We start from the raw sequence: 144179 nt of genomic DNA on the forward strand, positions 1-144179 counted from the left end.
ATTTTGCATACTGAGTCAAATGCTAATGAAGAAATTGCAGGAACTTCAGGAGCAGAAATTAAGACTAAGAAGTGACCTGGTAGGGAGGGAGCCCTGTTTGCAGATGAAGAACAAAAGACTGGTCTAATATATCTCGGGCTGCAGTGCGACACTTGGGCATCCTTCGTCCAGGAATGCAAGCTGCCAGCAAGCTGAGCAGTACCTTATTTAACAAGAGGGCATCTTGTTAGTTGACTTTAGGTTCTTGAATGTGTGTTATGATTTTGTTTTATAGAGAACCATTTGTTTCCATTTATCCTACTTGTTTCTTCTCAAATCTCTAGTCTTCGTTAAAACAAACTTATTCTTGTTTCCACTACAAACATATCCAAGTGCTTTGTGTTAAGCGAAGCTATGATCCTGAGGTGAAACTGATAAGCTGGTAGGTACTGTTCCTTTGGGAACAGCAGACCCGTGAATTCTGAGTGTGTACAGTGGACCAGGGGCCAGACACACCAGAGGGACACTCAGAGGACTTGGTGTATATCTATGGCTTACTTACAAAGGGACAGTGGAGCCTGCTAAGAGGAGAGCGCCTCCATTCTTGCATGGAAGGTGTCAGCCATTAAAAAGCAGACAGCAACAATCCTGGACAGAAACTGAAGAATAGTGTCTATTGCAACCCCTAGTCTGAAACTGATGCAGCATTCTACTTCAGCTTGGTGCAGAGAAAGGTGAATTTCAGCCTAAAAATATCTTCATTGACATTATTCACTTCTAGACATGTTATTGAATGTATGCTATTTTTTTAAAACCGGATTCTTACACTGGGAACACTATGGAAGACAGAAAATTAAGTGATCTGTAGCAGCTATGGTCATTTCTGCAGTGAAGCTACTTTCCCTTCCATTGCCATCAGACTGAGCACAAGAGAAAAGTCAGCAGAGGAAATGATTCAGCCAGCATATGGTTATCTGTCCTAGAGAACCTTCTCAAAGGCTTTGAAATCAGTGGCTTGTACATGAGACATGTTACTTAAGTGCTGAATAGCCCCATTCATTTGACTTATTTACTATGGATATTTTTGGCTTAATTTCATTTTGAAACTTGATATGCAAGTTGTCTGACTCATGCTACTTAGTAAGTCGTGCAAATACTCACTCAAATTTCAATGTAAAATTTCAGCAGATAACATCATTTCTTTATCTTAATGCCACACATACAAGAGAGTCCTTAGCAGTGAGTACCCAATAAAGAAATAATTCTGTTCTCTGTAGTAATACATTCGCTAAGGGAGCATGTACACAGCTAGCAGATACATAGTCTTGACCAGATCAACAACAATGGGCTAAATCTTGGCCCTGTGATTTGTGTCTGCTGGAGCCTGGATGGAGCTGTGTGGCTGAGTTGGGCTCCATGACCATAGAGTGCTGTCTGTATTTTGTGAAGTATGTAGATACCCCCATCTCAGGGTTACAGCATAGTGGCTCTGCACTTCTCACCCTCTGCTCCCAAGTGCCTGACTGCACCTGCTGAAGTATGTCGAGGAGGACAGGGCCTACCTGGCTCTGCAGACTAAGGCAGCTCTCTGCAACTGACCGTCTGACAGTCCACCCTGCAGGACCATAAAGTGGCTGCCTTAAAGTGTGGAATACTGGGAGAAGCACAAAGCCCATTCAGCTAAAGAACACATCACACCAGCAGCTGGGTTACAGAGGGGCAGGCAGGCATGCAAAGATACATGCCACAACAGGTAACAAGAAGGGAAAGAGGAGACCAATTGGGAAACTTGAGGACATGGCTCCTGCCCTTCCCTTACCCCTGAAACAAACAGCAGAGACCCCTGCTGTCAAAAGAGAAGGGCAAGATATTCAGAAGGCTACCAGGTGGGTGCTGAGAAAACTCATCTGCATGTGCTGGCTGCTCAAGGGGTTCCATATTCTCCTTTCTGCACAGTTGCTGCAGTGCCCTGAGTACTCTGTGCACTAGACCCTAGTGGTTCAGGATTCACTGCGTCATTGCTGAGCTTGGTTCTGCTGGTGCAAAGGGTTACTGCATCTCTTGCTCTTGTTAAACCAGGGACCAGGTTTTGGCCCCTCAGTAATACTCACACCTTATACCAAGCTGTCCATTTTCAAAGCACTTTATAAAATTAATTAGTCAGTCTATAGATATTGAAATGACCGTGTGGAAAATTTGCTTTCTGTTCAATATAGTTGAACAGCTTTGATATGAGATTTTGCATGATACAGAGTCCCTCGAACAGATAATTGGTAATATTCTTCTTCCTGTGGAAAGGTAAACTTTGCAGATAAAAAGGTCAACATTAAAACAATCAGTTTCCTATATGAAGCAGCAAAAAAGTGTGACCTAAAGAACACAAACAAAAATATCCATTTTTAAATTTTCAGTTATAAATGAAGGGACATGTAAATGGAAAGAGAGAGAATTCACCCTACCTAGCATTTTCCCATTATTTTGTTATGTTCCTTTTATTCATTGGAGAAACAGTTCTGTGCTAACAAGGAAACGAGAAAAACCAGTCTCAAGCTTGTATAAAGACAGCAACAAGCCCCGGGCACTTAACATATTCTCAGATATTAACTTCTACAATAACTTTTTTTTTAAATCAACATTGTATGTTTTTCAAAGCCTCGTAGATGTCACACTTCCATCATATCTGGTTTTGACTATCCGGTTTGGAACTTCCCCAAAATGATGTTGTGCTTGTGAAAGATGTCAGATGTAAACCAGTGAGCCTGAAGTCCTCCATTTATCTACACCGTGGGAAATGGCAGCGTAAGCTTCCCCTGTCTAGAACACATCCCTCCAGGAGTCAGAGAGTAGTTTGGTCTCCATTCAGCCTTTGACTTATTTACTGAGACTGGCAACACCACTGCCTGGTACTGCCCAGGTATTGCCTCTTGTGATACAAATAGGCGTCTAGCAAGAGGTGAATTAAGGCTACCAATGAGTGGCTGCCTACTTAATAAAATGGTGTAATATTTACTTACCCACCACACAGGATTAACGTTTTTACAGCACTTTGACAGTATAAGACACCAGTCACCCTCACTTCCCCATTTTTCTCTACTTCCCTCATTCATATATACTGCTTACTTTGTATTTGTATAGAACCAAGACATGATGTTGATCCACTGTTGTTAAAGCTGAGTGTTTGGTACTGTAATACCGCTGTTGTTTTCATCCATCCAAATAGAATGACTCAGTATTTCAAATTGACATTTGAAGGCATTTGTTGTTGTTGGGGTTTTTTTCAGTTTTATCAAATCTTTCCTTTCTTAATGTGCATTTCAGCTTGCTGTATAGGCCAATAAAAAGAATACTAAAAAAGAAATGCCCAAATCTTAAGGGGACCCTGAGCTTGGGAAATGTCTACACATGAATCTGGTAGAACGGTTGCCACTATAAAGAGCTTGTCATTGATATTACAGTAAAGCAGCAGTCTGGGAGAGACATGAATTTCAGTCTCTTTCTTCTCCCTTATCAGAAGTAGTCAAGAGCATGATTACAAAAGGTCTTATCCAAACCCGTGTCAAACCCTGCTGCTCCCCCACTTCCACAGCTATACAAAATTTCTCACCTGATGCTTTGTAATGACTCTCCCTTTCAAGCACTGGTTTATTAACATAGAACAGTTCGAACGATTTCCCAGCCTGCTTCTCCAGATTCAATAGTTCATTAGGTGCTTCCTAGGTTCTGCAGCCCATTGCACTCCTCTAAAGGGTTTTGTTCTTGAGTCTGGCTACAGATTGCTCCAGCCATGGAGCTTATATGTACGACTCCTTCCTTCTTTTGCCTCTGGATCCCCTGGAGCCTCACTTCAGGTCACTCACACTCCTCAGGCCACCTGTCTAGATCCTAATGTGCCCGTAGGGCAACTCACACACCCTCACATGCTCCTTTGAGTCTCTTCCAGAACTCAGCAGGCCTGGTTTTGTCATATCAGATGACCATTTGACTCGCTCTCTTTCCCTGGGGAGGTGGGCTAAACCAGGCACAGGTGACAGTGAGAAAACATGGAAATTCAGCTAAACACAAACCTACTTTGGTACAAAAACACATGTATTTCCCCACACCACCCACCCAGAGCCATAAATTATAAAAGAAACAATATAGCTCAATTTCCATGACACACATGATGGGTTAAGAAATAAAATCCGGTAGGTGGAAGGAGGATCAAAACTTATATTCAAAAGTTTTTGCAACTTCTGTTGGGTGAACTAAGACGTTATGACCACCATCCACAAGGGAATACATGGGCATTAGCAACCTGAGCGAGTAGAGAAACTGCAGATTTTGCAGCACTTACTTCCAGGGTATAAAGGAAGGCAGGCTGTCCCCTTTATAGGGAAACAGGCTTCTCAGTTTCAATGAGACTACTTGTGCAAGTAAGGCAAGCAGGATTTGTCTGCTAGAGTCAAATCCCCATTGCATTCACCTGGAATACATTTCAGCTGCTAGCCCCGCAGGGTTGTTAGCAGAAGCTGTCAGTGAGTGGGGACTTTTACTCCAGCTCTGGAGTCTATTCTCAGAGAGAGTGGGACTGATGCCACCTGTTTGGACCAGTATGATATGCAGGATAACTGTCCTGGCAGTCTGCAGTCCACTCATGCATGCTGAAGCAGGCTGGGCATGTTCAGGGGTGCATAAGAACTGACCAGTATGCACACCTGTTTGGAATATGGAGGCATCTTGCTCCTTGAAAGAAAGACCAGTTTGTTCATTGGAAGTGGTAAGCAAGTGTCTTAGGACCTAGGATTCAAAACTTTCCACAGTGCTGTATTGTATTTGGCTGGGTGCAGAAGAACAAGTGTGGAGATAAGAAAAAATGAAGTGTGTCAGGCAGATCTGAGAACTCCAGCCTGCTAAGGTGTAAAAGGAAATAGTGCTAGCACAAGAACTGTGGATAAGCTAATAAGGACCAGAGAGGGAAAGGGAGAGGAATCAGAACTGCAGACACCCATTAATGGAGCAGAATCCTTGGGGAATGACACCACAAAACCATGCACAAACCAAGTTTTTTTTCTTCATACACCAAAATCAATGCTTTCTCCCTACTCTTCTCACCTATCCATTTGCGGATCACTAATTTTCTTATTTGGCCTCCTCCTCTTCCTTTTTTGTACCAAACCTGCAGAAAACTAACAAGGAAATAGCAAAACTCTCATTGACTTCAATGATGGTAGAATCGATGCCTGGATTTGTTTTACAACCCTGCACTTAGAGTGACTGTTCTGACAGCTAGCTTGGCTGGCTGAGGGGCAACAGGGCTGCCCATGCCAGGATTACAGGGCTGTTGGTCTGACTCAGAATGGCAACAGGCATTGCTTACATGCTAGAAGGTAACTTGCAGATTATTTTTAGGAGACTAACATTCTGTTTACAAATAGCTTGGGGGAAATTTAGCACAAATTAAGTGGAACATGTGTTAATCAACTGTAGATAGAACAGGATCTGCACAGTTCACGTGGCTGTCAGTGAACAGCACTTGATATGATTGATTTTATTTACTTCCCCCCCCCCTCGTGTTTTGTAATTAATGGAAATACCCTGCTGCCCAACTGCAGTAACCCGATTCCTACTTAGTCTGACTGTGCAGCTCCCACCAGCTCTGTTGTGCAAAGTCCAAGATTAACGTTCAGATTTAAGTGGGAGGTGAATCTGTCTCTTACACCATGCTGATCAGATATACCCATTGGAACCAGTACTCATGTGTCATAGAATCATAGAAGATTAGGGTTGGAAGAGACCTCAGGAGGTCATCTAGTCCAACTCCCTGCTCAAAGCAGGACCAACCCCAGCTAAATCATCCCAGCCAGGGCTTTGTCAAGACGGGCCTTAAAAACCTCAAATGATGGAGATGCCACCACCTCCCTAGGTAACCCATTCCAGTACTTTACCGCCCTCCTAGTGAAATAGTTTTTCCTAATATCCAACCTAGACCTCCCTAATTTCTCCTTGTTCTGTCATCTGCCACCACTGAAAACAGTCGAGCTCCATCCTCTTTGGAACCCCCCGTCAGGTAGTTGAAGGCTGCTATCAAATCCCCTCTCACTCTTCTTTTCTGCAGACTAAATAACCCCAGTTCCCTCAGCCTCTTGTCATAAGTCATGTGCCCCAGCCCCCTAATCATTTTCATTGCCCTCCACTGGACTCTCTCCAATTTGTCCACATCCTTTCTGTAGTGGGGGGGCCAAAACTGGACACAGTACTCCAGATGTGGCCTCACCAGTGCCAAATAGACGGGAATAATCACTTCCCTCAATCTGCTGGCAATACTCTTACTAATTCAGCCCAATATGCCATTAGCCTTCTTGGCAACAAGGGCACACTGTTTACTCATATCCAGCTTCTTGTTCACTGTAATCCCCGCATCCTGTTCTGCAGAACTGCTGCTTAGCCAGTTGGTCCCCAGCCTGTAGCAGTGCATGGGATTCTTCCATCCTAAGTGCAGGACTCTGCACTTGTCTTTGTTGAACCTCATCAGATTTCTTTTGGCCCAATCCTCCAATTTGTCTAGCTCACTCTGGACCCTGTCCCTACCCTCCAGCATATCTACCTTCCCCCCCACCCGACCTTAGTGTCATCTGTGAACTTGCTGAGGGTGCAATCCATCCCATCATCCTGATCATTGAAGATGTTGAACAAAACTGGCCCCAGGATAGACCCCTGGGGCACTCTGCTTGATACCAGCTGCCAACTAGACATTGAGCCGTTGATCACTACTTGTTGAGCCAGATGATCTAGCCAGCTTTCTAGCCACCCTATAGTCCATTCATTCAATCCATCTTTAACTTGCTGGCAAGAATACTGTGGGAGACTGTATCAAAAGCTTTGCTAAAGTCAAGATATCTCACATTCACTGCTTTCCCCATATCCAGTAATCTCATCATAGAAGGCAATCAAGTTGGTCAGACATGACTTGCCCTTGGTGAATCCATGTTGACCGTTCCTGATCACCTTCCTCTCCTCCAAGTGCTTCAAAATGGATTCCTTGAGGACCTGCTCCATGATTTTTCCAGGGACTGAGATGAGGTTGTAGTTCCCCAGATTCTCCTTCTTCCCCTTTTTAAAGATAGTCACTATATTTACCTTTTCCCAATCATCCAGGACCTCCCCCGATTGCCACAAGTTTTCAAAGATAATGGCCAATGGCTCTGCAATCACATCAGCCAACTTCCTCTGTACCCTCAGATGCATTAGATATGGATCCAGGGACTAGTGCATGTCCAGCTTTTCTAAATAGTCCTTAACTTGTTCTTTCATCATTGAGGGCTGCTCACCTTCTCCCCATACTGTGCTGCCCAGTGCAGCAGTCAGGGAGCTGACCTTCTCTGTGAAGACAGAGGCAAAAAAAGCATTGAGTACTTCAGCTTTTCCCACATCATCTGTCACTAGGTTGCATCCTCCATTCAGTTAGGGTCCCACACTTTCCCTAAACGTCATCTTGTTGCTAACATACATGTAGAAACCCTTCTTGTTATCCTTCACATCCCTGGAATCAGGGGTTAATTTGAGCAGCAGGAGTCCAAATATCATTCTGCATCCTCTCCTTACACCCACATAGTGTTTTAGTTCACACCTGAGTTTGAATGTCATCAAGGTCCAGTGGCAGAGAAGTAATTGGTGAACAGCCAGAGCTTTCCAGACCATGGTGAGAAGAAAGGTACCAGCAACTAATGCAGATGGTCCAGGGCCCAATGTGTGGGTAAAACAAGCATTTTCTCTTCCTTCTCCCCATCTTCCCAACTGTCAACCCCTCCCTAGTTTCCGTCCATGGACAAATTCTTGATCATGCCCACTGCAGAAACCCTCCAGATTTCCTGCTAATGATAAGCACCCAGATGTTACCCTCCAAACCCTGATTCCAAAACTCTTTTCCTTGCTCAGTGATGAACAGCCCTGCAGATCTCCCCCCACCCAGCACCTTCAGAGATCCCAACCCAGAAAGAGGAGCCTGGTGCATCAGGAGGTCATGGGCTTTGTAACACTGCAGCAGTTACAGAACTGCATAAGGCCCGGCAATGAGAACAAGAATATGTGGCTTCAAGGAGGAACAGAAAGGAAGAAGTGATGCTGACAATTTGCCAGCAACCTAGAGAGAAAACTGCTGCTTCTCAAGAGAGCAGCAATGGTAGCTCTCACCAAGGCATCTACAGCCCTGAGAACAGGAAAAAGGCAAGGGAATTGACGGGGTTTGGTTTAGGGCGTGACTTGCCTTGCGACCCTGGCTGCCTCACAATGCTTTGCTGCTGTAGCTCCCAACCTGCCTGCAAGCATGCAGGTCACACCCTGAAGCGTTTGTATACTAGACAGCCCTGGTTCAGCAGCTCTGACCCCAGCAGCCTGTCTACACCCCCACTCTGGCTTCCAGCAGCCTTGGTTACTACTTACAGGGTGACCACAACACACTCCCCATGCTGAACTTTCTCAAAACTGTGTGCCCTGGAAGGTCCAGCCCTTTCCTGGACAGCTCAGAGTAATATTAAGGTCTGTTTGTTCCTCTAAAGACACGAAAGCACATCACAGCTTATTAACTTAACTGGGGTAAATACATCCTCAATTTAAACACTGCACTGAGTTCGTTTATAGTAAAAATAAAACAAGTTTATTAACAATAGGACATAGGTTAAGTGATGCCAAGTAAAAGGAATAATGTTAGAAAGGGTTACAAGCAAATAAAAGTGAAAATACATCTAAAAGTCTAAAACTTAATCTAGCAAGATACAGGCTTTGTTCAAGATGGTTTCTCACCTATATTCAGGTCCCAGACTTCAAACCTCCCTTGGTTGAAGGACCCACCTTTCTCAGCTCACAAGAGCTCTTTTCCCTTGTGTCTGTCTAGTGATGGATGCCAAAAGACAGCTTCTGTCCATGCTTATATCTTCCAAAGTTCAGTGACTTTGTTTCAAGAGGCAGGATGACCTCCTGCTGTTCTTCCCTTCCTATGGGCTTCCGATCCCCTGGTATGTAAATGGAGCTTCCACTGTTCTGAGTCCACCATGTTTATTTTTGCATAGGAGACAGGTATATAGCTGCCTTTGCTGCTCCTGTCTGGGAGAGAACCTGTTTCTCCCTGTTCGGCCACAGGCAGTAAAACATAAATATCATTAAATATCCATATTTCCTCATATAGTGTGAATACATACACTTCAGAATTATATTAATCACCAGTGTGTCATTAGCTTTCAGAAAAGACCTCACTCTACACACTTTTATAATACAGTAATATGGCATACAATCATTTGATTCAATTGCCTAGCACATGAGGTTTAGCCCCTGTCTTTATAGTCCAGTAAACCTTTGCAATATATTCTTCTGAAGTTTATCCCTCAAAGTAAAGATTATTCAAGCTGTGAGGAAGATGACATGGAATTTGGTAGTGAAGGAAGCTCTATGTTCTTCCTTCCCCTACTTGTGGTTGCTGAAATGAAAACTGTTCTGTTTCTTGCCATCTCCTCCCCCTGCTCTCTTGATGGTCCTGTTTACTGCTTAGATGTAAATTGAGGTAAACATCCATCTTTTGTTTATCATAAACATGTCTAACAACTCCCCCGACATACTTGGTTTACACACACTTCCGTCATAATTCCAGCATATATTCGTAACTCTGATTACCCACCATGTACATACACCTCTACCCCAATATAACGCGGTTGTGGGGAGCCAAAAATCCCTATCGTGTTATAGGTGAAACGCTGTTATATTAGGGTAGCGGTGACAGGGCTGCAGTGGTGATTTAAAGGGCCTGGGGCTCCATGCAGCAGCTGGAGACCCAGACCCTTTAAAGCGCTGCTGGAGCCCCGCTGCTACCGCGCTATATGTGAACCTGTGTTATATCAGGTCACGTTATAGTGGGGTAGAGGTGTACATCACAGAAGGATATTAATGAACAGTGAATTATGAGTTTTCAAATGATACTTCACACGGCGTATTCTGTAAACAGATTATTACAACAGTGTATACGGTGTGAATACAGGGGTGCTTAGTGTCACAGAATTATACTGGATTCTATTGTTAACTAATTGCAGTCGGTTTGATGCTGGGTGCTTCTGTATTTGTAGTCCCCCATGACAACGTGTCTTGAAAAGATTTTCTCTCTTTTCCTCCTACTGTTTTAACCCCCACATGAATCACAGACACATTCCTTTTGCTGAGACTCCCCTCTGAGCCTGTCAAGCAGCTGCTTAGTTGTCCAGTGATACGATGCATTCCCTATTTTTCCCTATTTTTGCCTTCAGAGCATATCCGATGGCAGACAGTCCCGGAAGCAGAAGCCTTGGGCTGGAAATCAAATTCAGGACTCAAGCACAGCTGGTCAGAGCTCATGAATGAGGTCGCTCTAATTTATGTTGCAGTTGACATCAACAAGTTGGAGAACTATTTGCAGTGAGGCAAACTCTTTTCAACAAAACTGCAAACAAAGGCTTTCCTCCATGTGCATATAGAAAGCATTTACAAATATATATATATTACTTTCTTAAATATCAAAAATATTAATATAATTCTCTCCACCAAACATCATTATTTTTGGGATCCAAGCATTAGGGTACCTGAGAGTTAGGCCAAGATTTTCAGTAATGGGTGCCAAAAGTCAGGCTCCAAGTATACAGACACCAAATACGTGGCCTGATTTGTGGGGAAAATCTCTCTTCAATCTGCTTACACTCCAACATTGTGCTCACAATTATTAGACACTTACAAAACCACAAGACATCGAGATATTACAGCATTCAGATCATGCCCAACCCCAACTTTTTTGCTGGCTCATTAGTACTTTTTTTCCTATAACACCACCGCAGAGACCTAAAAATCAGACTAATTCTGCAGTATATAGAAGCCTGCAGGCTTACATTTTATTAGGGAGAAATTCATGCATCCATGAAGTGCTAACCTTTCTTCTGAAGGATGAATACAACCTATAGCATGGAAGTGAATGTCACGGCTCTGAGATTGTGGGAATGGAGCAGCTTACACTTTCCCAGGATCTGGACATGATAAAAAAAGATTTCCATAAAATTTTGATGATGCAAGTTGGGATAATCTAGTGGGCCTTTACCATTTTCCTTCCAGTGCAGGCTTTTGGTGTGGTCAGGATTTTTCTTTCAAAATTTAAATTAGTACAAGTCATCCCTATTTTGCTCAGCACACTGTTCCAAAAGGTCACTTCTGGTGAGAGTTATGTCCCTACAATTTAGGCATTATGCTTTGATAGTAAAACACATGACTAATGTAGGAGTTTTACTGTTCATAACTCGATTTCAGGGCTACCTACCCAGCATTTCTTAAACTCCCAGAGCCCAGTTGTCAGTTCTGATTGAGCACTGTTTGGTGCAGGGAATGTGTGCGCGTACGGAGGGAGGGGGATCTCTTTCTCTCCAGCCCTCCCGACCATCAGTTGATTCCTTGATCCACAGCCAACCCCATCCAACTGATCCTCTGCTCCCCTCATCTGCTCACCACATTGACCCTTCCTCCCAGGTTCCCCCAGCAAATTCACCTTCCCCCTTTCCTCCCCAACAGCAAACAGATCCCCTTCTCCACTCTAAAAATTCATCCTCGCTCCATCCCCAAAATTAATGCTGCACCACCAACCCTAGCAAATTGATCCTGTATTCCTGGCTCTCCCCAAGACAGAGAAGGAGAGGCAGTTTTCATCAGTTTCCTTCTGCCTCCCTTCAATTGGCCGCCATTGCTCTGTAAGTTGGAGAAACATCCTGTGCGGGGCATTGTCCTCCCTCATTGGGTACAAACAGAGCCAATAGAACAACTTTCCTTGAGCACTGCCCAGCAAGAAAGCAGGTAGGTAGCAACTAGAGTAGATCAGCCAGACCCTCCCCTTCCCTCCTTGTTCCGAATCCAGGTAATGGCAGGCACCCAGTGGAGTCACATATTGAGCAGCTGTAGCAGTGGAGAGAAAGAGCAACTTTTCAGCATGATCATCACTCACACAGAACCAACTGCAGGGGAGGAGAAAGTGGCAACCCTTACTGCCTCCCTGTCTAATGGGCCTGCCACTTTAGATGGGGAAACTGAGGCACGGGGCAGTTAAGTGGCTTACTCAGTCAAACAGCAAGTCAGCAGCAGGAATAACATTTCAGGATCTGACTCCTGATCCCTTGCTCTAGCTGCTGGACTCCAATCTTTTTCATCACCTGAAATAAGTATAAACTAATATATGTTCTCTCAGTGATGTTTCAGAACTGTACTGAGCAAAATGGGGGCAGTTTTCCTTCTCCTAAAGATGCCTGACCTAAGAGTTTGGTATTCATTTGTAACAGTCACAGCCTAGTCATGCCAAAATTGTTACGATTCCTACAGGTCTCCTTGGTAAAGTAGCCCCCAAACAAACAGCTATTTACAGTATGGTGACTGCCTTTTCCTATAAAGTTATTGTATTTTAGAAACCGATGACCCAAAATTCAACCTTTACTAAAACTTATTGTTATTTCTCTCCCATCCTGCAACATATGCATGTACATGTACACACACACACCCAATACTAAAACCCCACAAAGCCCTATCAGCCCTTCAAACTGAGGGGTGAATCTGTTAAATATCATCTTACAGTCTGGGTGAACCACTTTAGGTAGGGCCCAATGATAGGGTGACCATATTTTCCAAAAAGGAAAATAGGGACACCCCTGGGCCAGCCTGAGCCACACCCCACCCCTCCCACGCGGGGCTGCCCCAGGCCACTCTGCTGCTCACCCGCAACCCCCCCTCCCAGTCTGAGCCCCTCTGCTGTCCCCGCCCCCAATCCTATCGCTGCCCGCCCACCCACAGGAGTCCAAGCCTCCCCTGCCGCACGCACACCCACGGGGCTGGTGGTCTAAGCCCCCACCCCCTCTCGTCCCCCTGCACACAGGGTGGGGTGGGCCGGCTAGCCCGAGCCACTCTCCTTAGCCCTCCCTCCAACGCAGGGCTGGCATTGCCATTCCGCCTCCCCCACCGTACCCCACTAGGGGTCCCATGTGCAGGGGGGTTGGCAGTGAGGTGAAATGCTGCTCGCAGCCTGCTCCCAGTAGAGCCCCTCTACTCAGGGGATTAGAGATCTTCCCGCCAGGGCTGAGCAGGGACCCCCATCCCCACAGGCTGCCCCAAGCGCCAGGCAGAGAGCAGGGGTAGGTTCACGAAGGAGGGGGAGCATGCCCTGCCCCGGCTACTCACCCGTGCAAGGTGGGAGCTGATGGCAGCGCAGCGGGGTTGCTTCCCGGGAGGCTCGGGGCTTGGCGGGAACCCAGGCTGCTCCTTTCTAGGCATGCTCTCACTGTCCATCCCTGGCACTGCTGTTGGAGGAGGCAGGTAGGGAGACTCCAGTGCAGGCATGCGCTGGGGAGAGTAAAAGGGGGGGCACAGCCGCTTGCTGCCCCCCACTGCCGACTCTATGCTGGGATCCCAGAAAATGCAGGACAATTTGCCCGTATTTAGCAAAAAGTCAGGACACCTGTAAGAAGGCTTAAATACAGGACTGTCCAGTTAAAAACGGGACATCTGGTCACTCTACCCATTTAGGACAGCAACCTCAAACTATCCATGGTTTTGCATATTCAGGTTCTGTTCTTGATGGCCAGGAGCTCTATACACACAGCTTCATTTCTACTGAAGATTAGCATATGTTTTTCTTGGTATTCAGAGAACAACTCAATGTCACACCGAATACAAGTTTAATAAATCCCCTAACCTTAAATTATACAGTCCTTGGGTAAAAGATAGGAATAAAGTTGCTGCAATCAAGGGCCTTGTCTACACTAACACTTTTCCCACTGTTGATCTAGCATCACCTTCTGAAACTAGAGCTGGACCACATGATGGTAAGGACACCTGTGTTCTGTCTACACTAGCATTCTCACCAGCAGAGCTGCTAAGCCAATAGTGAGAAAAGTAGTTACATTTTTCAGTGCTGATGAAGCCAAAGGGACACTTACACAGATAGGTTTGCAGGATCAGATGCTAAATGAAGAAGGATTTTCCATGACTAAGAAGATAGGAAGGAATTCTACCAATTTAATCTATCACATGCACACATTTTTCCTATAGAAGAGCGGCTGCAAATTGAGAAATGTTTTGTTTCCTCACAAGGCCACTGTCGTACATCTGGACATCCTGAATTTGCAGTTATTTAAAGATGAGCGATTCATGGTTGGGTATCCCATATTTTTCTTTGCAGTCTTCAAATAATTTACTTAGTTCTTGCAGGTATGTTTGATGCAGCTGCTCAATCTCTTCAAGAGTAGGATTCAAATTCTGTTTTACAGTGATAGGTTTCCCCACTGCAAACAACAAACAAAAGAGCAATGACGTTAGCTACACTGACATCTATTTGCTGCAGATAAAAGTACTCTTCTGTATTGGCCAGATGCTTAGTTTTGTTGTTTTACAGATGGTGGATGAAATACTGGCTCTACTGAAGTCACCAGCAAAACTCTTTGATTTCAATGGGGCCAGAATTTCACCTAGTATTAAATCAGCAACAGGAAGTCTTGATTTAAATTGATCTTAATCTTGTTTTGCATTTGTACTTTTTAGTTATTTTCCCAAGAAAAGTTTATTTTCAATGGTTGGGAACCACTGAAACATGCTAACTTGCAAATAAATATAGCTTTTGCACCAAATTTGGTGCTTCTTTTTGCTAACCAGGAAGATACACATTTATTTAAATAGCTTAACTTACAATTGTTCAGATTCTTAACTTTTAATTTTTTATTCTTAGAAAATGAGGAATGCTTAATTTCTCATTTACTAGATGGATCATTTTTTACTTATGATTTGAGTTAAGCTGTATTTGGATGGAAATTCAAATTCAATTAAAATGCACAAAACCATCATTTTAAAGTTGTTTTTTATTAATTGAATAAAACTAATCAAATGTGCTGGACACACAAAAAAAAGTTCAGCTAAACATATTTTGCATTTAAAACTAATTAAACAAAAAGTATTATCTGTAGTTAGTGAATTGAACTGACTGTTTTGGGTCACTATATCCTTCAGGATTTTAGAACTAGTAGATTTCATCATCTCACACCTAGTTTTTATTCATACATTGGAAGAGAAAAACAAGTTTCCTGATTTTTCAACTCTCAATTGTTTTTATTTTAAACTTTGAATGAACTAGTCATTGCACTAAGCAAGTAGATTATAGTCTTCATTTCAGTTTAGTCTCTCTCATCAGCAGAAGAGGATACTGCTGTCCTAAGATAGTTTAGCACTTCAACAAACTCTGGTTCCAGGTGATTAGCCAGTGACTTCCACCAGCGCAGTGGTCTTATTTTCTTTAAAACCTGGCAGCAAACATACTGCTTTCCCCCCCCCCCCATTTAAATGAATAGATTACAGTAAATTTTGGTCTCAACATGGGTTGTCCTAACTACAAGTTTAAAAATAAACCTATTTAAAATTAAGAACATAAACCTCTGTTTCATTTAAATAAAAAAAGTCTAGGTTTTTTTAAATGAATCAGTCCCCCACCCCCCCACACACATATCCTATATGGGCAGACAGAACAGGACACAGGGAAATACAGACTGACTTGTACAATGAAATTCAGTCTTTATTCCAGGGGTAGGCAACCTATGGCACACATGCCAAAGGCGGCATGCGAGCTGATTTTCAGTGGCACTCACACCGTCCGGGGCCTGGTCACCAGTCCAGGGGGCTCTACATTTTAATTTAATTTTAAATGAAGCTTCCTAAATATTTTAAAAAACCTTATTTACTTTACATACAACAGTAGTTTAGTTATATATTATAGACTTATAGAAAGAGACCTTCTAAAAATGTTAAAATGTATTACTGGCACGTGAAACCTTAACTTGGAGTGAATAAATGAAGACTCGGCACCCCACTTCTGAAAGGTTGCTGACCCCTGCTTTATTCCAACACCCTAGAAAATGGCTTTACCTGATAAATATCTAGGTTTCCAACCATTGCCTTTGGGTAGCTTGCAACATGACCATGATTTAAGGGTGAGATTTTTCAAAAGCATTCAGCATTGGCTTAACTCCATTGAAGTTCATAGCAGTTCAACACTCTCTTTGATGAGAGAAGAGTTGGGCCAATTTTGAAAAAAATCCCCCCAAATTTGATCTGTCAACACGTTATTAACCATTAAATCATCTGCCCATTAAAAACTCTTTTTAAAAGAAAAGGACTGATTCTATGGAGCTAGAAATCCTGCATGCCACATGCATCCTGCAAATGTGGAAGAACCTGAAGATTCAGAGAACAGAGATGCAGAACAGAGATTACAGGGGCTGGAGGAGGCATGTACCCTGCCCTGGGGCTGTGTTATGTGCTAGTTTCTGTGTTTTACTGTGGATGGGGTGGGGGGCCTGTGGCTCTAGCTGCCAAACTTGCCCAGGGAGAGGGATGTGGGGCTAAATATCTTCTGATGAAACTGCATGGCTATGGAGATGCTCCACTGCTCTTCAATGGATTGGAACATCTCCCTGACTTCCTTAGGAATTCCTGAGCACTCAGCCGTCTCAGGTGGGCTGCACTGAGGAAAGGATTTGGGCAGGGATTGAAATGAAGGGGAGTGCAAACAGCAGAGGGAAGCCCCTCTTTCCCCATTTTGATTTGTGTAACCAGTGCTCCCCCTCACCCCACCCTGTGGCTGATGCGGTCAAAAGTTCCCCCTCCTGTTTCAATCTATTGTAATCGTTATATCCTTGGGGGGCAGCCGGTTTAGGAAGAAATCACTTGAGGCCAGAGAGCAGGCAGCTAACAAAACTACCATTTTATTTACAGACACAGAGCTCACCCAACCGGCCGAAACAGGCTGAGCTATCCCCTAATAATCTAACTCAGTTGCCATGGCAACAAAAACCATGACAACCAAATACACAACAGTAATCACTTATTGTGGCCCAGTTGGCGTAAATTATTTATAAAGCCTTTTGCCTTTATCTCCTCCCCCGGCCAACAGAACAGAAAAGAACAGGATAAAGACATTAGGAAAGAAACATTTATTTCAAACCTCACCTGCTTGTGTTTAGATGCCCAGCAGCCAGTTCTGTCTCGCAGAGCAGATTTGTAAAGGAACACCGTTACTGAATTTAACTACAAATCACACATTTTAAACATGCCCATAAGAATGACAGAAACCACTAAGGGACTTACCAACAGTGTGAATAGGTTTCCTGTAAGGCATCAAGCCAAAACTGTACTGAAATATTCCTCTAGCATGAAACAGTGGTAAAGTAAACCCCACTATCTTCCTCAGTCTCTCCTGTAAAGTTCTGAGCCACGATCCTTTGGGGTTTGCAACTTGCTTAAACAGTTCATTTTCGCCAAAAGAGAATACTGGAACCAAGTGAGCCCTGTAAAGTAAAGAGAATTAATAATCACGGGGCACTCAATGAAGCACGACTTGCAACTCACATCTACAGCATGAGGAGTCACATTAATCAATGCAGGTAATTTCCTCAATGCTTATAAAATTCATCAGTATTTGCATTATGCATTCAACTCTTCATTGAAATGCAAGTGAAATGCCTCTTTGTGCAGCTGGAAGGGGGCACAATATTTAGTAAAAACAAAAAACATAACCATCTTCTGCCTTCTGCGCCGTGTTCAAACAGTAACAAACCTAAGTGAAGATTTCCAATAAAGACAGAGGAATCCCTTTTTTCTGATTTTATGGCAGCTACTAAAATCTTATTCATGACAAACAGCCGTTGGGTCTAGGCCATCACAGTTTCACTGAGTTTGCTGTAGTTCCATAGCACCTTCTATCTTATAGGTGACATTCAATGAGGGTTGGGTGTCTAACTCCATGTAGTGCCTGTGAAAATCCCAGTGTTGATCTTTTAACATTAGCGGCTGAATCCTGTTTGCAGGAGTTGCTCTAGTAGTCCATTTCAGTTTAGAACTCAGCCTCTCCACATCATAAGGAGTTCTTGTTCTTCTCCTCAGTGGGGATCTGTGGCTTGGAAGGGATTATATAGCACCTGCAAAAACTCTCCAAATTCCACCCCATTCTAAGCATCGGAATTGCAATGGTTCTGCTGTTGTCAGGGTGAAAGGGGAAACCTTTATTGAACGCCCTGGCTACTATAGCTGAGGTGTCAGTCTGGTAAACTTATGTGGCTGTTAGAAAGCATGGGGAACCAATACAATACTATTGTATAAAATTAAAATAAAGAGTTATCTTAAGTGTTCTCTCCATTTTCTTGCACTAAAATCCTAGGCAATCGCTACGTTTCCTAAGCATTTTCATCTTACTCCATGTTTGACAATCTATCTCTATGGTGCATGGCTGTTAAAATGGTGGTATTGCAGCAAGATTACTCAAGGTGAAGAGTACTTGGAATGCATCAGCTGGATATGCTAATAAGAGTAATGAAAATTAATCCTCCTGAAGCAAGGATGCAGCTGTCTAGTATGTACAATGGATAGTCACGAGTTGCTTGCATGAAACTAAAATAACTATTTATGTGGCTTCTTAGACTCTGGGATTCATAAGAAATACCATTCCCTACCCCACTTCCCTTTGCCCCTCGAATGGTGTCTGCCTGGCCTAAAATTGTGTGGCAGGTTTCTCAACAATGACAGTTCTGCATCATACAGCTGCCACTGAAAGAAACATCTGAAGACTCTGTAAGCAGAGTGGATTTATAGGCTGCCAAGTTTTTGTTAGACCATTAATGATGATGAACAGGAAAACCTGTGATGCAATGGCATTTCTCTACATGCCCTGTGAATCTATTAGCTTTCATTTTCATCTGAAAGACTTCCTATAGAGGGTTGATACACTGAAATAAGTAACATGGAGTTTTGGTTGTGAAACTCAGGAGAAACTAGTTTATCCTCTACTTGTGCTGTGTCATTATGATTTTTCTATTTGTATTCAACGTTTGTATGATCTTGAATCAACTGTCCTGGCCAGCAGACCCATTGGAGTGAATGGAACTACTGAAGTGCTTAAGGGACTTGATCCATCTCCCACGGAAATAAGTGGGCAAAGATTCCCTTTGATCTCCAGAGCAGTTGGACAAGGAGAGCAGGATTTGGCTTCTTATCTATAGTCCTGTGTGTCAGTTAAATAGTGGCACATTTTATGAGCTGCTTTGGCCAACTCACCATTGTGAATGAGGACACAGAGCCACACTGTATCACACAGAGCTGCTATTGGTTTAAATGAGAGCTTCATATAGGAGTAGGACAGGGGTTCTCAAACTTTACTGCACCGCAACCGCTTTCTGACAACAAAAATTACTACATGATCCTAGGAGAGGGGACCGAAGCCTGAGCCCTGCCACTCTCGGGGGGGGGGGGAGTGGGAAGCCTGAGCCCCACTACCCCAGATGGGGGGGGAACCAAAAACAAAGCAGGCAGGGGCCCATAACCTGAGTCCCGACACCCAGGACCAAAGCCCAGGAGCTTCAGCTTTGGCCCCAGGTGGTGGGGCTCGAGTTTCAGTTTCAGTCCTGGGCCCCAGCAAGTCTAAGCCAGCCCTGGCAACCCCATGACCCACTTTGGGATCCCAACCCACAGTTTGAAAACCACTGGACTAGGAGGATAGACCTTGGCCTCTATTTTTGATTATTTCTTCTGGTTAAACAAGTTATTAATATTACTACTATACAGACTTATGAAGGAGGCCTGAAATGAATCTGTATGCTTGGCTTTTCCCTCCCCCACTTTGCGGGTCACCTTTAAGTGAAAAGGAGGCCCTTTTTTCCTGGGATTGCTCTGTTTCCCCAAAGCACTTAAATCCATCCCTATTCATCAAACACACTTAAGCACACGTTCAGCACTTTGCTGAATCTGGGCCTAAGGGTTACCACATCTCTCCCCCTAAAATCATGAGCAAATCAAGTCAAAGAGAAAAAATACTCTTTGAAATCAGTAGTGTTCTGAAGTAAGGAGCGGTAGGGTCAGCAGAACTGCTATGAGACAGCCAGTAAACAGTGTGTCTGAATGATTCAGCAACACAACCTGAGGAACTGGAAAATGTTACTACATAGAGTTTCACAGTTTGTTTGCTGCTGTGGTTTAAAACAAGTCAGTCAAATCACCAGGATGTGCCAATACCTCCCTCCACCTACCACTAGATTATTTCTGTAAATGATAAGAAAAGGGATTTCACAACTGTCTTTGTATTATTTCTCTATTCTGTTTTAATCGAGATACATCAGTTCTGGCTCTTATTTTAGACATCTGCATCCCATGTCAATGCACAATAACCTTCTCAGATTCACAGTTTCTATGCTGTATTAACACTGCAAGAAGTGCAGTTGCAGTCACTGCCAACAGTGCTAATGGGACACCTACCCATATTTCAAAGCCATTTTAATAAAACCTCTCCTCTTGAGGATACTCAGAGTTAAACTTCCAGGATGGGCATCCAAAGACTCTTCTGCTCCTCCAATCACAATCACTGCAACGTTTCCACCTCTGTCATTGTTCAGCACATGAGACACACTCTTCTTGGAGGCTGACACCACTCCTTAAGGATCAAACGTTTGTAACAGAGGATCAGTAAATCATTTGTATAACACCAAGAGAAGCTAGAAATAGTTTTAAAATATTTTGAATGGCTAAGGCCCAGGATGGAGTCAAGAGACACAGGATTTGATCCTGGATCTGTAACAGATTTGTATTTGACAAAGTCCTCTGTGCCTCTTTCCCCTTTGCGCTAAATGCTATTTTCCTGCCATGCTGGAACATTGTGAGATCTTCAGAGGGGAGGGGTCCAGACAATGTCAATACAAAATCTTAACAATCCGGCATTTCTCATCTCAATGATTCTAATAATACATTTCCTTCTCAGAAATGCGACACTACAGAATCATGTGGAGAGAGTTACAATGGAGAGAGTCGACAGGCTGAAGCTAAAGCCATGGCAGGTGGAGGGTTTAATTGGGAAGCAGGCGCATATAAACAATAAAAGAGAGTTTGGGAATGTTTGGGAGTTTGAGCAGGGGGGATATAAGATGTTGCAACCTAAACTAGGACCCATAATGCCAGAACTGAAGTCAATGGAATGACAGTGTAATAAGGAGCAGAATCAGCTCACTTAAACTACTTCATTAGCTCTTCCTTGAGGCACCCTGGCCATGCCACCTCCCAAGCCTGTGCTGCCCATCCCATTACTTGGGCTGCACTAACTCTCTATATAACCCCTCCCAGGCAAAGAGGAGGCCCTGCCTTCTTCTCTACTGACACAACCAACCCCTCTTCCATGGCTGACTTTCTGCTGCATGGGCCCCGCACATCAGCTGAAGCTGTGATAGACTTGGACTGAATCTGGCCCTTTGAAGCATGAGAATTATAGAAATTACAAAGGAAAACATACCTTTGCCTAACTCATCTCCTGCAGGATTTCTGCCCCACAGCATATTTACTAGCACTTTGTGCAATCACGCTATCTTAGAGTCATTTTTTTTAAAGAACAGTCTAGGGATGAAATCCAGCTTGTGCTTCTTTAAAGCTGGCATTGAATTTCTTTGCTTTTGGATTCAAATAAACAAATGGCCCAGACTTGAGCTGCTGTTTCCCATCTTTTCTGCTATTAGGGAAGTTAAAATGTGAGAAAAGTAATGCAATTGTGTTGCTACTCTGGGAGCTATATACTAAGAGAAATATCTTGCTAACAGACACAGAATTAAGTTTAACTAATGTTCTAGGGAGACTTGCAAATATGACCAGGAATAAGTTAACTGAACAAATGTGCTTCAAACACTGATAAGAGAGCTCAATGTACAGATTTTTCCATATTCTAGCTGTGTCCTCACAAAGTACGCAGCAGTCATTACATTGTTTGAAATGGGGGAAATTCTATGGCCTGTATTAGGGGATCAGACGAGATGATCATAATGGTCCCCTGTGGCTCTAAGACCTGTGTGTCTATAAAATCACTCAGACTATTCTACAACACTGGCAGTTTTGGGGCATGTCAAAATTACTTCTCATCGAGAAAGTAAAAGGATTGTCCCTATGGGTCAGAATGGCAAAGTCATGTGGAAACACTTCTGTACTGACCTATATTTAGATTGTGGATAACATTCTGTCAGATCAGATATGCTCAGTTTCCGTACTGACCTGTGCAAGTGTAACAAAAATCCCCTGAAAAATTGTATCTTGGTGGAAGGCGATTCCTTTGTGATGTTATATGATTATAATTGGAAGTACATTCATATTATGTGGTACTACATATTAGGCGTTTCTCTTCTCACATTTAATAATTAGTTCATTTCATCTGCAGAGCTCAGCAAAAAAGCATACAGATAGTCTCATTTTAGCAATGGGTAAATGGAAGCACAGCAAGGTTGAACCACCAGCCTTAAGTCACACACAGTGAATTAACATCAGAGCCAGGAATAGAACCTAAGTCTCCTGGCTACTAGCACAGCACAGCACCCTGCCCACTAGGCCATTTTGCCTTCCTGCTATAACTTCATGAACTTAAATAACTCCTAATATACACCATGGCGAGAGGAGAAGCAGGCTCATGCTTCCTTCCATTCCTCCCACTTTTACTATTATTTACTATTTGTATTGTGGTAACACCTAGGAGCTCTAGTTATGGACCAAGATCCCATTGCACTAGGTGCCGTGCAGACATGGGGGTGGAGATAGTTCCTCCCCCCCAAAGAGCTTGGGTTTATGATGTAATTACATATAAAACAAAACTGGAAGTGAAGCCCTTCGGACCCAGGTAAGTAATCAAGCCCTTCACTGGAATGATGTTTGTACAGAGCAGGACTATAACGTTCTTGGGACAGGAACCATCTCCAGGCTTGTTCTTCAACAGCACAGAACATAGTATCATTGCTTAATAAACAATACTGTACTTAACTCCACTTGCCCTATTCTTCCCATGTAACCAGTACTAAGGACTAGAGTAAAACAGCTCATGGGTAGGCATGGGAAAAGAAGAGAGAAATCTCAGTAAATTGTCAGAGAGGAAGGATGGTCCAATAGTTAGCACCTAGCCTAGCACTTGGGCTCAAGTACCTGCTCCATCAGAGACTTCCTGTCTGACCTCAGGCAAGTCACTTTAGCCCCCTCATGCCTCAGTTCCCCATCTGTAAAATGGGGATAACAACACTGCCCTACTTCACAGGAGGATTTTGAGGAGAAATACTAGAACTGACTAGAAAAATTCTGATGAAAAGGTTTTTTTTGGTCAGAATTTGTCAATTCATCAAGATCAAAACATTCTGCGGAGACAGTTTGATTTTGATGAAGTTCCTCTGGAAACCAGGCAGAGTTCTGACAGAAATCTGTCTGTATTCTGCCAACCCACCTCCTCAGTAGTCAATGTGGCAGGCTACTGGGAAACCCGCATTTCCAGAGTCCATGGCCCTGGGGCAGCCTGCCCTGGAGCTCCATCCCTATTGAATAAATTTTTGACATTTTTGGTTTCCATTCTGAATTGGAACAAACCCAAGTTTAGAAATAGCAAAATTCTGTGTGAGGCAGGTTATCTTTCCCTAATAAATACAGCTCTGATAAATACATCAAAAGTTGTGAGGTACTCAGATACTGTAGCAATAGGGAGGCCATACAAGTACCTATCATAGATAGTTTCTCCTTCAAGTCAAAAATGGATCCCACCATAAATAAAAGCTTTACACTCCCATCCTGCAATCCGATCCTTGTGGATGGACCCCTGAGCCCAGGCAGAGCTCCACTGATTTCAATGGGCAAAAAGGTCTGCTTGCATAGAACAGATTACAAGAATGTGGCCTTGTAACAGGCTGGCTGACCCTTTAAGGGGAATCAGGCCCAGCCTCACCTGTAACAGATCACCTACCCTCCCAGCTAATCCTGATCATCCAAGGATCAAATAGCCTGTTCAGTTAGACCTAGCTGGGGAAGAGGGCCAAGGGATGCCTTTATAGAGTGAGAGAGCTCAGATAGTAGAGGAAGCTGCAGAATGGTTTCTGGCTCCTCCGGTAGACCCTGAGGAAGAGTATCTCCCAGGTAGATGGTCTGGAGGAGGGAGACAGGCTGCTACAGTAGGCCCTGGAGCAGGAAGGACAGAGAGGCAAAGGGCAAAAGCCCTTGGAACCTGTAGCCCAGAGTGGGCTGAGGAAAGGCTCTTGTGTTTGATGTCTGCCTAAATCGTACGTTTGGAGAATAAAACTGTGTCCGGAAAAAGACTCTAGGTGTGGCAGTGAGTTCTTCCTGTGCAGGTGAGACAGGCCTTACTTATCAATGTGTGGATGGTGCCCAACCCTGCTACACTTATGCATGCAGTCATATTGATCACAATGGGGATTACTTTGCATGAGAAAAGATGACTCAATTTAGTAAGGGTCTGGATGAGCCAATTGAACCTTGTTTAAGCCAGTGCAACTCATTAAAGTAAACGGACTTGCACCCACTTGCAACAGATCTGAATTTGCATCTGTAGGCAACTGGTTAATTCTTTTATTGTCAGTGTCCTCCTCCTACATAATGTGAAATATTATGGTATTCATATATTATGATTTTATTTTTGAATACCAGCATCTACTGCCATTATATTTTGCATGACATTTTGCATCTAAATTTGTCTTTTTATTTACAGCCAATGCAAAAATACTAAATAAAAATAGCTCAGTAGTTTGAGCATTGGCCTGCTAAACCCAGGGTTGTGAGTTCAATCCTTGAGAGGGCCATTTAGGGATCTGTGGCAAAAATTGGCAATTGGTTCTGCTTTGAGCAGGAGTTAGACTAGATGACCTCCTGAGATCCCTTCCAACCCTGACAGTCTATGAAAAGAAATATTAATATTATCTATCATGACCGGTGCCTATACAACCTGTAATGACTTCTCGGCTTTCACTAAAATTATGTTTTAAAAAATTAAAGATGCATTGCTCAACCAAAAAGGCTTCTAGCTTAGCTCCCTCATATAGTATAGTCACCCTTTCACCAAACAGCCTCACTGCATGATAGACTTGCTATGGGCCTGATTCTGCTCCCTTGACAAAGCTCTCATTGACTTCATTGGTACAGAATTGGGCTGCATAAGTGGAATTACAATTCCCACGTTATAATGTATTAAAATAATTCAAGAATTTCATTACAAGTTACTTTCAATGATGATTCACTATATCAGAGTTTATTAAAAGTACAACAAAGCCTTCTGAATTGCGTTTGAAACAATCATTCACTGTAAACAGATTTTCTACAGGGCCAGTCCTGGTCCTATTGAAGTTAAATGGCAGAGCTTTTCATAGACTTCAATAGATACAGGATGAGGCCCTATATCAGAGACCACTTTATACAACTCATTTTAAACAAATGCCATATCTGAAGCAGTGGCTAAGAGATCTTGGTTCCACCTACCAGTACTCAAAGCATAATCTCTGAAGAACGGGCATCCGAACCAGAAGGGCAAGATGTGAAGATATGGAGTAAGACCAGGGAATAGTTCTTTAAAACCTGTATATTCTGTGCAAAAGTTTCCAAAGGCTCCAGCAACAAGAATACCATGAGGGTGAAATCCAAACAGATAGTTTTGGCTTGGATCCAAATCTGACGTTTTTATGAGCTGAAAATATAAATGGAGTCTGAGTTTAAAACTATTTTAATCACAGTGGTTCATAAACACAGGAAAAAATTTAAGAGTAGGAAGGCTGCACGTAATAGTGTGTAGATCACTGATACCTTATTTCCCTGTTATGAGCATCTTAGGTGATCCTAAGCGAAGTAAGTATAAAGAGCTCAGTTCTGTCTCAGATTAATAGTTCTGTAATCTCTACAATATCTGAGCTTCTATCTTGTGGCTAGAAAGGTTCAGCTCAAAAGAACCAGACCCCAACTATTCTTCCTGTCACTAACTCCAGATTTTCTTCATCTAAGCTTGTTTTACAGACGAGAGGTCAAATTCACTCCTGGTATAACTCCACTGACTTCAGCAGGGCTATGCCGGAGACGAATCTGGCCCAAAGCATTCATGATAAAGAGCCACCTTGATCTGCATTTTCACAATTCGGTGTGAAACTTGTTACTCACGTGAATTGGAAAGTAATCCGTAAAGTACTTCCAAATAGTCCAGTTTCTGACCCACTTTGATCTTCTCCCTCCAGTTTGGGGGGTCTCCCAATCAAGATAGAGCCACAGTGCATAGAGGACAGGTAGGAACCAGTAGTTTCCCAAAAGCAAGATGATAAAGACTACCCAGCAACACTGTGCTACAAGAAACAAAAAGAAAACCACAGTGCAGATTATTCATTACTATCTCACTATAGGAAAGAGTCCTTGGACTCAGTTTTGTTTTCATTTACACCTGCGTAAAACCAGAGGAACTCCATAGAAGTTACTTAAGGGTAGGGGGAAGGAGGGAGCAAGAGTGAGCAATGACTTCATATATTCTGGTTGGTGAGGAGACGGAGCAGGGCTGACTGAGAGGGAGACATCATGGAGGGAGTGGATAGAGCACTGGGCTGGGGCTCACGACACTTGAATTCTATTCCCGGCTCTACCACTGACCTGTGGGGTGACCTTTGCAAAGTGCTTTGAGATTTACTGATGAAAAGAGCTAGGTATTGTTACCGAAAGGGAACCTAATTTAATAAGAGTCTACAGTCTTGCCACTAGGAGCAAACAAACAAACCAAACCAACATTTCTATGGAATTACGACAGCTGTCCTAACCCAGCTACTTTCAGAATAACGGACACTCAAATTAATGAGAAAGCAATTGTAACATCCTAATATAATTGCCACAGATAGGAAGCATATTGACACCATTTCCTTAGTTTTCTGAATCATGTGGATTTATAATACGGTATTAGGCGGGATATGTTAGCGTTAGGCCAACTCCTGCAATCTTTACTCAGGAAAAAGTCCCAGTCATATCTATGGGAATATTTCCTGTGTAGAGCCTGCAGGATTTGTCCCTGTATTAAGCAGCTCTGGGATAACTCTGCCTGTGATGTACAAAGCTGGTTAAAAGGAAATTCTGAGCCACACGCTACCCTCTACCTGGCACAAAGAGTAGCAAATTGTGGGAGGAATTTAGAGTACCCAACAAGACTTGCACAAAGGGCATTGCTTATAGATATCAGAGGGTAGACAGAGCTAAACTTGGATTGTAAACTCTTTGGCCAAGAACTGTGCCTTTGTATGTGTCTGTATGGTGCCTGGCACCATGAGGCCCCAATCTTGACTGGAGCCTCTAACCATTAATGTGGTATAAAAGCAAATGAGCATTACCTTGGCTGAACAAGGGTATTTTACAAACCAGTTTTTATATTTCATCTTTGAAGAGTAAAAGAGTTTGTGGGAACTACATCAACCTGGTTTGCAGCCTGGCACCTTGAAGGGGAGGATTTCACAGCAGATGGTGAATCACTCTAGAGTAAATGGGAAAAGTAGATAACAGTGAGACACGTTGAGCTAATTCAGGTTACCAAGTTCAGTGTCTGGTCGGGAACCCCGCTGTGCACAATGACGACACTCACACTGCGGGCAAATCAAAGCTTTAACAATTTTATAAGCATAATTAGTAAAGTCACAAATGATCCAAACCATATGAAAAGGGCGCAGTAACATAGACTTAAGCTAATGTTTTGTATCATTCCTTATATGTACTTACACCTTCTCAAGGAGATCTAGTGGTAAGAGACAAGTGGTCATCCATGAAGTTCCACCCCGTCCCTGGTACCCCATAGACCTAGCTTAGCATTTCATTTAGCAGATGTGCAAGATATCTATCGGCCTACATCCTGTAAGGCAGTGCTTCTCAAAGTCGGGCTGCCGCTCATGCAGGGAAAGCCCCTGGCGGCCCAGGCCACTTCGTTTACCTGCCACATCCGCAAGTTCGGCTGATCGCGGCTCCCACTGGCTACAGTTCGACGCTCCAGGCCAACGGGGGCTGCGGGAAGCAGTGCGGACCAAGGGATATGCTGGCTGCCCTTCCCGCAGCCCCCAGTGGCCTGGAGCCATGAACCACAGCCAGTGGGAGCTGCGAATGGCCAAACCTGCGAACGCAGCAGGTAAACAAACCGGCCTGGACCACCAGGGGATTTCCCTGCATGAGCCGTGGACTGGCTTTGAGAAGCACTGATGTAAGGCATTATCTTAAGCAGCAGACTTGTTTGGCTTGCCATGGACAGAGAAAGATCCCCCATTGATGACTGTGTCTTACCACCTGATCCCCAAGAAAGGGTCTGAGTATATGTAAGGAATGGTACAAAATATTAGCTTATTATATTACTGCTACCTTTTTATGTGGTTTGGAGCATTTGCATCTATACTAATTGTGCTAATAAAAATTGCTTAAAGTTTGGCTTTGCCTTCAGTGTGAGTATCATCATTGTGCACCTCGGGGTTCCCAACCAGACACTGACCTTAACCTGAATTCTGTTGTGCCTGATTCTGGACTAGAACCCTCAGTACCCATTTCTTTAGACTTGTAATTAACTGGAAACAAGTAATAATCAATAACCACTAAAGAACTGGGCAACACCCTGGCATACCAAACAAGTCTGATCTCCCCCTTACATGGTGGTCTGGCCTATTATAGGGCCTAGTGGTTATCATGACTATTCATACAAATGCCACCCCTTTGTCCATATCTAACTTCCTCAGCCTAATAATGTTGGGGTGTATTTATCCTCCTACAGGTTAGTATGTTAATAATTTTAAACTTACATACATCAATTCATCCCCAAGGCAAGTTTGTTGTTAAGCATCTGCCGGTATTTCTATCTTAAAGTATCTGTCAAGGCTGATTCCCCACTCTGGCACTTTGAGTAAGAAAGTGTGGGCCTGCAAGGATCTAAAAAAGTAATACTTGCCACTCCAGGCTTGTATTAAACTCCCAAGGTTACAGCTTTTCTCTGACCTTGGATGGGAAGATGCTGCCACCATCCAAGTGCAAAAACCCCCTTTGGAGAACCCAGAAAGGTGCACTTGGGAATTCCTTCCTGTGGGGTACCCTCAAGCCCTTTCACACACACCCCTCTGGGGAAGAGCTGAGAAAGAAAAACAAAGGAAATCAGCTGTTGCCACCATGGCTTTGGAGCTGTGCTCCGGCTCCGCTCCAGCTCCAGGCAAAAAGCTGCAGCTCCACTGCTTTGGAGCTGCTCCGCGCTCCAGCTCTGGGCTCCACTCCGAAGCCCTGGTTGACAGCAGCAATCAAACCTCTTAGGGACACAAAAATTCAATCCTGTTCTTAAAAAAAGAAAAAAGAAAAAAAATACATTTGGAACTTAGGGGTTTTGCTAGGTTTAAATAAATAAATAAACAAAATCACAATTACAAGAATTAAGCATCAAGATAGCTTCTTGAGGTCCAGCTTAAAGGTTACAAGCAAAACAAAAGCACCTGGGGTTAGCACAGAGGAGTCCACAAGCCATAGAGAAATAAGAGAGAAACCTAATCGCATCTCCCTAGACATTTCCTGATCTACTTACATATCTGGGGTTTCAAATGAGCAGTTTCTAGGTATGATCTGATGATTTTCCATACCTGGCCAAGGCTTTTTATAGCATAGTTCCAGCCCTGTCTCTGCTCTGTCCCCTCTCTCTGGAGAACAACAGACAGACAGACAAAGGGAAAGTTTTTTCCCCCAATTTAAAAAAATTCTAGCCCTCCCATTGGCTCCTTTGGTCAGGGGCCCACTCCCTTCCTTTTACCTACGCAGGGAGACTTTTTAACCCTTTACAGGTAAAGCAAGTAGAGAACAACTACTAAAAGGGATTTTATAGCTAACTGGCTGGCTGGGTGACCCTCCCCCACACTTCATTTATCACAATATCCAAGCCTAGTATCAGTTCAGTGCTCCTGCAGTTACCTGGTATTGTTTTGTACAAACCCTCCCCTAAAGCACAACGTTCCCTGTTCACCAAAACTCAGGGTTCCTGCTGGGCCACTTTCTTATGCTAAGGCTCAGAGGCCTTAAAGCCTTATGCTAACTGCTTAAGCTAATGCTTTACATGGCATAGATCTATAGGTTTCTTGTGTTACTTATAAGTAAAATGCCTTTAAGCTAGCTCTATGGCTACAGTAAGAACGCTGGAAAACACTGAAGACAATGGAAATACTCCCTGTGACGGGATCCCTGGGCTGCAGCCTGGGACAGTTGGACCACTGTGCCCCCTAAACTCTGCAGTCTGTGCTTTCCTAGTGACAAGCAGCAAACCCCTCCAGGCGCTGTTATCACTCAGCGCAACAGCATGTGGAGCCCTGCACCCAGCTAGATTGCATAAATGCTCCCAGAGCCAATCATGAATCACACAGAGAAAAGCACCAGCCGAATCCCCCCAGCTCCCAGCTCAGAAATATACCATCTTGCACTGCTCAAGATGGGCAGTACAAATTTATTAATTGGTTCTCCACTTCATCAATGGAAAGTGGATATATATCAGCTTTTGTAAACTGGAGCAGATTTACCACACACTTCAGGCAAACTCACTGGTAAAGATAAACAGTAAAACAAATGTATTGACTTCAAAAGATAGATTTTAAGTGATTATAAATGATAGGCAAAAAGTCAGAGTTAGTTACCAAAAGAAAATATAAGCACGCAGTCTAAACTCTCAACCCTATTAGACTAGGCAACATCTAGATTAAGCAGTTTTTCCTCACTCCACTGGATATTGCAGTTCTTAATATAAGATTTGTCCCTTAAACCTGGGCCAGTCTCCTCTGCTGGAGTCTTCAGTGGATGTCCTTATTGCTTGCAGCATAGGTGGGGGAAGGAGAAAAGGCCCAGCAAGTGGCTACTGTGTTCTGTTTTATACCCTTCGCCCCTGTGCTTGGAGAACACAAGTCCAGGCACATCTGGTGGGCACTGCTGGACAATGGCTGTTGATGGGTTGTTTGACACCCCACCTGAGCATTGGTTACTTTCCTTGCTGTTGTCTCTGAGGGGCTAGTATCTGGCTTATTCCCCAATTTACAGCACGTTTTAGTGATAACCATACAACACAATCTCATAACTTCATATGCACTAAAGATATACATATTTAGATAGAACAGTGACTTTCAGCCAATCATAACCTTTCCCCTCACATGGCATGCTTTATATGCAATATCACAATTATATATAGATGAGGAATATGGGGGTTACAAGACGCTCCCCCAAGATATAGTATGTCACACTCCCATTGAATCAAGCCCACAGATGGCAACTTTCATCCAGGACAATTCTAAAGCACTTTCTAGAAAGAAAGGCAGCAACTTCTGAGGTGGGATGAAGGGGCTACTCAGCACCAGCAACATTATGCAGCAAGGAATTTAGATGTTTTTAGGAAAGGATGTGAACATGCCCTATTCAACATATTCATAAATGATCTGGAAAAAGGGGTAAAACAGTAAGGTGGCAAAATTTGCAGATGATACAAAATTACTAAAGATAGTTAAGACCCAGGCAGACTGTGAAGAGCTACAAAAGGATCTCTCAAAACTGTGTGACTGGGGCAACAAAATGGCAGATGAAATTTAATGCTGATAAATACAAAGTAATGCACATTGGAAAGCATAATCCCAACTATACATATAAAATGATGGGATCTAAATTAGCTGTTACCACTCAAGAAAGATCTTGGAGTCATTGTGGATAGTTCTCTGAAACCATCCACTCAGTGTGCAGCAGTAGTCAAAAAAGTGAACAGAAAGCTGGGGATAATTAAGAAAGAGATAGCTAATAGGACAGAAAATATCATGTTGCTTCTCTGTAAATCCATGGTACACCCACATCTTGAATACTGTGTGCAGATGTGGTTGCCCCATCTCAAAAAAGATATATTGGAATTGGAAAAGGTTCAGAAAAGGGCAACAAAAATGATTAGGGGGTATAGAACGGCTTCCATATGAGGAGAGACTAATAAAACTGGGACTTTTCAGCTTGGAAAAGAGATGGCTAAGGGGAGGTATGATTGAGGTCTATAAATGACTGATGTAGAGAAAATAGATAAGGAAGTGTTGTTTACTACTTCTAATAACACAAGAACTAGGGGTCATCAAATGAAATTAATAGGCAGCAGGTTTAAAACAAATAAAAGGAAGTATTTCTTCACATAATGCACAGTCAACCTGTGGAACTCCTTGCCGAAGGATGTTGTGAAAGCCAAGACCATAACAGGATTCAAAAAAGAACTAGATAAATTCATGGAGGATGGGTCCATCAATGGCTATTAGCCAGGATGGGCAGGAATGGTGTCTCTAGCCTCTGTTTGCCAGAAGCTGGGAATGGGCGACAGGATGATCACTTGATGATTACCTGTTCTGTTCATTCCCTCTGGGGTACCTGCCACTGTCGGAAGACAGGATACTGGGCTAGATGGACCTTTGGTCTGACCCAGTATGGCCATTCTTATGTTCTTAACTTTGCCGTCTGAAATGACGGGGGAATTTCTAGGTACTGTGATCAGAGTTTGATTCTGGCTAAGCAACATCGTTCCTTTCACAAAAATGTCATGGGGGGGTCTTTAATTACCACAAGTGGATGGGATTCCAGCTTTAGGTCTCATCCAAAGGGTGATAAGCAGAAATATTAACCAGTGTTGTTCCTGAGAGGATTCTTGGCACAGTAATGACCCCGTGCAGTAGCATAAAGTTTAATAGACATGGTAACTTTTCACCTCCTTGGCAAGGTACTCTATGTCAACTGTATGAAAGTTAGAGCAATTATGAATATCATCATGTAAGACTATTCAACACTATGCAAAGGATCGCATCCTACAGAGAACAGTAAGCTTACTGCTTTGCGTTTTCTAAAGCAGGATCCAATCCTGCAAGGTGCTGAGCACTTCGAGAGGTACTAAGCACCTCTTCTCCTATCAACAGCGTTAAATAGTGGGCCATGCCCAATGGGAGTTGAGAGTGCCTGGTCAATACCTCTCTTGCCGCACCCCGGGTTGTTATAATGCCTCTTGTACTTACAGTAGGGTAGAGTACACAAATACCATCAAATCACACCTGCTACTTTAAATGCATTAATGGTCTATAAAGCAAAGTTAATGTGTAAACTACAATGACTAAGAATTCTAACCAGTAAGTCTCTAAGCACAAAAAGGGCATTTTTCTCCAAGGGCATTAGTTAGAAGGAAGTCAATGAACAAATGACGATGACCTTAGACAATCTCATAAGCACATTCTTGGCGGAAGGCAGCTGGCTGTAGGACTTGCCATCTCGATATGTCTGAGTCAAAGTTTGCTGAACTTCACAGAGTGGTGCAACTGTTTGTTTGACCTTGGACTTGGAAGGTTTTATTCACGTGGTGAATTGGAATGCTTGGTAAAAGGGAGGACATGTTACCTAGTGGGTACAGTACTCAACTGGGACTCAGGACACTCGAGTTCTATTTCTGGCTCTGCCAGTGGGTTTCTAGGTAGCCTTGAACAAGTCACTTGACTCTCCCTGTGCCTCAGTTTCTCCATCTATGGATAGAAAATCTCCACACTATGTAAGAGCTAGGTGTTATTATCATCATCACTATCAGTACTACCCTCTATAAGCAATACTGACTTAGTGGTTGATATTACAGTGTGTGTGTGTGTGTGTGTATACACACACTAATGTGTACATTATATATATATATACACACACACACACACACATACATAAACGTATATAATGTGCCCAAAGGCTACAGCAATAGGAATGTAATAAATTGTTAAATAACCAAATATCACCAAGAGATCTGGAAGCAGGAAAGCAGGACAGCACAAATAAAATAATGAGGAAGTAAAGGTGACCCAGGAAATTATTAGCCCAATTAGTGGCTTAATAGTAGGTGTAAGACAGTTATCCTTGCTTGAATGACAGTTTGTTTAACCTAAGTTGCTCTTCTTTTTAACACCACTTTCTACATGGTTTATGAGTGAATAAAGAATTTAAAAGAGAAATGCAAGAATATGAGCAAATGAAATAAGTGAACTGCATTCTAGCCAGACACTGGGAAAATGCTGCCATTTAAAAAAAAAATAAAAAAAATCACATGTGCAAAATCTGGTGAGAACTAATCAGAGCACCCTTACCACTTTAGTAACATAGAGATGGGCCCAAGAGGCGAAATTCAAAGTTGGAGTTGCCTCTCTGCAAAGCTGGGGCTGTTTGAATCCCAGCTTTCAGGTTTGTCTGTTTTTTTTTAAAAGAAACAATCTAGAAATAAAATGGACATCTCTGCATAAACTTCTTTAGGGTGTTACTTTGTTAAACCCAAGTCCTAGGCACTCAGGCCTGGTCTACAGACAGCTTATGTACTGGTAAAACTATTTCAGTTAGGGCTGTGATTTTTTGACCAAAATAGTTACATCAGTTCAATGCAGATTTACCAGTATAAGTTACCCGATACTGGTGTATCTTATTCACCTACCCTTACCAGAATAAGTTATACCAGCATAAGGCACCTTATACTGGTATAGCTACATCCACACTACTAGTGTAGATGCGATAAAACTGATCCCCACTTGCTCTGCTGTCGACTCCAGAACTCATGGCCAGGTAAATCGACCTAAGATACGCCGACTTCAGCTATGCTATTTGCATAGTTGAAGTTGCATATCTTAGGTCGACCCCCCCCCGACCCCCAGTGTAGACCTAGCCTAAGGGAGTTGTACCACTATAACTATACCAGGTTTCAGAGTAGCAGCCGTGTTAGTCTGTATCCGCAAAAAAAAAACAGGAGTACTTGTGGCACCTTAAAGACTAACAAATTTATTTTAGCATGAGCTTTCGTGAGCTAAAGCTCACTTCTTCGGATGCATAGAATGGAACACACAGACAGGAGATATACATACACCTTTTCATGTTCTCTGTATGTATAAATATCTCCTGTCTGTGTGTTCCATTCTATGCATCCGAAGAAGTGAGCTTTAGCTCACGAAAGCTCATGCTAAAATAAATTTGTTAGTCTTTAAGGTGCCACAAGTACTCCTGTTTTTTTTTTGCGTATAACTATACCAGTATAGCAAACATTGTACCACATTACCATGTAGATAAGCCCTCAGATACAAATGGTTTATAGTGTAGTATAAATGCCTAGATTACTGCAGAATTGGTTTCAGAGCTTAACCAAGCACATTTCCCATTGACATAAATACCTGTAGCTAGAGGTACAAAGCTGTAGACTGTATGGCCCTGATTCAGGAAGCACATAAGTACATGCTTACATACCCATCCTGAATAAGGATGCTTTCCTGAGTTGCCGCTTAAAAATTGGCAAGGTAGGGAGGCAAAGAACAAAACCAATACAAGACAATAAAATGTTGTGAACAGTTGGTGAAAAGGGGATTGTTCTTTGCCTTAGCACATAACACTGTTAGCAGCCTTCTTTGCCAGTTAAGGGAATTATTGTTCCAGCAGCCATAACCAGCTCCTTGGTAAATCTTTCATCACTTGCTGTCCTTTTATGGAAGTCAGAGCCACAACACTGGACTCTGTTTCTAGCTAAATCCAATTAGTGTAGTGTTTCATTCTACACATGCTGCACATACTGGACTTAAGACAAGTGCTGAGAGGCGGAGGTGGTTTAGTTCATGCTAGTGTATTTAGTATATTATCTCATGATCATTAATGTAGCACTGAAGTCACAGCTTTTATTACATTACCTGCTTTTGTATTATTATTAAATATTTATATTAACAATCAGAATCCGGATGCCATTGTGCTAGGTTTCAACCTCTGGGAGTCCACAGACTGGTCCACGAAAGGTGATTGAAAATGAAGTTTTGGATCCCACAAAACGGGATTCCATTTTTCTGATCAATCAAAAGTATGTGAATATCCCCACAGATCAAGCGTTGGCGTTACCATAGGAGCCCACCATTCAGTGCCCTTTATCACACTGCGTCAAATGCTATGCTGAGTCCCTGCAACATTTATAGTTGAATTCTGTTCAGTCAGTTTTCATTCTAAGACTTCTATGGTAGTTGTCTGTTGTCACCAGGTTGAATTTCCAGAGGGATATGCACCTCCATTGGACATTTTTTAAGGGTCCACAAATTAACAAAGGTTGAAAACCGCCGTGCTACCTGTTGTGCAAACACAGAGGCGCTGAAACTATCTGCATCAGTCCCCATGTGAATCACCACTTGGTAATCCACCAGATTTGATAGGAAATATGCCACGCAGAGCAGCCACTTCCTGGCTCCTCAACTCCAATAGTATAGATGTGTGGAGGCTCAGTGGGAGCAGGCCATAGAGACTCCACTCACTCACTGCCCCTCGCCTTCAGGCTTAGAACCCTTTGCACTGTTTTCTTTGCTCCTTAAGCTCCCCTATGCTGCATGGAGTGGGACCCCCAGTAAGTTGCATAGTTTTGTATTTATTTTTGTACACAGCAATTTCCGTTGTCCCCGTGCGCACCTGGTACACAGAAATTGGCAGTGAAGAAATAAGAATGTTATTGCCGACCTCTCACCAGCTTGTAAAAGATCTTTAGTTCTTTCAATGTTCTTCTGTAATTTGAGTCTTCCAAAATATGGATCAAAGACGAAGGGAAATAACAGCTATTGCATCTTCAGAACAGCTCATAAAAACCAAACCTGATAAATGTTATTCACCGTGATTAAATTATCTTCATTTCAAGGGAGAAGGGAAATTAAATTTTTCTTCCTAGACGTTGACTGTGGGTCCCAGCAGACTGATACAAATTGATTTGCTATCATTAATAGATCTGCAGTATTACATCACTCACCCCAGCGTATCTGTGATCCTCAAGTGCATGGGATAAGCACTGGAGTGGACCTATAAGCAATATATTGGGGAGGGGGCGTTGTGTATGTCACCATCTAGTGGGTCTCTCATCAAGAGGATGTGGGATCGTAGCAATAGCTGAACACATTTCAACAAAAGTTTTGGCAAAGTGTTCAAGTCTCCAGGGTTGTCAGGACAGCACCTTTCGGAAGTATTAAAATTTCATTTAATTTCTTTATAAGGTTAAAGAGAAAAAAAAATCACACACATACAGACAAAGACGAAATCTGACTCCAACATTTACTTGCCCGCTCACGACCTGTGTGATTCTTGAAAGTTTGCGGATTCCACTTTTCAACAGGACTTGATGCTTTTGAGACATGGGTGCTGTTTTAGTATGTGGTTTGTGAGAATAAAGTTAGGTTTCTTATCAAAATATTGTTTGTTTCAACATTTTTTGTTTGTTTAATACCCAAAAGTTCACATAGTTAACTCATTGCTTGCAGTTTTGCAATATATTATCAAAGGAACACTACCAATTAAAAAGGAAAAAAAAGTAGTCACATTTCTGTCTGAAGTTTTTTGACCTTCTGTTGTTAAAAGTAGCATTGATGAATATTACAGCAGAGACAGCCAAGAGAAAAAGAACTTTCCATATTTTTTTCAGTTTTAATATTGTGGATTTGACAGCACTCTGTATGGTTAGTTTCACTGTTTCAGTGCAGTCAGATTCCCATGTTATTTGCTTTAGGTCTTTCATGCAGGTACATGGGTTTAAAACCATATTTTAAAATAGTAAAATGTGATTATAAAACCACAAAAATTGGCTACAGGACTCATGGATTACTATAGTGTCCAAAAGAATTTTTTAAACATTATCAAATTACAATACTAGATTTTAAATTTACATTATCTTTTTAAAAACACAACTTATTTAAACAGAATGAAAAATTGAAAATAAAAATAAGCCATTAGGAACTTTACCAAACTTTTTTTAACCTACAGAAACCTTGGCTTTCGTGATGATGCATACTGAGGTGAAACATATGATGTAGTTTTAGCAGGTTCAGAGGAAGAGATTTGGAAGGAGGTTCCTCTTATCCGATCTATGTATTTCTAGGCATCACTCCCAATATTTTTAGGTTCATGTTTATCACTGATGCCATGTCCCTGACTTTTATGGATGATTAACAGGAGAACAATTACTATAATAAAAGTTTACAACAGAATTAGGCTGGGCAGCGGGTATCATAGGCAGGGGGAGGCTGTGCCTCCCCAAAGAGCCTAGTAGGGCCCCACCCATGCTCTGCCTGCAGGCCAGCCCCCCTCCTGCAGTTCCCAGTGCTCTGCCTTGGCTGGCTCGGGCTGGCTGGCCTGCCTCTCGTGGGACTCAGGGTGGCTGGTGCTGGGGCCGTGCCGCCCAGAGCACTAGGGCCGGGATTGCTGCCGCCTGGCACACTGGGGCTGGCCGCACCACCTGGCCACCCAGAGCACTAGGGCTGGGGATGCTGCCACCTGGCAAACCGGTGCTGGCCACGCTACCCGGCTGCCCAAAGCGGAGTCTCACCGCCCTGCGCTGGGGGCCGTTGTGAGCATGCTCTGGGCTCCTGAGGAGAAGGGGGACAGAAGGGGAAAAGGGATGCAGAAGGGGAGGGGTGGGGCCGGGGGCTAGCTTCCCCTAACAGCTGGGTCACCGGCCACTCATGGAATTAGGTAAATTCATGAATGATAGGCCCATCTGTGGCTATTAGCCAAGATTGTCATGGATGCAACCCCATGCTCTAGGTGTCTCTAAACCTCTGACAGCCAGAAGATGGGTCTGGATCACAGGGTATATACAGATCACTCAAATTGCCCTGTTTTGCTCATTCCTTCTGAAGCACCTGGCATTGGCCACTGTCAGAAGACAGGATACTAGGCTAGATGGACAATTGTTCTGACCCAGTATGGCCATTCCTATGTTCTTAATGTCTTTTCTGCTTTAGGATAGACTTTGGCAGCTTAAAATACAGGAAAAGGGAGACAAAGAAACTTGGGTTCAAAATTCTGAAGGGGTTTCCCTGGCTTAATTAAATGGGTTAAACTAGTGGTTCTCAAACTTTAGCAATCTGAGGACCCCCATTTTGATTTAAATTTTTTTTGCGGACCTCCAAACCCCCTGCTCAGCCTGAAGCCCCAACCCTGCCCCACCTCTTCCCAGCCTCTTTGTGACCCTCCCCCGAGCACGCCCCATCCTCGCTCCTCCCCCTCCCTTGCAGCACCTCCTGCGCACTGCGATACAGCTGTTCCGCGATGTGCAGAAGGTGCTGAGAGGGGGAAGAGTTGATCAACGGGGCTAGTGGCCCCAGACATGATTTGAGAAACCCTGAGTTAAACCATATGGTATTAGCTAGTGTTGGGCATGGACAAACTGCTTTACACAGGAGAGGTCCCGTCACTGCAGGATATCTGGGATGACTAAACTTATGTGACCAATAGCATGTTACCCAGTTAAACCTATCACTAAAGGGAAATACACCACTTGCTCTAAGCACGGAGGATGATTCATTTTAAAAAAGGCATTTTTGAGACATATAGTTCAGGAGCTCTTGAATGATTAGGTCATGGCATATCTATATTTGTTCAGAAAAAAATTCTCTACTGTACATTCAGGACAGGAAAGAATGAGGACGGTACTCAACTCTATGCCTCATTGTTGGCCAACCCATTATGAACTGTTTCTCCGCTCTCATACTATCCAGCCAACATTTTTAGATGGATTAGAGACATTTGATTAAGATTCAACTCAGATAAGACCCATATGATGCTCCTGGTTAAGGTGAAACATTTTGAGGACAGTTAACAACCTGTGCATCCATTATGTAGGGAGTATGGACACAAAATGTGGAGGTTATCTTGACAGCTCTCTCAGCATGGAAGCTCTCCCAGCATGGCACACAGTGGGGAACTATTATTGCCATCCCCAATTTATCCAGAATATCAGACTGATTCTCGCTAGCATGGCCCTTTTCACAGGCATGTGTGCATTTGTTATATCCAATTTAGACTACTGAAATAGACGTCTAACTGGACTTCCCCTAAAATTGATCCATGGGGTGCAGCAGTTGCAGAACACAGCTGCCTGCTTGTTCATAGGACTGCAGCAAGGAAGTTGGTTGTACCTCTGCAATCTACACTCGTTTCCAGTCTTAGGGCTTGGCTACACTCAAACTTCAAAGTGCTGCCGTGGGAGCGCTGCCGCGGCAGCGCTTTGAAGTGTGAGTGTGGTCGCAGCGCCAGCGCTGGGAGAGAGCTCTCCCAGCACTGCACGTACTCCAGCTCCCCGTGGGGATTAGCTTACAGCGCTGGGAGCCGCGCTCCCTGCGCTGGGGCACTGTTTATACTGGCACTTTACAGCGCTGTATCTTGCAGCGCTCAGGGGGGTGTTTTTTTCACACTCCTGAGCGAGAAACTTGCAGCGCTGTAAAGCGCCAGTGTAGCCAAGGCCTTAGGCGCTGACTTCCCTTCTGCCTGATGGGTGCTCGATCCTCCCAGCCCCGCCCCTGCACTGCCCTCGCCCCACCCCCATTCCACTCCTTCCCCAAAGTCCCCGCCCCACTCCGCCTTTTCCCCACCCCAGCCCTACCCCTTCCCGCCCCCATTCCCCCCCCTTCCCCAAAGTCCCCACCCCTGCCCTGCCCTGCCTCTTCTCTGCCTCCTCCCATGAGCATGCTGTGTCCCCGCTCCTCCCTGGAAAGTCCTAAGTACTGCCAAACAGCTGTTACTTTGCAGGGTGGGGGGGCAGTAAGTGCTGGGAGGGGGAGGAGTGGGGATGCAGAGCGCTCGGGGTGGGGGGAGAAGGAGGCGAGGAGGGGGGAGCTTGGCTGCCGGTGGGTGCGAAGCATATAATTTTTCCCCGTCAGTACTCCAGCTCCAGAGCACCCACAGAGTTGGCGCTATGTTTCCAGTATGCCAAAAGGACATGATCTACTGTATCTGTCTTGGAGAGTGACAGATCCTCATTCCATGGCCTTGGGCGGAGAAAGGATTGTGGATTCCTCCTACAACTCCAGCAGATTTCCACTGCACATGACATTTATACTTGGGTTGTATGAAGGTTCAAGGATTTGGCCCAACACTATAAAAGATGCGCAGACAATGGGCAATTCTACTACTATAGGTGTAAACTGTTCAGACCTCAAATACAATTATTTGTAAACTGGAGAGTACATTAAAAATGTAAGGGGCTAAAAGCAAATATGTAAAGGTTAAAAGACAAACACCACGTACACACATACCTGGAAAAAGGATTAAATTACATTCTTTTCCCCAATCTCTTTGTTTGTAGGTAATTAGACCACACCTAAATGTCTATACTGATCCAGAAACAATTTTGGGAATTAAAAAAATAATATATTGGCAGGATTTATAAGGAAGATGTTTTGTAAAACTCAAACTATGGGAATACTGAAATCACCTGACCACCACCAGTAATACACAGAATAGTGAGCCTTCTCAGTGGATGCATCAGTGTACTCCATTGACTTCAGCAAAGCTATGCCAATTTATACTATCTGAGAATCAAGCTTTACCCACATGAGTAAGATTTACTCCTATGGTTAAACATTTAATGGCAGGACTCCTAACTGAAATATTATGAAAAAAATCACCACACAGCGATAAATTAGTCTGTGGAACTAATTTAGTAAGATAACTAAGCATCAACAACTAGGTTAATTTTAGATAAAAATAAACAAGCATATGAAAAACATAAGAGTCCCATCTCCTGAAGCTGGAGGTTAATGACAGAGTAGTCCCTTATCAGTAATGATTTAAGTTCGATTTGCACTGAGATTTACCACAGCAAACTGTTCTACAAAAATAGTTAATAATCAAAGCCACATTAATCATAAAAATCTTTACATCTGACATTCTGAATTTTTTTGTTGTTGTGGGGGTAGGTATTAGTCATCATAAATCTAGCTCGGTGGGGGGAATTTGTTTTAATGGGAAGATACTGTCATTGAGAAATTCATTTGTAGCTGTTTTTAAAAAAAAAATCCCTGCGTAACAAAAACACAAATAACAGAAGGAAAACAGCAACAGCTTTTTAGACAACACAGAGCCAACAAAACTAGACGTGATCTCCTTACTCCTTCTACTCTGAAATGCCCTGTCCATTTGACTGTGAATAAAATACTATAGTAAGAAAGCACCGTGGGAATTCACCACGTGGCGACTGAGTCTGGAGGAATCCTGCCTGTTGCTGCTTTTTTTTACAAAAAATAAAGATTAATCATTTTCCCTCGAAGACGTAAGCAGGAAAAAGGCTGTTACCTAGTAAGAGGAAGGAGAAGAGCCACTGAATCACTGCAGCTGTCTGAATTCTCCTGGCCAGGGGAATGTTGATGGGAGCAAACTCGACCTTCATGCTGTGTCTGCCCTGTCCTGCCCTGCAGAGGGAAAACTTTCGCTCTTCCCCGGGGAGGTGAATAGCAGCAGAACGAGGAAAGCAAACAACCGACTCCCAGCTCCGATCCCGCCAGGATTAGAGCAGGTCCTCAGTGCTCCGGCTGGCCAGCGCTCCCAGCAAGCTGAAGTCCGGGGTGTGAAGGTTCAGCTCCGGCGTCCGGGCGGCCCCGCTGCCTTGGGGGGGAAACGATCAGGGAGCGCAGCCAAAGCCTCGGGGCCGGCATGTGACTCAGCCAGGCAGCGCAGGAGTGGCAGAGTCAGCCCAGAGCCCGTAGGCACCCTGCCTTACGGGAACTCGCTGCCCTCGCCCCCGCCGGCAGAGAGGGGGCAGTCCCGGGCCAAGAGGGCTGCCCGCAGCGCAGGACGGGCCAGGCTGCAGTTCAGCGAGGCTGGGGGAACCGCTGGCTGCTGTGCAACACGAGGGCACTTCAGGCCAAGAGACGCGTCTAGTGGGGAGGGGCAGTGACCAGGGCAGATGGGAGAGGAGGTGGTTGTGATAAGATCTGCCTTGTCAGTGCAAACAGGAGCCATCAGGTGATTCCCCTCCACGTGAAGCGCTACCCCGCACCATCAGACTGTGAGAAAGGTGCCTCATGTTAGGGGCCTGGAGCCAACAAATATGAGCAGAGTGAAAACAGCATAAATCTTTCTCCATAGCTTTAAGCAGCCGCCTCCACATGTCTACGGCCACTGAACAGTATTGCCAACCCCAAAGGTTCAAAAATCACAGGTCAATCTCCAAAAAATCATGAGATTGGCCCAAATATGATTTTTTTTAAATTACACTGTAATTTTGGTCTAAGTTTTTCAACTTCCTCTGCCCACCCTGGCGTGTGTGCATGCAGGCATGTCCAACCCAGGGGTGTGGGTCCATTACAGTATTACCAACTCTCCCTAATTTACAGCTTGGCTATGTAATGCTGTCAAACGAGGGGCCAGCTCTTGCCAAAGCTTTAGGCCCTAGTCAAGCACTGACAAATTCATTGCAGGAAGTCAGGCTGTTTCACCTGTGTGTTAATATGGCTAAGGTGGGTATCGAACTCATAACATTGTGTTTAGTGTTTTAAGCTTTATGAAATGCTTGTAAATTGCTGCATGTGTTAATCTCACTTATCTTTATCACCTGCTGTAAGGTAATATTTAAGTTTTTGCTTTATAACTGTAAAAAACGTTTGGTCTGGAACTGTGGACATGTCAGGAAGATTGTCTCCTGCTCATCAAGAAAGCTATCGCAACTAAATGGGCCATTGTGGGACATCACAACACAAAGACTTTCTTAATTGCCTCTTAACACCCAAGAAGAGGCTAAAAGAAAAAGGGCTCCTCCCATCAGTTTGAATTCTGGAAGAAAGAAAGAAAAATATATCTGGCAGGAAAAAAATTTCAGTTTCTCATCTCTTTTGCTATTTGGTCTCTGACAGGGTCAGAGCTAGGAAACAGAAGCAGAGATTCCCCAGGGTCAACTTGGGTTAGCCCTAAAATACATTCAGAGCTGACAGGTTACTACAACATTGTCACCTTTTAAAACCACAGACTGTAAGTCATTTGTGTATATACATTTGCTTGCTTTACCCTTGTGGTTACTGTCTCATTTCTTTTTCCAAAGTAATAAATCTTTAGTTAGTTTAATATAGGACTGGCTACAAGTATTGTCTTTGGTGAGATCTAAAGTACAAATTGAACTGGGTAAGTGACTGGTCTCTTAGGACTGGAAACAACCTGAATATTTTTGGATTTTTGGTGTATAGGAACTATCAGTAAATCCAGCTTGCCTAGGTGACAAAATAGACTGGAATGCCCCAGGGGGACAGTCTGTGACTCTATGGTAAGCCTGTTATATCGCTTTAGGAGTTCGCATTTGTTACTGGGTTGGTGAAATTTAATTATAAAACACAACCAGTTTGGAGTCTCTGCCCTACTTCTTTGACAATCTGCCCTGAGGGTTAGGCACTCAGGGCCCTGAGCCAGGACCGTCCCTAGCTATTCTGGGGCCCTACTCGAGCGAGGAAGAGAACTAGTTTACCTTGCCATATATTCCCAAAGAGAGGGGATTATTTCTGTGCAAGACAGACGGACTTTGACTTCTTATGTGGGAGAGACATTGCTGTTATGTTGTCCTCTCTACAGAGCTATAGCTTTTATAAAGGATCAATAACAGCATATCATTTTTATGGATAAATGATAAACCACAATTGGAGGACCTAATTTTTGCTGATAACATTGTTCGGCTTAGTTTAAATGTCACTTAATGGAAGAAGAGACCCGGCTTTTGGCAGGTACAATAAAACATATTGGTCTGTTCATCACCAAGGGGAAGACAAAATATAAGGCTATCAGAGTTGCAAAAGCAACATAAGAATGGCCCTACTGGGCCATCTAGCCCAGTATCCTGTCTTCCAACAGTGGCCAGTGCCAGGTGTCCCAGATGGAATGAACAGAACAGGTAATCATCAAGTGATCCATCCCCTGTGGCTCATTCCCAGATTCTGGCAAACAGAGGCTAGGGACACCATTCCTTCCCATCCTGGCTAATAGTCATTGATGGACCTATCCTCCATGAATTTATCTAGTTCTTTTTTGAATCCTGTTATGGTCTTGGCCTTCACAACATCCTTTGGCAAGGAGTTCCACAGGTTGATTGTGTGTTGAGTGAAGAAATACTTCCTTTTATTTATTTTAAATCTGCTGTCTATTAATTTCATTTGGTGGCACATAGTTCTTGTGCTATGAGAAGTAGTAAACAACACTTATCTATTTTCTCTACATCAGTCATGATTTTATAGACCTCAATCATACCTCTCCTTAGCCGTCTCTTTTCCAAGCTGAAAAGTGCCAGTCTTATTAATCTCTCCTCATATGGAAGCCGTTCCATACCCCTAATAATTTTTGTTGCCCTTTTCTGAACCTTTTCCAATTCCAATATATCTTTTTTGAGATGGGGCGACCACATCTGCACACAGTATTCAAGATGTGGGTGTACCATGGATTTATAGATAGACAACATGATATTTTCTGTCCTATTATATATCTTTCTTAATTATCCTCAGCTTTCTGTTCACCTTTTTGACTGCCGCTGCACATTAAGTGGATGTTTTCAGAGAACTATCCACAATGACGCCAAGATCTCTTTCTTGAGTGGTAACAGCTAATTTAGACCCCATCATTTTATATGTATAGTTGGGATTATGCTTTCCAATGTGCATTACTTTGCATTTATCAGCATTAAATTTCATCTGCCATTTTGTTGCCCAGTTACCCAGTTTTGAAAAATCCTTTTGTAGCTCTTCGCAGTCTGCCTGTGTCTTAACTATTTTTAGTAATTTTGTATCATCTGCAAATTTTGCCACCTCACTATTTACCCCTTGTCATAGGTCTCACCCCCACTTGGAGCTGTTGGGTTCCAAAATGGGGACCTGCACTGGTTTCCCTCTAAACTAAAAATCCTAGTTTAGATCTGGTAAAAGCTGCCACCGCCCAATCAGGTACGTGGATTGGGACACAATCCTTCCCCAAAATCCTTGGGGATCCCAAGAGCCCCAAATCCATGGAGTTCTTACACCCAGGAGAAATAAACCATTCCCCCCTGCTTCCTCCCCCCTCCCTTTTCCTAGGAGAGATACCGGGATCTAACTACAGAGGGATGCCTCCCCCTCCCCTGAGAATCCACCCAAGGAAAGATCAACCAAGTTCTTTACAGAAAAGATTTATTAAAGAATAAAGAAGAAAGTCACTGTCTCTGTAACCAAGATGGAACAATACACAGGGACTAAATTTATCAATCTCTGGAGAGAATCCCCCCTCCTTTCTTTCTCAGTAAAAGCAAAGTAACAACAAACAGGAATAAAGAATTTCCTTCAGCAAACACACAATTGCAAATGTAGAAATCAAATTATAAGACTAATCCGCCTTTCTAATTAATACTCACTATTGAATAGTAGGAACTACTCCAGGAGAACTTGGAGACATGACTGGCCTCTCTTAGATCCAAAGAGAGCACGAATACTTACACAAAGAACACAGACAAAGGCTTCCCTCCACAGAGATTTGAAATTATCTTGTCTCTGATTGGTCCTCTGGTCAGGTGGTCATCAGGTACTGCATGTTAACCCTTTACAGGTAAAAGAGACCTTAACCCTGATCTGTTTATTACACCCCTTTTTCCAGATATTTATGAATGTTGAATAGAACTGGTCCCAGAACAGACCTCTGGGGACACCACTGTTTACCTTTCCCCATTCTGAAAACTGACCATTTATACCTACCCTTTGTTTCCTATCTTTTAACCAGTTACCAATCCATGAGAGCACCTTCCCTCTTATCCCGTGGCAGTTACTTTGCTTAAGAGCCTTTGGTGAGGAACCTTGTCAAAGACTTTCTGAAAATCTAAGTACACTATATCCACTGGATCCCCTTGTTGACCCCCTCAAATAATTCTAGTAGTTTGGTGAGGCATGATTTCCCGTTATTAAAACCATGTTGACTCTTCCTCAACAAATGATGTTAATCTATATGTCTGACAATATTGTTCTTTATTATAGTTTCAACCAGTTTGCCTGGTACTGAAGTCAGGCTTACAGGCATGTAATTTCCGGGATCACCTCTGGAGTCCTTTTTAAAAATTGGCGTCATATTAGCTATCCTCCAATCATCTGGTACAGAAGCTGATTTAAATGATAGGTTCAGACTACAGTTAGTAGTTTTGCAATTTCACATTTGAGTTTCTTCAGAATTCTTGGGTGAATACCATCTGGTCCTGGTGACTTATTGCTGTTTAATTTGTTCCAAAGCCTCCTCTAACGATACCTCAATCTGGGACAGTTCCTCAGATCTGTCACCTAAAAAGAATGGCTCAGGTTTGGGAATTTCACTCACATTCTCAGCTGTGAAGACCAATGCAAATAATTCATTTAGTTTCTCTGCAATGGCCTTATTGTCCTTGAGTGCTCCTTTAGCACCTCAGTGGTCCAGTGGCCCCACTGGTGGTTTAGCAGGCTTCCTGCTTCTGATGTACTTTACAAAAAAAATTTGCTATTACTTTGAGTTTTTGGCTAACTGCTCCTCAAATTCATTTTTGGCATTCCTAATTGTATCTTTACACTTCATTTGCCAGTGTTTATGCTCCTTTCTATTTTCCTCACTAGGATTTAACTTCCACTTTTTAAAGGATGCCTTTTTGCCTCTCACTGCTTCTTTTATTTTGTTGTTTAGCCACGGTGGCTCTTTTTTGGTTCCCTTCTATGTTTTTTAATTTGGGGTATACATTTAAATTGAGTCTCTATTATGATGTCTTTAAAAAGTTTCCATGCAGCTTGCAGAGATTTCACTTTTAGCATTGTATCCTTTAATTTCTGTTTAACTAACCTCCTCATTTTTGTGTCATTCCCTTTTCTGAACTTAAAAGCTATAGTGTTGGGCCACTGCGGTGTTTTTCCTGCCACAGGGATATTAAATTTAATTATATTATGGTCACTATTACCAAGCAGTCCAGCTATATTCACCTCTTGGACCAGATCCTGTGCTCCACTTAGGACTAAATCAAGAATTTCCTCTCCTCTGTTGGGTTCCAGGACCAGCTGTTCCAAGAAGCAGTCATTTAAGATGTCAAGAAACTTTATCTCTGCATTCCGTCCTGAGGTGACATGTACCCAGTAATCCCCATTATTATTATTGTTATTGAGTTTTTTATTTTAATAGCCTCTCTAATCTCCCTGAGCATTTCACAGTCATTATCACCATCCTGGTCAGGTGGTCAGTAATATATTCCTACTGCTATATTCTTATTATTAACCATTAGAGTAGATGAAGAAATACTAGAACTCATTTTACCCATATAAGGAGTGGTATGTGCAATGATGGTGAGACCATGTTAGATGTCAAACAACAAATATCAAAAGCAGAAAAATGAAAAGATTTGGAAAAGTAGCATGATTGACATTGACACAAATATATATTTTAACACCTGCATGATGTCTGTCCTCCTCTACGGAGCAAGGTCATGGAAATCTACAACAAAAATGGGTAAGATCAATTAATTCCAAAATAAATGCCTGCAGAAGATCTTCAAAGTCCACTAGAAAGAGTTTCTTGCAACATCAGAAACTCTGAGTAGAGCAAACCAATCTACGGCATCAAATATGGTCAGACATATTTAGGATATGCTTTAAGGGTGCCCCAACATAACTTCCACAGCAAGTTATAATATGGGCCAGAGACACCGGCTTCTCCAGGCCCCGGGGGTGTTCAACTCCCTGCTCTGCCCCAGGCTCTGCCCCCACCTGACCCCTTCTCCCAAGCCTAAGCCCCCACCCCGCCTCTTCCCACCCAGTTCCATCCCCTTCCCCGAGTGTACCTCATCCCCGCTCCTCCCTCTCACCCCCAGCGCCTCCTGCACACTGTGGAACAACTGATTGTGGCGGGTCGGAGGCGCTGGAGGGAGAGGGAGCAGTTGATTGGTGGGGTCGCCGGCAGACGCTGGAGGGGAGTGGGGAAGCTAGCTGCCAGTGGGTGCTAAGAACACATTAATTTTTTTCTGTGGGTGCTTCAGCCCTGGAGAAGCACCTATGATATGTGCACCACCTGGAAAGAGGAAAAAGAGGGCAAACTAGAAAAACATTACGTAGAACAATAGAGAAGGAAGCCAAATCCATCAACATGACACTCAGAAGCCTGAAAAGACCAGCATAAGACCAAAATAAATGGTGGAAACTGGTGGATACCCTATGCATCCGAGGATGTGGGAGGATAAAGACAAGAATGAACACAAACGTGGGTGAAACACCATGAAATATGAAAATAAAAAATCTCTCAGAAAACAATGATAAGGAGCGTCACAGATATCTCCATGATAGCATAATCCATTCATAACAAGGCAATTCTGAAGACAGTTTTTGTAATAGTTGAGGGTGACAGAATGGAAATGCTTTAGTCACTTATCTGATTTAATTGAAAAGTGTTTAAAAGGGTGGTTACATGTTAGGCTTCTTATTCAATTTTTGTATATTCTTATATACACTAAATGTAGCAGAACAGAAATATAGGATGAAACAGTAGGTTAATTAATTGATATATGCACTAAAATGAAGTTTAAGGAAAAGTGGAAGAGAAGTAAAAACAAAGCAACAAACCAGGAACAGGTAATAAAACAAGGGTGATGGGATCCTCAGAGTGCAACCTGAGACTGTGGGACCGCTCTACCCCCTTTACTCACTATTCTGGGTAGTCTCTCACAATGCCTTATTAGTGGCAAACAGCAAACCCCTCCAGGTGCTGTTACAACTCAGTACAATCGCATGTGGCACCACATGCCCAGCTAGATTGCATGAATGCTCCCAAAACCACTCATGAACCACACAGACAAAGGTGCCAGCCACATTCCCCCAGCTCCCAGCCTTGTACCCTAGGAATATACCTTCTTGAGCAATGCACATTTATTAATTAGTTTGCCACTTCATCAATGGAAAGTGGACATGCACCAGCCTTTGGTAAATCTGCTCAGGTCACAAACACTTCAGGCAAACTCACCAGTAAAGATAAATAGTAAAACAAGTTTACTGATTACAATAGATTTTAAGAGATTATAAGTGGCAGGCAAAAAGTCAGAATTAGTTACAAAAGAAAACAAAATAAGTGCACAATCTAAATCCTAAACCTGTGAGACACTAGGCAGTATTTAGATCAAGTTTTCTCACTCCACTGGATGTTACATTTCATAATACACAGGTTTCACCCTTGAAACTTGGGCCAGTCTCCTCTGTTGGCCACCCTCACTCTTCTGAGCGAGAGGGGGAGGAGAAAAGGCCAAGCATGGACCACTGTGTTCTGTTTTATACCCTTGTTCCATATATGTTTGGAGAGCATAAGTCCAGGTATGTCTGGTGGGCGTTGCTGAGTCACCAGGCAAGATAGAGCAATTCCCCTGGTGAGGCCTTGTGCAAGTGAGTCATTGAATTGTATCTCCTTTGCTGGACAATGGCTGTTGATGGTTGTTCAACACCTGCACAGGCATTGATTAGCTCCCTTGTTGTAGTCTCTGGGGATCTAATAACTGGGCAATTCCCCACAGCACATTTTAGTGACAACCTATCTATCTCATAGAGCTGGAAGGGACCCCAAAAAATCATTGAGTCCAGCCCACTGCCTTCACTAGCATGATCAAGTACTGATTTTGCTCCAGATCTCTAAATGGCCCCCATCAAGGACTGAGCTCACAATACTGGGTTTAGCAGGCTAATGCTCAAACCACTAAGCTATCCACAATCACACAACTTCAGATGCACCAATGATATACATACTTAGATAAAACAATGGCTTTCAGCAGATAACCTTTCCCCTGATATCTCACATGGCATGCTTTATATGAAATATCTCAATGATATATAAATGATTAATATGGGGGCACTCCCCCGAGGTAGAGTGTCACAAAGGAGCAGTATGCACAAGAAAACACATATTAAATATATGAAAATGCAATTTTTGTCTGAGTACTATCTAATAGACAACTAGACTCACTTCTTCCATAATTGTAATACTGACAACTTTTATTACCCGAGTTGAGTACTAGTCTAACCTGTAGTAACTAGTCCTCACACATCTCACTAACCTTTCTTAGATTTATTATGCTCATTTCAATAGCCATTCCAATCAATGGAAAGACTCACAGACTGGCAATTAAAATACCAATATCCAGGAGAATATTCCTTGGTAAGGGTTCTCTGCAAGACTCATGAACACTAGGGGTCTTATGCTCTTATTTACACCTGTAACACATCAGCATAGCTTTGACTTCAATACAATTACTCTTGATTTACACCAGTTTAACTTAGAAGAACATCAGGCCTATTGATTTCATTGGAGTTACTCTCAATCTATACTAGTGTGAGAGGAGTCAGGTCTCAACTCCTCTTCTTCCAGAAAGAAGTCTCTCACTTCCTGGGGCGTGATTTTCTGTTGCCCTGCTCTTTGTGCACTCATTTACACCAGTGCAGAGTGTAAAACGGGCATTAACACTATCTAATCACTTACATAACATTTTATGTTCAATTTACTACAGAATGTGCAGGGGTAATGGAGAAGCAGTCTTAGCTCTCCAAATGCAAACCTGACACAAAACCTTCAGAGCTTCAAGCAAACAAACTTTCTCGAGTGCATCTTCTGTTTTCCACTATTTCTCGCTTGAAATGTCCAGCTAAAGATGCTGCAAACTGCACTTTACTGTTACCTCAACAATCCCCCTTTATCATTAATTAGAAAGTCCCAGCGTTGCAGGCTAGCACAATAGCTATAACATTCATTGCGGGGTGGGGGAGACCCTTCATTAGAAGTGGTCTGCTGAGAAGCAGGTGTTAGTGGGTTGCATAGCTAAATTTCACACTGATTTGGGGGTTATATTTGTCCAAGGCACAGCTCGCATATCTGGAAACTCCGCCTTTTGACTCGGACTGGGTGAGCATCACTTTAACAACCCGGTACGCGCCTTTAGTCTCCTCCCCCACAAGTCATTAGCGCCCAGCACAGTCAAGGACTGCAAGGCCGGGCCCACAATCAGGGCTGGGAAGGGCGGCCCGGTGCCATTCCCCGGGGGGCTGCAGTGCTTTGTCTACCACGGTGCCCCAGCCCCTATAACGCGCCCCCTCCCGCACCGGGGCGCTGACCAGCCCGGGGGAACGTCCCCCGCGCCCCCATTTGGGGTGGAAGTGTCACGTTTCGAGCTACCCAAAGTCACGGCCCCGAGCCAGAGCGCGGGCGGGCGGGAGCCACCCCTCCCGGGCCCGGAGCCGCTGAGTGAGGCGCTCGGGATCGCCGGGGAGGGGGCCTGGCCCTGCACGGGCGAGCAGCAGCCGTTACCCCAGGGCCCTACGCGCGGCCCGTTCACCATCTGCAGCCGGCTCGGCCGAACCGCCCCGGCTGACGTATCGTCCTGCGTCCATAGGTGTCCCAGCTCTGCCTGATCACACCAATCACATCCTTCCTTTCGTTCCGCTCGCACGCCGCGGGTCCCGCACGGGGAGAGCGTTGCGAACCGGACACCGGGGCAGCGTGAGATAGGGAGGGCCGAAGCCCTGGTACAGGAGCAGAAGGAGACTCGGAAGATCAGGCGATGCTTTAGGACAGCCCCAGCGCCTGGTTCGTTCGGCGGAGTCGGGGTCCTTCCAGCGGGCGTGTGCGGAAGGTGCATGCGCAATGTGACTGTAGCTCAGGCTTCTGACATGCCGACGGTCAGTGTGAAGCGGGAGCTGCTCTTCCAGGCGCTGGGCAGGCGCTACAGTGAGTGCGGGCGGGCGGGGGCCGCGGGGCTGGAGCGCGGCCTGGCGGGCTCTCCGTTGCTCTGGCCTGTCACCAGCTTTCAGGTCACTGTCACCTGCTGGGGACTTAGTTGCCCTCCCGCCTGTTCCTGGGGGCTGCTCCCCACCGAGTACCAGCTCCGGTGCCGGTCTCTGCCCCTGCTCGGCGCTTTCCCAGTTAGCAGCTAGGTGCTGCCGATCCGGTCTGAGTGTGCTGACTCTAATAGCGGCCAACAGTGAAACTGACAAGTCTCTGGGTCGATTTCGTTGGGGAAGTCTGTAAGGAGCCGTATGTGCCGCGTGGAGTTGGCTGTAGGCAGGGCTAGACGTCACTGCAATAACTTATACTTAATTCCCACGTGGAAGTGTGTTTGCACAGCCATCAGGGCTAAAAACGCTTTTAATCAAAGCTTGGGTTCTTCAGACGTTCATAGCATTTGCTTGGGAAAGCCTCTTGCATGCCGTGGCTTGGTGGATTTTTCGGGGTCTGTGTACACATACCTGCTATTTGAGTCCCACTTAATGATAAAATACAGGTATACACTTAAAAATTACAAACTAATTTTAAAACAGCATATTGGGGAAAGCAGTTTTTAAATTGCTTGGCTTCTGAACCCTGAGGTCTGGATTTTTTTTTTATTGTAATAGTTGATGGATTCAGAAATACATTTTTAAAAAATTAGGGAAGATAGGTAGACCTGGCAGATAAAACAGCTTAGCCAAATTGCCTTTTCCCGCAGCCCTTCCATTCCCCCAATTTCTCTGGTAGACTAGACCTCTCCATAAGTCAGAAGGTGAGTTATGAATTCTAATTTATACCCAACTGACTGAATGTGAAGGTAATTGTTGATGCTACTGCACTGCTTCTCATGAGCTTGTCTGTTCTTTTGCTGATGTGATGTCTTCCTGTTCTGTTATACTGTGTGGAGACTAACCTGAAAAAAAGCTAATGGTACAACCAATTGTATTCAAAACTAACTCTGAGATATTGTGTTCTAAATCTTTTGCTATAAATTTCACAAATCAATAAATACAATGCGAATAGCAGAAATTGTTACTAAAACAAAAGTAAAGACAAAATTCTCAATCCTAAACGTCCGTCCGTCCCCCCCGTACCCCCCCCCCCCCGCGCAAATAGCATTTAGTATTCTATTCAGGGCTTTTTCCTGAGTTGTCGTCAGAAGTCTGAGGTCTGTTTATTGGAAACCAGAATTAACTAGAGAGCTTTTTCTTTCTTTCTTCCTAGCTGATGAAGAAGTTGATGAACTTTGCTTTGAGTTTGGTCTGGAGCTTGATGAAATTGTAAGTAATATGTTGTCATTTATCACATTTACATTTGTCTTTAGCCCTTTGGCTGTGGGGGATTGATTGCAGTTCTGTTTGATAGAGGGGACCCAGTCTGTTGTGTCTTCGGCAGTTTACCTGCCCTCCACCAGTAAAAGAGCCTTCTCTCTGAACATCATAAGTAGTGTATATGACCCACCGACACTACTATTCTGCTGTAGTGGCCAAGAACTTCCAACGTTGGTATCCCAGTTACAGGCTCTGTGTTGCAAATACTTTATAAACTCTGCTTTGGCTTTATTTTTTTTTATGCAAGCTTGTACAACTGCCACAAAAACATAGTGTTTTGGGCATTTTATATAGTGACTGAAAAGTAGTGGTTGAGGTCTTGATCCTGCATCAGAATTTTCTAGTACTAGCATCCACATCTTTGCAGAGTCGAACTGAATCTGATATTGTCTTGGTGTTTTTTTAATTTCTGGTTTAGTCTGAAGTGATTGAGTACATATAAATGATCTGATTTGAAGATTAACAAAGGTTCTTTTTTTGTATGCTCTATTTCAGAATAGACTTCAGACATTACTGATGGGATACTGATTTACAGCAAAATGGAATAAATAATTAGGCCCAGTACAGAACTGGGATCTACTAGCCTAGCCACTTGTGCCTGCGCTAGTCTTTGTTTCCAATAATTCAGTTCCAATAATAAACAAATATTCCTTTGGGTTATTGTATTAAGACTTCTGAATCTGAGAGGTAGTACAATTAGGTACTTCAATTAGTACAGTTTCTGATGCTTTAAGCACCCATTTCACATATAAACCCACATTATGCCCTTTAAACCACATTTGTTAATGAATACTATTTATTTTTTTACATTTAAAATTATGCTATTTTCTAAGCTCTTTCAATGCTAATTTACTCCATTATTAGTGACTCAGTTTTCATTTAATTGTAGACGTCTGAGAAGGACATAATAAGTAAAGAACAAGGTGATGGAAAGGCAGAGGGTGCATCAGATATCATTCTCTATAAAATTGATGTTCCTGCTAACCGATATGATCTTCTTTGTCTGGAAGGATTGGTCCGAGGGCTTCAGGTCTTTAAAGAAAGGTACTCTAGCACTCTGAGGTTTTTGTACTTCAGTATTTGATTAGGCTAGACTCGTACATTGCTTATTAACGTTAAGCAGCTGATTAATAAAAATGCTATTTGCTTGGCCTGTGAGGGATCTCTGATCTATAACTTCACTGTAATTGCCAAAATGTTTTCTACGCTCCAGCAAATCTTGTCCAGTGAGGCTCATAGCAGTACTCTTTAACATAGTAGAAGGCAACTTTGTGTGATATGCATAGTTTGAGAATGACAATGATGATTCCTTCTCCTAATTGAGGTCTTTAAGATTATTATTTAGTTGTTGTTGTTGTTGTTTATTGTTGATATTATTGAAATAATATGTAATATTATCAACATTTTCCCTTTTCTCAATTCTCGATTTCTCTGAAATTTTCTGTGCAAGTAATTACCATTAACATTAATGATTGATCTGGTTAGACAACCTGGGATTGATCCTGCAAGGTGTTAAGTGCCCTCACCTCTGCTTGAAGATAGTGGAAGTTGAGGGTGCTCAGGATCGAATCCCCTGTGACAGAACCAGTTTTCTACAGGTGTGTTCTTGTTTTCTTTAAGTCTAAGTTTTTTTGAGGAATCTTTGACTGCAGTGAAGTTGTCTTTTTGAGCATATATATTTCATAGTACACTATACTTAAGTAAGTTAGTAGGAAACTTTACATACACCGCTACCTTGATATAACGCCACCTGATATAACACAAATTTGGATATAACACGATAAAGCAGTGCTCCGGGGGGGCGGGGCTGCGCGCTCTGGTGGATCAAAGCAAGTTCAATATAACACGGTTTCACCTATAGCGCGGTAAGATTTTTTGGCTCCCAAGGACAGCATTATATTGAGGTAGAGGTGTATATGTTAACAGTTTTTACAGAATTTTAAATGCTAATAAAAATTGATAACATTTTCACCATAAAGCGCATTGACACTTTTCTAATGTTTCCTCCTTGTGCTTTTTTTGGAAGAATGTTTCACCCTCAGTTGTAAACCCTTTTTATTTCTATTTTTGTTTTAGGATAAAGGCCCCTAGATACAAAAGGATTATGCCGGCGAATGGTGGTGTTCAAAGGCTGATTATTACTGAAGAGGTGAAATTATTTGCTGAACCTTTGTCCGTATCTTGAAAGCTTCATCGCCATCAAACATACTCTGTAATAACTGAGTTTGGTTTAAATTTTAGTCAGACTAAGGCTACAACTTATTTCCTATGCAATAGAAGTTTAAATGTTTTCTCCATCCGGTGATGTACATTGTAAATAGTGGTCTGCATTGTAGCTGATATGGGAATACTGTACAAATTACTTTGTAAAGGATAACAAACTTCGTAAAGGATAACCATGTTATTTCAGGAAAATTCATACCTGTGCATCTCTGATGGTTTTCTGAAACCGTATTCTCTGTAGAGAAAATCCTCTTTCCTTTACCAAACTAAAAGTAAACTATTTCCTTTGGGGATATGGGTACTCTTTGTGCATTTTCCATTGTAGTATACATTTTTGTAAGCAAGTGGTTATCACTTCAAAAAGTTCAGGACGCACATTGTTTTCAATGTGAGAATTTAATTTTATAAATTCTGCATATATTAAATTTTTATCATTTGTAACTGTACCACTCTTATAAATTGTAGACTGCCCAAGTTCGTCCTCATGCGGTAGCTGCAGTCCTTCGTAACATAACTTTTTCCAAGGATCGCTATGATAGTTTCATTGACCTACAAGAAAAACTACATCAGAACATCTGCAGGTTAGTTTTTAAATCCAGTGAGAATAAAGCATATGGTACATCACCATTTAGGTAGGCTTAATATTTTTTACTGTGAAATATTTAATTTTATTCTTGATGTGGACTGCTGTTCATTTTTTCAAAGAGATGTTATGTTTACACTCATGCTTAGACAAATATTTTTCAGCAGTGCTCTCTGACATTCTTCATTTGACTTGCTTGATACTGGCAATTCTCAATGCATTTTGCCATAAGGGGGTGACGTCTGCTAGATAAGTAGTGGAAGAAGCCTTTTGGGTAAACTCTCTGCCACAGTCCCATTAGATTTACATTTGACTGTTGTGTGTGTTGTTACAAAGCCAGTGTACCATGCATACTGCAGTCAGAATGCTACTACCTCTACGTGCTTCCATACTTGTAAAAATTGCTATTCTGCTTCAACAATTAGCTATGTGCATGTTTGAGACAGTACTGCCTCAGAGGACATTATCTCAAATGAACTCCAAATACCTATAGAAAAGTCATTGCTGTTTTGCCTTGTTTCCTTTGTAGGAAAAGAGCGTTAGTAGCGATTGGCACCCATGACCTGGACACAATCTCTGGTCCGTTTACTTATACAGCAAGACCTCCTTCAGAAATTAGATTCAAGCCCCTGAATCAGTCCAAGGAGTATACGGCTTCTGAAATTATGGATCTATATAGGGTAGGTGTCCTTTCCAAACTCTTCACATGCAGTGCTGAAATCTCAATTTCTAGAGGGATTGCAAGACTTGGGATTGGCACCTCTGCAGATATTGCCAATAGTGGTGGTAATTTTATGTTGTGGCCACCTCCCCACTAGGAACTGGAACTAGACCACAAGTTCACTTTATGCAGAGCACTAAACAGACATATGAAAAGGTAACTTTTGTTTACTGCTGATGTGAGATCACAATTTAATGTACACAGAGCTAAATGTGAAATGGTGTACTAGCTAAAAGGCTCCATACCCAGTTATCTCAGTCCTGGAGATAGTTGTATGAAATATGACAAATATTTGATTTGAAGGATTATAACTGGTGTATTCAGTTGCCTTTTTTTAAATTCCGCCTTAATATGCTCCATTTGTTTTTCATGGAACAAAATAGAGTTCCACCAGTTGTCACAAAAAGACCTTAAAATTCCTATGTGTGCTCACCAAAATATATTCTAGTGAACAAAGTATCAGCCTCATATGCTGGTGAAACTGGTTTTAAATGTTGTTGCGATAGAAATTGTAATAAAAATACGAGGATTTTTTTTTTCAATTCAGTGTGATGAGTTCTTATCACTAATAGAACATATCTGGATTTTACCTTTTAAAAAAAAAAAATAACCTGAGAACAGTACATCTTTTTACTGTTGTTTTTAGGCTAAATTATTTCAAGTATCAGAGGAGTAGCCGTGTTAGTCTGGATCTGTAAAAAGCAACGAAGAGTCCTGTGGCACCTTATAGACTAACAGAAATATTGGAGCATAAGCTTTTTTGGGTGACGAAGTGGGTATTCACGCACGAAAGCTTATGCTCCAATATTTCTGTTAGTCTATAAGATGCAACAGGGCTCTTTGCTGCTTTTTATAGATCCAGACTAACACGGCTACCCCTCTGATACTTAAATTATTTCAATCATTCTCCATTTGACTCCTTACAGTTGTTTTGAATTGAGCAACTTTCTCTCATATTTAGTTGACATTACTCACCTAACTTCTGCAACTAGCTCTTGGGGTGAAATCCGGCCCCGTTGAAGTCAATGGGAGTTTTGCAATTGAGTCTAATGGAGCGAGCATTTGGTTGTATTTGATATTCAAAATTGTGCTGTGCTATTCCGTTTTTATTACCCATGTAAGTTGCATGGTATTGGGGGGTTGTTGGTTTTTTTTTTTTTTTTTTTTTTTTTGATAAACAATTCTTGGAATCAGGCTTCTGATGCAAATAGTCACATTTATCAACACACAGATTGCTTTCCATGAACATCTTGCCTTAATGCTCATGTTTCTGGAATGTCTCATGAATATTCTAGGAATGAGCTTACTGACAGGAAACTGAACACATGAAGGGTGAACACACAGCTGAAGCAAATGCATTTTTTTTTTAATTTGATCATGTATTTGTGGAAGATGTTGAAATATTCGCCTGGATGTAGCCGGAGAGGGTGGCTGTTTAAAGTGCTCAAGCTTAACAAGATGCCATTCTTGGCTCCTCTCCACAATTAAAAGATCCCCATGTATGGGTTGATGATTTGTGGGAAGAAGTCATATCAAGTCTGTTTTTAAATAGTAACTTTTCTAATATGGAAGTGTTCAAAGTGTTGTCATTTCTATAAAGCACCATGGGACACACAAGCTTTTCATAGCAAGTAAAGAGAGCCCCAGTATGCTCTATCTAAACTGATGTGACAGGACACTGAAGGAGAGAACAAGCAAGGAGGACTAGAGAGGCTAGAAGGAATACACAGAAGAAAACTGCATTGTCTAGTAGAATATGTTTCATGTTCTGGCAACAGATGTTTATATTCAAAATAAAACACCTCCTCTCCCTGACACCCCCTCCCCGCAATATCATGGCTCTTTTAACATGAAATCATTTGGATCAGATGCTGGAGAGCATTTCAGTGTAAATCCATAAGTACTAAGAGACTAGAATATTTTCTTTTCTTTATTCTGCAGCTAACTTTTGCCACCTTTAAGACCAATTGCTGTAAAGCTGGGACACAGTTACTTTAGCATGCTTAGTGCTCTGTGCTTAGGACAAGAAATGGAAGTTCCTTTATGATAAAGAATCACAGTATTTGGCTTGAGTAAGATAGTGTATCTGTGATCCTCCTACTCATAGATTAAGAAGTAATATTTTGAAATTAGTGTTAAAATGAGAAAATAGAAAATTTGTTTCTTGGCTTCCTTGCTTTTTTAAACAACTTTCTGTAGTGAAGTAATATCTGTGAGCCTAATCCTTTACTCAGGCAAAATTCCTGTTAATGCCACAGTTGAGGGATTATGTCATATGGTGATGGTTCATGATTAAGATAATGTGAAATTCAGCTTGTGCTTTATTTCTCCAGACTGACAGCCAACTTAAGCATTATCTACACATAATTGAAAACAAACCACTTTATCCAGTTATCTACGATAGCAACGGTGTCGTTCTTTCAATGCCACCAATCATCAATGGTAGGATTACATATTATTATTTTGTCACTATTATTTTTCTGATGGTGTAGCCAACAAACTTTTGAGTATACATGGGTTGTTTCATTTTTCTTAAAATGGTGTCACGATTTTTTCATTTATTCTTCACATAAATGCCATGTATGTTTCTGGTACCCTTGCCACTGGAAACTAAATGATGGACTTCTTTGGTGGGACTTTCATGAGCAACTATGAGATAGGCATAACAGGTACAGGCTAATTACTCATTGGTCATTTGGCTGAAGAGTTTAGTTCAAGGTGAATCTATAACTGGTAGAATTTGTATCTCTCATTGTGTTGTAGGTAATAGGGGATGCTGATCCATTTGCCTGAGCGTGAATCCAGTGTAATTATCAGCACCATGAATCAATTACTGTGAGAGCATTTGGTATACAAAAAATGAATTCAGAAGGCTTTGATTAAATAAATAAATATTGGGGCTGGAATTTTTGTTGGCATGGTTTCTAACAGTGTTTCCTCTGAATATGAGAGGGACTCATGGATGATTTGGGGAAGGCATTTCTGGTGACTGGTGAAGTAGATCAATGATACTGGCAAGAATATTTCCTTAGACAAAAACAGATATGTAGTTTCATTATGCCCATAATAAGAGTTTAGACCAAGAGTCAGTAACTCTTATGTAATCAGGGTCTGACACACTCTACAGTGACTGATCTGATGGCCAATGACATTCTCACTTTGGATGTGTTTCTCTAGTCATCCCTACAAATCTTAAACAGCTGACCTGACTCTTAAAAGACTGTGTACTTTTATCTATCTCTGATGTTTAACAGCTGTTCCAAATTTGAATGTGATTTGAGCCACAGTCTCTGATCCTTTTGGAAATGTTCTTGATTAGGCTCATTGCAGCTTCAGATTATTCTAGCTCTAAACATTCCAGCTGCTTGCGTTTTAATAATTCAAAAGGCTGAATTAAATTTCACATATCTTGATGTGTTTTAAGGGATGATGTTTCAAGGTTAAAGTTGATGCATCTTATAGTTCTTGAAACGTAAACATATGAATGCTCATTTTAGATTATTGTGGGAACATTGACTAGAGCTGGGCAGGAATTTTCCAACTAAACATTTTTTCATTGGAAAATGTTGAAACAGAACTTTTTTGCAAGTACATACCAGTTTCAACAAAACTTCTGTAAGGAGAGGTTTCTCAGACCAAGGATGAATGGGTGGGACTGGAGCTAAGGGACAGAGAAAGCAGAATAGCCAGTAGGTTGGTGGTTAGGGTACTCACCTGGGATGTGGGAGAGGCAGGTTCAAATTTCTGCCCTATTACCTCAGGTGAGTGCCCTAGCAACTAGCTGTTGTAGAGTGGATTTCTCTCTGGTTTATCACAAAAAATTCAAAAGGTTTCAGTTTGTCCTGATATGGAATGGGAACATTTTTTGAAATCTCAAAACTTCTTGTGGGATGGAAAAACTGTTTCCCATCCAGGTCTGTTTGCAACGTGATGTTATATTTGCCTTGAACTGATCCTAGAACAATTGAGTGTATTCAGTGTGCAGAGGGCATGACGGAGGCAATTTGGTAAAGGGATCACAAGATACACTGGTGTGTAACTCCTCGATCCTCCTCAGTTCTTAACATGATCTTATTGTGAGGAATGGGGCCACACACACGATATACAACTAACCAGGGACATCAGTTTTTCTGGGGTTTTGGTGCTGTTCCTGTTGTATTCACAAATAAAATTCATAGCCTTTCTGGGGAGAAATTGTGTGCTTTGGCCATGTTGCTCTCTGCATTGTGGAAGCTTCAAATCCTTTATATCAGTCTGAGAGAGCGCCAACATTTTACTTGGTCTTTTTTAGCTTTTGTGCTGCAAGTTGGAATCCTTCGAACAGTGAACTGGTCAAAAAACAACAACCCCCCCTTAAAACTCCAGTAACCAGTTCTTTCTTCTTGAAGCCTGTCTTGTCAGTGTTCTGTTATCCATTTTATACAGCTCTCATTACCATGGGATCTGAGCACTCACAACATTTTTACATATTTCTCCTCTCACCACCCTGTGAGGTAGGTTAGTGCTATTCTCCCCTCCCTCCCCCGAAGGGGAACTTAGACACAGACTTGGCCAAGGTCACACAGGAAGTCTATAACAGAACAAAGAATTGAACCCAGGTCTTCCAAGTCCCAGGCTAGTGTTCTAACCAGTGGGCTGTCCTTTCTCTCCATCCATTAGGCAGTTTTGGGGGAGGGGCAAAGGTGAAGGTTATTGAATTTTCACAAGTGTCTGACCACTAGACTGATAAGTAAATATTGACCAATGTCTTTGGTTTAGATATGGGCTGTTTGTTTTCTCTCTCATTTTAAAGCAGGGAAGACCCTGTGTATCCCAATGTGCTTCCCATTAGGCATTACCTAGGGCATGTCGAGAAAAAGCCCTCAGTTCTTCAGAGCAGTGACTTAGACCTTGCCTACCTTGTGGCGGTATGTTGGGTACGTGAAGCTACAAACCCCAGTGAAAGACAAGCTGTGTAGCTACACGTGGCAGTGGAAGGCTCCAGCAGGATGGGGGCAATGAGGAAAGGCTGTGGCAGCAGGGCACTGCTGGAGTCTTCTACCGCTGCCTCCTCACTGCTAGATTCTTTCTCTGCTGCCGAAGTCTTTCACTGCAGCAAGGAAAGGCTCCAGCAGGGGGACTGTACACTGCTAAAAATAGCCATGTACATGTGGGAAGCACTGCATGGTGTGTAGACAGCCATGAAGGGTCTATACGCTAGGGTTCAAGCTTGTCTCTGCTTGGCTCATCCAAGCAATGCCTTACTGTCTACACTGCTCTTTATACCCATGTTAGCTGGGTGTGCAATTTCTGTACTCTACACATCTCCACAAGTGTAGACCTACTCTTAGGCTGTTTGTCAATCTGAGTGGTGTTTAAAAACGTTCAGTCTCAGATTCAGGGGTGCTTTCCTAACCCGCAGCCTAATAAGCCACAGTCATGATGTTGGCACGTGCTAGAGCAAGGAGAGCAAATCACATCCTCTGAGAGTACAATGCTAGTTATGCCCACGAGGTGGGCATTGTTTTGCTATTTTGCCTTCCCTGACTGGAGGCTGATATTGCCTTCATAGCTTCCACAGACCCATGCAACCTCCCAGAAATGGGTATCCCAAGTTCACTTTGAACTTCAGTTTTCCACACAAGACTGTGTATCACTGCCTATTATGCCTTCACGCTTGCCTCTTGATTTATGAGAGAAGACTCAAATCTTCTATTTAAGAGCTGTTGGTGCAGCAGGAAAAGTGACTTTCTGGCCAGTGGAAGACAACAGCAGTGTCACTAGATAATGAATAAGGTGAATCAATATGTGTTGTTCTAAGAACTATGCTAACATCTTTTAATATGTGTGTTTGTATCTTTTTATTGTAGGAGACCATACAAAAATAAGCCTAAATACCAGAAATGTGTTTGTTGAATGCACAGCCACTGATATTACAAAGGTAAATGAAGCTTTACTGTCTTTGATATGCTGTCACATATGGTGTACACGTAGCTGTTTTATTCTGGGGTAACAGGACCATCATGCAAACAAATATAGTAGATGGGTATATATTACACGTTTTGGAGCAGGAAAAGTTGAGGGGCCATTTGGGGAGTGTATTAACCAGCTTCTCCTCATGCTTCATTTCTATGACTGCTCTGGGAATAACTTACATTTTAAAAAATGTTTCTTGTTCCATTTGTTCAGGGCTAGGCATATTTGTTCCTGCATGGATACTGAGTGTTCAATTTGAGAGTAATTCAGATTCAATACTCTTTCTTGTTGATAGTTGTTCTGTGCTTGAACAGCTCTGAAAAGTGAAAAATACCTTGAGATTATTATATATTAGCAGAGTTCTCTTTACAAAGAATCATTTTCCCCTTGACCTTAAAACTTCTTGGGGATACCTTTCTTCTTGATAATTCTATTCTAATTTGTTTAAAGAAAGAGAGAGTCATATGAAATTAAAGATCGAGTTTCCAAGCATGAGTACACTTCTTCGTAGGGGTACAATTCTCATTGTGTCAACACAAAGGCAGCCTTTCCCCACCAATTTAGGTAATTGTGCATCCACAAAAGTTGCTTGGACTTGCATTTGCTCCTTTGAGAATTTTGGCAGAGTCTAACTTATGTTGTAAAAGCAAAAACACTTTTAAAATTAATCCATATACCGCAAGGGTTAAAATAGATTTTTGTGTGTTGGGAGGGCATTCTCAGGGCTGATAAATGTAATTAACACATTGAGAGATAGAATTAGGGAAGCTAATGAATCATCAGGTTGAAAACAGTGTGTTTTGTGCTAAATAAGATGAGTGCATAGGTCAGCAGGCTAAGAAGACAATGTCTGAGCTAGCTAAGAAGAGGGAGAAGACCCATGGAACTATTTACTTTGAACTAGATAAAAAGGACAAAATAAGTTAGAAATGTGAAGATGAGGTAAAGAGGAAGTCGAATCATGGACAGTGCATGCTGCAAATTAACCAAGCCAAGACCAAAACATGTGATGCAATGTATAATAAATACAATGAGATGTGTAATGTATATAAAGGGAGAGGGTTTCTGTGTAACTTTGGAGCTGTGATGTATCTTGCATCCATCACCCCCTGCATTTGAATCTGATCAACTCAGTCTAGCAAATAAAATTACCTGAGTGACAAAGTCTGGAGTTGAACTGAGTTCTTGGGAAGTCGAGCGGAAAGAGGTTTTGGAGGGAATCCCAACAATAAACACCTTTATTGTACTTTTTTTACTTCTTTACAACTTATGAACATTAAAATGGATGTTGTTCAGTATGTGTAAAGAAAATGTCTGCCTTAGGCTAAATAGGTTTTTTGATGTCTCACAGAAACTGATTTGAATCTTGTGACTCATTTGTTACACTAACTTCTCGAAATATCCTCCTCAAAAACAGATTTTACAGTTTAGGTTGATCTGATAATGTTTTTTTAATGCACAGTCCTAGAGCTTATAAACTCTTACTTGCTTTAACTTCAGTGGGACTGCTCATTAGAGTTAGTTTTTGCAAGATCCAGACCCATATTGTAATAATGGCTCTCATGTCTTTGGGAGCTGAATTTAGTTAAAATCTCGGTCTACTTAAGTGCCATCCAAAGCCTTCCATTTTTCATGTCTTTGAAGGGACTTCTTTGTTACAGAAACCAAACGTTGTTTTTGGTTTTTTTATTTTAATTGAATGTGACCCGTGAGATATAAAGTTGTATTTTGCATTCTAGATTTCCATTTTTTTGTTAAAGGAATAAACAGAGCAGTGTTCACTCTATTCAAAGTTAAATATCTGAAGCATGACAAAGAAAATACGATATTTTTCATAATTTAAAATAAATAGCAGAACCCATAAATTTTAATGTGGTTGTATTTCTTTATCTTTGTAGGCAAAAATTGTCCTCGATATCTTAGTCACGATGTTTAGTGAATATTGTGAGAAGCAATTCACGTGAGTAGTACAATCCTTTACTGTCAATGAGATCAGACTTGTTGATCAAATCCCACATTTTACACACTTTGACTTTTTCCCCCCTTAGCGTTGAAGCAGCAGAAGTAACTTATCATAATGGAAAAACCTGCATCTATCCAGTAAGTATTCTAGAGATGACTGGGGGAAAAAGATTTCTATACCCATGAGGGATTGGTAAGAGTGGCACAGTCCTCATTTCCTGCAATCCCACTAGCCTTTTCCCTGTAAACATTCCATTTCTGTCAAAGCTAAAAATGTAGGACTGCTAAAGTAGTCTGATATCCCAGGTTTGAAGGGGAAGGTTTGAAATGGGTTTGAGGCCACTGCTGTAGCTTAGAACCAATTTGAAATATATTATGCCTGATCCGGTAGTAAGTATAGCTACAATCAAGGCATGTAATCTAGGTCAAAAGCCCATAGAACTTGCTTTTTCCTGCAATCATTGCTTAGCTTGAAGTTTCCCCCCCACAGCTGTCACCCACTATAAACTAATGGGCAATTGAAATCATCCTTGGCTTAACTTTTTTGATTTATCAGATCTGGAAAGTTTTTGATTCCTTTCAGTTAAATAACTTTAATGTTGCTTTTTTGGTCCTTTGCTCTTGGAAGCTCCAATCATACAATGAACTGCCCATGGGCAGATGCCTTCACAGTGACTTCAGAGGGGCTCTGCATGAGCTCAAGTGCCCACGCGTGGATTTCTCTGCAGGATTAGGGGGATAGCTAGTGCTTTTTTTGTTTTGTTAAAAATAAGCAGAATGGAAATGATCCCACGTGGACAACTGTGGATCAAGTTAGGGTTAGCATAGATATGAAGCAAGTGAAATTTGGTTAATTGAGAGGGGAAGTGACTTTTATTTAGATTCAGACTTCTTATAGTGCTATATTGGTATCTTTTGTTTTGATAATGTCATTTTGACTCAGTGCAGTAAATGAACAGTTGCGTGGTGGGGAGGAACCTCTTCAAATCCCTCCCCTTCAGATTAAAGATCCACTATCTACATCTCTGGGTCAGACCTCCAGCAAAATGGAGAAAGCCAGACATCATTCCAGATATTTCTAAAGTAGAACAAAAACTTTTAACCCCCAAAGTTTCCAAGCCTTTATACAACAAAAAAAGAACTAATTCACTTTTTCCCTCAAGGCAACTGTTTAGGAGGGTTTGTTTTGTATTTAAACAATTTTACTAACAAATTTATCACAGGATCTCATTTTATTTTTTGGTGTGTGTGTGTTTTCCTGCTGTTTTCTGTGGCTGCAAGAGCAGCATTGAGTTTTACAGAAGCCTATGCCTGATCTGATTTATACATCTGGTAAAACAAGAGAGAATTCTGTCGGCTCTCTGCTCTGCTCAAGGTGTCAGGAATTGCTACCTTCCTCGTAGTTTGATTTGCCCTACTCCCAGTAGCAGAATTCCAAAGTCAATTCCAGAAACCTGAGCTACCATGCATGACCATTCATTGTGCCAGTGCTTTGTTTTTGGTATTCTCTTTGTCAAATATTCACTTGAAAGGCATTTCAAGGTGCCTATAAACTTACATCTTAACTAAAAGTAACTTTATTCTAGCATATCAGGATGTTGTTTGTTTAAAATGTATTACGGTTATTCTGAAATATTATGCCCAACTCCACATTACAGACTTGTCTTCTGTGGCTGGCAGTGGTGTCAGCAGTCGGATTAGAAAGATGTCACAGCTGGATCTTAGACACAAATGTAACTTTCTGTGTAATATGCTGCATAAACCCTTTTTTCCCTTGTAGGAACTGACTTACCGAAGAGAAAAAGTGAAACCTGATTTAATTAACAAGAAAATTGGAATCAGGTATGTTGTGCAAACCTAGCTTTTTATTAATTTAATTGAAATTAATGATCTGTGGTAAAATACACCGGTTATTATGATATTTTAAAATGTGTATATATTGTGTGTTCAGTCGAATTTTAAAATGCACTAAAAACTGGTATGTTAACTTGAGTAATTATATCAGCTACCTAAAGATGCCCTTCAACTAAGTGAGTGATTTCTCATTCCCTCCTATAATTATTGTGTAGTCTTGCTGGCAGAGAATTGCTGTCAGGTGTTATCTCAGAGGTGGCACTGATAGGTGATACATATATATACAGTTTGAAAGTACTTTGAGATTCTTTAGCATGGAAGGCACTGTGCAAATTAAAGGTAGTATCTTATTTAAAAGCTAATCAACATGATGTAAAAGTCCCCAAATACTGACTCTGTTGTCTTGTTTTAGTGAAACGCCATCAAGTCTTGCAAAGCTGCTGACCAGGATGTGTTTGAAGTCACATGTCACAGGGAATGGGAACAATATAGAAATTGAAATTCCTCCTACCAGAGCGGACATTATCCATGCATGTGATATCATAGAAGATGCAGCAATAGCTTATGGTTATAACAACATTCAGATGACTATTCCAAAAACATACACCATAGCTAATCAAGTAAGATTGTCCCCATAAATAAATCCTCTATATAGACAGTAAATGACTAGTGTATGCCAGAAGGGTTTTGAGAAAAACAGAGCCAAAGAATTAAACAATATTTGGACATGCTTTGCTGTGAGGCATTTACCATGGATTGGATACAAAACATATGCCCAACTGATTTGAGTAGAGCCAAGACCAGTGGTGGTTGGTGGTTGAAAAAAAGACAGGGTTTAAGTGTGGACCTGATATTAAGTCTTTAATTGGGAGATTCATTTTTTCAGTCAGCTGGTTGATGTTTTTTGTTGTTGTTTTTTAAAGCATGCAAGCAACCTTACTAGCAACATTCACTGTAATGTAACATGCAGAATTATCCAGGAAAAGCATCATAAATATTTTGAGATTGAAGATGAAAACTGTCTTATTTTGTTTTAGTTTCCTCTCAATAAGCTCACAGAACTTCTGAGACAGGACTTGGCAGCTGCTGGATTCACTGAAGCACTCACTTTTGCACTGGTACATTTTATTAACTTTGGGATTTTTTGGTTGTCTGCTGAAACAATTAGGGAGCCAAATCAGAACATAATAGTCTTACAGTGTCATGCAGTGTAAATGCAGCAAATGTTATGGGATCTTGTTTTGGGACATGCTTGTTTGCTAATGTTTTGGTATTACAATATAATGTGTGTTGTGTGAGCTTGTGTCCTCAGAGGAATTGAATTGCTGATTGGCATATATTTCAAAATATAGAGGTGAAATATGGATGCTGAAATGGACTGTTTTTTAAGTTTAACTTAACATGAATAGTACTGAGTTAGAAAACTGTCAGACTGTTTCTCAAGATTGCCAGAGTTTAATAACAACAAAATGTATTTGGTTACAATTTAATAATGTGGAAACAAAATGAATAGTGATACCCCATACAGAACACTGCAGTTCAGAGTTCACAGCCGTTCCATTCTGAACCCTTTCTTGGGTATTGTAACTTGTCTGTGAATGCCTGCTTGAGCTGTAATAGTGGTATGCAGAGCCTCAGTCAGCAAAACTTTTTTTTTTTTTACAGATCTTTTAAAAGCATTTTAAAAAGTATAAATTATGCATTAATTGTACTCTTATGTCGCCGTACAACAGTCTCACTTCCAGCTTCCTGCGCAGATATAGACTGTTATGGTTGTTATGGTAGTACTCAGACCCTTGAAAGGGATCGGGGTTTCACAGCAGAGAGTACTTCTTACCACTGTTATGTCCGTAACTGCAGTTAGTGTAGTTCTGAAAACTGGAATTGTGCAGACAATTAGTTGATAATACAGACTAATAAATGTTTTTTTAAAATATTAAATGTACATGACCATATTTAGTTTAGCAAAGCAGATATCAATGCACAGCAACTCTTCAGAATAGATTTTAAAACAATTTTTAGTATGCTAAATAAGTTCTTTAGAATAAAAGTACTTGGGTGAACATAATGGCAGGTCCCCATGTGCTAATGTGGCCACAGAATTTGTACCAAATTGTGCCCTTGGATTTGAGTAGATGTAGAAAGGATTTTCAGAAATTCATGAGCTTTATATAACTAATAGCTGACCCTGTATGTGGTGCAAAAATTACACACACTTGCACGCACAGGCACCCTGAAAGAACACTCATCCTCCTTTCAGAGACTGTTATCTGATTCACAGTTAATATTTGGATAATATTTTCAAAATCCTCCTAAGTGGTTTATGACACTGACTTTCAATTGTATTTAGGTTCCTACAGCACTTAAGTGCCTTTGAAAATTTTACCCTTTGAAACGAAATACCATAATCCTAATGCAAGGGTGGGCAGACTTTTTGGCCTGAGGGCCACATCTGGGTGGGGAAATTGCATGCAGGGCCGGGGCAGGGGGTTGGAATGTGGGGAATGGGAGGGAGTGTGGTGTGCAGGAAGGGGCTCAAGGCAAGGGGTTGGGGCAGAGGAAGGGTGTGGGATCTATGAGGGGGCTGAGGGTGGGGTGCAGGGAGGGGTGTGGATTTTGGGAGGGGGCTCAGAACAGAGGGTTGGGGTGCAGGAGGTGTGTGGCAGGGGGCTCAGGGCAGGGGGTTGGGGTGCAGGAGGTGTGTGGCAGGGGGCTCAGGGCAGGGAGTTAGGGTGCAGGAGGGGTGCGGACTCCGGCCCGGCGCCGCTTACCTGGAGCGGGTCCGGGGTGGCAGCAGCGCGCACCAGGGCTAGGGCAGGCTCCTTGCCTGCCTGCCCGCCCTGGCCCCGCATCTCCCCCAGAAGCGGCCGGAACCATGTCCCTGCAGCCCCTGGGGTGGGGGTGGGGGGCACAGAGATCTCCGTGTGCTGCCCTTGCCTGTGTGTGCCTCCCACAAAGCTCCCATTGGCTGCAGTCCCCCGTTCCTGGCCAATGGAAGCTGCGGGGGGTGGTGTCTGTAGGCGAGGGCAGCGCCCTTGTGCCCTCCTCCCCAACCCCCCACTACACACACACACACATCAGGGCCGCAGCAACATCATGCCGGCCGCTTCTGGGAGCGGTGCAGGGCCTGCGGTGCCACAGGGGTGACAATCCCGTGGGCTGGATCCAAAGCCCCGAGGGGCCGGATCCAGCCCACAGGCCATAGTTTGCCCACCCCTGTCCTAATGTAATGGGATAATGTAAAACTATAAAATTGGCTTCAAACTTCTGTCTCCTGACTTCCGAGGGTTCAGATGTGATTTTTTTTTTCCAACTTTGGCCCATCTAACTAGTTGACAATCCCAGTGGACTATCCAGGATAATAGCTACCAGTTATTTCTCGCTATACCAATATGCAATGTGGTAAGATTATCTGTAGTAGTGCAATGATAGGGGCAGCACAATATGTGTTTCTGTGTTCAAAGCTTTCACAGGTTTTGTTCATGTATTAATTCAATGAATGTCTCTTCAGTGTTCTCAACATCAAATAACCGGGATGCTCAAAACGCTGAATTTATATGCATCCCAGCAGTACATGTTATCTGACCTTTGTGAATTTCAGCAGCGTGCAGAGGTGATTACAATAGTAAGGGCTGTTCACATAGGTAGGGATTTGTGGGATCGGACACTTACATGGTGTCATGCATGTTGCACATCTGTGTTTCTGCTGTGGCATTGATATCTGAGCTCCGGCACATCACTGCCAGGTTCTTAAAACACAGATATGAAACACACCTATTATTTCAGTGTCCTACCTGCTGCACCATTCCACAACCTCATGTTACATTTTGGATGAAAAATGTCCATTAGTCATTCTTACATGTAATCCATTCTTTGGTTTGAGCCCAAAACTATAGCTTCAAAAGAGTAACATTGAGTTCAGTGTGATTTAGCAAGTGTGTATTCAGTCACGTCATAGTCAGCTAACACAGTTTAGCTAGACATCTGAAAACACTTGATCATAAAAAAAATCCTGCTAAGGTCATCAATAATTGAAGATCACTTTTTTTTTCCATTCAGAAGCCCACTCTTTCCGATGGTGTCAGCTGCTAATTTTTCTCACATTTGATCAATCAACACCCCTTTTGGAGCACTGCCAACCCAAATAGAACACTCTGGGAGAATTGCAGAATACTAGCAAATCCTCAATTACATGCAGTGTTCATGTATCAGTTTCCTGATGCATTAGTAGAGCTATAAATTCTGAAAATCTGGACTGTGAATCTTAGGCCAGGTCTACACTAGCATTTATGTCTGCAAAACTTTTATTGCTCGGGGGTATGAAAAAACACACCGCTGAGCAACATAAGTTTTGTTGGCATAAGTGCTTGTTGGTGGGAGAGTCTCCTGCTGACATAGCTACTGCCGCTCGATGAGCTGGTTTTATTATGTCAACGGAAGAGCTCTCTCCTGTCGACGTTACAGAGCTACCGGAGTGTTCTTATAGCAGCACAGCTGTATTGGTACAGCTATGCCACTGTAAGCTTGTACGTGTAGGCATGGCCTTAATGGTAGTTTCTGTCACTCAGTGTGCACAGATGATCAGTGATCTCAATAAGTCACTTGTACTATTTTATTAACTAGCTTTTTAAAGATACCTTGAGACCCTAATGGAGCTATGATAGTGTAATACTTATCAATGCACAGTAGTACCTTATTCTGCAAGTAGTCCCAGTGGGATTGTTTTTCTCTGTTTGAAGGCTCAGTGTAGGACTGATTCCACTGGAATCATTTGCACAGGAAGTTATTTAATGGAAATCAGAGTGGAAGAATCTGTCCTCTTATTTTTAAAATAGATAATTACCCATGATAAAAGCTAATACACTCTTGCCTTTTCCTGTTAAACTAGCATTATTTTGGTTAGTAATTGGTGCATAAATAAGCCAGCCCACTTAGATATAAGGCTGAGGCTTCACTCTTCACTTTCTTTTGTGCTTACAGGTGAGTATTGCCGATCAGAGAGAGTCACGTTAAGGGGCATCGGAGCTATTGCTGATCTTGCATTGTTCTTGATATCAAGTTCTATCATTGGTTCTCTGTATATTTTAACCATTTGACTGTGTGTGGTTTTTTTTCTCCCCTCAGTGTTCCCAAGAAGATATTGCTGATAAACTCGGTGTGGACATCTCTTCAACAAAAGCAGTACACATAGCTAATCCTAAAACAGCAGAATTTCAGGTGAGTAGTTTAATTTCAGCTCTAATTGTTGCACTACCAGCTTCCCTAAACATCTGAGAGGGTAGTTACCAATCAGCAAGATAACATTACAAAGAATACATTTAAAGCCTGCAATTTGGGAGGGAACTTAAATATCAAAAGGAAAGAAAATACATAAAATGTGGTGGCCACTTTCAATGCAGTTAGAAGTCAATAGAGAGATTATGCACATGTAAAATCCAGTTGCTTGCAGTTTCCTCTGAGGCCCCAATTCTATCCCCCTTATACTTAGTAGTATTTTAAACAGTGTAAATTTAATGGAATGAGGTACTACCCAATGGGATTAGGGGTGACAAAATTGGGCCCTGTTTTGTTACAGTAATTTCTACCTTTAAATCCTAAATCTCTAAATGTCCATTTGTATCAGCAGAATGTAGAGTAGTTGCAGAGTCCAAAATTCAGCAGAGAGATCAAGTTTCACTCTAAAAATAGATTAATAAAGTCAGGCTTTTTGAGCATCAAAGTTCAGTAGAAGTGTTTCCATGATTTGTAAATTCCAGTGGAAAGTCTAGTCCCACTGAGCCAATTTGAAAACTGGGGCACTTTATTAAGAGGACATTTGAAGGCAGGGCACAGTAAATGTGGGTGACTTGCATTTGAAAAAACACTAATGTGAGTACGTGGTGTTTGTTTCCTTGTGTATCTATCATAAATATTTCTGGCTGTCCATTACTGTAGTCTCTACACATATTTTAAGCATATTACAGTGCAGTATCTTAAATATCACCTGTTCTATTAATAGTCACCAGCAGGTCTATGGATGCCTGTTCAGAAGTCACCTTAGTATTTACCTTCTGTATCAACAGGAAGTGTCTTTATACGTTTAAACTTCATATATTTATGCCCTCACCAGCTTAAATCCAAATTTCAAAATGAAGTTTTAACCCATATTTTAACTTCCCTGTGTACCTGGCTGCCACCTAGCCAGGTCTCTTAGCTGTTGCTTTTGCACCACTCATCAGTCATCTGGCTGATGATTTGAATTTTTAAGATTGGTTCACAGCCGGTTCACAAATAAATAGCTTTCAGTTGTCCATTATATATCCACTATTGCAAAGCAAAGGAGCTGCTGAGCTCTTAGCCACTAGATCCTCTAGTCTGGAGCGAGAATCTCTAGAGCTCACACCACTGACAATGAGAAGTAGAGGAAGCATCCCATCCCTTAGCTGTTCTCTTGCGTATAAATTCACGAGCACCCTTGCAACATGACGACACATTGCTTGAAAGTGTAACTGATGATACATGTCACTATGCATCAGAAATATATATGAATTGTTTTAGTTCCTTGGAGAATTTCTCAATCTATGTATTTGGAAGCAGCGTTACCTGGTAGTTAGAGCTGGAGACTGGGAATGAGAAATCCTGGGTTTTTTCCCCTTCCTGTGTCATGGCTGTGCTGTAAAAACTCAGAAAAGCTTCTGAAGTGCTCTGTGCCTCGCTTTCCCCTGCAAAATGTGGATGTGAATATTCATGCACATTCATAAGATACTTTGAGATCCTTGGACAGTAAGTGCATGATATATACATTTTCAGGTTTAATAATTCTAAAATAGAGAGCAATAAACTTCTGAAATTACTGCATTACTTCACCTGGCTATTTTAAAACTAATTCCAAATAAGCGAACCCAGAAAAGATAAGGCACTGAAGCAACCTGCCAGGTTGTTTTACACATGCAATTTCATGTTTGACCTGTAGGTGGCACGCACCAGCCTTTTGCCTGGCCTCCTGAAGACTATTGCTGCTAATAGAAAGATGCCTTTGCCTCTGAAACTTTTTGAAATCTCTGACATTGTTGTAAAAGATTCCACCAAAGGTAAGAGAACCCTATTGAGCACATAAGAGTTTTTAATATCCTCTGTGCAAGGATTCATGATTATCTGAAAGAATCCTGGCCTGCTCTGTTTTAAGTTGCTCCATTTTAAGAGGTGCTACTTCTATAACTGTTCTTCGCTTTCTATTAAAACAGGTCCTACAGTGTTAGTGATTTTAATTTTTATAATGTCCAGCCCATTAGCTGTTTTAGCCTACGTCCTTCAGAGAATCTCAACTGTACCCAACTTCATGGGCAAGTGCCTCTCAAGAAATGCTTATTTACTTGATAAATGGTAATAGTGGGTGAATCTCTGTTCATCAAAAATATTTTGCTGCAGAATTCATTCTCACTTAGCTCATGCTCACAGCACCAGGGTGGAATTCCCTTGCTCTGAAGGCCAGATTTTTAATGGTATTTAGGCAGCATACAGATAGGTGCTTAACACGCACTGAAATCAATGGGCATTAGGTTCCTGTGTGCTTTTGAAAAGCTCAGTAGGCACCTAAATCAAGTGATTCCAAAGTCTTGGCTTGTCCCCCATAGAGACTAAGTAGGTCAGAGTTCTATAAGAGAAGCTCAATTCATAGCCTTCTTGCCCTAGGACAGGATCCAGGGCATAGTAAGTTTGCCAGTGAGGATTTGTCAGTCACTCATCACACAACAGCTCAGACCATGCTACAGAAGTTGGGTTTGATGATTGCAATAGTATTTTTAAATCTCTATTGCACATCTCTACCTGGGACAGCCTTTGTTGGTGCTGAGATCCCAGTGGGAGGCGGGGAGACGTCTCGTGCTGAACTACCATATCTGAGGCCCAGGTGGACCTGTACTGGGAGCATGAGACATAGGAGAGAATCCTATAGGATAATACCATCATATCTGCAGAATTATAAGTAACTTTTTTTCCTTTTAGGAGCTTAGTAAAAAGTGATTATCTGACTTGACAGATTTGTCTAAGTACTCTTTATTTTGTTACACCCTCCCTCCCTCAATAGCTAATGGCTCCTTTACCATTGTAATAGATATGTAACCTATGTTAGAGCAATACTGGGGCTGTGCACACCCTCCCCTTGTGTAAGTGGGTGTCTTGCAAGTGAATTGCTCTTCCTTGGTGAAGACTGGGGCAAGTCCATGTGCAAAAAAAAAAAAAAAAATTCTTGGTGTTATAAAATTCCCACACATCTATCAAATCATCTTCTTGAGAGTATGTTCCCATTTTATGCAACGTGCTGAGATAAACATATCTTCTTTAGTATCAAGCTGCAATCTTAGTTTGGTTATATTTTAAATAGCCAAAGCAGCCAGTTCATGTTTCAAGGATTTTAATGGGGTTCTGCCTGGTTGTAGGGGTCTGACTCCAGGATCGGGGCCTAAAACAGCATAATTTTTATTTGGAAAATATATAAAAGTGCTGTAAGGAAAAAAAACCTAAACTGTTAAAAAAAAAATCTAATACAAGTTACTGAATCAGTTTTTCTTCACATGGTGGCTTGGTGAGGAAGTGTATATAGATCTATTTCTCTGCTGGCAAGACCTTGTGTGCTGAGTTGCAACCCTGCAGCAAATTTCTGCTGCTTCATAATGAAAAATGCTGACACTACCTTAAATACAGTAGCAGAAATAAGTGCTGCTATGTTATCTGGTTTCAGTTTTTAATGCTGTGTTTAACCTATTTGGTGTCTATGAAACAAAGGTTTACATAAGAGGTAAACAAAATAGCATGTAAATTGCTTTGTTGATGGACTTAATTTGTGGATTACTTTAAAAAATTGCCAGGAAAAATAAGCAATTTTAGCAAAGCATGCAGACTTTTTATTAAATGCAGACAGTTTGGTGATCCAAGCTCATTATTTGTTGGGCAGGGAGGCTGCCAGCATGCACAGAACATGGTACAGATGGCAGAATAGCTTTAGCATTCTTCATAACTGGTGTAGGGGTTATTTATGTTGGAGGGAAGAGAGCATTCCTTCTGGCTGCATGAAATGTACTAGTTAAATAAATTACTGTTGTTTCATGGGTTCTCACTGTAGATTTTTTTTAAGCTTCCACTTACACAAATGGCCACTTAACAGTGTTCTGAAAGCCTACTCTTACAGTGTACTTCAAGTTTAGCAGTAATCATTGCTGTAGATTAAAGATAAATTCTTTGAGATAAGGGCTTTGTATTCCTATGTAATTTGCACAGTGCCCGGTACAGTTTGAGAATTACCAGAATACAAATAACATTGTTTTTTCGTATATATTTTCAGTAAATCTGCTAAATTTCTTTCCCAGATTAATTTTCGGGCCTTAAATCTAAATGTGCCGTAATTCATAGTTTCAAAGGAAAAAAGGAATGAGAAATCAGCAACAGTTCTGTAGACATTAAACAATATGAGGTTGTCCAGTTTTCACATAGGGAATGAGATTCCCTGTAGGACGCTTATGTTATCTTTCTGACTAACTTAATTTTACTATTTCATATTTTTGGCATGCAAAATTTCCAATTAATTTTAAAAGTATGGATCAGAAGAGCACTGACACTCACTGAATGTGAAGTAGTCGTTTGTATGTCAATGAATATAGCTGTATAAATGCATTGTTCTTTAATAAAAAATATCTTTTGCACACACCTCATCTTTACTAAGGTGAACAAAACATGCTTCTCCTCCTCACATATCAGACATAGATTTTGATTTACTAAATTTGGAAAATGCATGCCAGATTTAATAAAAATAAATCCAAATCTGACTCAAAAGTTTCCTTCTCAAAGGATGAGAGAGAGAGAATGCAGGATTGGAGTATGTGTCGCACAGGGCTGTGCACCCTCTGCAGAGTTGCATAGAATATTGTCTTGCGGTTTGGTCTTATTGTTAGGTTGGTAAAATCTTCTCTAGTGCTATTACTATGTTATTGCAGCCTAGAATTCAGGTTAGACCAGGCACAGAAACTTCACATCCTCCCTAACCATGATGAAAATATACGTTTAACCCCTCAAAAAGTTCTCTGACTAATGACCTAGTAGAATTTTGCAAGTATGCAGTAGTCTGCCTCTAACATGGTTGAGATAAATTGCAAATGCAGTTGAAGTTGTTCGTGTGCATTTTCTTGCAGGCCTTACTGTAATTATATACAAAATGCGGATTTCTGTGATATTGATTGTGAGACTAGTGTTTAAATAAGCAGGTGTACTCTTCCAAAATCCCATCTTTTCTAAACCCCTTTAAGTTACTAGGGGGCAGCATGCACCACTGCTCTATCTTTCATTACGTTGTTTTGGATTGCAAAGTCCTAGCCAACTGCCCATCCTTTAAGTTATTTTAGAGCAGCATCTCCAGGCAGTGCTTTGAAGTCGGTGAAATACATATATAATTTAGCCTGACATATTTGGCAGGCCCACAGAATTGTTTCATGGAATGACACAAGTGCTCTCTTAAATGATTTACAAAGAACTGAGGCACTTCCAACAAACCCCAGCTCTGGCATAAAGTTCCGAATGCTTTTTTTCCCCGTAGTGTGCAGTGAATGAATTTCCTGTGATGTAATGTATTGACTCTCTGAAAGAGTGAGCGTTACAGCACTTCCAAAGCTTGGAAGGGGTGAGTGAACACAAAATGTACTCATTAGTTAAGATTTGTAGTGATTTTGAAAATTTGAAGTATAAGAATTGGAAGTATTTTTATCATGACCACCTTTTTGTTCAGGATAACGATATGCGAAAGTCATAAGTTACCTGAGCAATTGTGAAATAAAATTCAACTTAACTTTTGTTGCTGTTGTTTCTAATAGCACCTACAATATGCTAAGCACTGTACAAAAAGGTATCTCCAAAAAGCTTGCATTCCCAAAGGACATAACAGACCAAGGAAATAGTAAATAGTAAACAAGGTTTTCTTATCAGTTGTTTATATATGGCATATGATTGTACAAATTATCCTACTACCGTGATGTTATAGTTACTTTATATGCATCAGGGAGAGGTGGGATACAAATGAAGAAAGTATTGGGTTGGAATGGCAAACCTTGGATACCCAGAGAAGAGATATTAGATGTACCAGGCATCTGATCTGTTTTGTCTAGGTTTGCCATTCCCGCATTGGGATTTAACCCTAGTGAAACCACGTTAGTTTTTACAAGCTGAAAGCGACAATTCTGGTACTTAAAAGCTTCTTGGATAACAGAGTACCCTTCACTGAAGGCAGTGTCTGCAGAGGCCTGCATGTTTAGCTTGTAGCATTGGTGACTGGGTCGCAGGTTGAGAGCCACTGTTAGAGTCTAGCAAACATGGTACTAGATCATCTGCCTGCTGCTTTGTAAATATCTTCTGAAGACATGAATGACTTTTGGTCTGCAAGTGTGAGCTTTGATCTTGCCTGTGAGCTTTTACTCCTGTACTTTGTATTCCTCTTTATTGCGGTACATTAGCCACCTAGGAACAGAGAGTCCTGTGGCACCTTACAGACCAGGGGTAGGCAACCTATGTCACACATGCCGAAGGCGGCACGCGAGCTGATTTTCAGTGGCACTCAAACTGCCTGGGTCCTGGCTACCGGTCCGGGGGGCTCTGCATTTTAATTTAATTTTAAATGAAGCTTCGTAAACAATTAAAAAATCTTATTTACTTTACATACAACAATATATTCTAGACTTATAGAAAGAGACCTTCTAAAAACATTAAAATGTATTATTGGCATGCAGAACCTTAAATCAGAGAGAATAAATGAAGACTGGGCACACCACTTCTGAAAGGTTGCCAACCCCTGTTATAGACTAACAGACGTACTGGAGCATAAGCTTTCATGGGTGAATACCCACTTCGTCAGACGCATACTTCGTCAAAAGGACTCTTTGTTGCTTTTTACAGATCCAGACTAACACGGCTACCCCTCTGATACTATTAGCCACCTAGTAACTGGTGGTTTTAAATGACTTTTTGGTTGTTCAGTGGGAGATGGTACAGTAGGTGTAGGTTTGCTATATGCCTGAGTTCTTGCCTTGTCGATATTAACCACTCTGAGTATGTCCAACGTGTGGCAGAGTTTCTCTTTTGTTGTGTTTTGGCTTGGTATAGAATAAGGAAAGAAGTGTCTTGTGAGATCTGTGGAGTACAGCACAGGTACTCTGCATGCAGATGTGATAGCTACCAGATTTACTATTTTGTATTAGAAGAAGAGTGACACTGAAGAAACAGGTTTAAATAGTGGTTTGATAACTTGTACCAGAATCAAACCAAAATCCATGGGACCTACTTTGAATTTCCTGTGGATTTATCAGTGATATTGTCCTCATGAATCACCTAACATGTGAGGTGAGATGAAATCCACCTGGGTTCTACTCCTATTATTGAGGCGACTGCTGACAAATATTTCCTGAAAAAAGCTTAGACCCAAACTGTAGATATTCCAAGACTTGAATAATTTTTATCCTTCGTCACTCTACTTGTTCTGTACTATTTAGTACTTGAACTCAGTAGAGATCTTGGAGCATTCTGAGCTTGGAAACTTTTTTCCTGAGCCCATCAGGACTCTTGGAGAATAGCTGGTTTATTTATTTTTTAATTGCTTAACCTCCAGCTCTTAGGGGATTTTTCAAGCTTCCCTTCATCTAAGTGCTTAAGGGAGCCTTGACACAGATGCTCTTCCCACTTCAAGAGATGAAATAGGATTGTACGGGACAGCTCCTTCATGCCAGACAGCCAGGGCCTCTGGGGCTGGTAAGATGGTGTTAAAATTACTCTCCACCTGAATTGTCTCCACTAAGGTAAGGGTAGAAAGGGATGGAAAAGGCTGACTGGCTTCATCTGGGTTCTAGTGTGGAGGCTGCTGTCCTTGATCCCAACATCTGGTGAAGAGACATGAACTTCTAGTATTCTGTCTAGGCTTGGCAAGCTGGTCAATTGACCACATATTATTTGTCCATGGTCAAGTGTCATCAAGAATGCCCTGTTGTAGGCAGTGGCCTGCCTTTTTAATTGTGGTATGGTAGTGTCTGTTAGCAAGCCTACAGAAATGTCTAAATCACTAACTTTGCTATACATTCATGTCACCGGTTGGGAAAAAGATAACTGATTGCAAGTTGAGCATCTTGATTGTCCTAGAAGATTCCAGACAAACACTGTATATGTCTTTATTTGTACACCAAGCCATCAGTGCAAAGATGAAGCAGTTGAAGCTGATAAAGAAAAAGAAGATAATGAAAAGCAGGATGCTTGAAGAGTTGGCCTGCTGCCTACCTAGCATAACTGCATTTAAAAATAACTTTTTTCTTTGATAGTTGCTATGGATTTCTTTTATTTGTTTAATTTTTCTTTTTTTGTAACTCTTCAGCCTTGAATAACATTGACATTTAAATGCTAATCTAACATTGCTAAAAAAGATAATTATTCTTTCATTTTGTAGAACTTTGTTTCATTTTGTTTTACATTTTTCTGAGTTAAAATAACTCAGTTAAGTAACTTGGTTTTTGTTATTAGACATGAGTATCTACCTTACCACTCAGGAGACCATAAAGTCTTAGTCTTTTTTGTTACTCTTGTTACTGTTCTAATAAATTACTGTTTTTAAAATATTTGGCCATTTTGGACATTATTTGACCAAATTTTCTGAATTGACCAATTGTTTTTGGAGCAGTCAAAGGCCCAACCCTAATTCTGTCTGACAGGGAGTCCAAATTGGGGTTCCAAATCTCGTTAAGAATGCACCTGGCATTTGAATAGCAGCGATGGTAGAGAGTGGAGCGGGTCCACCCAGTATACAGAAGTATGCACTAATCAAATTTAGAAATGATAAATATGTGAACCACTGCTGCTAGGTCTGCATCAGAGAAAAATGGACAGAGCTGTCTGGTCAGTGGTTGGGGCTTAGGGGAGAGAGAATACAGTTCTCCCTACTGCTGCTATTTGGACATCCCGGTGCAAAAATATTTTACCTATGGTAACCCTACCTGCTCTTCTTCTTTCAGGCTTTGTTTCATATTGAGAACGTTGTTGTCCATGTTTGTTAGAAAACAGGCTCAGATCCTGATGTTCTGTGATTCCTCTGAAGTCTCTAGCATCTCATGAGCTCTCCCATTGGCTACACACAGATGTTGAATGAAAGGCACGAGGGGAAAAGCATGAAATATATTTTGCAGTAAAATGAGTCATCTTCATAAATAACTAACTTTAATTTTGGAGGTTTATAAAAGCATGGCTCATAACGTATTTTCTCCAAAAGGAGGAGAATTAAGGGAACCCTCTTCTCCCACTTTAAGGGAGAAGAGATGGATTTGGTGGAGAGCAAAGCCTAATCAGTAGGCTAAATGTTGGAGGACTCTCTATAGTCTGAAAAAATCCATACAACTTGTGTGGTGCTGTACAAATGATCAGGATCTGGCTGGTATTTTGTTGGGAGTAAATTCTATTCTAGAAGAAAGGGACTGCCAATGAGGGAGAGGCTATGCTACAGCACTACATTGTTGGAGCTGCACTGATGCAGCTGTGCCTCTGTAGCGCATCTGGTGAAGACACACTATGCCAACAGGAGAGAGCTCTCCCATCGGCATAATTATTCCACCTCCATGAGAGTCTGAAGCTTTGTTGGTGGGAGAGTGTCTCCTGTCGACATAGAGCTGGTGTGGACGTACTTAGGTCGCTGTAACTTGTGTCACTCGCGGGTGCCTTTTTTCACACCCCTGAGGGACGTAAGTTAGGTCAACTTAAGCAGTAGTGTAGACCAGCCCACAGAGAGCCCTTCCTGACTTCTGCAAGGCCCACCTTTGGCGCAGCCAACCAGAAAGCCAAGGGATTTCTGCTGAGTGCACCATAAGGGGAGAAGTGACTTCTGAGAACTAGGCTATAGATAGGCTTGGGAGGATTAGATCAGTGTTTATCAAACAGGGGTCGCTGCTTGTGTAGGGAAAGCCCCTGGCGGGCCGGGCTGGTTTGTTTACCTGCCCCGTCCGCATGTCTGGCCGATCGCGGCTCCCACTGGCCGCGGTTCACTGCTGCAGGCCAATGGGAGCTGCTGGAAGCAGCGGTCAGTACGTCCCTTGGCCCGCACCGTTTCCAGCAGCTCCCATTGGCCCGGAGCAGCGAACCGAGGCCAGTGGGAGCCACGATTGGCTGGACCTGAGGACGGGGCAGGTAAACAGACCGGCCCAGCCTGCCAGGGGCTTTCCCTGCACAAGCGGCGACCCCAGTTTGCGAAATACTGGATTAGATTTTCATTAATAAATGCTGGTAAATGTTGATTTCACCAGATACACAGAAATTGGCGAAAAAATATTTCTATTGATGATTGAAATTTCAGACAGACAAAGTAAGGAAGATGCAGTGTGAGAAGTTATTCGTTTGATTTAAGGACATTTACTCTGCATATCTCAAAATTTGAGATTGACAGTTTGTATTTTAATGGTTAAAAAGCTTTGACTTTTTGAATCTCAACATCTACTGTCATTAAATTATTCTGTCCCCTATATTGTCCATCCCCCCCATAATTTACCATAACTGAAAGTTTTAATTGATGAAGATAAAAAAGCTTATAACCCATTTTAAATAACTGAAAATTGCAATCAATAAAAAATAGGGAAAATGCTTAAAAATAAACATTGATATCTGTTGAAAATATATTTAAAAAAAAAAAAGTCTGCCAAGCCTAGATATAGACAACTTAGCAGGGGGGTGTTATACTAACCAGTACCTTGAATTTCACCATAAGTGAATTGACAGATGGTGAGAACACATGTATTATCCTTTTTCTCTCAAAAAATTAAAAAAGCAGGATTCTGCATTAGTTGAATCTTCTGAGTAACCTTTGACAGACCCAGACAGAGTGCACTGCCCTGGTCTAGTCTGGAGAGGCACAGGTATATAATGATACTGTAATACACTTGTGTGTCTAAAATGTATCCATGTGACATGAAAATGAGAAATTATTCTGGTGAAATGAGTAGTCTAATCAAAACTAATTTCAAGTAAGGGGGGGAGGCTGCTGTAGTTTTAGTGCTTTGTGTGAACACATGATATATGGTAATTAAATTTGGAAATGACAAAGTTTTTTAAAATATACATCTGAGCTCTTGTGAGGTGTTTGATTTGACAATCTGAGACTGATATCCATAAAACAGGTGCATCACACATAACTAGTGTCTCTGCTCCACCAATATTTTAATCCTGTCCTCAAAGCTGATGTGAAAATACAGTGCACTCTCATTTGATCTTTGGTGCTTCTAGGGCTACCAAGGAAGGTTTCAATTGTGTGGATGGCTTCTGTGATGTGGAAACCTGTCTGCTTGGAGTTAGACGTAGACTAAGATCTCTCTTCATACAGAGCCCCAAACATCCATGAGAGTATAAGTATATTTGGCTACTTACAGAAGTGGCTTGTTTTGTACTGGTAAAAGGCTCTGTCTCAGTTTCATAAATCTACTTTCACCACCAACCTTAAATTGTAAATATTAAAAATAATAGATTCTAAGTATCGGGATCTTGTTGATTCTTGTTGAATGTACATATTTTGGTTAATCTGCTTTTTAATTCCTTTAACTTTTTAATAATATGTTGGAAATATACTGAGTTCTGCTGTTTACTTGGCAAGATATTTCTCCTTACCACATTTCTTCTCCATTCCCATCCTAATAAAGTACAGTATTTAAAATCTATGCAACATGATTGTCTCCAAATGATGGGAGACCTATGAGTTAAAGCATGACCAGTGCCTATAATCAACTCCGCAGAGTTTGGGATGGAGGTCTGTGGGAGATGCCATTCTGCATTCTCAATTTCCCCCTGAGGTACAGATATCTCCATGCACAAGTGTAAAAACTGATGCAAAAAGGAAGGATAAACACGTGACAAAACCCAGAAGTACAAATGCTTGTTTCTTCTGCAGATGTAGGTGCAAGGAACCAGAGGAATCTCTGTGCCATTTACTACAACAAGAACCCTGGGTTTGAGGTCATCCATGGTTTGCTGGATAGAGTCATGCAACTGCTGGCTGTGCCACCAAGCAAAGAGAGTGGATATCTAATCAAGGCAGCTGAAGGTAAGAGAGTAGTGTGGAGAGGGACCTATAAAGGAATCCTATGATCTCATTACTATGTGGATTTAATTGTATATTGCCATTAACTGTTGGCACTACAGTACAAGAGTTGTTTTGAATGTGTTAGCATGCTGCAAAATACTGTGGGGCAAATGGGACTTCGTATTCTCATTGCCCCTTACACATTAGGGAATGGAATTGGACTTTTTTTTTCTGGTCTCAGTATTTTTAGCCAGCTTCTGTGGTGGCGATCTTTACATAAGAGAGAATCCTAGTACTGTGGATATTTCTTTCTTCATGTAAGTAAGTTTCGTGTGTATAGGAATGTGCTCTTCACAATGATTTAATCTAGCAATTTAAGGGTTAGATGTCAGTTTACTGAATGAGTTATAATTAACACCAGGTATCTGCTGCGTTCCTGTTGCTAGAAGTGCCTGGAAACAGACAAAAGATGACTTGTTACTCCTGAATATATTGTAGCTTGAAACGTTACCTACTTACAGTGGAGCTAGAGCTGCTGCACAAGTGTGCTGTCTTCTAGACTAATGAACCTGCTGTTGTATTAGTAATATTTATAAAATAGGCCTCATGCTTCTTTATGCTAGGTTAGTTATATGTAGGGGACGGGATATGAAATCCTTACTTATTCTTTATTCTTTGTGTGTGTGTGCACGTGCAAGGCGGGGAGGTGTGCTGGCCCACCAACAGAAATGGCTGAGCTGTAGCCCCTTTAAAGAAAAATTGCTGGAGACCCTCTCTAGGAGAGGGATATGAGGGCTATCCATCCACAGCCCCCTAGCTTCTGCTCCAGCACCTGACCTCCCATTTCTGTGCTGCCCGTTGGCCATGCATTTCCTGCAGGAACTGTACTGGCCAAGGCTCCTGAAAAGTCTTAAGTTGCCCTCAGTTAAGTGCATAGTTGCAAGTCTCCATCTGTTATGAAATAGAAACATCTAAAGTCAGATATACTCACAGATCCATGTTCCTCAGTTGCTTGGCTCTGGTGCATGCATTGGAAGGGTTTTTCAAAGCCTCCAGAAGTTTTGAGAAAGTTTCCAGTTCAGGAAGAAATTATGAATTGTATGGAGAATTCTGTGCCAATTTCTAACTACTGTAACCATCTCTCCCCATCCCTCGTCTTCTACCTTGTCTCCCATCTGTTAGAGGAGGCGGTGTACACTCAGTGCCAAGCTGTCTACTCATTCTGATTCCACCCAGTTACCAGAATCCTCCAACCTTATAACCCCTTTTACTTTTTTTGTCTGTCTTTTAACACTGTTAAGGAGCAGTTTAATTCCTATACAGAGAATCCTTGGTTGACAAAATTAGAGAATGTACCTCAGCCCCCCAAACCTTTCATAAATATATCTTTAAGGAGAACTTTACTCAAAACTTTCTCCTTGACTGGTACCATCAAACTTGCAAAACTCTGATGTGGGAGAGGGGGTTTAATTAAATAGGTGAGCAAAGATTCATCCTGTACATCTGCACCGAAGCAATTAATAAACCATCTTGGACTTGCAGCAAGGCTGTCTCAGTGCCAAAAATTTGAGATAATTTTTTTGCTACATTTTCCTGATTTTTGAATGAAAGAGGTCATATCCCCAGGATAGCACTGTATATCTCAGAGAAAGTGGGGATTGCAGCATTCCCAGGGCAATGTTGCTTTTGGGACTGAAATCCCATATTCAGCCCTTGTTCCAACATACTTTTATTAGCTGGAAACATGTTTGCTATATAAATGACTTTCTGGGCTAGGAAAAGGCCTAGAATAGACTGAGATCTCTGCCTGCTGTATATTCTTTCCCACAAGAATTGGAATCTGCTTGTTCCTCAATTTCTTGCCTAGGAAATTTACAGTGGAACTTTAGATAAAAAAAATTGTTACTTGAGGATGACGGTGACTTATCTCCACCCCTGCCACTCTTTTCTGGTTTGTTGCATGACTGTGTGGTTTTTTTTGTTGTTTGTTTTTGTTTTGTTTGTGGGAGGTTTAAAGGGGCACAGGGACCCAAAAAAATCCTGGTAGTTCTTGGGAGTACTCCTGAAACAAGGGCTAGTTGTCTTACCCCCGCCCCCCAAACAAAAGGCAGCAGCAGGAATCTGTACAAAAGAACAAGAACAGGCAAGTCATCCATTCTGTTTCTTAAAATAATGACAAAATCAATATGGTAGAGAAAAACAAGACTCTGGGGATAGCAGCTGCTATTTTGTCTACTCACCATTCGTTAGTATACAAGTATGTGAGAGAGAAATTTATGACCTCTGTCCTGCTTGAGGAGAGGTCTTAGTTCTGCATTTACTGTAACTAGTGACCCTGACACATCATCTTTGGTAGTCCATAAGAGAGCACGTTTGTGTCCAAAGCTCTAAAGCAACTTTGTTAGATATACAGTAGAACCTCAGAGTTACAAACACCTTGGGAATGGAGATTGTTCATAACTCGGAAATGTTCATAACTCTGAACAAAACATTGTGGCTGTTTTTTCAAAAGTTTTACAACTGAAAATTGACTTAGTAATGTTTCAGAGCTGTATTATGTAGAAGAAAAATGCTGCTTTCTCTTTATTTTTACATTTAACAATGAACTGTACTGTGTTTGCTTTTTTTATTTGTCTCTCCTGCTGCCTGATTGTGTACTTCCGGTTCCAAATGAGGTGTGTGATTGACTGGTCAGTTCGTAACTATGGTGTTCGTAACTTTGAGGTTCTTCTGTATGTGCTGATTTTCTAGTTGTGTGTTGCTGGCTTGTCAACTTACTGAATATAACAGCACATGCAGTCTCCTAGCACTTATCCTTGATGAACATATACATGCTCACATTTTTAATGTAGCTTTTTTCCACCCCTACTTTTACTTCTTGCAGATTTTCAAAATATTTTCTAGCTGAAGTACTGAAAAATACAGTAAGAGCTGACTGTTGGCCAGTGAAATGTAATGCTGAAAGTACACCCTTCAGGTTGACCATATGGCTGTGCCATCAGTCCAGTTCTTGTTCCCAACAGGGATAGGAGCAAGACTTCAAATTTCATTTGTAGGCTGGTATTTTCAAAGGATCCTCAGAGAGTTAGGTGCCCAACTCTTATTGAGTTTCAGTTGGAGCTGAGCACCTAACTCCCTTAGGCTGTATTTGAATATTCTAGCTGTACATTGTTATTGAACAGACATGTTGAATGTTTGTGTTTGTTTTATAGCTAGAAATATTTCTAAATGTCTTGCGTTCTTTACTGCATCCATCACATAATGTCTGAGCACCTTACAAAGAACAGGAAAAAGATCACAATAAAGAATTCTTATACAATATATAATTGATTTCTTGATACTAGTGCCGTTTAGTATTCCTTCTGCCTCGGCACATATTGTGTCCTTTAATAATTCCAGCACCCCCATAATATTCTTCCTATATCTGCTTACTCTGGAGATACCTAAGAATGAATTAAGACTTGCTATGTAGAACAGGCTCCAAACACTTTGTAACTTTTGGAGGTGGATTAGTAGAATCCTGTTCTGTATGTTTGAAAACACTTCCCTCCTTTCTATTACAAGAGAGATCCAGAAACTCTCAGAATGACTTGTAGATTCCATGCAATTCTACTGACATTGGAATTTAACCTTGGTAACAGTGCAGATGGCTGATGCTCTGGTACTCTAGCGTGAATGCATTGTCACTGCACCAACTTACTTGGAAGTCCTTGACTTCGGAGAAAGTTGGAAGTCAAAGTAGCTTTTTTTATTTGCCTTTCATCCTGCCAATTAAGCATATATGAGAGATAGAATGTCAAGCCAATGATGGAGTAAGGTCAATTATGTGAAAAAAAGATATCCTATAACATCTTAAAAGACTGCAGAGGATTCAAAAAAGAGTCAGTGCTCCTTGCTGTAGAGGTTTTACATTAGGATATTATATCATGTGTAAATCTTTATTTTTAAGGAGCAAACCGTTTTAGGAGCTACACCACATGAAAATTTGTACACTTAAAAAAGGGGTTTACCATATAAAACCATTTCTGAGCTGGAGGGAGTCAAACATTTTTTGTTTGTGTAGTCTTCAGCCAAATCTTGAAACTAATTTGTGGTACAATATAAAGATTTGTGTTTTAGTCCTCTGATAGTCCTGTATTCCTTGTTTAACTGATCGCAGTGGTTTTGATTTAATTTGGAACATAAAGTCCTGATTTCATTTCAGAAAGTGTCTGAGAAGACAGTTTGTTGCATGTTTAAATATAATTCCCATAAGGCTTCAATGCTGCTTCGCCTCCTTTCTGAATTCACCGAGTAAAGTGAAGTGCCTGTGTGTCTGTTCAGTTCTTTACCATATGTGCAAACCATGGTTATTTAAGCACCTTCTGTTATACTAACACCTTAATGCCCATTGACTTGACCTTAGGGTCATAGCCTTTTTGCCCCTGTACCAACACCTGTGGAAAAATTACAGATGCTGGAAAATATGGGTGAAATTGTGATGTTCCTCTGGCCTTCACACCACTCTTTAGTGTAATCTGAGCTGTACAATAAATGGAACAGAAAAGACGTTTTGTGAGCAGCCTTGCAGAATAGGCTGTTTTTAAGTGACTAAGTTGAAGGATTTCAACATATATCTGATTCTTAGTGATTTCAGTTTCTCAAAGGATGCTATGGCCAGTTAATATTTTCTTGCTACTCCTAGTACTCCTAATAATATTAAAATGATACATTCCTAAAGGAGGAAAGTTGAAGTTCTACCCCACTTTGAAAGTGTACAATAGTGACATGTCTATAGGTTAATGGCTCCTATAACTATTGGCATAGAAAAAATGTTTTCCTTCCTTTGTAGCAGGTAACAATTCATACATCTATAAGCAAACTTTTAAATGGATTAACAAGAGCGGAGTTTTGTATTGGTCCTCTAATCTGTTAGCTCTTTAGTGCTGTTTCTTTATATAAAATTCCTTTATTGATATTTTAGCCAGTTCCATGTAATTAGTAATATAAAGATCAAAGTTTATGGACTATACAGCCATCACAGAAAAAGAATCAATAAGCAGTCTAAACCCTTTTAGAGTAACCAATCTATCAAGGAGAAGTAACAAAAATATATGAGCTGAGAAGAGTCATCCAGTGAATCTGGACATGAAATGCCCTCATTCCTGATTCATTTCTCTTTGTTATGGTTTCGTGTCTTGAAATGGAAACTAACGACATTTAGATAGATGGATTGAAAGGTGGTGTAATGTGAATGCAAAAACCTGTAATCTCTGCTTAAACCTAAAATAACTCTCTCCAATAATATTGGTCCTCTCTTGTTCCTACGGGACCAATGTACTAGAAAACTGTTGTCTTCTTCCCTCCGGTAGCTGAGGCCAGTATCATAAAAGATGATGCTGAACTAGGGCTCCGGCCCATGCTAGTCTGTAGTGGAGTTTTGAAACTTAAAAATACAGGGTTTTTTTATCCTTAATTAATATCAGCATAATGTTCTGCTTCGAAATCCTCAAACACAAGGTGCAATAGTATTAAAAATGCAAAGTATATACTTGCCAGGGACACCTATGGTACTATACTGAGTGTTATTAAAATGCAAATATTTAAGATTTGTGTGTGGAAAATAACCCTTTTTTAATGTGCCCTTCCAGCATCTTTTATCTGATTATCCAAGCATATGACAAATATCAATGAATTAAACTTAACAACCTCGGTTTGAAGAAAAGTTGTGTTGTTTACAACTTTCACATGGGTAAGTGGGGCACAGAGGTGAAGCGACTTGCCCAGTCTCACAGAAAGTCAGCAGCAAAGCTAGGAATAGAAACTAAATTGCTTGACTCTTCGTCCCATGTCCCTTCATAATGAGATTTATCAGAAAGTCTGGGAAAAGTATTTGCTTCAACAAAAAGTTTTTAAAAAAACGTGTGTGTGTGAGAGAGAGAGAGAGAGAGAGCGCCCACAGCACACGCTGCTTTTTGTACTCTCTGAAACTTGTGTGATTTTTTTTGGTGTACTTCAACAGCTTTCACAGGGCCTTTTTAATAAAAGTTCAGTTCCTTTCAATCATTCTTGTAGGGCATGCAATAGCTTAATACTGTAGATATGCTGGGAAACGAGCCAGTTTGGATTCAACTTAAAAATTACATACTTACAAATCTTTAGTTTTGCTTCTGTCACTAATTGACAGTTGTGTAATAACATTTAATCTTTACAAAGACTGCACTACTTTCCGTCACCTGCCCCCATTTAATTAAATGAAAGGTGTGGTAAAGTGTAGAAAATTTTAATGACACAGTAAATCATAGTAATAGCTTTTCATCTAATAAGGTTTGGCTGTGAAATTACAGAGGTGTAAGAAGCTATCGCGGCATAACTAGGGAATGAACATTTTTGTTTTCTTTTTTCATTTTTTACAATAAATATGCAACAGACCTGAATCATAGACTTGAGCTTAGTTGCCTTAATTCATAGTCTGTCCCCTATCTGTGGTGGGATGCCTACAAACCTCTTTAGAGAGGAAGGATGATCCAGTGGTTATCTATAATCTAGGCCTTGGGAGAGCCAGGTTCTGTTTCCTGCTCTGCTACAGACTCCCTGTGTCATCGTGACTAAGTCATTTAGTCTCCCTATGCCTCAGTTCCCCGTCTGTAAAAATGGGGTGATCGCACTTCCCTTCCTCACATGTGTTGTGAGAAAAAAGGTGTTAAAGATTGAGGGGTGCTCAGATGCTACTGTACTGCAATGGGGGCCACATAAGTACCTAAAGTATTGTAGGTAGGTACAATAGCTAGATAGCTTGTGTGCAGTGACCACTGCTTAATCTGCAGTTCGTAATCATCTTATTGTTACCTTGTGCTCCCGTTTATTGGTGGTATCTGCCTATTATTCTCATGACTACAAGGTATTTGAGGCAGGGACTGTCTTTTCATTGTGTGTGTATGTACAGTGCCTAGTAGAAAGGACCCTGACTTCTGACAGTACATCTAGGTGTTGCTACAGTTTTATGCTATCATGTTTATGCCTCTACTAGTATAAATTATGCCCTTTCTACTTAGTTCATCTTGTCTGTTAATATGTAGAAAATGTACAGCTCCACTGTTGAGACTATCAAATAGTACAGCATAAAGGAACAAAACAAAGCTTGTCACGGGTACTAGATGTCTATCCACTATTAATGAGTTGGGGTACAGGTGGTCTCCACCCACAGCTTGACAGTGTTCAAATAATGATGACCTTCATTATTACTAACATGAAATCACTAGTTCTCAAACCTTCTCCAACTATGGGCCACTTTTTAAGATGGAGGTCTTGCATACCACCGCCCCTGCTAACCTCACAATCTAAGTCTCTTGAGCAACTTTCCTTGTGGAACCAAGAACGCTTGGTTACATGAAAAAGTAAGATTAGCACCGTTTTAAGAAGACGAGATGAAACTAAACTCACTTTAATTAGATGGGTGTGGCTGCTCGCTTACTGTCCCATTTAAAAAAAATCTGCTTATGTCCTCTATTACACTTCAGTAGCAAATTTTCCCTTCTTTCTTCATGCCCCAGCTGCTCTAATCTTTTCAGGTTGCCGTCATATTAATTTGACCTACTGTTCGTGTACTGTCCCTGTGGTTTGGTGCTACAGATCTAATCAGGGTTGAATTTACACCCAAGGAAACACCAAACAAAGATGTGAAGCAAGTGCACTGGGTGTGAAAAGTTGTTTTTATGTTTTGTTTAATTGGCTGAAAAGCCTCCGGACGTTCCAAGAGAGACCTGGATTACTGCAAGTAGCAGGAAGCTTTGCAACTTGACTGGCAGATGTTTGAGTATTGTAATGACTGTAGTTATGTCAAACTCTATGGAAAGGGCAGTGATCCACTGATCACAGCCTCAAAGCCACTACACTATAAAATTATCTGTGGCCTATAGTCACTTTGATTCTGTCTGTGAAATTCAAAACTTTAAGGTGTGTGAGAACCTAATAAAAATATGCACCATCCAATGCAAAAAAAACCCAAAACAAAACTGCATTTAGTAGCTTTATACTATACAGCCAGTCATAGATACACCTCTACCTCGATATAACATGACCCGATATAACACAAATTCAGATATAACGCGGTAAAGCAGCGCTCTGGGGGGGCGGGGCTGCGCACTCCGGTGGATCAAAGCAAGTTCGATATAACGTGGTTTCACCTATAACGTGGTAAGATTTTTTGGCTCCCGAGGACAGCGTTATATCGAGGTAGAGGTGTACTCCAAAAGAAGTACAGCTAGGAGCTAGTGACACTGTTTTTATCTTGTTTCTAGTCTGCCTCTGAAAGCTTTTGATTGAAGTATTCTTGTCCTATGCTCTCCAAGTAGTCTGGCTGTAGAGGTCTCATCTCAGAAAGGAAAGCTTTGTCAGGTAGGGGAGAGAGGAAGAAAGGTTTTTATCTCAGCCCAACGCAGAACAATAAGTGCTCTATGGAAATTTAAAAAGACAACGCTATCAGCAACTTCTTACAATGATATACGTGAGCATGATACCATTGGTGGGGTGGGTGGGTGTTGTGGGGGGAGTTTTTTGTTTGTTCTTTTAAGACTGGGGGACAAAAGTGAAAAGGGAGAAGAAACAACTGTGCCAAGATAGTTTCTCTCTTAAGCTGAATTGCTGTCAGTTGAATTGGCCTGTTTAGTAATATCTTTCTATGGTCCGGCACGGAAGTGGCAGTGGGAAGCATCTGAGCAAGGACTTCTGGTGAAAAGTCAGTGGAAAAGGTGTTTTGTTTTTTGCTTCATTGTCAAATCACCTTTTGAGCTGACAAATATTTTTCTATCCCCCTTCCTTCTGTCATAAGTATGGTGATTACCTTGTTCCTGCTCCCATCAGGTTTTCTGCATGACTTGGTGGAAACATTCAAAAATATAAAATTCTCCTTTACATCTAAATACTCTGAAGCAGCGATTTCACTGTCTACCAGTTCCATGTGAGAGGTCTTCGTTAAGAACATCTATGACCCTGGTATTTGTAGCTCTGACCTGGTTCTCAAGATGTTTTTCTTCTCTCTGCCCTTTATTCTTTGCTTCACTGCTGTTTCTTCATTGTGGAGACTTCTGGGCTTAATCCCTTGCTTTCCTAGTGTGACTATCTTTTTCTAATCGTACATCATAAGTAGTGTTTATTCCTTAGTCTCAGAAGTCTAGAACCTCCAGCCTGACTCTCATATTAAAACATTATCTTGTCACTATCTTCCTCCTTCAAATGGCAAACTATTTCATAGCTAGACCAGATACTGTATTTTCAACTGTTTTGTGTTCCTCCCCCTCCCAAAAGATGATTTATATAAGTAGTTAACATCAACAATAGAATCCCGATTACAAACCTCCATTCTTTGGGGAGGCAGCATGGTCCAGTGGCTAGGACAATGGACTGGGATCCCAAACACTTGGGGTGTAGTTCTGTCCCCATTTAAGTCAATAATGAAACTCCCGTTGACTTCAAGAGAGCCAGAATTTCATCCTTCAGTTCTATCCCAGCTTTTGCACTAATTTGCTGTGATCTTATGCAAGACACTTCCCCTCTCTGTGCCTCTGCTTTGTGCCCCCTCCCTTTCCCTTTCCCTGCCCCCCACCTCCAATCCGGTCTGTCTTGCCAATTTAGATTTTAAGCTCTTTAGGACAGGGACTGCGTTTATGTATTTTGTGCATCATCTAATACAATGGGGCCCTCCACTGATCTCAGCTGAGACCTCAGTGGTCTACTGCAAAACATGTGTAAATAATGGTCATTTTTATGTATCCAAATTAAAAGTCCATAAAATGGGTGGATGTAAAAAGCAGTCGTGTAAGTACTGTTTGTTAAAATAGTTCTAATTTTACTTAGCCCTGATAATTCTGGGTTTTTTTTTTTGTTTTTGGGTTTTTTTCGGCGTAACTTTTTAAGAACTGGTGTAGACCTTTTCCCACGTATGCATCTGTTGTGACAGAAATGTAGAGACACATTGCTTGCCATCTGTCTTGTGAGATTCTGATTTTAAAGTTTGGGGCTCATCAGCCTGAAGTATGCTACAAAACACAGCGTCAGGCTCCTTGTAATGCAACATACAATTAAACAATTGTTAGCATTCAAACAAGATTTTTTTTAAATAAATGTCTGAGGAAAATCATTCATCTTGAAATTGCTGTAGAATTCCAGACCTAGGTAGAGCCTTCCAAATCTTTCTCTTTAGAACACACACATGTTTCTCCCGCACTTAACTGGCAAGTGTTGAGTTCAAGATTCTGTTCTCCTTGCACAGGTGGATGCAAAAGATGTCCAAAACAGAATAATTTTCAGGAAAATCTTCCCTTCAAACTTGTTTTGTAAAGAGTAGGAAATGTGGACTCCTGTGACTGAGGAATTGACTTTATGTTCACTTAGAATCACTGAATTTTCAAGTTGAAAATGGTTTATTTTCATCATTAACATAGCTAAAAATCTTAGACCTAATAATCTTAAAAATTCCCCTTAAAGATGAGTGATGGCTGAGGTCTTCAGTGTAATGATATAGTATTCTGCAGGCTAATTGGCTAAGCCATTTTCTAAATAGCAGGAAAAGTGACAGTCATGAAAGTCAAATCACAAGTGGTTCTATGAATTTCAAACCAGGTAATGTCAGCAGATCACAAAAGAAGATGACTTACTCTGGGGCTTGAAATAAAATAAGCCAAGTAAAATAGCATTTATTTAAGTTAGACAGAAAAAATGTCTTTCTGATGCACATGTAGACTGTGACTTGACTCTAGCCTTTATTATTTAACATTTATATTTAGGTCATGCCTAATGGCCACATCGGCTGGAGCTCCGTTGTGCTAGGTGCTGTACAAGCATATAATAAATTACAGTCCCTGCTCCAAAGAGCTTTAGAAAATTAGACTTAATAATACTCCTTGTTCCCCAGTCTGTCTGACAGATTCTAAGGACTGTAATGTTTTGGGAGGGTTTCCTTCCTTTTGATGTTCAAAAGGGGATGAAAGGTAGCCATTGAATTGGGGGATTAGGCTTTCCAGTGTTAAAGACTTTAGGTTCTCGAAATATTTCATTTCAAGTGTAAGTTGAATGGTTATACATCTGAAAAAAGTCCAGTCTTTGAGTGTTTGCAGTTAGGAATTCTCCTGTCTTATAAATGAGCAATGACATAAATAATACCAGGTTAACGTTTGGATTAGACCGGATGTAAGATTTCAGTGTACTTCATTGCTAAACCACTGCTTAATCAGGTACAGTATTACTGAGATCTGGATTTCAGAATGGTCCTTAAAAATAGGCAAAGGTGTAGTTGCTTCATAAAGCTAGCTTATAACACAGGTAAATTCTGAGCCAGGCATGCCATTTTTCCTAATTGCTGCACCAAAGCAAATGCGGTGAGTTTAGTGCATTTGCTATGCACATGTGAATTCCTAAAGAAACATACAGAAGTGGTGGGATAATTCTCCCAAGGATTTGTATTCAATATATACTATACTCAGTATACATTTTTCCATTGGCATATAATTTTAACACTCATTCTGTTCCACTTTCAAAGAATAAATTAAATCCTGTCATTGAAATCAGTGATCTGAATCATTAATTTCCCTTAGTCATCCTCAACATTCACATAGATAATCAAGCTCTTGTGGGAGCAGTAGGAGTATATTATTTTTACAGATAATTTTAAATTACATTGGAGGTACTGTATCTATATGTATAACACTGTTTTACTGCTCCTATTTTGTCTCGTGTCTGTTAAATTTCTCAACTACCAAATGACAAAGCTAAAATTCCAGCAGCCCAGTTTATTCTAGCACTCCAACTACGACTGCCATAGGGGGAGGAAGAATGAGCAAGAATTCTAGACTAGAGTTTGGTGTAGATGGGATGGAAGCTGCTTGTGTGATCCAGTACAACTGGAAGAGAAATACTAGTATAGAGACGGCTTTGAAGCCTACATAAATAACATGATTCCTTGGAACGGTTGTAACCATTAACTGTGGGCCCAAACAGTGTTATGACTATGGACTGCAACTGTGTTTGAAAACTATTTCAGGCATTGTTAAAAGCTAGAGTATGGACAGGAACTAAATAAACAGAATTTCAGCCAACATATTACAATAAAATATACCCAGATCTGCTGGGAGGGTTTTAGAGCAGACACATCCATAGAAATAAAATTATTACAAGTAACAGAGAGATACTGTTATATAAAAGTGTAAACTTCTATTTTATTTTAAATATGACTTTCAAATATATTATACGGTTGTATTTGTATCTTGGAGGTCTGGTGACATACAAATGATTTAGCTTTTGTCCGAGTGCTTTGTGAACAGAATATTTTTGTTTGCTCATAATTGCAAGTATGTCCAGGATTCTACAGTCCCTGGGCTTATTGTCCTCCTCTCAAGGGTTTCCAAGCTGAGCCCTATTTGGGGGTATCCAGTATACCACACAGGTAGATAACTGACTGTGCCATTGACCTTCCCTCCAAAACCTTTGGTATTAATACCTGTGAAAATGAAAGAGAAAACCAGTATGGTAAATATACATTTAATTTAACACACCAGACTGTGACCCTGCTAGATCAGTGTGTAGGTGCAGGTGGCTGTGTTGATATTTAAGTAATTGTAACTCAGGAATTTTTGTGCTTTGCCTTTTTCCCCCCTAAAATTTTTACATTTGATTTCACCTCTTAAAAAAAAAAAAAAAAGGAAGGGGGCATGTAAAGGAACACACTTAATGTGATCACATTGATTTGTTTGCCCTATTAGCCAGGTTTTACAGTTGTGTCATTTGGGGCATCCTGTGTAATGAGACATCTTGTCGAGAGAAAGGTCACGTTTTTCGAAACCAGGAGCTTAAAGTTGATGGATTCCCCCCCCCCCCCCCCGAAGCTGCCATTGGCCTCAATAACTAACTGTATTCACTAGCTGTGACAGAGGGGTTGGTGACAATGGGTTGACTTTAATGGGAGCTCTTGAAGTCTCAATACTTGTGAAAAGTCAGGCGGAATTTGGGAGCTTCATTTTAGGCTCCTATTTTTGGACACCTTGAATTGTGTCATGGCAAGATGTAGCCATGCAGGATAGTGTATTTTGAAGTCTAATTAATATTTATGCAGTTTATACTGCATACAGCTATACTAATTTGTGGCAATAGATGGTGTATTGTTATATAGATCATGTATTGTCTCAATCCGATGATCAGAAATACAGTATTAGTAAAGCTACGATTTTTAGAATAAACGGAAATAGAGATGAGTATAGAAACGTATTTTCCTCCCTGAAGTGGAGAAGATTGTTTCCACTGACTTTGTTATAGTTAGGTCTAAGTTTATGGGGCCTGAGCCTGCACAGAATGCGCAAGGAATGCCGGTTTGTCTTTTCAGATGTTGATCAGGTACTGGATCATGACTTTTTTGTATATTTGCAAGGAAAAAAGCAAATCTATAAAGTAAAGAACATGATTTTAAGAAAATCTGCAAATATAGAGAGCAGATGAGACACTTCAAAAGAGGAATCTAGGATAAGCAAGTAAATGGGCAAATAAAGTAACCAATGGGAATGGGAATTAAGATGAAAGACTTCAGATGCCACATGCTCAATAACACAGCTCTGCTGCTTTTAGAATTCAGGGTCCACTCAGTTACCCGTTTAAGCTTCGACTTCCGAAGTTCCCTCAAATTATAGGAATGAATTGGTATGTTCTAAAGCTTATCCTAACTCTAGGCCTATAATATTACCTTAATCTTTTTTAAAGGAGGGAGGGGCCAAGAATGGGCAGTGAAAAGAAACTGTGCAAGGTGTTTGACAACGAAGAGCCTAGAGAGCTCACCAAGCCTTTTGAAGGTCAATTAGCCAGAAAATGTGCTAAAGACTAGGTTCTTCATTGGATTACTGGCCAAAGAATTACCCCCAAAGCAATCAAAGTGGCCCTACTGTCTGAACACAGAAAGACAATTATAGATTTTGAGGAGATGCTACAAAAGCTTTAATTAAAGGAATTATTTCCACCTCACTGAGTGCTGGAAATGAAATTCTTGTTTGCACCTATAAGATATGGCTTTTGTCTGTTGCTTGCATGTAGTACGCCTAAGACATTACTGGCTTCAGAGCCTCTTTTTGTCAAAAGGCATTGTATTGCACTTCATCCCACCCCCTTTCATAGCTGCTGGTTCTAATGTTGACATATTAAAAGATGATTTTCCCCCACTACCACCCTTGTTTGGCTTCTTCTGACATGTTAGGAGTCTCTATCAGCAATGACTATTAGATCTCTAACTGGATTTCAAGGTGAATTTTAGACACTTGAACTGGTATTTGCAAGTGAAGCTTTTTGAATTTCTGCTAGTTAGACGTTTTTGTTTATAGAGCATGAGGGGATTAGTTAAATCAGGAGACACTGTTTGTTTTTTTTTTTTCATCTAATGTTAATCATAAAAGTGAATGGAGTAGTAAATTACAATCTTTAACTAAATGTGGGCTCTTAATAAGCTTTTGGCACAAGCCAGGATCTCCTTTAGGAGACTTACAACATAATTGCTTCAGTAATTATTGATGTGAAATCTCACCTAGCAGCAAAGGGTTAAGGCCTGGTCTGTATGCTAGCAGATCATTATGGGTAATTTAGAGGTGAAGTTTAGTGACTGCTTAACTAGTAAAACCTCTCCACTACAGAAACTTGGACTTAACAGATTTTCACAACCATAAAACTCTTGAGGTGACTGTGTGGATAACCTTGCCACGGATATTACTGTTGTTTCTATATGTCCACACAAAGACCACAAATCGCCTGCTGCTAGCTTTGCTGGGAGAATGCCATTTGGACCCTTTTCTGCTTTGAGGCTGTGTTAAAATTAAATTGAAGTCAATTTTCAACTTCATATGTGAACAGTCCAGTTTAATTCAAACAAAACAGGAATCCGTGCCTCCCCACTGCAGAGTTCAAAAGTTGACTGGTCCAGGAGAGATCCTGGAGCTTATGGCCCCAACCCCTTTATTCTCATTTTTTATTTACTATAGAATCTCATCTCTGTTATGTGATTTTCTTGTTTGTTAAGTAGCCTGCACACCTATTGCATTTGACAAATAATGGACATCCCAGACTGGGTATGAACAGAAGTAAAGAGCTAGTATGGAGGGCTGAATTCTCAGCACCATGCGCTGGGAGTCCATGGCATGCCCCCTGTTAATGGGAGTTTTATGTCTAATTCCTCACACTGAAGGCTACATGGAACCTCCAAGTAAGATATGAAATCAGAGTGCATTCTTCAAACTTAGCTGATGGGAACAAGAGCAAGACACTGACAAACAGCCTGAAAGAGAGAACCCCCAGAACCATAGTGAGTTCTGTTCTATTCTCAGCCAGTAATGGCTAGTGGGACCACATCTCTATCAGTGTTCAGGTTCTAGCTGATCTTTTTTCTTCCTTTACTACGTTATTGCTCATTACCCATGTAATGCTAAAGAAATGCCTTTACAAAACAAAGATAAACTCCCTGCCCTAAAAAGTTTACAAACTAATACTTGTACAATACTGAATTTTAGTTATTGCTTTTATAAGAGGTTGATTATGGCAAATTACACATTATTGCTTATTAGAAAAAAGTAGCCGGTTTAGCGTTTCATCCCATGGCATCCTAAATTTTTAGAGTTTCCAGTTTAGGATGTTAGTGTTTTGGGGAATATCTTTCTAAAAACACGAATAATTTCATTAATACCACCGCTTTTGGGTAGGGCAAAGCTGGGCATAGGTGAGAAAAAAAAGTTTGCTAACTGCTGACTAGATTGTGTGCATATTAGAAATGCCTGGCTAGTAGACTATTCCTGTGTAAACCAGTTTCACACAATGGGAAGCAGCATAAAGCCTGAGAAATGTGACCACTCTTCATTAAGTATCCATAAGCTCCCCGCAGACTTACAACAGCAAACTCTGTAACAGTCTCAAAGAAGTCCAAATAAAATATTCTACATGTAGCATGACTTACTGCTTTATATTCTGAAGAAAGTGTGCCATCTTCTAGAATGTGTATTGGTCACATGATTCTAACTCTTCTGAGGCAACAGTTTTAGAAACAAAACAAAATACTGGCGTGGCAGTGGATTACTTTATGGAAGCTTTTGCTAATAACTTATTTAACTTTGATACCAATAACAGCCCTCTTCCAGTAATGCAGCCATTCTGAAACCAATTAGTTCAGCAGCCCCGCTCATTATGACCTCTAACAAACGAGTATCCAGTATATATATATGCCTTTTTATAGTTGGGACTCTATGCAACTACTCTTTGCTGCGCAAATGAATGTCAGAACTTCCGGAGAGAGATGTGGTATAATATGATCCTTATTAAGCCGAGTGATGATCAGGTCCCTGCATAAATATGTGGCTTAGTATTAACTCATTGAATACCATAGGTTATATATCCCTCTTCTAATGAAGGGGCAGTTTGTATAGCCATGATAATGATGTAGTGACAAAAACTGATTTTCTTTTAGGGTGACCTCAGTACAATATTATTATAGCATGATCCAAAAGTCTCAAAGCATGTTAAAAACAATTAAACGTAAGGATAGAGGGTGGTGTACCCAGAAAACTGAGGCACCAGAGGGTTAAGTAACACATGTTCCTACACACTGAGTGGCACAGGCAGAAATCGGCAGAATAGATATTGGGAGTTCTGACTCTCTCCTGACTGTCCGCTAAACATATTGTTAAACAGCATTTTTTGGCTACAGTTTAATGACCTTGACACAGTCTCTTGCTATCAGACCATATTGACACATTGCTCTTGTGCTTGTTAAATTTAAAACTCAAGTCTTGAAGAGAACATCACTGTATCCTATTCAAATAAGTTGGTACAGTACCAGCTTTATATACCAAATGGGCGACTCTGTCGTCACTGACAGCAAGCATACTTTATTTCTTGATTAGGTTTTCATTGAAAGTGGAAGAGAGGTTAGTATACACAACACTTGTTTTGCTTTTCTAAATTTATTTTGTCAAGTTTTACTTTAAGGGACCATTTTGGGTACAACAGTTTGGCAGTAGAAAGAGACTGTTTAGCTAGATCAACATTTCAGTAGAATTTAGGGTGCACATAATTTCAGTTTTAAATGTCCAATATAAATACATATACCAATGTTGGATTGGCCTTATAACTGAGACTGGAATAGTGCGATTAGATTTAAAGACATTCTCTCATTCAAAATATTTTTAAAAGCATTTCCTTATTTACATTACTATTATTGTTTACTAACACTTTCAGTTTTAACAAACAGTACAGAGTGAAATATATATTAACATTCTGTTGGTATTTCCCACAGGTTGGCTAGTGAGTACAGAATAATTGATTTTTACTTTCAGATTTTTGCCCTTGTAAACTTTGTCTATGACCACTGCAGGGGGACTTTTCAAAATAAGTTCCCATTGATGTTTTAAAGAAGAAGAAAATTTGGGGCCCCATGTCTGTTGGCTCTTTTTGAGTTTCATAAAAGATGAACCTGAGGTTCAGAGCTGAATTTGACCTGATGTTGCCATTTTAAATGGCTCTTCCTAAGCACATTATAATGACCTGAGCCTATTCCTGCCAGAATTTTAATAGCACTTTAGAGAAACCAAAGAGAAAACTGCCATTAGGGAATCTATCTCTGGCCTTATGCAGGGCCCAGGGCTCTGCACTGACTCAGTTCCCACCAGTGTCAATAAAACTGAGACCCTCCCTGCCACAGAGGATGTCTGCTGAATTACCCCCTCAGCACAGCATCTGCAGAAGTGGGTGGGAGGGGGATGAGCTTCTCCCCTGCTGTGTCTTCCCCTGATTCTCACCGTACAAGGAATGCTCCATTGGATTTTCTTGTAAGTGTTTTGTGGGGTTTTTTTTTTAACACAGTGAAGAGAAGTGTAGGGAGCAGTAGAGTTTGGGATTGACTACTCTCTGTGGTACTGTCTCCTGGTGACTCACCAGAGTTCTGAGTGGAGATCTATTCAAATATTAATGTAGCTGAAAGCTGGACCCTCCCTCTGGGTAGCAGCAGAACAGTGTGGGCGATCAATGGAGTTGAGAGGCCTTGCCTACTCCTGATACCCTCCCCTCTCTTGAGGGGACTGTACACAAGGAACTCTGCAAGAGCTACTAGCTACCGTTCTTCTCGTCCCATTGGGTAAATCACTCTAGTCCAGAGTTATATGCTTTGAGTCCAGGAGGTCCCAGTACACTAGGACGTGAGTCACAGGTCTAATTTTTAGTAATTTAAGATGAGATCAAATAGACCCTAGACCCTTGCAGGTTCCTTCTGGTGTAATAAAATAACTCCCATCTACTGGTGCAGTTTAGGGCTTTGTTTGTGACTGACCTGACAGGAAAAGAGAGGGAAGAGTTGTTTCTCCCAGTATTTTCCCTCCCTTCTCCACTTCTCCCTAGAACATGTTTTTCCTGAATCTAAAAAAATTTTTTTGGAATCTTAAATCTTACTAACTTGGAAATACTATCCAGTAATGTTTGCCTACAGCAGTCACGGGGAAGAACTGTTGTTGATGTGTGAATCCTGCACTTTGTTATTAGAGAAGATAGAAGGAAATACTTATCAACTGTTTCAGAAATTTATCAGATTAGAACTTTCTGCATCTGTGGCATTTAAGGCTTGTGTACACAGGAAAGTTTTACCAGTTATATTGGTATAATTGTATAGATATTGTAAACCAGTGTAGTTATACCTACACAACTCCCCATGTGTATACTATTTCCAAGTATAAGAGTGACTCTTTTCAATGTAGCTTAAAACCCTTCCAAAGTAACATGAGCTAATCCAACATAAAAGCCACTTTTATAATGTGAGGGATAGACCTGTGTAACTATATTGGTTTAAATTCACTATTTAGTTTGTATTGGTATAACTTTCCTATGTAGACAAGACCTTAATGTTGGTGCATAAGTTCCCAGACAGTAAGGGCTCCCAGTGAGAAATCCTCATGTTTCTTCCTTTGCTGACTTCCCCTATTACTGTTGCAACTATATTTTTTTAAAAACTACCAAATAACATTTAAAAACTTGATGTTTGATTTGAGATATATAGGGGAAGATCTCAGGCTTCCTTTGAGTCAGTCATTGCTGTGGTTTTACAGTATACATGAAACTGCTTAAAAGCTCTTCTCCAGATAAGGAATGTAGGTCATGTTACTAGTAATGTGGCATGTAATCAAGCGTGACATTCCTGCTCACCCCTTAGATGACAGCAAGCTTTATTTTCCTAAACATAATAAGGTGGGAAACATTCAGGTTTTGGATAATACTTGAAGTATGCTAAATTTCTTGTTAACTTCAGTGTCTCTCTGCTGACTTTACTCATCTGCGCTGATTTCTGTTATAGGAAAAATGCTTGTCAAAACAACTCTAGAGTGGGGGAAAATGTCCATGTTAGGGTTCCACGTTTTATTTTTAACTTGAAGTGTTTCCTTGTTTTGTCAATCATTGCACATCTATTAATGCTAGAAAGTGAGAGAGCCCATTCTTAGCAGAGAAACCGGTTAAATAATAAAAGCTTTGTTCTCACTGTTAAATGTCTATTAACTTTTTTAGCCTGAAGAAATATTGATTTTTCTCTCACTTTCTTTTCAGACTCTGCTTTCTTCCCTGGCCGTTGTGCTGAGATCCTTGCCAAAGGTCAAAGTATTGGAAAGCTTGGAGTCCTTCACCCTGATGTTATCACCAAATTTGAGCTCACCATGCCATGCTCTGCCCTAGAGATCAATATTGAGCCCTTCTTGTGAAGACAAAACTGTTATATCACCTCCAAATATCCACTTCACATGCAACTATGCCCTTTAGTCTCTCTCTGCAGAGAACATCCATTTATACTTCAATGTTCTAATAAACTAGAAAAACACGGTCTGGCTCCATGCGTAAATATGTTCCTTGCATTACAATTAGGCTGGCATTTGCAATGTAAGAATGTGGTAACTAGGGCTAGAATGTGCCATCAATGTGTTTACTCACCCCCCAAACAAAATCCCAATGTATTACAAGAGAAATGTAATGGCAAAGCACATGATTAGTTTTCAAAATCAGAAATGTTCCACAGACAGAGCTTCATACTGTAACTGATTATGGCTGCATAACAGGAATCTCATTCTTTTCTTATTGCATGAAATAAGATAATTGATTAGCACAAATGTTGAACGAATGTGAGCAGAACTAAGGACTTGAGCTTTTATTCTGTACGGTTGTCATTTGCTCATCGGTGGTTGGGGGAGGGAAATAAACTTTTTCATGAAAACCAGAGCTATTTTGTAAGCAAGACTTACACAATATCTCCTGCAATGCAGTAAGCAAAACCTTTGATCTCTTATCATTCTAAAGTCAAAGAAAAATCAAAGTTGGAATTATTTCGTGGTAGATATAAGCCTTATCACTTTGGAGCGCCGCACTAACCAAATTGGAGAGAAAAACTTAAAAAAACAAAAAGCAGACTGACTTTTTTGCTTAGAGTCCAAAAATATTGATCAAAGGTTTTATGGGATGGAGGCTATGATGTATGCCTGCAGAACTTGATACATTTCATGCTGCACTTGCATAGCCGTAGCAATGGATTTCAACTCCTGCCGCAGCATTTGAGAGTGGGCATGGATTCGGTTGTTTTGCACCTCCTTACCCAGCCTTGTGTGTTTGCTGTAATGACTGACCATCTGTGTTACCTTCCTTGTCTTGCCAAACCTCAAGGCCTCTGTGTGGTTGTCATTTGCTCTGATCGCTTATTGGAACCTCTCAGTATGACAAAGGTATTGCTGTTGATGTAAGTCAGTTTTCACAAGGGGGCACAACAGTTTTCTCCTTCATGGCCTCCACTAGCTTGGAAAATGAGCCTGCCCCAAGCTGCAGCATTTCTCCAGATATCCATTCTCACGTAGAACAGCTGAGTCCGTAGACTTCTTGTGTTGCTTTTAAGCAAGCTCTTTACTTGTGTTATTATAAACTTGACAATTGTTCACACTGCATTATAGCCAGTTCTAAAGTTGCCCGTTATCTTGCACCAATACAATGTACCCTTCTTTCTACTGGGGGATCTAGTCCTGTAGGGGAAGGACAGTATAAATGTAAACAGCTGAGTGGTGTTGGACAAGAGTGTTACAAATGCCAACTAAATAACAAGGGAGATGTGTTGGAAATGGTGATGGTAAGGTCAACTGTCTTCCAAGATGTATTACTTCAAAGCACCCATGAATGGAACCACTAGGTCTTTTTTTAATGGTAAATCTTTCATTATTCTTAACAGGTGAGGGACTGTGTATTAATATATTATGAAAAAATGCATTACAGCTACCCATCTGGAAATCCTATTGTCCGTGAGTTACAGTTACCATCAGATGGAAGTGTAGATTTTACTTCTCTGCATGACAAACATGAAATGAGAAGATATTACATACGTAAGGCAACTGACTCTACTGCGCAGAGTGAGAGAACTGCAGCTTGCAGTTTAAAGTCCCTCAGGGATTATCAAGCCTTATCAGTTGAAAGGTATATTCTCTGTGATGCCTACACAACTATAACCAGGCAAGCTTTCAGTGTGGGAAACAAGCTTGAACACAGATGGTAAGTATTAAAAAAACTCTTTTTATTAGTAGGTCATACGTGGGGATTAGAACCACAATAAGGCAGATTTGCATTTCAGCATAGCACAGGCATACTTCAGTACATTAAATATACTTCCATACACAAGATTTTTGGACACTGTGTCCCAATTCTACTTTGAGCTTACCCTCTATTGAATAATGGCCTGGTTAGGTTGTTACTAATCATTGTGCTGCAATAGTCTCTGTGGGAAGGGTTATGGGTGAAGTTTTTTCCCTCTGGCTTTATATCGCCTTGGCATCTGAGTGCCTGGCAACCAGTGATGTTATCCAATAATTCCTTGTGACAGGAAATTATATTTAAGTTACAGGGAGGGAAACTGAGGCACTAAAGAACTGCTTTTCAGAGTTTCTGGCTCCCCAGAGCTGTACTTAATGTAAGCGGGAGCTGCAGGTGCTCAGTAACTAGAAGGTTCTAGTAAGTGATTTGCCCAAGGTCATCTGAGAAGTCTGACATCTGGGGATTGAACCCAGATCTCTTGCAGTTTGTACTGTCCATACTGCAAGAGTTTATATCTTTCTTGCACCAGCAGTAAGTCTCCAATCCATATACCCAGCTCCCTCTGCAAAAGATACTATACTTACTCTTAGCCATGGCATCCATTGCACTAATGTAGCATTCATTGCCAAAGGAAACCACAGTGATGAGGCTTATTGCAGTAGATCATTTTTCTGCTGCCCGTTACTTAAATACCTCTCTCTGACACCACTGGAACCCAATAACAAGGTGAAACTTTTGGACTGATGAATTTTAGAGAGGTTCAAAATTCGTTTGTCTCACTACTGATCCCAAACCATTATTGCTAGTACAGTCCACTGGTCGTGGATAGAGCCTCAGGAGGGAAGGATCTTGAAGATTCTGTATTTTGTACAGGTGAGAGATGAAATGTGCTGAGGGTTGAAGGTACAGACTTGTCTATAGAGTAGAACTGGTCAAAATATGAGAAATGAAAAAAAAATTGTTTCTTTTTCCAGATAACTGTTAGGAGGCTAACCCTTTTTATAACACATTTTAGAATTCAGTCAAGTAGCAGTAGTGTCTTTGCAGCAAAATGATTAGAGACTAAGGCTCAGCTTTTTGAGAATGAGCTTTTAGTTTTCAGGAGGCTCTTGTCAAGGTTAAGTGGCCAGTGATGGGAACAAAACAGAAGAGGTGATGGGCCTTCTTGCTTCTTAGACAATTCAACCTCCTCGTAACATGGGTTCTGGGAAGGAGTGTCTGCAGAGAAATTGTCAGCCAAAATTAAAGCTGAATTGTATTAGGAGATCAGAGTCTGAGTAATGGAGGATTTACTATTGTCAACTGAGAAGCTTACCAATGGGTCACAGTATTTTACTGTTACCTTGGATTTCCAAGTGTTTAGACCAGTCTACTGTCTTTGGTCTAAGTCAATACCAATTATCTAAACTCTGGAGAGGAAGCTGTTACATTTTATCCTTCTCAGTATATAATCCCCATACTGACCAGTACAGTGCATATTTCTTTACCAGTTAATAAGAAAAGAAACCTTAAGACATTGACAGAATTTGATACTAGTGCTGAGTATGAAAAATAAAGACAAACCTGTGCATGAAGAAAGGGAGCATAGCAACACCTCATCATGCATTCCCCTTACTGCTAACATTACTGTAACTACTGTATTCATCAGAATACCTGCACTTAACATTCTGTTTTCCTATCAGCTCTCATAATTCAGAGGCTCGGTGGCACTGTTTGCTAGGGTGGTGTCTGTATTTAATGTCTACTTGGAATGTTTTTCCCTAAGCTATTATGAGGTCTGACTGACGTGCTTTTATTTGTTTTTACAGGTTGAAGTGGGGTTGATGAACTGAGGGGCAGAGCAGGAGGTTGGGATTCCTGGGTCTTATTCCCACTAACCTGCTGGTTGACCTTTGGAAGGTGGCTCATTTCAACCATCTGTAAAACAAGTATACAACTTACTGCTCTGATGTCTTGTGAGGTTTAATAGTTGAGTTCCTCTGAAATTTGCTCTATACAGTAAGTGGGAGGAACTAGAAGTTATCTGATGTATATCCCTCTACCCTAGTTTATGATTATAATTACTATTTCTATTACAGATTGATATCTAGATTAAGGCAACATCTCTCCTTGGGCAGTTTCTGCTTTTGGACAGATGCCACTATTGTTTACAGTTTCAATGATTCTTATCTTTGCCGAGGGGCACTAAATAAGCACAGCAGGAAATCAGTGAGCCAGGCCCCAGGTTCCTGCTTCACCTGAGAGACTGCTGTGCACATTACAGAGCTTCTTGTAAGCTGGCAACCTCCGACCTCCACACATCATGTGACAGAAATCGCCTCAGACTAGTTGTCCTCTGGAAAGGAACACCAATCAGGATGGGTAGGGGAGGAAGGGGAGAGAGAGAGGGGAGAGAGAGAGAGAGGGGAGAGAGAGAGAGTGTGTGTGTACACACACACACACACACACACACACACACACACACACACACACACACACTGTCACTTTATTTGGTTGTTTTCTTCTCACTGTCAAACACAGCATGTGCTAACCCCCCACACACACACACACAGAAAATGTAGTTTGACAAAAATAGGATTAATTGAATTTTTGTGCAAGCAAACTCTGTATATGCAAATCTCCACCATCTTGTTATTCTCTCTTCCTCTTCTGGTTGTTTTGTGAAGCTCCCTCTAGTGTCTGTATATATTGCATGTCTTAGCTTCCTCTCTATTCAGAGAGCATAAGGCTTAGAACTAGAATGCAGAACAGAAATGTTGGTTCCCTTTCTTCCTTCCTCTTGCCCCCAAATCAGCAAGGGGCTAGAATCGCCCTACCAAAAGAGAAGGTTGCTAATTTTGCATATAGATGGTAGAGGGGCGGGGGGCTCAGAGAGAGAGTTTACCCTAGGGCAGGAGTTCTCAAACTGCGGGACGCAACCCCATTTTCATGGGGTTGCAGAGGCTGGCTTAGACTTGCTGGGGCCCAGGGCCACAGCCTGAGCCCTACTACACAGGGCTGAAGCCAAAGCCTGAGGGGCTTCAGCTCTGAGTGGCAGGGCTCAGGTTACGGGCAACTTGCCTGGGGCTGAAGCCCTTTGGCTTTGCCCCTCCCACTCACCCAGGGTGATGGGGCTCGGGCAGGCTCAGGCTTCTGTCCCCCTCCTGGGTCAGGTAGCAAATGTTGTTGTCAGAAGGGGGTCGCGATGTAATGATGTTTGAGAACTCATGCTCTAGGGAACAGACAACAGTAAAGTAAAAAGAGACAGCTAGTAGTTAGAATAGAGGGAACCATCATGCTGGCCCAGACCAAAGTATATGGTGGGAGGAAACCTCTTCCTAAGGCCAGCTAGTGATCACCTTATGCCAGGATGTATTGGGATTTATAACCCATCTCCTAGCCTACGGTGGCCAGATTTTGTTTAATTTGTCTATCGCAGGCCTGCACAACATACAGCTCGCGTGGGCTCGCTGTGTGGCCCGTGGGGGGTGAGCAGGCAAGCGGTGGGTGAGGGAGGGGGGGCTGAAGAGGTGGGTGGGCAGTGGCGGGTGGTGAGGAGGCAAGCGGGAGGTGTGGGGGGTTGAGGAGGCGAGTGGGCGGGCAGTGCGGGGGGGGGCAGGTGAGCCGCCGGCAGGGAAGGGGGGGCTGAGGAGGCGAGTGGGCGGCGTGGGGTGGGGGGCTGAGGTGGTGAGCTACGAGTCATGGCTGACCTGTTCTACTGATCTGGTCTGGCTCCCATCCCCTCTCCAAGGGTTGCAGCTGTCTGGAGGTGCTGCCTTCCATGCCTTCCTCATCCACACCTCGTTCATTCAACAGGGCAATTGATTACAAAGTCGGGGGAAGATCTTATTCTACTTCTAACAAAAAGACATTTTTTCTTTTACCTTAATTATACTACCTTAGGGGCCTGCTATATATCAAGGTTCAATACCCCTGTTTCGGTGGGGCAGCGCTGGGGAAGGAGGGTTTGTTTCCACGGGGCGGGCAGTGCTGGAGGAGGGGTATTTCAGGGGGGCTGGGAGGCGCTGGGGAGGGGGGATTTTGGCTGGCGGGGTGGGGTTCGGCCCTCGGCTGTTTTCTTTAGAGTAATATGGCTCTCGCCGCTTTACGAGTTGTGCAAGCCTGGTCTATCGGGACCCAGCAATAGTCAGCAGGTGTAGTTACACTATTAAATGTATATCGGAGATGAAAAACTGACAAGTCAACTGAAAACGAACTTCCTACTGTGCAAAATCCATTTAGCATAATTGCACTTACTTCTGAAATGGTGCACAGGGAGAGAGTGCTCTCTGGTAGCATGGATAGAATCTTTACAGATAAACACCTTAAACTGAACCTGGAAAAAACAGACAACATGCTCCATCCACAGACCACCTCTTAGTTGCAGCCAGCTGCTTTTTGCACTAGCTGAAATTTCTGAATAGGCCTCTGAGATAGCTCAGAGGCATTTCCAGTAATCCAAATACATAAGTCATTTGTAGTTACTAATATTACTTAAAAGTCCAGGAGCAGTTGACTCTCAGATGGAAAATTAATAACTGGGAGATCTAGCCCATCATCTCTGATAAATAACTCATCCTTTTTTAAATCTTGGTGACTCCTTCTCTTAATATAATAAATTCTGTGATTTATTGGACTTCACCTTGTAATTGCATATGCTCATTTAAAATCAGTGTGGCAACCCAGTGACTGTGTAGAGCAACTTGAGGCAGTCATTACAAGCAATAGGAGTTCTAGTGCTCCCTTTCCTTATAAACCCATGGACGGTGATTGGTGCCCTCCCATTTGTGATGTAACACACGGTAACAGCCACCACAAATAACTTAGTAATCTTTAGCTGGCAGAGCAAGAATGACTGGCCACACTGGCACTACTTGTGTAATCAAAGAAGCCAGCCTGTTATCTAAGCCTATGAGAAACAGTGCAACAGGTACGAGAGAATTATTTTGGGACACAGTGTTGATGTAAAAATTGTACATACACATATATATACCAAACATAGAAACCTAACTTCCCCAAAATGAAGCTTGCACTGCTACAATTTTGGGTTCTCTGACTAGTGACCCCTTTATCGATACATTTGTGCAGAAGAATGGGCACAGTGAGGCAGGGAAAGCATCATGTATATGCACACACAACATGTCTACACTACAGTGGCACAGCTGCAGCTATGCTGCCCTAGTGCTGTATTGTAGACACTTTCTACGATGACAGAAAACTATCTTGTGTGTTGGTAGCAAGGGTGATGGAAGAATTCTAGATGGGGGGGTTAGATCACCTTAACTAGATCACTCAGAGGTATGAATTTTTCACACTTCTGAGTGCCGCAGCTAGGGCAATCTACATTTTAAATGTAGAAGACTCTGCCAAGAAACTACCATCATTTGGGCTAAGGGTTTGACTGGGGATTGTGACCAGGTGGGGGTGGGGGGTGGGGTGAGAGAGAAGCACAGGCAAAAAGCAAGAAAGCCAACCAGGATCCTGTGAGCATAGTGTGACCCTGGGATAATCTAGAGCGAGAGCTGTTGGCTAAAGAGGCTTGGAGCTGTAAGCTAGGAACCTGTTCCTTTTGTTCTTGGTTCCTCCTGCATTTGGAGAAGGTGGACTTTGTATATTCCTTGTAAATAAGATTGTATCAAATAGAATACCAGACTATATCCATTTCTACTTCCAACTGGAATATTCAAAATTTGACTAGCTCAGGGATCAGCAACCTTTGGCATACGGCTCGCCAGGGTAAGCACTCTGGTGGGCTGGGACAGTTTGTTTACGGGCCGTGTCCGCAGGTTCGGCCAACTGTGGCTCCCAGTGGTCACGGTTCGCCACTCTAGGCCAATGGGGTGGCGGGAAGCGGTGGCCAGCACATCCCTTGGTCCCCACCACTTCCCACAGCCTCCATTGGCCTGGGACGGCGAACTGCAGCCAGTGGGAGCTGCGATCGGCCAAACCTGTGGATGCGGCAGGTAAACAAACAGGCCCGGCCCGCCAGGGTGCTTACCCTGGCGAGCCGTATGCCAAAGGTTGCCGATCTCTGGACTAGCTGCTCTGGTTGAAGAGCGGCAACACTAGCTTTGGCGAGATTACCAGCAAGCAACAAAGTCATGTAGCATCATCGACAGAAATAGTGTTTGCAGTGTGAACATTTGTTGAGCAAGAACTGGACCTTCTACGAAGTCACCAAACAGTTATTAGACAATTTTTTTCCATCACAGACAACCAAATGTGGATCTGAATCAGTGACTCAAGATATTAAACTCAGGTATGTCTTAGGTCTGCCTGTGTTAGGAATCCTCTCCCACCTCTAATGCCTGATAGCCAATCACAGAGAAGTAGCTGCATACTGACTACAGGAAGAGGTTCTAAAGAAGGCCTCACTTCACAGTAGGTCACATACATTGCAGCAGGCCATGTGAAGTCATAACAGTGAGCATGTGTGTTAAACTGAGCAGTAGAGGGAGGGTGCAGGATCCTTTCCAAAATTATTTTTAAATACAGAAATGAGAAGGTGTTTTTTACTATTTTGACCCAATCCTTTAAAAAAAAAAAAAAAGATTTAGTACTTGGACTAATGGCTGCAATATCTTACTGAGACACTGGAAAATCAGTGCCACACAGCAGAGGCAGAATGTTTTCACCTGACTGTGCCCAACAGCTGTGCAGGAGAAGAGCACACATTGCTTGAGGAAGGGATTTACTCGAGGCTTTTTGGAACCCTATTATGGACTTTTTAGGGAACACAGTTTATTGATCATGAGACATGTTTTTGTTTATTGCCACCATGTTCTTGGCTATAAATTTGCACTAACCTCATGCTGTTTTACACATGAGGGCTCATGCAGAGTTGATCGTGACTTGATACCACAAATGTAGAAGTGTTAAACCTCAATTACGCTAGGTTCTAAGTGGCATTTAAAATTGTTAGCTAGTGCTGTTTAATAAAAATCACCATACCTTTTTTCCAAATCTATACTGGTTATGCAGAGGAATTTTTCTAATCTCTGATGTTTAGGGCCACTATTAATCACTGCTTCTCCTGTAATTAAAGGTTTGCACACACAATTAAAAAACATTTAATTTCCTGTGGCTAGCATATTTATGCTGTTTGGTAGGCTTTTAAAATTCTTCTTCCCATCTTTATTAACACCTTGATGGGATAGTTGTAACTACAGAACATTGACATTAGTGACCATAACAGGTCTACCATGGGAGTTTACAGGATTACTGCAGATGGAGGTGGCAATGGATTGCGCAGGTAATGGATGTTTCAAACTTCAAGCCATTCCCCTTCCATGTCAACCAATTTCAAAGATTAATAAAGATGTGACAAGCTACAAAGTAAATAAAACCCACCAGCTTTTGGAAATAAATTTATTTTAAAGTTTGAAGTAAGACTTCTGGAAGAGAACAGTTGGTAGGGGTTGCATAAATCACATGCAGTGGAATGCTACAAAAAATAGAAATGTGCACATACTTTATAAATCCAAGCTTAGATCTATATTATAAAAGTTTGATAGCACAGAATAGCCACAGTTCAGAAAAGCAATATTTTAACTAAAACTGTATGAAAGACCCAGCTAAACTTAAGCCACTTTTTGAGTCTAGTTGACTTAGTGTTATGAGTTAAGGAAGCTTCCACTTATTGTACCTTTTTTCTGCTTTAGTCCCTTTCGCTATGACATGAAATAACACCTCTATAGGGCTTCAGATCTTTGCCTTCATGCAGCCCTATATTATAAAACACCTTTATTGGAAGGTGTTTTAAGGTATTTCTTCTGGTGTAGTGGTGAAGTGCAGCTTGATTTAGCTACGGTCTTCTATACATTTTGGTACTGAAGTGTTCATATTTACTAAACGGCTATTAAATTTTGGGTCGGCTGTATGTGTGTACTTAACGCTATATTTGAAATGTCAGCTTGTATCTTGTATTCTCCTGGAGTGGTTCCTCACTTTTTCTAAAAGCAAGCATCTCTTCCAAATCTGCTCAGGGGCGAGCAGGGCAAAGCCATACTGTCTGAATACATGAATCTAAAACTAGCCAACACTGGCAATTCACCCCATTTACATTCTTCTTCCACATTTAACGCTGCTCACAAATTAAACGTTCATTTTACAGGGGAAGATGGTAGCCTTTGTAATGGCCTAGAAGCTCAAACCTACACAAATTTTAAAAAAAGCGGTGGCCAGTAGGAAAGAGTGATGGCTCTACTTCTTTTAAATTCTCTAAGAAAAAGGCTCACAGGTCCTGCTTTCAGCTGTAAATGCAGCAGTATAATATACAGATTGGCACATTCATAATGTGATGGGGAAGTGTAGGAGGAGTCAAGGTCTAGCAGCATTACCCATTCTTTTTTTTTTTTAGTTGAACTACAATCACAGCTGAACTTCTAGCAGCTTATTGGTGCAATTGCTAATACTTTTTAGTGTCCTGGAAATCACAGCAGCAGCAGCCACCCTTAACTATTAATGGTTAAGAACATGACTATTCTTGTGTACTGATGCATCGAAGACAAATCATAGTGGAGCTTGGCACCAGAAAATTATGGCCATTGTATCAGTGTGTTTTATGGTCACTTGACTATTAATACTCAGCACTTTCCATAATACACTTCAAACACTAATTAGTCCTCACAACATCCCTGTGAGGTAGGCAAAAATTATTGTTGCACTTTTAGGAATGGGGGAGCTGAGGCAAGGTGGATAAGTGGCTTTTCCAAGAGGGAATCCATGGCAGCTGGGATATTGATTTAGGAGCACGTGGCTCCCCGTTGTGTGCTCACTTCCCTAGCTGAAGCATAGCCAAGCAGAATTTTTAGTAATACTTCAGTCAGATTTTTGGTATGAAACACAAAAGAAAAAAGTTAGTTTTCTGAAGAATTCCGATAGGTAAAACAAGTCTTAACAAGGACAGCTGTCTGTGTACTGAGAAGACCGATTACATCAAGTAACAAGTACAAAAAGTGTCATAAAATTTCAACATTTAACAATTAAGAGCAGTCACAAGGGAAACACATACATGTAACCTTATCTAGGTTGATGGTTTCTGTGCATGTTCCCAAGGGCATCTATTCAGAGAGCCTGACATCTTAGTCAGCAGGACAGTTTTAAAGCGCAGCTTCATGGCAGCATCAGGCCCTATGTCATTTCAAGCCATTCTCATTTTGGTTTTGGCTAGCCACCCACTTAGCCAGGCTTACCTCTTTCTGATCACATCTCATTTCCTGCTGCCGTCCCTGTGGATTTGCCCCCCTCAGCAACTTCTTCCTTTGGCTACCCAATTACCCAGGAGAGCACAATATTGAGCAGTGACAGGCTGGAGAGTGGAGCTTTAATACTAGGTTGGGAGCTTCTTCCCCACATGAGGCCTCCTCAATCCTGCTGCTCACACATGCACACTTATTTACACTAACCCCACTTCCTGACCACTGTGGAGCTGGTTCTGTCCCTGCAGCAGAATTGCTCTCTCGCATCTGCTACACACTACATGGCATGCATAAAACAGAATCCTTTACTTGAAGTGTGGGAGGCCATCGGAGATTGCAGGATGCAGTGAGGGAAACCTACCATATCTCCAACCGTGTGAGCATCACCTTTGTGATGTTTCCAAAACGGAGGAGTGAAGTACTGAGGCTGAACCGTGAGTGACACAACACTGACACTGTAGCACATGCTAACTTTTTGGAAAGTAAACAAAACACACAGGAGTTCTTGTTTTTGTACTCATCATACTAACCACCTGGATCACAGATCTGTAGCTGTTGGTACAGACTAGCCAGTAATTTCTAATCTTAAATTATTTACATTCAATGATTCCCTGGGATAGTCAATAGTAGATATTTTTAGGCCAGTGCAGAAAGGAACAACACATTTTTTGGTCAAGTCTTTTCCTTTGAGTAAATTCTTTGCATCTCCAACATGGTTTTGCAATAAACGATTTCTAACAAGGCATCACACTCATATTAATCCTAATAACTCATGTACTAATGGCACAAGCGCTGTAGCACTGAAGCCAACAGAAGAATATGTTATAAATTTGTAGGGCACTTCTATTTCCAGTCGTCGTCTGGCTTCTAGATCGTTGAGAGAAACCTGGTACCTAGAACACAACACACGGAGGGCCATGCCTTTGATGAAATAACGTGTGACCAAAAGAATAAAAATCCCCACTAAGAACTTTGCCAGCACCACCATCATCATTTCACTGATTGGAGGAAGGCTGAGGTGAAGACTTTGGTTGGGATAGTTTGGTGCTGCACATAGGTTATTTAACCAGAATCCTACGGTTGCTCCAGCTCCTGCTCCAAGGACAGTTGTTGTGTCTGCTCGAGTAGGGCTGTAATCCTCTAGTTTGGGATAGTTGTAACATAGGAGAAGGGGCACGACTATGGAAAGTATAGGGCAGAATGGACTGGTTAACATCAAGTGGTCTATGATATCCCATGCAGGATATGTGAGTACAATTAACGCAGCTGAAATCAGAGTTCCACCAATCACATCCTGTAAACATGGGAATTAAAAAAAATAACTTGTTAAAACATGGAAGTATAAACAGGTTATCAGACTATCAATCCAATTTTTCAAAAGTGGGGAGTGAATTAGGAAGATGCAGTCTTTACATTTAAATTATCTTTTTTTATTTTTAAATGTATACTCTAAGATTGAACACATTATGGTTTTTTCCACCAAAACACAGTTAACGATGAAGTAAAACATTAATGGAGTGAGAAACAATAGGAACATTAATAGCATCAGGTATCTTATTTTTTCAAATGAACATGTAGCCTGTCCTTCCTCCTCCCCCCACTACAGTGCACTAATAATGAATTACTTGCCAAAAAGAGAGGTGTCAGAATGCTCAGCTAAAAATGTGATCTAACTGGCTGCAATTCCCTCAGTGCTTCATAAGACTTTATATAGCAAAACAGAGCTTTTATCCTGGCCACATAAAGATTCTACTACCCAATTCCCTCTGCAGTGTCAGTTGGCTAGTGTTTTTCACTTATTGCCCAATGATAAACTGTAGCATTTCAGTACTCGCTGAAGTCAAAACTGCTGACTTCCAAATTCAGACCCTAAGTACTGAGCTTGCTGTCTTAACCAGCCATCTTATATGTTTTTACTAGACATTTCTGGTCTCCACTGCGTAACAGGCCACCGTCTTAACTTTTGACAGTCAGCAATTATTTTCTGAGTTTACTTTCCGTTAATTACTATTTTTCAGTTACTCCATGATGTAACAACACTGCAACATTTAACATTGTTATTCTGGACTTTCTTAGCACACTTCAGACAGTGCCATAACCCTGCAAAAGCCCATTGATTTGTGCACTACTTTTTAAACAAGGGAGGTAGGAGAAGCGCTGTAAAGGGCCAATGTACTCAGTGGACAGAGCTTTGCAGGCCCTACATTCTAGAACACTGCTACAGGTGATCAGGATGAACCAGGCTGGCCACATTCAGTGCACATTTCAAACCCCATTTCTTTAGATATGTTTTCCTGCAATACTGAAGTAAGTCAAAGAAACCTTTCCCTGAGCAAAGGAATGTATTGGCTAAAACAGCGTCCCTCTTCAGGCTTAATTCATTGTTAAACTTAGTGTTTTGTAGCCAGAGTCTAGATCCTATGCTTATGAGTGGATGTATAAACACAGATTAGATACATAGATTTATGAGAGACAAAACAAAGTATGCATTGGCCCTGATCCTTGCCTCACACATGTGAGTATTCCTCTGGATTTCAGAGAGGATTTTTTCCCCTGAGTAGGATAAGCAAGATTTTACCCCTTGTAAACTTGTTTTTTGAGGGCCAGTTACCTTCTGATAATTAATTAAATGGGAGAAACTATTTGCATGACTTAGTTTCAGGGTCTCTATTAAAACAAGTTTAAACAGCAGATTTCTATTAATGCAAACCTTTCCCCACCCATAATCCCAAAGCTAATTTCATTTCATGGCAACAGGATTATGATTTCTTCGTTTGCACAAGCAGGAGAAAGGTTATATGGTTCCTTTAACAAAAGAAACTTTATATTATTAAATTTGAGGGAGGAAACAACTGCAGAGATATGAGACAATGGGTAAAATATTTAAATGATGCATTTCTCTCCTTTGGCTGGGCACAGGCTCCTTTAGGCAATAACAATGCATAAGAACTCTTGTTATAGCAGTAATTGAAGTCTGGATTGTTAGTTAATTGCCTGAGGCAAGACCATGGAGGTTAAAACCTAATTTATTAACTGAAATAAATAAGCTGCTTTGAGGACTTTTATTAAACTGTTGTCAACAGTGATACTGGGAAAGGAGACACATGCTACCCTGTGACAAATGCTCTCACTGAAGTTTTTCAGCCCGCTGCAGGTAGGGAGGTCAAAAGCAATATAGAAACTGGTTTCCTCATAAACACAGTTCTATTATCATTATCTAGCTGCAGAACCTGCATAAATAGCAGACTCAGGGTAATATTGCAAAAGCTCTAGTCAAGTAAATACTAAAAATTCCCTGGGTTCACAAGATCATAACTTTCTGAAAAGTTCTTTATAATTGAAAATTTCTGTGCTTGGTCATAGCCCATAGGTGAACTGTTTTTGAGCAAACTCCATTTAGAGTCATCAAGGCTGGACCCCCCCGAAATATTTTGTGACAAGCACATAACTCAAACAAGGGTGAATTTTAGATGCTGAGAATTTTCACGTGCTAGGTTCAAGCAAATCTGAAATTAAAAAAAAAGTAATTCAAAGAATCGTTTTTGCATATGATCAGTACAAGTTTCCCTTAAGGTTAGCATTACAATTACAAGAGAAAGATGTAAACATAATATTGATGTTGCTTACCAAGATGCAACTTGGTACTGCTGTTTTACTACCAAGGATCCACAGTTCCGTAAGTGTAAACTGTTATCAATAAAGGGATTATTAACACTTAGTATGCTAAGGCTCTACTCTATCTAGCAAAGAGGGTCCTGGTCTGGGAATCAAGAGCCCTGGGTTACATACCCAAGTTCTGACTTGCTGTGCGATTTTCCTCAAGATCACTTCACCTCTTCATGTCTTTCTTTCCCCTCCCATCCTTTGTCTTGTGTATGTAGGATGTAAGCTGTTTGGGGCAGGGACTGTCTCTCATGTTTGTAAAGTACCTAGCACAATGTGGCCCCAATTTCTGTTGCTCAAAATATAGAATCTGATACTGAAATTGCAGCATTGTCTACTCTTGCAATCTTAGTCATCAGTCTTGCAACATTTGATGCTTTTCTAAAAGCTCCAGGTCCTGGAGTCTTGGAATTATCTTAGAATCTCAGCTTTCGTTTTAAAAAAAAAAGTGTTTAGGGGGAAAAAAGCTTGGAAAAACCAGAAAGCAAATAAAAAGAATCCAACATTTGCTTTAAAAAAAACCCATGACTTTTAAGCCAATCATGATTTTGGGGGCATGACTCATGATTTATTTTATTTTTTTTAATACTTGGGCTTGGCAATACCAAAGCAACCATAAAGTCACCAAAGCCATTCAGTAAATTCAATATTGTTGTTTTTAAATAGTTGTGGTTTAATGAATAGCCAAAAAGAGAATCAAGCATCAAAGGCAAACCCAAATTCCAGTTCATTTCAGTGGCATGCATCTCACTCCCTGACCTCAGGTGAATTACATGAAGTTCACGATCATGATCACTTATTGCTGTCAAAGCTCCAAAACTGAATGTATGTGAACACAAGTAAGTGGAGAGAAAATCACCAGAGGACCCCTTACTAACAGACCCTTTTATTAAACAACAATAACAAAACCAAGGTAGGTGTGATCTATAAAGGTCTGAGTTAGTCTAGCTTGCCCATGCTCAGAGAGTCTCAGTAGTGTCTGCACAGGGAATGATTAGTCACAGTACCTGTCTGACAAACATGCAGTGACTTTCTGCATGGTAATAAACACACATCTTTCTGAGCCATTCAGTCACATTAGCTGGTGCTTTGGACTGCTATTAAAAGGTGGTTGATAAACTCAGCAATATTGGCTGATGTTGCATTGGCTAATTAACCAAATTCATAAACTGTTAACCAAGAGAATATTATTTACTCATTTGGAACATGGGGTTATTTCAGACAGGGCGTTCCAACTCAGATAACTATATGTGCACCAGCTGCAACCTACATAGTGGTGTAAGCCTAATCTGAACAATAGATGCATGGGAGGGGGAAAGGACCTAATGTGGTATTGACTTTGGCAGCATTCACGCCATACAAAAATCTGTAAAACATTTGCAGTGAATAAACTTCCCTTCCCTCCATCCCCCACCAAAAAGAGAGGCTCTGATGTGGCTTTAAAGGATGGCTATAGAAATCTTAATTCTCCTTCACCTTTTCCTCCTACATTCATTTTATTTGTAGTTTTTCTTTTATGAGTAAATGCAATTTATTTTTGTCTCATTTGTCAACAGTTAACACTGCATAGAAAGCCATCCCAGATACTAGATTTCAGGGGCTGAGAGGAAGGAAAGGAAGGTGCTGATGGAGAAGGGTTTAACTGGTTGCTTTAAAAAAGCTGAGGAAATACTGAATTCAGTTTCTGCATTCAGCTGCTAGTCATTCTGTTCAGAGCACTCTTATTTAGAAATTTCCCTTCACCAATGCCACATTTGATCAGCATCAAGCTGGGTGAAACATCACAGAAAAGAAATCTTAAATTTAAAGATAAATGAGGTACAAGGAGAAAGTTATTCACCTGTTTATGGCTCTTCATTAACCCAGACTGCCTTTAATTAGCTAATTAGCTACTTAAACTGCAAATATTAAAGCTTATTAGCACACTTTTAAATCCAAAAAGCTTCTTATACTTCCCAAGGTACATTTCTCCCTCAGATACTCAGTAGTGACTTCAAGGAATACCTTTGTAAATCTGCGTGTGGATTTCATTACTGCTATGTGAAGTCAGAGAGTCATTAATTCTTAAATAATACAATGTAAAAAGAAAGGATTCAGCCTTAGTAGAAATAAGTATATGGTAAGATTAATCCATTTTGCATATGAATAGCTTCTCTTTCCAGTTAATACCTATTTTGCTACCTACACTATATGATCACTAAAGACTGCTTACATTTGAATAATAACTCCTGAACAGAGAACCTCTATTTACTGGGTTGATTAGTTAAAGTTTTCCTTTGTGCACATTTTTATTCTGTCAGTCATTTTATTATGGAATAAAAGAGATTTAGGTTTTGTTTCTTATGGGAAATTTGGATTTTTTTTTAATTTAGACTGAAATAATTTGGCATGCTGCACAATAGTGCACATACCAGATGTATTTTCTTCTAGTATACATTTTTGGTGGGTTTAAGTTTTTTATGACTAACCTGAGATTTACATACATGCACGTGTGCACACGCACACACACAATTACTGCATGACAGACAAAACTGAATCCCCTCTAAAATGATAACAAAGATCTTAACTTGTACATGATTTTTCTATGTAAACAGAGAAAGTTTTTAATTTTGATCCCAAAGGCTAATAATACCGAGTAAAAAAATTTTAAGCACTTAAGTAACTTAGGAACCTTTCAATGAGTCTTGGGCTCCTAAGTGCTTAAGTCATTTTTGAAAATGGACCTTATGCTCCTAAGTCATGTAGGTGCTTTTGAAACGTTACCTAGAGTCAACAGGAATTTCTTCTAAATATGAGCAATAAACAAGTGGAGCTATTGGGGGGGGAGGGAAACCAAGATGTAACAGAGAAGACAGGTGCACATTGTGGGATGCGTATTACAGAACATAATCTGCTTCTTTTCTATGTCTTTGTAATTGTATAATCAGCAATAAATGCAGCGATCCTAGATCTATATTTCTTACACAAATTATTTACTTTGTTTTCAGAGGACAATTTTTCAGAATTAAATAACAAATTACCTCTATACTTCTCCTTATATACTGGCCAGTGTTTAGGGTAGTATAAGATATTATTGCTTTTTAAATCATGGCTGTATACATTGTGAACTGCAGTACTGATAACCTGTCGCAAGATTAAATGTGGCTCTCAAGCGACTGTCTGCCTCTACTATCTCATGTAGCTTCTTGGAGACAGGAACGTGTGCGTTACAGTCGGGGAAACTGAGCTCTGCTGTGATCACTAACGCAAAATGGGTTAGTTTGATGCATTAGGAAATTCCCAGTGCTGGTACTGATGGGTTAAAAGGATAAAAGCCTTCCCACTGTGTATTTTTAGTGTCTGCAGTTGTGATGTGGTCAGTGATGTGATTCTTATGCCTCCATGTTATACTGTCCCACCAGTGAAAGTCGGCATGCATAGTTTTCAAATCCTAGTAGATGCACGTTAATTTTGTCCCCTTCCCCGCACCCATTCTACTGATCTTTAGACTGTGCACCAAGTCCTGTTTGCCTCATTCCTGCAACTGAAGTAAGTGATCAAGGATATCAGGAGTTGGCTCAGAGTTTTCAGGCAAAGAATCTGGGGGAGGTTTTCATAGATACCACTGGAGGTAGGTCCCAGACTCCCACTGACTCTTGATTGGAGCACCTAATTGCCCTTTATGCCTTTAAAAATCTCCTCCTAATTATAGAATCTCTGCCTCAAAAGTTAATCAAGAGTTTGGTTGTGCCTTTGAGTCACAGTTTCTCTGATTTACATACAGAATGTCACTAATTCCCACTTTGCTAGCTCTTCAGACCTTATAATTTGTAATCCCCCCAAATAGTGGCATCTCCCCACTTTTCAACCAAGGTTCATTATTAGCAGATGTAGAAGGTTCTCATAATAGTAGGGGCTCTGGAACAATTTGTATAGTGAGGGTGCTAAGGGCCATTGAATCAAACTTAAACCTTGTATATGATGGAAACCACTTCAAGCCAGGGTGACTCTATGTATTTTGCCGCCCCACAGCGGCCTGCAGGCTGCCCCCCACAGCTTGCTGCCCCACGCATGTGCTTGGTACGCAGGTGCCTGGAGCCGCCCTTGTGCAGCAGTACCTCCAGCACCCCTAATTCCAGCACCCAGGCATATTAGCTTGTTAGTGTAGAGAAGCCCAACTATTCTAGTTAACCATACTAGTTAAAGCAGTACAACGCCCTAAAGTGTAAATTCAGTTACTAGTAAAAAGGTGCTTTCACACAAGTATAGCTATACCTATCTTATATGGGGAATAACTATAATGGCATAAGTCACCATAATGGCATCCACATTAGTCCTTTTACAGATATAACTATTTCAATCAAATAAACACACACAAAACCACAATGCTCCTAACCAAAATACTTCTACCAGTAAAACTGCAAGTATACATCAGACCTTAGATTTCCTTACTTTTACAGCCTATACTACAATATGTTTATTACATTGTGTGCTATTATTAAAACTCAGAGAAACCAAGTACATGCTGTGTTGCAATATTCTTGCCAATTTTTGTAAATTACATGTGTTCATTCACTTGCTAAATTTGAGAAATTCAGTAAACCTCAGTGAATCAGCATGTTTTGTGTGACTATTTGCTTGAAGAAACTATTGATTTCACTACAGACGTGTTCATGCACCTTCAGTGTTAGTTTTCCATCAAATAGTCTAGTGGAAAAAATTAGGTGGACAAAATCTTTGAGGAGAGTAAACTGAGCTCAAATGTGATCATTTTGTACCAGAAACATGATTCTAAGAATTATTGTTTCTGCTTCCTGATGAGCATATGATGTGACCTGTGTCCAAACTTGGATTTAGAATACTGAATAATTGCACTGAACTGATTGAGGAGCAGTTTTCAGACAGTTATTCATAGACATTTGGCAAATTGTTTTCAATATTTTACTCATTATTCCATAAGAATCTTAAATTGCAAGTGGACAGTTTGTGAACAGAAAGAGGTTTTATTTGTGAAATAATTATTCTATATGAATTATTTCCTCAGCTCCCCTCACTACGATGCCATTTTTTAAGATTCTCTATTGAAATATGTTTTTTGCTGTTAAACTAAGGAGTTGGGGGTTTAGAGGCAATCTGAGATAGGCACAAAGGGCTTTTTCTTCTTTACCCCAAACTCTGTCTGAATTTAGAAAAGTCTCTTTCATTATCATGGAACACCAACAGAAATATTCTAAGAATTTTTACTGATTGACTTAGGGTCACTAGTTAAATCTAGACTGGACACATCCTCTCTTTTTTAAGACATTGTTTTGATCCAGTAAGGTTGGAAGGAAAGGTCAGGCCATATCTCATGGACAACCACCATTTTATTAGCAATTTCTTTTTTTTACAATGCATCAAATTTATGTCTTCATTAAAACTAATACAATTACTTTATTCATAATTTAGAATATACTTCATTACAACTAATACAATATTTCGTCATATACTATTAATGATGCATTATGCAAGTTGAAAATATTTTCTTACACTGAATTTCATATTTAGGAAAGTGCTGCACATCTCTGCTAATTACATACCAATTACCATAAAGCTTCCTATTATTATGGAGGCCACTAATGACTCCTTAATTAAGGTTTACATTGACATGTGTACTTAACAGAAAAGTGCTATTCCCCTTATGTCATAACCTAACTTAGCTCCACGTACACAAACAGTTTTAACTTAAGTTCTGCCTGCACTGGAGAAATAGAAATAGGTGTCCAGCATGCCTCACTGGTTTGGCACTTGTGCACATTACATATACCTCCTGACTAATCAATCCCTACCTAATAGTTCTGAAATGCAACAGGAAACTACCACACACACAATACTGTTAACTTGCTTAAGGACATTTCCTATCAGTGCAATCACTGAATGTCCAGGACATCAACAATTAAATCAAGATTCACATTCACACCAACCTCACCTGCCTTTTTACCCGAACACCATAATACCCAACACTCCACCAGGCTCCTCAGCTGCACAACAAACTCCCTTTCAGTTACATATTTATCAGCCAAAGTGTACACATCCAGATTCTCAAATGCACTGAAATACACAAGCTTAACCCCAACTTCAGCTACATTCAGATATCTAGAGGAAAATAATGAGTCATTTGTACAGGAAAAAGCATGTGGTCAGAATTCAGGTTGTGCGTTTGTGTGTGATTATGAGAAACTGGATGTGTGTATTACGGTTGGTTAGGTATTGGAATTCAAAGGGAGTTTCTTGTGGCGCTGGAGAGTGTGTTTTTGGGGGGAAGGTATGCACAGTGAGGTTGGGTTGGGTGGAAATACTGCTTAACTAACAATTTCCTGGATTTTTAATGATTGTGTTTGATGAGAAATGCATTTGGGAAGTTTTTAAGTTGAAGTTCCCAATGCTTTGTGCATGGGATAACCACGGTGACGAGCGCTGGCACTCCTCCAGAAGTATTAGTTATTGGGCTAGTCTACAGCCACCTTCTACTCGGTCAAACTGTTAATCAACAGAAAGTAGCTTATGACCATAGGAAACAGAGCTTCATGGGAGCGGGACCAACAGTATGGAAGTCACTAGCAGTTAAAATAACCACTTGCCTTTCCACATTCAGAGTGAAATGCCAATCCACCTTTTTGTCCTACTGTTCCTGTAAGAGTACCATGTATGCACTGTCACTGCAATACTATTTCACACACCTAGAGTATGTAAAAAAATACCTTTTAAACTATATTTTTACAGAAAAAAATCCCAACATTCCCTCTGGTTGGTAGGGAAGGAAGCCAGAAATATGATCCCCCCCCCTGCTTATCAGAGTGCTTAGAAACTAAGGGGATGGGTGCCAGTAAAAGAACACAGACAGGAGGACAGTATATCTTTACCCTTACCAGTACAGTGTGCATTCCAGTGTAAAGTCTGCTGAGACACACCAGGGTAGAAAATACAAATGCTGCCATTAGTCCTAACACAAGTGAGTACTGTAGAAAGAAAGAGAAATGTTACCAGCATTCAAATTAAGTACATATATTGTCTGTCAGTACCTAAAATAATTTATCCAATGGCCATCACCCACATGGTAATCTAGAATAGGAACGCGAGTTCTAATGTTCCAGAGAGCTAATGTGTATCAGAGTTATGCATTCAGATACTCTCAGGCTGAATGTTGGCAGCACTGTATCATGCTGAAAGCTACGTTATTACTTGTAGCCTGTGAAGGTCTTAAGGTTCCATTTTCCCCACTGGAAGCTAGGTCTAATGATGGCATGAATGAGCTATGGACAATATGGCATCTGTAGGTTTTTTTTTTCTTTCTTTATGTACAATAGAAGATCATCCACAAAATCTAGTAGTTCTTGCACTAAGTGATTATGCATTAGAGATAAAAAGCTTTTTTTCCTTTAAAAAAAAAAAAAAAGTACAGAGCAGTTGTTCAAGTGATTGCCGGAGAGTGAAATGTGATACCCCTACTGTCTGACACAAACTGTGATCAATAGTTTTCGGGAGTGGGGGAATGAATGGCTAGCCTAAAACTGTAATCCAGTTGTTATAGCAGTCTAACCATAATATCAAACTTTATATAAGGTTTATTCATTTTATTCTTTCTCAGAATTGCCTTAACAACATGGAATCAACTATTTTAAATTATTTGGTAAAGTATTTTCAGATTATAGAGAGGAGAGAAATCCTTGGTAGAGAACTAGGTTAATGTATTAGCCTTTCACCCCTTCTTTCAAATCCTGGCTTAGGTCATCCATGAAAATGAGGCCTGGTCTACACTACGATTTTAGGTCGAATTTAGCTGCGTTACCTCGAATTAAGCCTGGACCCGTCCATACGACGAAGCCCTTTTTTTTTGACTTAAAGGGCTCTTTAAATCAATTTCTTTACTCCACCTCCGAGGGGATTAGCGCTGAAATCGGCCTTGCCGGGTCGAATTTGGGGTAGTGTGGATGCAAATTCGACGGTATTGGCCTCCGGGAGCTATCCCAGAGTGCTCCATTGTGACCGCTCTGGACAGCACTCTCAGCTCAGATGCACTTGCCAGGTAGACAGGAAAAGGCCTGCGAACTTTTGAATTTCATTTCCTGTTTGGCCAGCGTGGCGAGCTGATCAGCACAGGTGACCATGCAGAGCTCATCAGCATCATGTGCACATTGCCCGGCCTGTACTTTGTGAGAAGTCTATGACCATGTCCCTCTTGTCACCGCGCTGCTGTCGCCTCCTCACCTGGTTTTGCTTTTGTAGCTTCTGGTTTTGCGCTGAAAAAAGGCGCGAAACAATTGTCTGCCGTTTCTCTGACAGAGGGAGGGGTGACTGACGACATGGCTTACAGGGAATTAAAATCAACAAAAGGGGTGGCTTTGCATCAAGGAGAAACACAAACAACTGTCACACAGAATGGCCCCCTCAAGGATTGAACTCAAAACCCTGGGTTCAGCAGGCCGTTAATTTCACAAAACAAATTGGGTCAATTTCTTGTTTTGATCCACTCCATCTATCTTTTACATCTTAGGCTGGCAGCAGATGGTGCAGTTTGACTGCTAGCCATCGTCATCTCCTGGCTGCTCACCAGAAGACGGTGCAGTATGACTACTAGCCATTGTCATCTCCTGGCTGCTCAGCAGAAAATGGGAATGACCTGGCTCCCATGTCTGCCCAGGCGCCCCTGACCAACCTCACCAAGGTCAGCTAAAAGAGCACCCAGGAGTACGATGATGATGACTACCAGTCGTAATGCACCATCTGCTGCCAAAAGGCAATGAGCTGCTGCTGTGTAGCAATGCAGTCCCACGTCTGCCAGCACCCAGGAGATGTACAGTGACAGTGAGCTGAGTGGGCTCCATGCTTGCCGTGGTATGGTGTCTGCTCAGGTAACCCAAGAAAAAAGGCAAAAAACCATTGTCTGCTGTTGCTTTCATGGAGGGAGGGAGAGGGGGGCCTGACAACACGTACCCAGAACCACCCGCAACACTGTTTTTGCCCCATCAGGCATTGGGATCTCAACCCAGAATTCCAATCGGCAGCGGAGACTGCGGGAACCGTGGGATAGCTACTCACAGCTACCCACAGTTCAACGCTCCAGAAGTCGACGCTAGCCTTGGTACTGTGGATGCAGTCCACTGACTTAATGCACTTAGAGCATTGTGTGTGGGGACACGCACAATCGACTGTATAAAAACGATTTCTAAAAAAACAACTTCTATAAATTCAACCTAATTTCATAGTGTAGACATATCCTGAGTTTGATGGCCTCATCTTAGCTACAACAGGACATTTGTCTGTATAACAAAAATCATCATTCGATTGGCACAATTGACTCAGGAGAGTGCCATGACTAGGTGGATGGTATGGGGTGATTGTAGGTCAGGTCAGAAATGCTTTCGCAGAGCTATACATTTGACAATTTACTTATGTGGCCCCACAGTCTCTGTTGTATCCAAGACCCTCCCGTGGAAAGCTTGATCTGTGACTGCACACACTGGTCTGATTCCCCTTAATGCTGTTTTCCCTCACCCTCCTGAGCCTCAGTTATCTCCTAAATAGAGTATTCCCAATTTATTCCTTCCTCCTCACACAGCTCAGGGGCTGATGAAGGATTACTAATGATCAATTGCAGCTCTAGATGACATCAAAGGAATGTACCAGTAGATATTTTCTAATGGAAACAATTTAAAAAATTGTTTTATGGTGGCTTGTATTTTACAGTAAGTACAATACAGCTATTCAGAAGATATAGGTTGCAATATTAGTGCACAAATTCATATATGGGTGAACATAAAGAACTGTAATGACTAAGCTAGTATGGATGTGTACTGCTGTCCTCTGCTGGGCAGGGTCAGAACTGCCTAACTAGGTGCCTTGGCCTGGTACTGCTAACAGATAAAGAAGTTTTCCTTTCGTTCAAGTAGTAGAGTTTAGCACAGGGGTGGGCAAAATACAGCCCGTGGGCCAGATCTGGCCCATCTAACATTTCTGTCCGGCCTGCCATGACTAACATTTCTGTCAGGCCTCTGCCCCCTCGCAATCTCTGAGTCTGGGACACTAAAAGTCCCACGGTGCAGCGGGCTGCTCAGGCTGCCTGCCTGCCTGCCTGCCATGGCCCCATGCTGCTCCCGGAAGTGGCTGGTGGCTGCTGGCATGTCTGTATGTGCCCCTGGCAGGGGGGAGGCAGCTCTGCCCCCACCCCCAGCACTGTCCTCACAGCTCCCATTGCCTGGAAACCGGCCAATGGGAGCTGCGGGGGTGGTGCTTGCGGGCTTGGGCAGCACCCAGAGACCTGCTGTCCTCCTTCCCCCAAAGGGCACGCAGAGATGTGCCAGCAGCAGCCACTTCCTAGAGTGGTGTGGGGCCACGGCATGCAGGCAGCCTGCCTGAGCCCTGCTGCGCCACCAGCCGGGAGCCACCTCTGGTAAGCGCCTCCTGGCCAGAGCCAGTACCTCGCACCCCCTCCTGTACCCCAATCCCCTGCCCCAGGTCAGAACCCCTTCCTGCACCCAAACTCCCTCCCAGACCCTGCATCCCCTCCATTAATATAGTGGAAATGTGCGGCCCATGACAACTTACCAAAATTCATGGAGTGGCCCCCATGCGAAAATTCTTGCCCGCCCCTGGTTTAGCAGGAGTAAGACCAGAGCTCCAGGCATGTTGTCATTATGAACTCCTGGTAGCCATGTTATAGAGCACAGTGGCAAATGTGGAATTCTAACTGGTCCTAAGTTTGCGACAGTTTCTTCATTTTTATAGAACAGTAGCACATGGCCTGCTTTTCTAAGGTGCTGTGCTCGCATGCCCCTTTGAAATCCATGTTCTGCAGCTTTGCCAATTGGGTCACTATACTAAGATTATGTCCTCAATAGAGCAAGAAGAAAGACATGTTGTGCCTCATGCTCACATTGATTGTACACCCTCACTATGCACTATTCGAGTGAGTTTCTCTAGTTCTTGTCAATATTTTAAAGGTACATGGTAACAAGAAGAGGAAAATCTACACACAGCCTGACTCGTCAAACCTGACTTCCCCAATGAGTCTTTCTGATGAGGATTCTCTGAGTAGCCCCCAATAATAGTGAGTGTGCAGTGAACTAATAATATTTTCCAGTAATACGTTATAAAATATTTTAACAACTATTAATTTGAAAAGTGCAACAGGACCATTAAAGAGATTAAATTTTTAGAGGAATTTCACAAAAATATTTTTTCTGCATCCAACATTATCATTATCAATAGCAGTAGAGAGCCCTTCTCATGTCCATGGGACTTTGCAATTCCTCATATGCAATGTTGACACTCTTAAAACATTAAATGTGTACATTGCAATTGCTCCAATGTAACTCTTTCAATGTAACTGTACAATACAAGACATACTTCATACTATGACTGTTGTGAAGAGTTCCTTCTGAGCGATGCAGTTTAAGTGGTCAGTACTTAGTGAAAACACAGAACATTTCCCTGAAGCTTAACACAGTAACAAAACCCAACAATGACACTGAGCTAGTGCCATCCCAAATGAGTTGGGAAATTTTCTACAACAGTTCTTGTCATATCTAGTATTAACCCATTACAACAGTGGAAGGTAGGAGTGAGTGATGATGGAAGTCTTGGTGGGTAAAGGCATTGGACCTTTTCATGCTCGCTGCCCTTCAATGGGATCAGACACATGCTTGTTCCTCCTTACCTTGTTTTGGTTTATTGTTGCAATACAAAATGTGAAGGAAATGGATGTAGCTGCCATGGCATGGGTGGATGGCATTCCATATTCTGCTCTCATTTCCAGCTTCACCACAGGAGGTGAATGAGGACGAGGCCACTTCAGGATATCCTTAGTGACTTGGCCTATGTACATAACAATCTGGGGGGGAAACAGAGCACACAATTAGCTAGACCTGTTAAGGAGAGGGAATTCTCACTCCACTCACACAAAGGCCTAATTTCAGTCTCAGCTACATGGGCAACAATTGCAGCATATCATGTAAAATCCACTAGTCTGAGATAAGAATTTGTCCCCAGAATAACTAAAGAGTACTTCATTGTACTCGCACATGAGAGGAACAGTGGTTTTACTGCACCGTGTTGTCAGTGGATCATATGTGGGACCAGAAGGATGTTACTCAAAGAGGTACAGCATGGATACGCAAGTCACAGTATGAGACAAGTGACTCCCACCCTCCGGCATCGTTTGTTTCCTCACCACTAACACATAATTAAACATTTATTTTAAATGTAGAGGTTTCTCCTCCTCCATTCACAACCACTTGACTCTGAGCAAAAAGGCAGATTAGAGACTTCCTTATTACATATTTTTCAGGCCCATGAAATTATCATGTTTCATCTTTGAAACATACACTTAATTTTTTTTAAGTTCTCTGCAAGGATTAATTCCACCCTGATGTCTGGCATTTTTCAGTTCTGCCAGCCCTACAACGTGCCATCAAAACACCATCTAGAGGCACGCACAGGCAGTGATGGGTATATTGTTTTGACATCCTTGGGTGGACACAGTGGAGAAAGCAGGATGGGCAGTACTATGTTTGCAAAGTTTCTCCTCCTGCCGGACATCCTGGTAACAAAGTGCTTTCATGCACTGCTTGGACAATTCCAAGTAATTGAGCCACTTTGTAATACCAGAAAGAGTTAGGTCAGGGAACTATTAATATGTTATTAACCACTGAAGCACAGATGTTGTTTGAAATATTTTTATTAATCAAAGGGAAGAAAAAAGTTATCCTCTCAAGCAGTTATTGCTTGTAAGCAGGTAGAGAGACTAAAAGAAAAGACAGAGCTGCTATCAGTGAAGTCCCCCATATCCCCAAATGGATAGTACTTGTGATCAGAAAATTAAAATAAGTTAACACAGCAGAAGACAAACGTAGACTCCAACTTTAGGCTTCAGCTCAGCCCATGGTCCTGGGTGTGCTGTGTGCTCTTCCCAAAAACAGGATTATGAACCACCACTCTTCAAGCCACCTGAGCATCTGTGTAAGAGGGAGAAGCTAAGCAGAAGTTAATTCTTTATTTGTTACGGATCAGGTAGTGCTTCAGCAACCTTTCCCAATTACACTGATGGAAACCTGAAGGCCCTGTGCTCTCTGCACCTCTGACTATGAGGTTACTATATAAAATATTGCTTCTGAAACAAGTCTGTTTAGAACGTTAGTATGTCCTTTGCTGCCGGGTTATCAGTATTTTTAAAGAATGGAAAACAAACTTTCTTTAGCGTTTTTGCCATGAGAATGGTGCAGCTAGAGATATGCAAAGTCTCATAAAACAAAATAAAAACTCTACATAAAAATTATATTCAGCTGTGACTGTCTATCATGAAAACTATTCAATTACCGTATACGATGATTTTTTGTTCTGCCTCTAGCACTGTGTGACGAGAAGTTTTCTTAAAAGCATAATTTTTTTAAACTGGTCTTGGTCATGAAATATTTATAATAGTGCTAAGGTTGTTTTTATTTCATTTTCTATTTTAGAAGTGATTTCTCCTTATAAGGTGAGGCCTTGAGACTCAGGAACCTGCACTCAATCTACTTTTGAAAACAAAATCTGGCCTATATAAGTTAGCTATGAGGCCAGACCATTATGTGATCAAAATGTCATAACCAAACATCCCCTGAACTTTGGGGAAATAAAGATCTGGGTCCTCTCTCTGTTGGAGGGGACAGACCCTAGGAAAAATGATTCCCTTGAGGTTTTATATCATTTAATCCCTTTGTTGTCTCATGAATTAGTATATATGGCCAATTTAATACCATCAATATGGCCCCACTGATCTTTTCTATTTCACAGTAGCATTCTGGGAGTGGGTTTTAAACAGTCTGTGCCCCAGACTGTTCACAGCATACAGTAGGTCAAAGGGAGATGAAATCTTAGTGGATTGCTGTAGTTTAAAATTCTGTGCCATTTCCAAGCAGCAGAGCATTTCCATGAACCGATTAAATTCCAGAACTAAAAGCAAAAATTCTCTCTGATGGGTCGGGAAACGTATTCCACTATTATTATGAAGCTACTGTTTTTGGCATTAGCCTAGAGTTAAGGCAGGGCAAGCCATGCTAAGCATGTTATTATTGACATGAAATCAGAGGTTGGAAGTCCCATGCAAATGCAATATAATGAATAGAAGTATTAAGTTTCATCTCTAATGTTTTTTAAATGGCAGCGTAGACTAGAAAACATGTCATTTTAAAATTTAAAAGCTCATGCTGCTACCACTATATATTAGGCAGTGGAAGGCATACACTGAGCCTTTGGGCGTGTGCCTAAGAAGTCAATGTGCCTGTACTGCCTAGAACAGTGTAATAAGGACAACAGTGTATTGAGGGCAAAGATACTGCAAGTCTCCCATAATCCAAGCTTTCTTTAGGAAGGTTGAGGGTGATGTGGGTAAGTCAAGATAGAGGGGTGAGGGGAACCTGGTGGCATGGGAGTGGTAGTACCAAGACAAAAATCTAGACAGCAGGGCACTTCATCTTCAATCCTTGACTTGAATCACTTATTTGCAAAGTGTCTCAGAATGTGATGGCTGTGGAACAAGTTTAGCATAGCTAGAGATGGCCACAACCATAGATCAAGTACCTTTGGGATTGGGTAAGGTCACAAGATCCCAGAAAAGTGTAACAGGTTCCTTTTGTGAAGGCTGGGAATTGGCATTTCTGTGGAGGCTCTCCAGTTGTAGTTCTTTTTTCACTCGAAATAGAAGACGTTTGCTCACACTTCCAGAGGCACCTGAGACTCCACACAAGGACAGCTCTTGTAAGAACTGTAGGTCAGGTTCTGTTCTTGGTTACACTATATACGTCAGTGAAAGAATTTGGCCAAGAGACAGTCAAGTCTGAAAAATATTCTACAGCAATGACCAGCAAATATAGATGACTGCAGCAAGATAGACACGTATGGTTGGTTTTACAATTAAAAAGTATACACCGTAAGAGTAAGCTTTTTATATACTTTCTCAGAGCCTTCCTATGAATTTTCAACATATCTCCCAGTTGTCTTCACAGGAGCGTAGAAAAAATTAGGATGTTGTTGGGGCTGACTATAATACATTTCTACTGTTCCTGATATTGCTTATGGCAAAACTTCGCCAATCTCACAAGAATCTTTAGAACTTCTGTAAGTAAAATCCATTCCAACAGACCCCACATGCCTGCAAAACTTTCCATCCAACAATCTCTCCTGGAAAATCTACCTACAGGCCCACACCTGAAAGTTTAGAAAGGAAAAAGGAACAGGCTTTGAAAAGTTGGGTGAGAAGACAAAATTTGTCATTATACAAATATACAGAAAAAGAATTAGCCAGAGCCTCACAGAAAGAAACCTTTGCCCAAGTGAAGTATCATTTCCCTGCTTTGGTGCTCCATTTTGTTTCTTTCCTGTGTGGCTAGTGTTCAACAGGTAGCTAGGGAACTATGGTTTTGGCTTTAACTGCTTTGCTTCTAAGTTTGTTTCTAGGATGCACTCTGTTCTGTTCAATTTCTGAGTGATGCAGATCAATTGCTTTTTTTCCTGCAGTTCTGGTGGAAAACAACATGCAGGCAATTTCAGCATAAATCATTTTAATTTGCACATTAATAAGTTTATTTTGTTTGTCTTAGCGTGTGGAATTTGTCTGAACCTAAAGACTCCTCTTTTCCATTACTGAAGTAACAAAATCAAGAAACATAATGGATTGTGCAAGACATAATTAACTTGAGGAGACAGTTACAAAGCAGTGCATGGGGATTTAAGTTGAGTGATTCATGAAATGTGGTGGGAGGAGCATGGCTAATTCCCTTTACGTTGTTTTGAAAACTTAAGGAAGTGTGTCTAAATACAAGGTACCTCACGGTATCGAGCTGTTTTGCTTTTACAGCATAGTGTTTTTTAACTCTTTCATGCCTGAATTATTTGCAAGCCAGGCTGCGATGCAAGTTCTTAAGGGGAAAATGGGACTGCTGAGGTTAGTATGGAAACAATAGAGATTGGATGTTGGCAGGAGGGAGGGATGAAAAGCAGAAGGAACTCTGAGGCATCTGGGAAGTGAGAAGGTTGGATGGAGTCATGTCCAAGATCACAGTGGAAGGACTAAGGCAGCTAACGGTTGGGCCTGGTGCATATTCAGAGGCAGAGGGGGATGGTTGAGTGAGCGGAGTCAGGCTTTTTTTTCTCCTCTTTATACAGTAAGGCACACACAGTACCACTTCTCGGCAGTGTCCTTAACTGCCTCCCTCACAGGGGTGTCATGAGGCCTCATTAATGTTTATCGTGTACTTGAGAGGAAGGATTAGCTTGTGGTTGAGGCGCTGGACTGAGATTCAGGAGATCTGAATTCATTTCCTCTTTCTGGCACAGATTCCCAACGTGACCCTAGCCAGATTACTTAATCTCACCATGCATCTGTACAATGGGAATAACACACCTTTTCTGTCTGAGTTTAGCTGGTATGCTCTTCCAGGCCGTGCCAACTCTTACTATGTGTTGTACAGTTTGTAGCACAGGGCCCCCATCTATCATACTACCCCTCAAAGTCCTACCCCTCCTTCTCCCAAATAGATCAGTTAAAGGTAGTAAAGAGCTGGACTGAAGAAGAGTATGTTGCAATTACAGCCAAAGAAAGTAGCTGGTCTAGCACACTTTGCAGGACTACAGTATTCTAGGTAGCTTGTTCCATAGTCAAAGCCCGAAGGGATCACAACAATATCCTAGTTCTAGATTTCAACAAGTGGTATCATGACTAGAGACGTACTTTGCCCAGTAGGTGAAATGTCAAATGGTCTGGCCTATATCTTCACTGAAGCTTGAGATTTAGCTTATGACTCCCATAATTCTACAGCTGCAATATTATAGTGTTTTATACTACTAGCACTGCATTTATACATACTGCTGAGAAGGGGGCCTGCTGAGGGTTATAGGAAAGAGAGTGGTTTTCTCCCTCCCTCTCCCCCAAGTCAAAGTTTTTCAGTCCTTTTGTGAAAAGGAGCTCTGCTCTCTCCATGCTGCAATGCAGGTGTGAAGACACTGAGCACCACATTGCAGTCATTTTATTTTCCTGAAGTCAAAGCATGTTCAGAGTGTTCTTATTGAACATTCATCTCTGCTATTTCAAAGCCAAATTTCTTCAAACTAGCTCTCTCTCACACGCGCGCACACACACACACACGCACACACCCCTCCAGATTCAGGACTATGCATGTATTAGGTCTGCACTTTTTTTAAATGAAAGCTGTTTGAACTGGGTGCAAGAAATATGAAAAATTACTTAGGTGAAAGTTGTACCCTTCGCTTCCATTCTGCACTGAGAATTCAAATAGCTGAACTAAGTGAGAGGAACACTTGAAAACTTTCCCTGGCCCTGGGGCCCAGAATGTCTGTCGGTGGGCCTGCTTGATAATGAGCAGCAACAACTAAAGGATAGTAACAGCAAGTCATGTGTTGACACATCCATCACCTCTAGCAGTTCCTACCCCTTCATCTGAAACAGCCACCTGACCAGTGTCAAGAACAGAATGCAACTCCACCGCGATTTGCATTTTTAAATAGTGATACCACGAAGAGTAAATCGGCCTGGATTTGAAATTTGCATTGTTGTAGTCACATTAAGGTACTCTCCTCATCTACATCTGGGGACTTTCTTATCTGTGAATGTCCCATTCCTCCACCATTTGTCGGATATCCCAACCGTGGAGTGACCTACTGGTCTAATCAACCCTTATGTGATATGATGAGACCCCAGGAACTCGTCTGCAGAACCATGCTGTTAGATTTTTCAGATGGTGGTTTAAACATTGGCCTAATTCTGTCCCATTTGAAATCAATCAAACTCCCATTCACTTTAATGGAAGCAGAGTAGGACAATGATAAGTACTCTTGAAATCCCCCACCCTTAGAATTTAGCAGTGCTCTAGGCTTTGCATTAATGCCATTCTGCACATACAAACCTTGGAACTCACAAGATCCTCTGCTGTTTTAAGAATTGCTACTTTAGAACTAGCACTAGTCTTTTTTTTTTTTTAACTAGTAACTGTGAGGTCTGTTGCAAAATACTCCCTATCTTTCAAAATTCAGCAATCAAACCCAGTTCAAACACGAATAACGTAACCCATAATGTACTATTAACTTTGACAACTCTTGTTTTAATACGCAGTGCCTCAATGCATTAGAAATGGTATTTTGTCTTCAGTAGAGGTTATAAAGCCCTAGAACTCCCTTTATTACATTGCTGCTAAAATGGGAGATATCACAGTGTTTGCTTATGAATTGCTGAGTGTGGGTTTCAAGGCCTACCTCTGTTTTCATATATGTATGTTACACAAAAAGGCACTTATTTTGAATTTCTGTATAACATCCAACATATTTTCTACACTGTATTAAATATGCATTTCAGGGGGAAAATCCTGCCTTGAGATCACCCTTCCTCTTGATCTAGTGCAGCAGGTACATTGTGTGGGAAGACAGGATGGACCCTGAGGGATCCATTACTATGCAGAAGTACTGGTCAGTGCCACATTTTAAAGGGGGAAACATAGTGGCTGAGAGAGCCATTACAGCAGCTTAATTTGCAGTAGCAGCTGTCTCCAAAGCTTGAAAGGCAGAGGGTTCCTCCCACCCATGGGTGCCAGAGTTCTCCATGGTGCAGCTGGCTGCTTGACCTTTATGCAGGACTAGTTTTACCACTTCTCATAAAGACAATAATGAGTGCACGTCTTTCCATCATTATTTACCTGTAGGTTTTTTTGTGTTTTCAGCATGTATATCAGTGTTGATATCATTTCAGCCCTGCTTTATGTAACCAAAAAAAGGGTTCTCGTGCATCTTAAGTTCATACTCAACTAAATGATCCTGCATTTTAAATACTTCTCTCTCATATGTCACCATATCAGTCATTGCCTTTAACCGTTCTTCCTCTGCAGGATGCATGCAAATTGTATTGACACACATGATATCCGTTAAATACCTCAATGAGTGTGAAGTGCTTTTGAGATCTACTAATTTAAAAAGAAGCTATAAAAGAGCTAGGTATTGTATACACACTCCTACACATGTATACAAAGTGTGTGTGTGTGTGTGTGCGCGCGCACACGTGCGCACACACACTATATGGTGTAGGAAGAGATATGGAGTCCAAGTTCTCATCCCTCATATTGTTACAGTGGTTCCTCAGAATCATCACGAAAGTCCCACTTGAGTAACTATTGAAGGAAAAAAGTCTGAGAATACAATAGAGAAATAATTTGTCTAGACAGTGGCTTGGTACCTTAATATAATAAGTTGCACTATTTTTCCTGCAGTTTCTTCTGTGAGAATATGTAATTTCTCATTTGACAATATTTGCATGGTATTGCCAGGTTTCTGAAGTTGGTTGTTACATTTGCGAACTCTTAGGTGACTACATCTAATCCTAATCATTCTGTGGTGCAGGCCATTATCCTGATATAAAAACAGCAACCTACTTCTAATTGAGGTCCCCAAGAAAATCTACTGTGAGAACTTTAGTATGTGACCTAGAAAGGCCCATTGTTCCTCAGATGTCTGAAGACTTGGCAGAGCACTTTGATCAGTCTTTTCTATTTTTATACTCTGAAATATTCTTTTGCTGTCTAACAAAGGAGCCCAAATGCAGCCATTATATTTTATTTATTTTCAGCTTTCTATTTTGAGTTCTTCTTATCTGATCTATTGATCCACTAATGAAAGTCAAGAGAATATATGTGGGGTCAATGACATTGGTGAATTTTTCCTTGAGGCTTCTACTTACTCTGGCTGCCTGACTTTGAACCTGTGGGTTTGCCTTTCTTTCTAAAGCATTTGTGTAGACTGGCCCCAGAAATCCTGCATATCCACTTTCTTTCCTAGATTAACACACTGCTATTAGCAATCAGGCTGCTTTTGTTTTAACATGGCTGTTGTATCTGGATGGAAATGGCATTAGAGCATCAAACACATTGGAGAGTGAAATTGTAAGGACTGGCGTCCTTTGCAAGTGATATTTGTTACAAATAAGCTGTCTAGGAGAAGGAAAGGTAGAAAGACAAAACCCGTAAAAGCAGTATTTATTTTTCAGACTTATAAAATGGATGTCTGACTCTAGGTGCACATACAGAGATTAAAACAAAAATCTAGGATGCATTGTTTTAGAGATCACATATCCAGTCTCCTCTGGCAAAAGCCTGAGTGAACAGATGAACCGTGCAACCTATACATTTAACTGCTTGATTCATTGAGAGGGAGACCTGAAGCTGTGGAGAAACTAAGGGAGTATATTCCTTAAGGGGTATATCTGGTTCCTTGTGCCAAGCCCAAGAACAAGGGGTTAGCCTAAGGAGGAAGCCTAAGGTTGTAGACCTGTTGTGTTTTGTGAGTGCACAGCTATTAGTCTCTGCACTGCCTACCGCCCTCCTCCTCAGAAAGGGAATGGCTGGTGGATCCACTTAGGAGTAGATCCACTGAATCCCCAATCATCCACCTACAGATCTCCAAAGAAACAAGCATGGTGTCCTCGTGGACGTGTTCTCCATTATGCCTGCATAAACCCTGGCATTCTTTCCCCTGCGTGCTTTCCTCTTCCCACCTGCACATCATTCACTCTGCAAATTCCTACATAGGCAGGGCCGTCAGTGGGTGCAGATGCAGCAGGACTGGTCCTTCAGTGCATTGTGCATAACATAAGATATATTGCAACACTAAAGCAGTTAGTTTATTTAAATGGACCAGATCATTTTAGAGACAGACACAGTACTTTGCATTAGGGCGACTAGGTGTCCAGTTTTCGACTGGAACACCTGGTCGAAAAGGGATCCTGGTGGCTCTGGTCAGCACCACTGACCGGCCATTGACTGTCCAGTTGGCGGTGCTGCACAGTGGGGCTGGCAGGCTCCAGGCTAGCCTCCGCGCCACACGGCTCTCGGAAAGCAGCCGGCATGTCGCCCCTCTGGCTCCTATGTGGAGCCAGGGGGCTTTGTGACCAATGGGAGCTGCGGGGGTGGCATCTGTGGATGGGGCAGCACACAGAGCCACCTGGCCATGCCTCCACATAGGAGCCGAAGGCAGGACGTGCCACTGCTTCTGGGAGCTGCTTGAGGTAAGCGCCGCCCGGAGCCTGCACCTCTGAGCCCCTCTTGCCCCCCTTCCCCAGCCCTGATTCTCTCCGCCCTCCTAACCCCTCAATCCCAGCCCAGGGGGGTGGAGTGAGCAGGACAGGGCCTCGGAGAAGGGAGGGGACATGGGCGTGGCTTCAGAGGAGGGGTGAGGCCGGGGGTGGGGCAAAGGTGTTTGGTTTTGTGTGAATAGAAAGTTGGCAACTCTACTTGGCATGAGGGTTTCCTGGTACAGTGATTTCCACAGACTGGCTACTGGAAAAAGCAGTAGTTTCTTTTAAATCAGTTCTATATGCAATGCTCATTATTTTCCTCAGAGTGCCACAGTCGCCTCCACAAAGTTAATTATAATTCACTATTCCTCCTTATTGATCGTACCAATTTTACACACAACTCCCACTTATTACTTCATTCCTCTCTCCCCATCTCATCTCTTCCTTGTTGCCCAAAGCTTTACCTCCTTTTTAAAGGATGATCAGAAACCAACAGTATTACCGAACCATGTAGCAGTCTCAGACAACTGTGTATTGATGTGCCATTTCCTCATGCTCTTTTTAAACATGTGCCCTGCCTTACCTGCTTTTTACATGGATGATTTGCAACAAAGAAACGGAGTGCCTAGCAGTTGCTACAACTGCTGAGACTGCTGGAGCCACATTTCTACATCTCACCCTTATTCATTATCCAAGTTAAAATAAAAAGGCCTGGACAAAAAAATCAAAGTAGAAAAGAAGGGAAAGCACCATTGACTCTTCCAGTAGCTCCAGTTCCCTAACCTTTGTAATAAGCATGGAGTTATTAAATATGATCATTTCATAAGAGGGCTATTTATCACACATAGTAGTCACCGTCTAGAGAGGCGGAGCGGCAACCTTTCCATGACCTTTTTGCAAAGAATGTTTTACCACAGCTAGCTAAGAGCTTCAGGGCAGTTAACCAGTTCAAACGGTGCAACTATTGCTCATGGTGTCTCTTGAGTTTCCCTATCCCACTGTGAAAGGGTGAACTGCTTTAGGCATAACATTACAGCTTCTGATGAACAGAAGATAAAAAACCAACCACCTTTTTAAGCTACGTTCTTTTTTTGGATTCCTTTATTCATGAATCAGAGGTAATAGTTTAAGCAAACACTCTCAAGGGTGTGCAATATATAATCTGCTTCCTGTACACATTTATTATGTGCAGCACAGATAACAAAGCCTATATAAAAGGTTAGCTGACACTGTCCATTATACAACCCTGTTTTCAGTTGCTTATAACTTTGTCAAACCATTTGGGGTGGAAGTCTTCCTTTTTTTTTTTTTTTTGAGTAGGGAGGGAGGGAAAACACCAGAGAAAGGGAGAGGGGAGGGGAAGCAGGTCACCACTTCTCCCTGCTAGGCTGTGGGCAGGGGAGGAGGGTGCCAAAATGGGGGAGGAGGGACAGATAGGGGGACTACTAAGGACTTGGGGGGGGGGGTCAGTCACAGACACAGGATCAAAATCCGGCTCCTCTAGCTGCACTAGGGGAGGGGAGGGGAAACAAGAGCAATGGGGGGGTGCAGTGCAATAGGGGCAAACTTAAACGGGGGAGAAGCACAAGCGCACTGAAGGGGGCACGGGCGCACGAGGGGAGGGGCTAATCAGGGTGAGGGGCCACGGAGGGAGGGGAGCAACCAGGCTGGGAGTGGGGCAGATGGACCCAAGGGTATTTTGGTTTTTGTTTGTTTGTTTGAAAAGTTTCAGCTAAAATGGTTCAATTGTTTCTAAGACTAAGTTTAGAAAAAAATGTTTTTGCCCATGGATTCATGTGAGTTTTGGTTTTTTTTAGTCTTCCAGCTCTTTCATTAAGAAACACTAGTACCTCTCTGTGTTTTGGAGTAGGGACTTGAAATTTGGCAGTGAGATCCATCCTCACCTACTCAAGATTTGCTGCAACTAGACAATAAAGGTGTGTCAACACTGGATCAGTTGTATCATTTAGACACATTCAAATTTTTCATCTGAGATTTGCTCATAGTTGGTAAATGTCTTATTCCCCATTTTTCCTCATAAAAGGGGGGAGGAGCGGGAACGTGGCATGCTCAGGGAAGGAAGCAGGGAAGAGGCGGGGCTGGGATTTGGGGAAGGAGTCAGAATAGGGGCGGGAGGGGTGGGGCTGGGGGCAGAGGGGGGTCGAGCACCCACCGGTGCCAGTAGAAGTCGGCGCCTATGAGACCAATGATATAGTTCTGATCAGGGGCGGCTCTAGGCACCAGCAAAAAAACAAGGGTGCCTAGCGCAAAAAAAAATGGGCGGGCGCCCCGCGCCCGGGGGGGCGGGCTGGGGGGCGGGGACCCTGCCGCCGCACATGCGGCGTGCAGGGAACCGCAACCACCGGCACAGCACACGCCCGCGGCATGCCTCTGCGCGGCCGCCCGCCGACGCGGCCGAGCGGAGCCCTGCCGCAGAGCCGCAAGAAGAAGCCCGCCGGAAGGGGGGAGCGGCAGGACGGGGCGGGCGGCGGCGCAGCGCAGCGTTTCGCGTGATTTCGCCCTTGAGCCGCCCCTGGTTCTGATGCATTAGATCTTGGGTGTACCAGAGGAGCTAAACTCAAAGTAGGCAAGATAACCAGTTTATATATAAAAATAATACTTTTTAACAATCTAAAAGTAAAATATTTCTTAAAAAATACCCACTCTGAATACCGTTTTTATTCCTTAGCTGAGAAAGAGAAGAAAAAGCAGGAGCTATTTTGTGATTGTGTGAAGGAAAGTCAAAAATAGAACCCTTCTGCTAAGGAGACGTTTGTAACTGTTACACCCAAAGTACTGTCTTGGGAAGGATCTGAACAACTATTTCCCAGCTGTACATTAGGGTGGACGCCTAACTCCACTGCAGTTTATGAAAGCATCAACACTGTCTGCAAAAGGGCCAAGATTTCACCATAATGTTATAAGCAAGAAGCCACTACTTTCTGTCCTTGACTTTTCCCAGGGCGTGTGAGGGGCACAGACTTTGGAAGATAAAAGAAAAATACACATTTGCAATATTGCACTTCTAAATTATGTGTGCAAGATCTGTCCATGACTGAAACAAAATAACCAACCCATTTAGAATCGAATATTTTCCCTCAGGTGTTTGGCTGGCTGGTTCTTGCTCATAATCTAACTGATTGCCATGTGTGGAATTTTCCCTCAGGTTAGATTGGTAGGAACCTTGGGGTTTTTCCCTTTCTTCTGCAGCATGTGGGTATGGGTCACTTGCTGGGATTATTTTGGTATATCACTACTGGTGCACCTTGCTCCCTCCTATTATCTGCCTATAGCACATAACAGTCTCCTGTGGGCAGAGGTGTGTGCCTGGAGCCGCCCCTGGCCACTACCACGGCAGAGGCCGATGCATGGGCCTAAATGCTGCTGGGGGGGCCCGGGGTAGGGGGGGGGGGGCTGGGGGCCTGGGGCTGCTGGCTTTTAACAGGAGCCCAGCTGCCACCAGGCCCTGGGGCCCCTCCATCAGCCAGTCCAGTCCAGCGTACTAGTAAGAAAGTGCCGACCATACCGGCAGGGCTGCTGATGGAGGGGTGGGGGGCAAAATTGGCAGCTGCCCCAGGGCCTGGTGATTTAAAAGGGCCCCGGGCTCCCAGCAGTGGCCAGAGCCCCTGGGCTCCCAGCCCCCACTATTACTACCCCGGGGCTCCGGCAGCGATTTAAAGGGCCCATGGTTCCGGCCTCTGCCGTGGTAGTGGCCAGGGGCGGCTCCAGGCACCAGCACGCCAAGTGCGTGCTTGGGGCGGCAAGCCATGGGTGGCGCTCTGCCGGTCGCCACGAGGGCGGCAGGCAGGTTGCCTTCAGCGGCTTCGGTGGACCTCCCGCAGACATGCTGCCAAATCCGCGGGACCGGGGACCTCCCACATGCAAGCCGCCGAAAGCAGCCTGCCTGCTGTGCTTGGGGAGGCAAAATACCCTGGTAGTGGCAGCAGTGACCGGGGGCTCTGGAGACAATTTAAAGGGTCTGGGGCTCCTGGCTGCCACGCTTGTGCTCGGAGCCCCGGGTCCTTTAAATCGCTGCCAAAGCCCTGGGAGGCAAGGGCCGGGCAGCACTAAAGGGTTGGCTGGGGGATTTTGGCCCCAGCCCTGCCCCTTCTGCTCAAGGCCCCACCCCAGAGTGCCCCCCTCACCTTGCACAGGACCCCGGCTGCTCTGAGTACCAGTAAGTCATTTAAGTTACTTTCACTCCTGCCTGTGGGCTGTAATACTTTGGTCTCATTTCAGTTGTTGGGTTTAGTGTGCACTGTGCAGGTGTTGGTGGTGGCGGCCTGTGATATACAGAAGGTCAGACTAGATGATCTGGTGCTCCCTTCTAGCCTTAAATAAGTTACACTAATTATTACTACATCTAATAAAGCAGGACAAAAGCCATTGTGAGACAAGAGTAAAAAAGCGGGATACCTTCCTGGTGTACTTTGGACAATTCTGAAGCTATATCTTACTACATAACCCTCTAATGGAAATTTGGTTTTTTTGAGTTATGCGTCATTCAGTTTCACTTTCTTTAAGAAAGAACATCTTAGTTGTGAATATGAAAGAGTAACTTATCCAGACAATGTGCTCTAACACAGTTTACTCAAAATGAAGAATGTTTTTTAAAAATACAGTCAAACACTAGCAAACCTTGTGTTAAAAATAACTAGGTTT

The 144179-nt window shown here is 41.7% G+C and overlaps 3 protein-coding genes and 1 long non-coding RNA gene across 8 annotated transcripts in view; 2 read left to right on the plus strand and 2 right to left on the minus strand.

The window, feature by feature from the left end:
- Positions 1 to 13653: 13653 nt before the first annotated feature.
- MOGAT1 (monoacylglycerol O-acyltransferase 1) lies at positions 13654 to 52013 on the minus strand. 2 transcript variants are annotated; one of them, XM_039489299.1, is made up of 6 exons: positions 51889 to 52013; positions 25960 to 26138; positions 25291 to 25495; positions 20281 to 20455; positions 17125 to 17324; positions 13654 to 14276 (listed from the first exon to the last, which is right to left on the minus strand). In XM_039489299.1, the coding sequence occupies exons 1-6, from the start codon at positions 51917 to 51919 to the stop codon at positions 14122 to 14124; spliced, it is 945 nt and encodes a 314-aa protein (XP_039345233.1). In that variant the 5' UTR covers positions 51920 to 52013; the 3' UTR covers positions 13654 to 14121. The 2 variants fall into 2 exon arrangements, with proteins under 2 accessions (XP_039345233.1, XP_039345231.1); XM_039489297.1 differs by lacking the exon at positions 51889 to 52013 and adding an exon at positions 41911 to 42661.
- A 57-nt stretch (positions 52014 to 52070) lies between these two features.
- FARSB (phenylalanyl-tRNA synthetase subunit beta) lies at positions 52071 to 103872 on the plus strand. 2 transcript variants are annotated; one of them, XM_039489289.1, is made up of 17 exons: positions 52071 to 52308; positions 53572 to 53627; positions 54568 to 54722; positions 55755 to 55827; positions 56367 to 56482; positions 57014 to 57164; positions 59539 to 59647; positions 63055 to 63125; positions 65059 to 65120; positions 65209 to 65260; positions 66903 to 66964; positions 67389 to 67596; positions 68014 to 68094; positions 72101 to 72193; positions 73929 to 74046; positions 83895 to 84047; positions 103602 to 103872. In XM_039489289.1, exons 1-17 carry the CDS (start codon positions 52218 to 52220, stop codon positions 103751 to 103753), a joined length of 1803 nt encoding a protein of 600 aa, XP_039345223.1. In that variant the 5' UTR covers positions 52071 to 52217; the 3' UTR covers positions 103754 to 103872. The 2 variants fall into 2 exon arrangements, with proteins under 2 accessions (XP_039345223.1, XP_039345224.1); XM_039489290.1 differs by having other exon boundaries at positions 52094 to 52259.
- A 9129-nt stretch (positions 103873 to 113001) lies between these two features.
- SGPP2 (sphingosine-1-phosphate phosphatase 2) overlaps positions 113002 to 144179 on the minus strand; it is a 71493-nt gene continuing 40315 nt past the window's right edge. For 2 of the 3 annotated variants that reach the window (XM_039489296.1, XM_039489295.1), the window contains exons 3-6: positions 130128 to 130301; positions 125341 to 125430; positions 118418 to 118477; positions 113002 to 116084 (exon numbers count right to left, since the gene is read on the minus strand). In XM_039489296.1, coding sequence (XP_039345230.1) covers positions 115542 to 116084; positions 118418 to 118477; positions 125341 to 125430; positions 130128 to 130301 — 867 coding nt within the window. In that variant the 3' untranslated portion in view covers positions 113002 to 115541. The remainder of the gene's footprint in view (positions 116085 to 118417; positions 118478 to 125340; positions 125431 to 130127; positions 130302 to 144179) is intronic. The other variant, XM_039489294.1, reaches the window with a different exon arrangement.
- On the plus strand, positions 120452 to 142304 carry LOC120372306. Its single transcript, XR_005584844.1, has 3 exons — positions 120452 to 120572; positions 141335 to 141454; positions 142207 to 142304. It is a non-coding gene; the product is annotated as an uncharacterized LOC120372306 (long non-coding RNA).

Source organism: Mauremys reevesii, linkage group 9 (genome assembly GCF_016161935.1).
Source record: "Mauremys reevesii isolate NIE-2019 linkage group 9, ASM1616193v1, whole genome shotgun sequence".
Classification (NCBI taxonomy): domain Eukaryota; kingdom Metazoa; phylum Chordata; order Testudines; family Geoemydidae; genus Mauremys; species Mauremys reevesii.

Excerpts from the sequence above, each read along its gene's own strand:
- MOGAT1 (XM_039489297.1), bottom strand. The coding sequence starts at position 42,004 with ATGAAGGTCGAGTTTGCTCCCATCAACATTCCCCTGGCCAGGAGAATT. Across the intron at positions 25,496-25,959 it reads CGGATTACTTTCCAATTCAC|CTCATAAAAACGTCAGATTT; the intron begins GTGAGTAACAAG and ends TTATATTTTCAG. Across the intron at positions 20,456-25,290 it reads AGATTATGCTTTGAGTACTG|GAGTGGTGTCAGCCTCCAAG; the intron begins GTAGGTGGAACC and ends TTGATCCTTAAG.
- FARSB (XM_039489289.1), top strand. The coding sequence starts at position 52,218 with ATGCGCAATGTGACTGTAGCTCAGGCTTCTGACATGCCGACGGTCAGT. Across the intron at positions 65,121-65,208 it reads TATTGTGAGAAGCAATTCAC|CGTTGAAGCAGCAGAAGTAA; the intron begins GTGAGTAGTACA and ends TTCCCCCCTTAG. Across the intron at positions 66,965-67,388 it reads AACAAGAAAATTGGAATCAG|TGAAACGCCATCAAGTCTTG; the intron begins GTATGTTGTGCA and ends GTCTTGTTTTAG.